We start from the raw sequence: 144,179 nt of genomic DNA, 5'->3' as shown, positions 1-144,179 counted from the left end.
CAGGTGCTTCACACTGCTCGAACGAGGCTGGAACCGGTGGCACAATCCTCAGCAGAAGAGTATTGTGAGTATTCTAATAGCTCTCACTGACCTATACCTCGGCTCTAAGTCCCAGGCAGGAATATTTGGCGCCCACCGTGGGGCCCCACCCCATTTTTTAACTTCTATAACACAACCATATCCGCCTTGTGCTTTTTTTTACAGAGAAGGAAGCATGAATGACCTCTCAAAGACTCAGCAACCTCTTTAAACCAATGCCGACCTCATGGCCGCTAATGCCGTTCTGCTAGCAGAAAATCAACGGATGGCCGAGCTGCTAGCAACAATGCAGAATAATGGGAAAAGAAGGACGACAACAAAAAAGCAAACGCCGATCAACACGAAGAGCATCAGTCATAATCCAATGCAAAGATAAGGGAAACACCCCCCAAAACTGGAAGACGACGAACCAATCCCTTTTCCGAAAAAATAATGAATTTCAAAATGCCTAAGAATTTTACACTCCCCATTACTCTGGCACCATATAAGGGGATCGAATATCCTAAAGTTCATGTCACAAAATTTGAATCTATGATGTTCCTCAATAGTGACTCCGATCCCATTTTGTGCCGATCTTTTTCAACCTTTTTAGATGGAGCTGCCCTATTATGGTTTTCTAATTTACCTGCAGGTTCCATAAACAGTTTCAACGAGTTTGCCAAGGGTTCATAAATCATTTTGCAGCATCGAAAATCTATGTGTGAGACTCGGACTACCTCAGCACAATTAAGCAATGACAGCACAAAAGACTAAAAGACTACATGACACGCTTCACAACAGCAGCCATGGAAAATTCCAAGAAGCTATCGCCGTGGCAAAATCGAAGACATTGGAGGAGTTCTAAGATAAAGCGACTGGACAAATCGAAATAGAGAAGCTACGCGAAACACGAAGGAATGAGAAAGTCAATGGCAGAATAGTCAACCACCAAAGAAAGTCATCAATTATATTTCAGGAGGGTTCGCGTGTGGTGGAGAAACAAGCTCGGCCAGAAAAAGAAACTACAGAACTATGTTAACAGTGCAAGACGAGATGCCATTTGATGTACCTACACTAAGAATCCCTGACATAACATTCACAAGCAAGGACTTTGAGACCAAGACCCCTAACCTTGACGACCCTGTCGTCATCTCGGTAACGATCGGAGACCTCCTAATCCGGAAAGTCCTACTAGACCAGGGAAGCAGTGCCGACGTCATGTTCATATCAACCTTTAAGAAGATGTAGTTGAACGAAAAAGTGTTACAACCATCCTCCGGTGAACTAGTTGGATTTTCAGAGGAGAGAGTCCCTGTAACAGGTTATGTTTGGGTGAGAACGACCTTACGGGAACACCCTCACTCAAAAAATTTGGACATCCAATATTTAATTGTTGATTGTTTTAGTCCTTATAATATCATTTTAGGGAGACCATCTTTAAATGCTTTTGGAGCTATAGTCTCCACCATTCACTTGTGTGTTAAGTTCTGTTCAAAGTAAGGCACTATAGCAACAATACATTCGGACAGGAAAGAAGCGAGACAATGCTACAACGCATGTCTCAAAGTGCAACAGACACCAACAACAAGGATAAACGCAGTTTACAACGCCAGTGATATACCATACCTTGCCGAGCGGGATTTTCAAATCAATCATGAACAAAGGCCCACACCAGCAGATGATTTAAACAAGGTAAGCTTGACAGAAGATAAGAACCAATACACTAACATCGGCTCTACTTTGCCTGCAGGATACACACAGCAGGTAACAGACTTGCTACGAGCCAATGCCAATCTATTCGCATGGACCCCAGCCGACATGCCGGGGATACACCTGGAGGTCATATGCCACAGGCTAGCCCTAGACCCCAAAGCTCAACCAGTAAAATAGAAGAGAAGACAACTCGAAAAGGAAAGAACCGAAGCGACAGCAAGAGAAACACAAAAACTGATGAGTGCAGGGTTCATCCGGGAAATACAATTTACATCATGGTTGGCAAACGTAGTGATGGTCAGAAAGAGCTCAGGAAAATGGCGAATGTGCGTGGACTTCACCAACTTGAACCGAGCCTGCACAAAAGACTCGTATCCCTTGCCATGCATTGACAAGCTCGTCGACAACACTTCCGGTTATCAAATACTAAGCTTCATGGACGCATATTCAAGCTACATTCAAATACTCATGCACTCAGCCAACGAAGAGAAGACAACCTTCATAACCGATCAGAAAAACTTTTGCTACAAGGTTATGCTGTTTGGCCTCAAAAACTCAGGTGCTACCTACCAGTGTTTAATGGACAAAGTATTCCTAATGGAGATTGGGAAAAATATGGAGGTGTACGTGGACGACATGGTGGTCAAATCAAACACGGAAAAAGAACACATGACCGACCTAAAAGAAGTATTCGATCAATTAAGAAAATACAATATGCGGCTTAATCCAGAAGTGCGCATTTGGAGTACAGGGAGGAAAATTCTTAGGGTTTATGCTCACTCAAAGAGGAATAGAGGTAAACCCCGACAAGTGCAAGGTAATCCTGAACATGAAGTCACCATCAACAATCAAAGAGGTGCAACAACTCACAGGAAGGCTAGCCGCCCTGTCAAGATTCCTACCAACAATGGCAACAAGATCGGACCACTTCTTCAACACACTATGAAAAACAAAAAAGTTTGAATGGACAGAAGAATGCAAAAACACATTTACCGAGTTCAAACAGATACTATCATCACCTCCCATACTGGCAAAACCAAAACCTGGTAACCCGTTATATTTGTATCTTTCAGTATCTGTTAATTCAATCTCTTCTGTGCTTGTAACAGAAATAGGTCGACAATAAAGCCAAGTATACTTTGTCAGCAAGATCCTGCAGAGCACAGAAATGCAATACCCAACCATCGAAAAGCTGGCCTATGCCCTAGTAATCACGGCGAGACGCCTAAGGCACTATTTTCAGAGCCACAAGATCATAGTACGAACAAATCAACCACTGCGATAAGTGCTAACCCGGTCCGACCTTGTAGGAAGATTGACCAAATGGTCCATCAAATTATCCGTACATGACATAGAATACCAAGCTCCGGGCCCTTTAAAATCCCAGCAACTGGCTAGCTTTGTAGTAGAGTTCACCACCACCACAGACATTTACCCAGAATGGGAATTGTACGTGGATGTAGCTTCCAATGAAGACGGCGGAGGAGCTGGGATTGTACTCCGAAACAACAACGGACTGACAACCGAGCAATCAATAAAGTACATGTTCCTTGTCAGCAACAACTAGTCCGAATACGAAGCACTTTTGGCGGGGTTACGTTTGGCAAAAGAATACGAAAAACAAAATATCAAGGTCTATTGTGACTCCCAGCTGGTGGTCCAACAGGTAAATGACGTCTTCCAGGTACGCGAGCCTTCATTAGAACAATATCATACACAGGTAAAACAACTAATCACACAATTACAGAATTTTCAAATAATACATATTAACAGAAACAAGAATCATAAGGCAGATATTTTGTCTAAATTAGCTACAACAAGGAAACCAGAAGATAAGACTAAGTTATCATAAATAACACTAGAATATCTTAGTACTTGCAACAACCTTGTTTTAAGCTTGTCATAAGCAAAAGACTGGAGGACCCCATACTTCACCTTCTTGAAGCTCGAAGAGGTACCACAAGTAGAGTCAAACCAGAAACTCTTCAGAAGAAAGGCCAGTTCCTTCACCATCATCGGTGACGACCTATATCGTAGAGGATTTTCACAACCTCTACTCAAATGCTTAGGAGAAGAAGAAGCCAACTTGGCCATGGCCGAAGCTCACGAGGGGATCTGAGGCACACATGTGGGAGGCCGAAGTCTTGTAACAAAGATACTGAGAGCTGGGTACTACTGGCCATCGTTAAAGAAAGACTACTTGGAGAAAATAGGCAAATGCGACAACTGCCAAAAGTTTGCCCCCATCATGCACAACCCGGCCGAGATGTTACACACAACAGAGGTCGGATGGCCGTTTCACAGATATGGGATGGATATACTCGGTCATTTCCCAATCTCGAAGGGTCAGGTAAAATTTCTTTTAGTAGTAGTAGACAACTTTACAAAATGGATAGAAACTCAACCCCTTGCCAGATTTACGGCAGACAAGGTAAAACACTTCATTCGGAAAATTATTATATGGCGATATGGATTACCTATAGACATTGTTACTAATAATGGTAGGCAGTTCACAGATATGAAAATAGCCTCTTTCTTATCCAATTTGTACATAAAACACCATTTTTCCTCGGTTGAGTACCCACAAACTAATGGGCTCGCCGAAGCAGCTAACAAGGTCATTTTGCAGGCGCTTAAGAAAAATGAAACATTAGCAAAGGGAGAATGGGCCGAACTGGTATCCGAGATACTTTGGGGTTACAACACTACCCCACAAAGTTCGACCAACGAAACACCTTTCACGTTGGTCTTCGGATCTGATGCTATGATCCCAGTAGAAATCTCTTAGGGATCAGTAAGGATAAACCACTTCGAAGACAGCGTGAACAGCCAAACAAGGAAGGCCGAATTGGACACGCTGGAAGAAGTAAGAGACGAAGCAAGGATTAGAAGCGAAGCAATGCAACAAATAATACGAAACAAGTATAACAAAAGGGTCAGACCACGGACACTACAACAAGGAGACCTAGTCCTTAGATGTTTAGAGGAAGTTTGGAAATCACCAGAACAGGGAAAGCTCGCTGCTAACTGGGAGGGCCCTTTCTGAATTACCAAAGTACATGGCCGAGGAGCATACTCGATGCAAACCCTAGAAGGAGTTGACTTACCAAATATATGGAACATTTCTTCATTACGGCTGTATCATACTTAGTTGCTTATTAAAGGTTTGAAGTTTGGACGGTACTCTTTTTCCTACCACTAAGGTTTTATCCCTAAGGAGGGTTTTACTTGGGGAGGTTTTAACAAGGCCGACCACTTTAAACATGTCAAATGTCACTCAAACATATGAATTATCGTTCCAAGTTATCAAAATTATACATTCTATTTTATGCATCCGATTCGAGCACACACTCAACAACAAAATAGCAAGCAAACGTCGCATTCACAATAGACAGCAAAAAGTAAGCTGCATACAACGTCAGCTGAAATAAGCTTCCATACATTTCGCTCATAGAGTTTCACGAAAACTCAGAATAAAGCCAAATACAAATCAAACAACACAACAACCGCACCAGTGGTCTCATCCTGGACTACCCCTCTAGGCTTATCATTTACTTAGTTTCTCATTTTGCGACTATCTTCGCAAGCACCGAACTGTCCCATATCAAACATTCAAGACAAGAAAATATCAATAACAAATACCCATGTCAAATTCTACTTTTCTATCTATTTGCTTGCAAAATGCAAAATGCCATACAGAGCTTAAACAAAGTTCTTAATAGTATTATAAACATAAATAGTCAACAAAAAGGGTACCAAAAATCACAAGCCCCAAAAGTCACAAATACATAAAATATCCAGCAAACATGAACGCATTTTCTACTTGCTGGCCACAGTCACATTCTCTCCTTCGGCCTCATCAGGGTCATCATCAACAAGTAACCCTCCAACCACTATCTTCGTCACATCCAGCTTTGAAACATCAAAGTTTGGAGAAAACACCGGAATCTGATTCACTGCTCGGTCGAACTTGGCAGTAAACATTTCCAAACCGCCATCCTCAAGCTCATGCACCGGAGCTTTCAGTCTTCCTTTCTCCACATCAAATTCTTTTGACTGCTCTTGGAGAGTTCAGACTTGATCCTGCAAAGTCCCTACCTCACTCTCCAAATCCTTTATTCTTTTAGTCAGATCTATGATCACGTTGTTCCTCTCAATGATAGACTTTTCAAGGTTCTTAACTCTCTCAGTTTCTTTCTTCCCGTCAGCACTAGATATCTCCATGCCACGACCAACGCATAAGAGCCTGGTAGCTACAACCTAAAAAAGGTTCACATATTACAACTAAGATCCTAGAAAAAAGGAAAAAATAAAGGCCATATGCCTTACCTGAACATACTGCCCGACAACCTCCATCCCAGTATTATTCAGGAGTTGAGTGTCAGGGGAACTCTGTGCAACCTTCTCTGAAAGGGCGGGATAAGGGAAACGGTTTCTCCATACTGACTCCGAGCTCTCGCTAGCAGTGAAACCATGTAAGCACATATGTTTCTTTAAATCTCCTCTAATCCGATTACCGCTTATAAAGTCGAAACCAGAAAGCACTTCCAGGGAGTCCTCAGGCTCAGGACTCTTCCTTTTCTTTCCTCGGGGGATAGCGCTGGACTGCGCACCCTCTACAATCACCGCCTTCGCCATATCACCAGCCGTAGTTACCTTCCCCTCTCGTTTCTTCTCCAGGAAAGTCCTCATCTTTACCAAAGACAAGCTTAGAACTCTTCCATCTAAAAAATAGAGATATCTCAGTAAAGAAAATAGATAAGCAATATAGGACAAAACCTAAAAAAACACTCACCAATGTATTCAGCCAAACCCTCAGGGTCATTTTCATGTAAAAGGAGTTCAGAAGTAGATAACAATTTACCAAAGAAAAAAATACTCAATAAAGAACTCCAAAATGAAGTCATCCTCTTCGGATCTCCCCAATGCGTCGGGAACCTGCATTGGTTCAGGACACCAAAAGAGGGGAAACCGCTTACCCAGCTCATCATCAAGAAAGAAAGGATATTCGGTTTCGGAAGAATGGATTTTTACAAACATTTCTTTGAAGCTCTTAAAAGAAGACTTAAACAATGAAAATAAAGCACGCCCTAGGTAGCTACTCAAATTTACCAAAGGCCTCTATGAACCCCTTTGGACTGGAAAAGAGAAAAGAACAGGTTCAGAGAAGGAACATGATTCAAAAATGACATCAAAATTTCAAAACCACGAAGAAAAGCCCACGAATTAGGGCGAAGTTGAGAACATGCATAGTTCAATTGGGTAAGGACCATACATTCAAAATTTGTAAATGGAAGCTTCACATCCAACTCAGAAAACAAGCAGGTATAAGCATAGAAATACGCCCAGTCACCCCTCTTTTCACAAACCCTATCTTTCCCACTACAAGCAACCAACTCAATACCGCAAAGACTATTCTTACGAACCCAACAAGAAGAATTAAGGGAGGCAAGCATTTTCAGATTTTGAAACAAGGACGCACGACATTTGACGTCTGCGTGAACCCATTCATAAAGGTCATCCTTGACCTCAACAACCTTGTCCTCTATTTTCAACTGCATTACCAGAACTAAGAAAGAAAAGAAAAACAGACTAACCTTTCGACGCCATTACCCCCCGCAGAAATACAGCAAGAAAACCACACTCCGCCAAGGTTCCCAATGCAATAAATCCTATCACATGATCAAATCCACACTTAACCCCCCAACCATCGGATTGAAAAACTGTTGACATAACCAACGCATCAGCAGACATGACCACCTCGATTTAAGGACCCAGTAAAAGGGCATAAATGCTAATAAATGTGACTCTTCTTTTCCTTTCCCAAACCTTTTGTTTCCAGTTATTATTCAATTTTATTTCATTTTTTCTTCTTTTTTCACCTTCTTATCTTTTAAATAAATATTTTCCCAAAATGTAAATTTTTAAACGACTTTAAATCTTATACAAATGCCTGGTATTGGAACAAGTTAAGCTTGGAGGCTCGGACATAGGTCATACAAAAGTATAACGTCGACCAAAACCTTAACTTACTCCCGACCAAGGCAAGTCAAGTTTGGGACTGTGATTCGTCCCTACTAAGTCTACCCGACGTTATACCTCTAATTGACCACGTCCAACAAACAAGCACTGAATACCACGTCAAAGATCAGGCCGTTTAGCTCAAAAGTAATTATCCGAGCTCAACTGCAGATACGCGACCGAGAATCTCAGATATGACAACGTGCCTCTCCAAGCATAAATAAGTGCTACGAGTACAATCACAACACAACGAATACACACATTCGAATCCACTTTACTTCATAAACTATTTTTAGGTTATTATTAGCATTCCTGTTCAGAGACTGACTTAAGCATTGGAGTCTTTTTTGCAGGTGCTCCACACTGTTCGGACGAGGTTGGAACCGGTGGCACAATCCTCAGCAGAAGAGTATTGTGAGTATTCTAGTAGCTGTCACCGACCTATACCTCGGTTCTAAATTCCAGGCAGGAACAAACATAACATAATTATTTTGACATAAGCATATGAGTGATGCTCTTTATGTACTTGTTCTTGCCTGGTCGAATCCGAGCTATAGCCTGTACTTCACCGGTAGCCGAGTAAACATCCAATTAGTCCGAGAATACACCCCGGCCGATTGGTATAGCAAGAAGAGGAGGAGGAGCACCTGCAAAAAGCACTCCGACGCTCAAGTTAATTAAGGAATAGATGATGAGTTATAATCTTGGAGAAGAGAAAATCTACCTTTTCAATTTCTGATAGCTTCCTCTTATAGCCAGGAGGCGAGGATAGCCGTTTCTTAGCATTAAGGAGGAATTAATCCTTTTTAGTACGTTACTTCAGAAAGATCGGTTATGATCATAATATCAATACGTCGGTTACAAGAGTGATATCCGAGCTATAACTCTTCAGATGGTGTATAACAGCCATATCACAGCCCCCAAGCTTGGCCTGGCTTCGAATGAGGCGGGTTGAGCTTTATGATCCAAGTTATAGCTCGGTATAAGGAGCCCCCAGATCAACATGTCTCATTATGAAATAAGGGTATTGATTCTTCAGTTTTGTTTTCCTTGAAATTTTAAAGGGTGCAGTAATTGCCCATTAAAATTGATTTAATCCTAGACTGATTGTGCGATTTCCAAAGCTGCTTTGTAACCGTTGGTTTAGTTTTGAATGAACGGGTGGGATTTTTATGGAACTCAAGGCTTTATTAAATGCGTCCTTTGGATTCTTATTTCAAGTTACATTTAGCAAAGTAAGATTTTGGGTTTTTAACCGCTGCCTGTTCTTAAGCTCTGAAGGTCATGACTAAGAGAGGTTAGTAAGAAATCTTTCACTCCCTTTCTTCTTTTTATCCTTTATTTGCTGTCAAGAACGAGAGATGGGAGAGAAGAAAGCGAAAGCTTTACCCACAGTTGGAAAGGATGATTCGTATGATTGGGTAGATGCGGATGTTAAGATTAGGGCTTCGCTATTTGCGGATAAAGAAAGTGTTAGCGAGATTAATGTAATGAAAGTTGTTAGGCCAGGCTTTAGAATCGAGTTACTACCATGCAACCGTACCGATCGTGTTTTTCATAGAAAAAGGGATTTTGAAAATTTTTATATGTACAGTTGTGTTTTAGAAGAACTTTTTGTGAAGTTGCCTTTTACCCCTTTCGAATGTAGCATTTTGAAACAGATGAATTGTGCTCCTTCTCAAGTTCATCCAAACGGATGGGCTTTTTTGAAATGTTTTCAAAATCTGATGCAATATCTGGAAATCGAGCCGGAAGTAGAACTATTTTTTACCCTTTTTCAAGCTAAAGGAGTCTGGAAGGGTGTTTGGATAAATCTAAATAGTACCCCTGGGTTTTCTATTTTTAAGTTGTACAAATCCTCCTTCAAGGATTTTAAAGAAATGTTCGTCAAAGTAAAGTCTGTTGATGAAGATTTTCCTTTTTACCTGGATGAACATTTGGGTGAAACGTTTCCTATGTACTGGTGCTGTCATCCGCAGCATATACTTGGTCCTGATCTTATAACGCCTCGAAACGAGTGCATAGTTAGCTTTCTTATGGAAATGGTTGACAAGGGTGGTTTGTTGTCTGTGTCGGAATTACTTCCGTGGGAAGAGAATAAGGCCGCGGTTATAAATTTTCTGGGTGAGAGTTTATGGACTATTTTGATATTATATAAATAAAAATTCTGGTGTGCTGATTTTGCTTTTCTGTCTTTCGTAGTTGGGAGATATCCTGGTGTTTCGGCTTCAAGTTTGAGGGCTCGCTTCAAAGCGAAGAACTTTGAGGGATCCTCTTCTAATGCTGAGAAGATGGAAGTTGGGGCCGAGGTTAATCAGCCAAAGCCGAAAAAGAAAGGGTTTGTTTTTAAGAAAAGAAAAACTGATGCGATTAATATTGATGATGACGAAACCACTAAGGTAATTCAGTTAAATGAGTTGTCGAACTTTACCTTGAAGCAAGAAAGGTTACACGGGTTTGAGGAAGAGGGGGATGGATCCTCTGTTTGGGAGAAAAATTTTCCCTTTAGTGTTGTGGTTGACGAGATTGTCCAGGCCTCCTCTGATCTGGGTCGTATCGAGGGAGTTGGAGACGTCGGTATTGATCAATTCATCCAGGTTAGTGTTGTTTTTATTTTCGTTATATAAGCAATTTTTGGTTCTAATGGCGGTTTTGTTTTTTGTTTAGGTTGTTGGGCTTCGTCTAGCGAGCATAGGCCGTGCTCAGGAGAAGAAGCATAAGAAGATGCTGCGGGCTGCAACTGAGAGTACTGTGGTTAAAGAACAACTGGAAACAAAGGAAAAGTCGTTAATTGAACTTAGGAAGGAAATTGCTGCAGTTAAAGAGGAACTAAAGCTGGAAAAAGAGAGTCATGAGAAAGATGTTGAAACGTTGAGTAAAAAGGAGAAAGAGTTAGAGAATATGAGTGAGCAAATTGTTGTACTGACACTGAAGCTTAAGAAGATGGAATCGAGCCGAGAAGGCGAGATCCTTGATGCATTTGCCGAGGATTTTGAACGTGCAGTGACACAAGCAAAATTCTTGCTGCCGGACGGGGATTTTACTGCCATGGATCCAAGTAAAGTTGTTCGTGAAGGTCATTTGGTAGATGATGAAGAAGTTGGCGAGGAAGATGGGGATAATTTGGCTGAATAAAGATTCTGTTTATTTTGTTTTTGGACTTTTATTCCAGATTTTTATTTGATAATGTATTAGTCGTTTGAAAAAAATCTGCTTGTGTAACCGATATATTTTGAATGTCGGGCTGCTTTTCAAATGTGTTGATGTTTGTCAAATTAGGTGTGTGGTGTTCCTAATTTTGCCTGTTCCTTTATTTGAAAAGGATCTGCGTTTCCAGTTTATAAGTAACCGGAATTGGTATGCGCATTCGAAATATAATGCGACTTGGTAACCGAAGCGATTTGTGCTTTGATGAATTGATAGGGATGTTACGGCCAGTAAAATCGGGCTTGTGATCGTTATTTTAGTAAATAAAGGTAAATCAGGTGACACAGAGTTGAAGTAAAATGATATTTGTTTGAATATATTACCTGAATGTCTTTTTATCAGGTCAGCTAGCTTCATTAAAACCTCCACAAGCAAAACCTTACTTAGGAAAAATCTCGTGGTAGGAAAAAGAGTACTAGCCTTCTTACATGCTTAACTGTAATATTGTTTTAGGGAGCTAACATTCCAAGTGTTGGATAACCTCGTGCCATCTAGTCTTTCCAATTGATAAGCCCCCTTTCCGAGGACTCCATGTATTCTGTAAGGGCCGTCCCAATTTGCTGCGAGCTTTCCATGGGAGGAAGGTTTTCGGATATCTTCAGTTTTCCGGAGTACAAGGTCGCCTACAGCGAAGTTTCTCGGCTTTACTTTCTTGTTATGTCGTCGACTTAGCCGTTGTTGTAATGCTTGGTGGCGAATCGCCGCTGTGCTGCGTACTTCTTCAATGAGATCAAGTTCGGCTTGACGAGCTTGTGTATGTTCCTCGGCTTCTACTCGCAGGGAACTGTGCGAGACTTCAATTGGTATCATGGCCTCCGAGCCATATACTAGGCGGAATGGTGTCTCCTTGGTCGTTGAGTGTACTGTAGTATTATATCCCCATAAAATTTCAGGGACTAGTTCAGCCCATAAGCCTTTGGCGTCATCCACTTTCTTCCTTAGAGCCTGCAGGAGGACCTTATTTGCGGCTTCTGCCAACCCATTTGATTGTGGGTGCTCTACAGAGGAAAAGTGCTGCTTTATTTTTAGATTCTGCAAAAAAGCTTTAAAATTATGGTCGGTAAACTGACGACCATTGTCAGTGGTAATATGCCGAGGTATACCGAACCTACAAATTATGTTTTTCCATACAAAAGAGATCATATGACTGGAAGTAATTTTGGCTAACGGTTGAGCTTCAATCCATTTCGAAAAATAATCAATTGTAACAACTAAATACTTGACCTGTCTTGGAGCAGTGAGGAATGGTCCGAGGATATCGATCCCCCACTGGTTGAATGGCCAGCTTACGATTGATTGATGTAGGTTCTCGGCTGGTATATTAATGATCCGAGCATGTTTCTGGCAGCTATCACAAGTTCGAACTTTGTTCTGGCTGTCTTCCCAAATGGTGGGCCAATAAAAGCCAGCTCGGAGAACTTTCTGCGCAAGGCTTCTTGCCCCCGAATGCATTCCGCAAATGCCCTCATGAGCTTCATCTATAACGAGGTCGGCGTCGGACCTGTCTAGGCATTTCAGTAAAGGTCGAGAATAACCTCGCCTGTATAGATTGTTATTTAACAGTGTGTAAAAAGATGCTTGCCTTTTAAACTTTTTCTGATCCTGAACTTTATCTGAAATGGTCCCATTTTTAAGAAATTGTATAAACGGTTGTTGCCAACTATCTTCGTTAGAAATAGCAAAAATACCGATTATATTTATACTCGGCTCTGTGAGGGTGGATTGCAAAAGCGTGGCTGTGTGCGATTGTGTAGTTGCCAGTTTAGAAAGCATATCGGCTCTATGATTCTGGTCTCTAGGTATATGATGTATTTCACATGTTGAAAAGTTTTCTTTAAGCTGGTTGACTATGCTCAGATATTTTAGTAAAATAGGATCTTTGGTTTGAAAACTTTGGTTTACTTGTTGGACCACTAGTAAGGAGTCACAGCAAACTTTTAATTCAGAAACATGTAATTCGACAGCTAACCTGAGTCCGGCAATCAGAGCCTCATATTCGGCTTGATTGTTGCTGGCTTTGAAGGAAAATCGGAGAGAGTGCTCTATGACGAGCCCTTCAGAGTTTTCAAGAAGAATTCCTGCTCCTGATCCTTGAAGGTTCGATGCCCCATCAACGAATAATAGCCATTGTGTGCTTTGTGTGCTTGGGCTTGGGCCAGTAAATTCGGCTATAAAGTCGGCCAAGTATTGGGATTTAACAGATCCGCGAGGTTGATATTGGATATCAAATTCAAACAGCTCAATAGACCATTTAATCAACCTTCCGGCTAACTCGGGCTTGGTGAGTATCTGGCGTAAAGGTTGTGTTGTTTTAACATTAATTGTGTGGCTTTGGAAGTAGGGTCGTAGGCGTCTTGCAGAGAAAACCAAGGCATAAGCAAGCTTTTCCAACCTCGGATAGCGAAGCTCGGCATTCCGCAGAGACTTGCTGATAAAGTAAACTGGTTGTTGACCTTTCTCATCCTCTGTAACAAGAACAGAACTAATTGCTGTGTCAGTAATTGATAAATACAAATATAGAGTTTCGCCGACCTTAGGCTTTTGTAGTATAGGGGGTTTAGATAGAAATTGTTTTACACTTTGAAACGCAAGTTCACATTCCTCATCCCACTGAAAGGTCTTATTCTTCCGCAAGCACCGAAAAAAGTTGGCCGACTTTGCTGCTAGACATGGTAAAAATCTCGACAAAGCTGCTAATCTCCCTGTTAATCTTTGAACCTCTTTTATAGTTGTCGGACTCTTCATATCAAGGACTGCCTTACATTTTTCTGGATTTGCCTCAATTCCTCTGCTGGTGAGTATAAACCCAAGAAATTTTCCTCCTCGGACGCCGAAGGCACACTTTTCAGGATTGAGCCTCATATTGTAAGCTCGGATTTGGCCAAAAATTTCGGTAAGGTCGGTAATGTGGGATTTGCCTGTCTTTGTCTTAGCGACCATATCGTCCACGTATACCTCGATGTTTCGACCTATCTGTTGTTCAAATACTCTGTTCATCAGCCGCTGATATGTTGCCCCTGCATTCTTTAAACCAAAAGGCATTACGTTGTAACAATAATTACCATATTCGGTTATAAAGGCTGTTTTCTCTTGATCCGATGGATGCATGAGAATCTGATTATAACCGGAATATGCATCCATGAAACTTAATGCACCATAACCACAAGAATTATCCACTAAGGTATCAATGCATGGTAAAGGGTAGGCGTCTTTGGGGCAAGCCTTATTTAAGTCTGTAAAGTCGACGCACATGCGCCACTTACCATTACTTTTTCTTACCATTACGACATTGGCTAACCAAGTTGTGAATCTGATCTCACGGATGAACTGGGCGTCAATGAGCTTTTTGGCTTCAGTCATTGAGGCGAGTCTTTTCTCAATTCCGAGGTTCCTTTTTTTCTGAGATACTGGTCTGGCATCAGGGTTTATCGCAAGTTTGTGTGTGATCACCGACGGGTCGATGCCTGGCATATCTGCGGGGGTCCACGCGAAGAGGTCGGCATTCTGTCTTAAAAATTGGACGAGCTTATCCTTTTCCTCGCCTTTTGTGGATGCCCCAATAAAGGTGAACTTCATTGGATCATCTGCCAATAAAACCTTTGTTAGATCTTCATTTGGCATGGGACGATCTTCAAAATCAGCCCTGGGATCTAACTCGGCTAAGGTCGGTTGATCTGCGTGTATAGAGTTGATTTGTCACGCAGCCGTTCTTTTGATAGGCTTCAGGCTTGCGTTATAACAGTGCCGAGCTTCTTGGAGATCGCTGTGGACCGTGGCTATTACCTTATCCTGCACTGGAAACTTGACACAAAGGTGGACGGTAGATACTATTGCAGCAAATTTATTTAAAAAGGGCCTACCCAAAATGAGGTTATACGAGCTAAAACAGTCAACAACAAGGAATTGAATATCCTGTGTCTTAGAGAGCGGTTGTTCGCCTAGTGTGGCCTGCAGCCATACGGAACCCATAACGGGTACTCGTTCTCCTGAAAAACCTACAAGGTCTCCAATAGATGGCTGCAAAATGTTAGTACTCAGCTTCATTTTTTCAAATGTAGTAAAGAATAGAACGTCAGCACTACTTCCTGGGTCTAGGAGGACATTTCGAACAATTAGATCGCCTAGCTGAATAGAGATGACAACAGGGTCATCTAGGTTTGCATCTTTGCAAATAAAGTCGGTTGATCGGAAAGTCACTTCTGGGAGTTCTTGTGTTTGTTGTGGATTGTGGGTGGTATCCGCGAGCGCTAACATTGCTCTGTAAGTTCGCTTCCTTGCCGAGCTTGTGTTACCGCCCCCAGCATACCCTCCAGAGATACAATGGATTATGCCCCTAGGTTGAGCGGGGGCCTTTTCTTTGTCTTTTGCTGATGATGATTGCCCTACGAGAGGTTGTTCGGTGGTCGGCACCGCCCTTTTTTGAATGTGACCTGAGATAAATTTGTCAAGGTGGCCCTGTCTTGCTAGGCGTTCTAGTAGATCCTTTGCGATTACACACTCATCGGTCTTGTGACCATATTTTTTATGAAATGTGCAATACTTGGACTTATCAATATTCTTCGGCTCAGGGTAACTACCGGCTTTGCGAGGTGGCTTAATTAGCTTGGAATTTAATATTTCTTTGATGATGTCGTCTCGCTTGGTGTTGAACTGGGTATATGACTCGTAACGGGGCATTGGTCGGAAATTCCTTTTGGTCTCCCGGGGTTTATCTTCGTCCTTCGTAGTTGCTGACTTCTCTGCCTTCCGGGCCTGACGGAGTTCCTCAATATCTATCTGTCCTTTGGCTTTTTCCCTAAACTCGGCTAGAGTCTTGGGTTTAGCTACGGCAATGGCTTCCTGAAACTTTCCGGGGCGGAGGCCGCTTTTGATGGCATGCAAATGGACTTCTGGGTGGAGATCAGGGATTTTCATAGCTACCTTTGTAAAACGAGTAATGTAGTCCTTCAGACTTTCTTGTTGGCCCTGCTTGATAGTGGTTAGATAATCAGAATCATGTAAGTATATAGCTGATGCTGCAAAATGATCTTCGAATTGCTTCGCCAGCTCCTGGAATCGTGAGATGGAATCTACAGGCAAAGAGCAAAACCAGTCAAGTGCAGGGCCATCCAAAAAAGAAGGAAAACAACGACATAAAATCGGATCGGATGCACCGTTAACAATCATTATAGATCGGAATTTCTTTATGTGCTGTTTGGGGTCCCCTAAACTGTCGTAGGGGACTAAAGTTGTCGGCAGTGTGAATTGTCTGGGCAATTGAAAATTCATAATCTCCGCCGTAAATGGTCCGGCAGAGTTGTCAGGTTCTTGATCCTCATCTTCTGGCTGAGGTTCCTCGTTTCGGGGGTTGGTATTGTCGTCCTGGGGTGTCTCCGAGATATGGGTCGGCTCGGATTGGCGTTCATCGTGTCCATGTCGCTCCTGACGATCATCATTGTGTTCAAGACGAGCATTAATTAATTGCTGAATCTGCTGTTGCATTCTCTGATTCTCCTTCGCCATATGCTGGTTTGCTGCAGCCATACGTTGGTTTGCCTCCTGGACCTCCGTCACCATCCGGAGGAGCTCGGTCGGAGTGGGAGGAGGTGCATCAGCCATCGGCAAATGTTGGGATTTGGGAGGCCTTAAAAAAAATTCGGCCCCACGGTGGGCGCCAAATGTTCTTGCCTGGTCGAATCCGAGCTATAGCCTGTACTTCACCGGTAGCCGAGTAAACATCCAATTAGTCCGAGAATACACCCCGGCCGATTGGTATAGCAAGAAGAGGAGGAGGAGCACCTGCAAAAAGCACTCCGACGCTCAAGTTAATTAAGGAATAGATGATGAGTTATAATCTTGGAGAAGAGAAAATCTACCTTTTCAATTCCTGATAGCTTCCTCTTATAGCCAGGAGGCGAGGATAGCCGTTTCTTAGCATTAAGGAGGAATTAATCCTTTTTAGTACGTTACTTCAGAAAGATCGGTTATCTATACCAATATATAATGGGGATATGGAATTTTGGTATCCAATTCTTTCTTCCTATTTTACCCCTGTTCTCTCTTTATTAGAAACTGGCTTTATCCCACGACACGACAGAACTTAAAAACTGATTTCAATAAAAAAAACTGTTACTACGTACTTAATTTTTTTTATTTTATTCACTTTCAATAAAAAAAACTATTAATACGTACTCAATTTAAATACCGATTCATTTTCAATAACAAAATAACAGACGTCATAGTAACATAATTAATTGGTATTTCTATAACAAAATTAATTAAATTAATATACACTCTTATGCTTATTATTTAACTTAAAAAAATTACATATTACAGAGCATTCCTTAATAAAAAAATACAAAAAGTTACTAGAATTTGGTGTCCAATTTTTGTAGACTTCGTATATCCTTACATAATCTATTTCATAAAATAAATTTAGTGGACAAAATAATAATTTTTTAATATTCCATCTTTATCATATAATATATAAATAATTAAAAAATTAAAATAAACAATGTATTCATAAAACTAATAATAACAAATAGAATAAAGAGAAAAAAAATTAACATATTGCTTATTTTTTACCATGTGTATTTTTAAATTTGAGTGATTAAATATATTTTACAAAGTAATAACTCTGAAATGAAATTAAATTTAGTTCTAAATTATAAAAGGAAGTATTGAGTTCTCTTTAACTAAAACTTTTATTATAAAAATTTATTACAAAAAAAATATATTTATTTTTCAAATTAATGTAGATGCTTGAGATAAAATATTAAAAATAAAGAAAAAATATGCATTTGCATTCTTATATTAAAAAAATGAAGTCATTTTATATATAAAAATACTACATTATAAGATAATTACAAAAAGTTGTCAAACATAATAATTTTATTATCAAAATAGTATTTATATATTGTGTTAAATTAATGTAACATAATGATTTTTAATATACTTTAATTTATTTTTTTTGGTTTTTATTTTAATTTATATTTTCATATTTTAAAATTTGGTAATAATATATATTTTTATAATTTTAAAATAAAACCAGGAGAAATCTGGCCTAAATACAAACATAATGATAGAAGAAGAATACAAAAATATTGATATTTCATCTCATATATTTAAATACATGGCATAAATAAAAATTAATCCTTCTTACTATAAAATTATTGTCCATTTAAAAATTTAACAAATGCCAAAATTTGATCACGGTAAAATGGATCATAATTTTATAAAAAATCTAAATACTATATTAAATATTACAAACAGTGATTGGATAAATAATTTTCAAATTTTAAAATTAAAAATATAGATAATGCTTTACATATTTATATGAGTTACTGAATCAATTTTTATTGAATAACTATTTTAAATATTAATTATAAAAAAATGCTATTATATCAGCCAATGATAATAATCATGAGACACGTAACATTATTTATTATTAAAAAATATATTAATTTAATAATATTAAATATATAATAAATTTCTAATGTGAAATGTTAACATATAAACACATTAAATCTTAATACAGAAGATTAACAATCTTTTAAGATAATCTACAATATATTAAGTTTGTATTTTTTTTGTATACGTGTAGGTCAAGATAATCTTAATATACTAATTCAATGTCTCAATCAATCTCTTATAATGAACCATTTACAAACAATGCTAAAAGTCATGCAAATATGAATAGTTAGTACTCATTTACTTTACTTATATTTTTAATATTTTATCTTCATTGCATAATATTCATTTAAAATATTTTTTGTATTGAATAAATTAAGATGTTTGATATTGTACAATACTATATAAAATGCCTAATGTCAAACAAAATTATGAATTCTATAATAAAAAAAATAAAACAAATAATTAACAAATACTATAAATTTTAAATAGGCAATATATTCATAAGACTAATAATAACAGTAACTTTGTAATAAAATTTTGGTAACAACATATATCTTTTAAAATTAAATAGTAAAATTAGAAAAGATCTATCTTAAACACAAAACAACAACTATTAAAAAATAGTACAAAAATATGTTTTATTTTATCTCATGTATTTATTAATGTATTGTACAAATTATATGGATCCTTTTTATTATAGAATTTTTATCCAACTAAAAATTTAATAGATAGCAAAATTTGGTCATGGCAAAATGTGTTCTAATTTCTTAAAAAATATCAAAATATTATATTAAATATTACAAGTCAATAGGTAACTAAATTAAAAATTCTCAAATTAAAAACATAGATAACATTATATATATTTTTATGAGTTACCGGACAAATTTTTATTAAATAACTAATTTAAGTACAAACTAAAAAAAATGCTACTACAAATATTATTTAATGGCAATAACTGTAATACACATAACATCATTTAGTGATGAAAAATAAATCTTAATTAAATTACAGTAACTAAATAATAAGCCCTTGATTATAAAAAAACTTATCAAATTGAAATTTAATAATGTATGGAATATAACATAAACACAAAAAAAAAAAACAAAATAAAGTACGATGAATAAACTATTTTTTAAAAATATTTTCGCAATTTTAGCAGACAAAATCCTCATCATATCGTTATTTTGTCATAATAAATTTAAAAAATTAAGTTAAAATATTATAAATTAATAGACGGCATTCAAAACTTTTAAAGAAATACAATAGAAGCATTATGATTCTGAAAATACTTTTTGTAATTTTAGAATAGTTGAGAATAAAAATTTACTCTATCGAATATTTCACCTCATATATTACCTAAAATTTTAAACTATGACCATTTTATATTACCTATCTGTTGTGTGATTTTATAATGTAACATTTTAAAGTGTCTTATAGTAATTTTAGTTTCAACAAAATATGATATAAATAAGATCACGTCAATATTAAAATAAAAAAATCTAATAAATTTGAAAAGTAAATAATATATTAACAAAAAAAATAAAATTAATTTCTTAAAAATAATAGAAAAGCGGCTGAACAGACACGTTAGTGCCTGTTGAGCCGCTAGTGATCATAATATCAATACGTCGGTTACAAGAGTGATATCCGAGCTATAACTCTTCAGATGGTGTATAACAGCCATATCAGTACTATTTATATACTCTTATTATGATTAATTTTTATCAATATTAAACTAATAAAAAAATTTAAATAATTAATAATTATATAATTAAAATATTTTTTTCGATATAACTAACATATAATTTTTTTTATCAAAGATAGGAAACTTGAACCGACAATTTCTTACATGAATAGAGATAGACTATGCAATTTGAGATATAACTTATTGGCAACTAACATATAATTCTTTAACGTTACTGTTTACCTATTTTTAATTTATTTATTATAAAAATTTATGATTTAATTATTAATTATTTATTTTTTATTTAATTTCAGAGACATATTACCGCCTTATTCTTTGTATTAGCTTTAGGGTGTCTTCTACTTTATTTTTCGATTAGGATTATAATTTACATGACAAAGAGGTTTAAGGTTTTTTCTACAAAGAAACTTGTAGATACTTTTTTATTTTACATCAGTTACATTAAATACGATAAAATACGAAGATATTGTCCTTAGTTCTCTATTAAGTAAAATATGAACTATTTTTTATTTTTTTTTATTGTCTTTTTGTTTATAATATTTTTAAAAACTTCATGAGATGCTTTCTTGAAAAATTAAAAACATACTTAATTACAAAATTTTTGGAAAGCATACTAGATAGGTGACCGTATATTTATATTTTAACATCTATTTTATACTAATAAACTAATTTTAGTGTAAATATAATATAATTATTTTGTGATAAGCATATAAGTGATGTCCTTCAAAAAATTATTGAACATCTAATTTTTAACCTTATATACTTTTCATGTACTTCTACTATAATTAATTTTTATTAATATTAAATTAATAAAAAATAATCTAAGTAATTAATAAATATATAATTAAAATATTTTTTAAATATAATAATTATGATTTAATTATTAATTATTTTTTTTATTTGGATTAATCGCGGAACACGCAGTTGCTCCACTTGTTAAAAAAACACCACATTCACATAGGTTTTGGTGATTATTCATTTAGTGTACGGTTGTAGGAAGGTATGTTTCAGCTATTTGGATTTCATTTAGCGTTATTATTTATAGTTTTATAGTTTCATATTGGACAGTTTTATTCTTTCAGTTATTTTTTATTGAATTATATTTTGTAAATTATACGGTGACAATGAATGAAAAAAGTTTTTTTGCCCACATTTTTTTTTATTCTCTTCATAATATATTTAAATTGCATATGAGTGGTGCTCTTAGAAAATTTTTGAACATCTAATTTTCAATTTTATGTACTCTTTATGTGCTTCTACTATAATTAATTTCTATCAATATTAAACTAATAAAAAAATAATCTAAGTAATTAATAAATATATAATTAAATTTTTTTTTATATAACTATCAATATTTTTTTTCTTCTCAATGTAGAACTAATTTCATACTTTATTTCTCACACTTGTGACATCAATTAATAGATTTTTGTGATTATTCATTTAATGTACGGTTGAAGGAAGATATATTTCAACTATTTGGATTTCATTTAGCATTGTTATATATAGTTTTGTAGTTTCATATTGGACTATTTTTTTCTTATAGTTATTTCTTATTGAATTATATTTTATAAATTGTATAGACAATGAATGATAACAGTTTTTTCTCTCACCTTTTTCTTTTCTCCTCGTAATATATTTAAATTGCATATGAGTGGTACCCTTAAAAAAATTTTTGAAAATCTAATTTTCAACCGTATGTACTCTCTATGTACTCCTAATATAATTAATTTTTATCAATATTAAACTAATAAAAAATATATAGTAATTAATAAGTATATAATTAAAACCTTTTCATTAATATAACTATCAATATTTTTCTTTTCTCTCTAATGTGGGACTAATTTCATACATTATTCTCGCACTTATGACATTAAATAATAGGTTTTGGTGATTATTCATTTAGTGTACGGTTGTAGGAATATATGTTTCATCTATTTGTATTTTATTTAACGTTGTTATATATAATTTTGTAGTTTTATATTTGACTAGTTTTATTCTTCCAATTACTTCTCATTGAATTATATTTTGTAAATTGTACGATAACATTAAATGAAAGGAGTTTTCTCTCCCACACATTTTTTTTTTCTCCTCATAATATATTTAATTAGTTTCAATCAAATTAAATTTTTTTATTCTAATTATAGAAAAATTATCAACTTATATAAAGAGAAATTGTCGGTTTTAATATTATTTATTGGGCTACCATCAACTTTGATATTAATTGTTGAGCTACCTATTAAACCACTTTTTTATCTTAGTCCATAACAACAATAAAAAATCCAATACAACCTAAACTATCTAGACCTACCCCAACCTGTATTTTCCCAACTCACTCTCTCTTGTTCTCTTTCTCGCTCTCTCATGTTCCGAGTACCTAAAGAGTACCTAACACTAATTGAAAGTGTAGCCTATTCCTTTTTTTTCAAAGTTTGGTAAGGAGAGAAAGTGGTGAAAAAGTAAATAAAAAAGAAGTTAGAAATAATTTGAATTTTTTAGAGTAAAAAGATGGTTAACAGTAAAAGACGTTTAATATTTCAATTCAACCAAAATTTTTGAAACTTTAAGAGATTAATTTTATAAAGTTTATTCCAACTTCAAATTTTAAATAATTAGAAAAGAAGAACTAATTTATGGTTCTTTTAGATATTTATTTCATTTTGTACTATTTACATATGTATAAGACTTTCTAAATTTTACATATAATATTTAGATTCTTATGTATAATTTTATATTGTAACTTATGTAGTTCCTCTTTTACAACCAAAACTCTTCAGGTTAAATATATAATCTTTTATTTATGAAATGTTGAATTTAGTTATATAAATTGTTGTTTATTTATAGTTAATGAATTTTATTTTAAGAGAGGATGAAAAGACTATTTTAATTAATTTAAAAAGCTAAAAAAATCATTTTGAATATTATCTATATATCTTAACATGTCAATAAGACTTTTGTGTTAACGTGTTAATTTGGTATTTGATTTATGATTTTAAATTGAAGAACTTAAAATTTTCGGAAAGAACCACCTTTATTATCTCCGTAATTTTCTATTAGTGAGCTTTTTTTGAATGAAATTGCTGAAAACATTATTTATGGATGGATCTTACTAATAAGGTTATGTTTTCTAAACACACTCGTCATTATTATTTAAAATAGATATTTAAAAATTTTAATAAATATACTATAAAATATTAAAAGTTTAACCTTGTTTAAGCATTTAATTTAAAAGTTTGTATATTTAGTACTTTAACAAGTACAATACAACATTTGTTAGAAAATTTTTATTTAAAAAAATTAAATAAAACAAATATATATTAATAAAATTTAAATTAATTTAACTATTTTTTAAGAAATTTTTTTTTCATATTAGTAAATCTTAACAAATATTCGTGAAAATTTTGTATTATAAATCTTTTATATATTAGCCATATCAATTGTAAAATAAACTATTTTTTATTTTTTTAAATATTATCTTTTAGTTTGACGTTCTTCATGCAGCAATTTTTTTAGAATAAAACCCAAAATAGCCCCTGACAATTACTTTGAAAGACAACAAGACCCTTAATAAAAAAGAAATTCAACCCGCCCCTGACAATTACCTCGAAAGGACAACGAGGCCCCTGTGCCAAAAAAATCTAGGTTGTTTTTTTTTGCACAGGGACTAATCAGTCCTAAAAAAAAAATCAGGGGTCGGATTAGGTGTTTTTTTTCTTGGGGGTCTCGTTGTCCTTTCGAGGTAACTGTCAAGGGTCGGATGGGATATTCACTCATTTTTTTATAAACCGCTGCATTCACACCATTCAACATAAACTGTGACAGGATGTAGCGGTTTACATGCAATCTAATTTGTGGGAGGATGACACGGTTTATATATAATTGCTAAAGTTGCATTTACGTTTGGATATTTGAAAAGTTGTAATCTGGTAACGTATTTCTCCAAACAATTTAAATGAGTAAATTACCCTTTTTAAATTTTCATCTTCATCATTTGTTCTGATACATTTTTCTGCTCCTCTTTTTGGTGTCCTTCTCCTCTTTGTCTTCTATTGTTCTTTTCCTTTTTTCTGAGTGAAGCATGATGGATGTTAGTGATAAAAGTCAAGTAAATTAAAGCATAAATAACTCTAAATGTCTTAAATTCAAGTGTTGGAACAAATTTTACCAAAATTTCCAAATATTCTTGTACTTACTCCTTTGATTGTCTCTTTTAAAATCACGTTAGCAACACCAACATTTGGCAAGGGCGATTTGGCATTTTGTGGTTTTGTTCAGTACTTGTTGCTGTTGGTTAGTTGGTTGCCTTTGAAATTTTGAGGAGCAGCTAGTTTTTCTAATTTCAGATAAGGAGAAATAGCTAAGGAATTGTGACAATTTTTTACTCTGTTTAATTAATTTTTCTTCAAAATAAATACTAGTGTTTATATATGTATATGTAGCACTAGTCATCATCATCATAGAATGATTAGTAGCTAGAAGAGACTCAAACATGCTTTTTAATATTCTCTTATAAATATTTTACTAATAAAATATCATATTTATTTTGTAGAGATGAATGTTGTATGTGAATTAGAAGAAGAGTTTGTGAGAGGTAATGTAGTAAGCTTCTATTTTTCTACGACAAACAGAAGCTCTAGTTCCTCAAGCACATACCTACCTCCATTGATTCAAAATTGGAACTTCCTCAACCGCCAACCTTTGCCACTCTTGACGCCGCATCTTCCCACAAGAACCAGTGTGGCAAGATGTGCATCCTCTCAATCAACGGCGGTAGCACCGTGCGCCAAATCCTCGCCAGTAAAATCCTAGCCTACCTTGAAAATCCTCTCAAAAAGAAGTCTGGCGACGCCAATACCACAATCGCCGATTACTTCAATGTTGCCGCCGGTACTGGTGTCGGAGGCATCTTTATTGCTATGCTATTCGTCACTAAAGACCCAAACATTTGATTTTTGCCACCGAAGACACTTGGAGGCTGCTGGCCGAGCAAGGTTAATGGGGACCATTTGGGATTTGTTTATTTGAAAAAGAGAGAAACTTAGTTTGAAACTGCGTCTTTTTATTGCAATTAGACGTTAGACGTGAACGACGTCGTTTAGGCGGTTTAGCAAACTGCCAAGTTGGCACTTAATTGCACACATCAATAATGTTAAAATGGATTATGACATTTAGATTAACAAGGACTCACGTTTCTGAGAATGAGAGATATCTTTGGTCATTTTAAAAAGTAAAAAACTTAATTAAAGCGAGTTGAAATTTTCAAAGACCATTTTTTTCCAAAGTTAATTATATATTCATTTATACTTGTGAAAATGAATATACAAAAGATGAGGTCCTATTTGGATCGCCAATGAAAAGAAAAGGTTACCCATTAACCCATTACAAGCATCAAAACATGACAACCTGAACCTATCTACCGTAACAACTACCTTCCATTTCTCTTCCCAAATTCTTCAAGAAGTTCCACGACAGATGAATAGAGCACGTCAATGGAGAGATCCTTGACTTCAAAGGTATTAAGGTTTCGTGCTATCCAGTTATTTTAAGCGAGAATTATAGCAAGAGTAATGTTTTTCTTCCAATTGGATCTTCTCTTCAGCTCCTTCATAAGCTTCATCCGACACCTCCAGAAATGTTCAGAGCTATTAGAGGTAAGAAAATTTTCAAATTCAGCTTTCCTCCAAATTTCTCTTGCAAGCTTACAATCCAATATGCAATGATTTACCATTTCTCCGAATTCTTGGCACATCGGGCAGGCGTCCGCGATGGTTGGCAACCTACTGTGTAATCGGTGTCGGACAGGCAGACCATCATGGAGAGCTTTCCAGAGGAGGACTTTGATCTTTGGAGGACACCGAAGTTTCCACACGCTATTCCAGACTCTCTTCTCTTTGCGCACTTCTGGGAGCTGTTGGATTGGAGGGTGAGAAAGTTTGAAAGCAATACACTACCCAGAAGCCACCGAGTAGTGTCTGTTTCATTTCCACTTCCAAATAATGCTATCTTTCCCATCTTCTGAAATAGATGTTTGTAGGATCTCAGTAGCAATATCAGGTCTGAATATGGTTTTGACTAATTCTTCTTACCAATGTCTGGAATTGTTGATGAGCTTATTGACCCATACCTTGTTTGGATTGTGATTGTTTTGCTGGTAGTCTGAAATAGGATTAAACTTCCTTAGCCATGGATTTTTAAGTATCCTAATCTGATTGCCTCTTCCCACCTTCCATTCGATTCCTTCCTCCAGAATTCTCCTTCCGTGTAGTAAAATTCTCCAGGCCCATGATGGTTGCTGACCTGTTGGGGCTTGTAGAAAAGAAGAATATTTGAAATATCTACTTTTGTAGATTTTACTTATTAGGGACTCAGGCTTGGTAAGAATCCTCCAGCTTTGCTTGGCTAGCATAGATAAATTGAACGCTTTTAGATCCTTAAAACCTAGCCCCCCATACTTCTTCTCTCTACAAATTATATCCCATCTCACCTACTGTAGCCTCCTTTCTGAGCCTCTCTGACCCCACCAGAAACTCATAATCTTCTTTTATATTTTCTCAAGCAACGAATCAGGGAGCTTAAAACAGCTTAATGTATAGATAGGCACTGCAGTAGCTACCGCCTTCACTAAAACCTCTCTGCCACTAATGGATAAGAAAGATCTCTTCCATATTTGCAGCTTCCTTTCCACCTTTTTTTAATAACATTGAATATTTGCCTCTTAGATCTATGTACAACTATTGGAAATTCCAGGTAGTTATTCTGTCTACCCATATGTGAAATTTGTAGAGATTCAGCTAAGGCATCTCTAATCTGTGTTGGGGTATTTTTGCTAAAGAATACTAAAGACTTCGAGAAATTAATGAGTTGCCCACTAACTTTCCTATATTCTTCCAAAATCTTTAGCAATCTTTGGCATTCCTGCTCATTAGCTTTGCAAAATAGGATTGATTCATCTGCAAAGAATAAATGATTAATCGTATGACATCTATCATTGAGTTGTAGACCTGAGATCTCTCTCCTCTGTTCTCCTCTATGGAGCAGATGGGACAACAATTCTGCACAAAGAATGAAAAGATAGGGAGAAAGGGGATCGCCTTGCCTCAATCCCCTGCATAGTTTAAAGTAACCATAAGGTTGACCATCCACAATAACAGAGTATGACATAGTGGTAACACATTCCTTGATCCAATCAATCCATTTAGAGCAAAAGCCCAACTTCTCCATAACTTCTCAAACAAAACACCATTCAATCTGATCGTAAGCCTTGCTCATGTCAAGCTTCACTACCATTTCATGATCACCATGGTTCTTATTTTTCAAAAAATGCAGAAACTCGTGAGCTATTAGTATATTATCACTTATTAGGCGTCCTTTAATAAATGCACTCTAGTTAGCACTTATGATTTTATCCAAAATACCCTGCATTCTATGGACAAGAATTTTGGATATAATCTTATAGAGAACAGTGTTGAGGCTAATGGGGCGGACCTGGCTCATGGTTTCTATGCCTTGCATTTTTGAAATTAGGCAAATATGAGTGTGATTGAATGCCCTTAACATTCGACCTCCCGAGAAAAAGCTCTTAATAGCACTACATAGATCACCCTTAACAATCTCCCAGTAATGTTGATAAAATTTTGCAGTAAATCCATCATCTCCTGGGGCTGAGAAAGAATTAATAGAGAATGTAGCTTTCTTGATCTCTTCCTCCGAAACACTTCTAGTAAGTATTCAATTAGTATCATCATCAAATTTTCTCTCCAAAGATTGTAGTTCTGCCGAGAAAGTACTGAGGTTAGAAGAAATGAACAACTCCTTAAAGTACTCAGTGGTGATTTGGGCAATGCCTCCAGGATCTGTGCTGAAATTACCCAAGATGTCTTGTAGTCTGAAAATCTTGTTTTTTCGATTTCTACTTTGGAATTTAGCATGAAAGAATTTTGTGTTTTGGTCGCCCCATTTCAACCATTGAATTCTAGATTTTTCCTTTCAATACCTCTCCTCCTGTAAGTAGGCTTTAGCTAATTCTTCCTCTAACTGTAAAATAGTTGATCTTGTTGCCTCTGTCCTCTTCATTTTTTCCAATTTCAATTGATTTTTCAGATCAGAAATTAGCTTTTGCGAATTGGTAGAGCCGGACTTCTGTCATTCTTCCAAAACATGCCTGCATTTCTTCAGTTTAGAGAACAGTTTGAACATTAGAGAGCCATTAAATTCAGTCATCAATATTTTTTTCATCATATTGATAACTTCTTCACTGTCACACCATCTTTTCTGAAATCGGAATCTTCTTTTTGCCTTGTGCTTCTCCCTGTCCGCCAGTAACATCTAAGGGCAATTATCAGAGCCTGTATCATCTAAATGAAGGATTATTGCTCGTGGGTAATTTGCTCTGAAATGATGTGAAGAGATGCATCTATCCAATCGTTCCATAATTAGGTTGTCACCGTATTGTCTATTGCACCAAGTGAATTTTCTCCCTTCGAAATCCAAGTCCACCAAATCACCATCACTAATGAAGTTGTTAAAAAGCCTCTATTGATGAGGGCGACTTCATTCTTCCTCCCTTTTTCTCATGATAGGTGAAGATGGCATTGAAGTCACCTATCACAAGAAAGTAGGGGGCTAGCTATCATTTTAAGCTCAATAATTCTTCAGTATTGATTAAACTGAATGTTGTCATCACAATGTAAATGAACAACAACTACTTCCCATTTTTTTTTATTGGTAGGAACTGTCCACTCAAGAAAAAAAAAGAAATCATCACTAAAAAGAATTGAGACAACTGCATTATCTTTCTATGTCAGTACTAACCCACCAGATTGACCCCTAAGATCTACACAATATACCTGCTGAAAACCTGCGTTGTTGCATTGAGTTGTAACATTTGAGGTAGTATTTTTAGTTTCACATAAAAACATTATTTCGAGGAAATGAGATCTAAAGATTCTTTATATGTTGTGAACTGTCAGGGGATTTCTCATACCCCGACAGTTCCACATCATCATCTTTATGGGTCACTGGATGCCTATTGTAGGGTGGCACCCTCTCCCTCTTCAGCTTGCACCTTTTTCTCTGAGCATAATTTTTTCTGATTGGGTGGAACCCTTTCTCCTTGTGTACTCCTCTTAACTCCTGACACTTTAATAGGTTTTCTTGTTAGTTGCTTTAAGTTCTGTCTCTTGTTGGTAGATTGAGTAAGTTGTTGTCCTTGTTTTCCAAACATAAAGCATGTTGTTACTTTAATCCCCTTCGAATATCCCTTTTCGTCTCTTTCTTCAGCATTGTTTCTTTCTATTTCTGAGCCGGTATTAATTTGTGGAAAATAGTTTGCTGCTTGTGCCTTCTTTTGAACGATAGCATTGCTCATACTTCTTCTTCCTTACTACTCCCATCTCTTTCCCAAGACTACATTGATAGATTGGCCAGTCCCTTAATTAAGTTTACTGGAGTTGGCTTTTTGACCCTGTTGTGTGAGCTATCTTCCCCTTTAGGCAGATTAGTATTAGGATTATCCTTCGTAGCTCCCTCTCTTCATCCCGTCTGGTCGGCTTTCAACCAATTCCCCACTTTTCTTCTTCCACTTCTCCCTTCAACGAATCTTCAAATTAACAACTGCAAGCTCTTGTTTCATGTCCAATGAATCTACAATAATTGCAAAAGGTGCCGATCCGTTCATACTTGAGTGCAACTTTAAGTTGTTTATTTTTGGGACCAGCAAACTTGACGTATCTTCTAAGTGGTTTTGTTATGTCCAAATTTACTTAGATTTTAACAATACTATGCTCCTTGCTCCGAACATAGAAGATATCTGCATCTAATACCTATCCAAATGAGCCTCTTATCTTCCATCCTAATTCTTTAGTCTTGAATTGTTCTCGCAAATTCCAAATTTGTATCAATATTAGCACGTGGGCAAAATATATTTTTACAATATTCTCATCTTTCTTCCATCTCTGAAGATTCAGGATGTAGTTTTTAAAGAGTCAAGAGGCATCTCTCATTTCCAAAAGAAAATTGAAATATATTTTTTTCATGATCTACCACTTTAAAATTCTCTGATTGCCTTCATATAGAATATATAACAGCTTCTACAATACTACTTGAAAATTGTTTATCCGCCAAAAGTCTTCTAACTAAATTTTTTGTACAACGTTTAGTCCCAATTTGTACGTCTTTCTCATCAAAACAAATTATTGTATTTTCTTTCTCAAGTTGCAGCTTCGGTTCGCTAGCAGTGATAGCAACATTTGCTATTATGGTAATCAAGTTGGCACAATGACGTCAGATTATTCAAACAAATTGATTGATCACAAAAATTTTAGATATTAGAATTTTTCTATTAAATTTTAACACAGCACGTTAAATTTCAAAGGCACACTTTTCTCTAAATTTCAAAGACTATTTGAGGTATTACTTCAATATATATATATATATATATATATATATAGGGTAAAGTATATTTTCTGTCCTTAAAGTTTGATAAAAGTTTTAAAAATATCCCTAAGTTTTATTTTGTTTCAATTTTATTCCAAAAGTTTTCGATTTGTATCAAATATACCCCTGACGGCTAATTTTTTAAAAAATTTAAGACCAATTCAATAACAATTTCATAAGAACAACCCTCAACATAAGCAAATCAAGCATAATTTTCATGCATTATTATTAGATTGATCTTAAATTTTTTTAAAATTCAGCCGTCGAGGGTATATTTGATGCAAATCGAAAACTTTTGGGATAAAATTAAAACAAAATAAAACTTAGAGATATTTTTGAAATTTTTGCCAAACTTCAGGACAAAAAATGTACTTTACCCATATATATATATATAATCTTAGCTATTCAATTATTTAACACGTAAGATGAATTAGTTAACAAACTTATTGATGCACTGTTAGTAACAAAGCAAATAATAATTATTTGATGCATCTTGATAATGACCCCTATTTTTTTTTTGGGTTTAGCTAACTAATAATATCAGTTGTAACGACGCATATATTAAAATTATTATCGGTAAAAGTTTTAAAATTTTTTATTTTAATAAATCTATAATAAATATATTGAAAATTTAAAATTTATTTAGGTGTCATTAAGTTGTTTTAAAAAAATATTTTTAACAAAAATATATTTTTTTATTTTTTGACATATTTAATAAATTTTTAATAGTAAAAAAAATATTAAAAATATAAAAAAAATTTTAAAAAATTATAATTGATATCTTTTTAAAAATATTTTTTTTGCTTAAAAAAATATTTTTAACATAATAAATAAATAAAAATATTTTTATATTATTGTACTCAAACATAATTAATAAATAAAAGATATTTTTATATGAGATATCTAAAGTTTAAACATAAAATTACTTTTATATTTTTTTAAAAAGGTCTTTTAAAAAGTAATCACTTAAATTTTTTTTTTAAAGTTTAACCAAACAAACTCTTGATCTTTGTATATTTCTATAAAACAATTTCAGTTGATAACCTTGACCTGTATCTTGCTAAACTTTTTTTATTTTTCCTTTAGTCCAACAAATTATTGCATTGATTAGCTAACTTTAACGAATGATATACACCAAATAAAAACTTAAACCAATGATATAGGAGCCATCAGCCATCGGACTTTCTCCAAATAGAAGTGATGATTGGGCATGTCAATATATAATCAATTGTAATTATTTTTTTAAAAAAAAATCAATTGTAATTACATTAGAAGAAAGGAACTATGCAAAATGCAGAAAATTGATTGTGGATCGAGCATGTGAATTTAGGCACTAGTTTTAAGCAGGAAGGATACTGTGCCAAGGAGAATTTAAAACAATGTAAAGACTTCACAAAAATATACTTTGTCGATAACTAAAGTCAGCATTTGATAAAGTTCTGTTTTTCCAAAAGTAATTTTTAGGTTTTAATTTTGGTGAAAACTCAGGTATAGTCAATTTCACGTGAAATTAATAACTGAGAGTCGTTAGATGAAAATTTAGTAAAATAAATTTAGTTAAATTATTTAACAATTCTCAGTTATTAACTTCATGTGAAATTGACTGTATTTAAGTTTTTACTTTTAATTTTTTAATATAGTTTTTGAAAAGTTACAGTACTATGTATGTTTGATAAATCAAAATAAAAGTATTAATTTAGGTTGGTCAGATTCTTAATTGACTTAATTCACTGATACAATTAAGTAAGTGTTATAAATTTAAATTTTGTCTTGGTTGGATATACACTACAAGAAAACAGCTCTATTGTCATGCTTTTAAAGCGTCGCAAAAAGCTGAAAAAAAGTGGCGATAACTTTTCACCACGTTTTTTGAGCTACCGGCATGCTTTTGAAAGGGTCACATCTGCAAGGGTGCCAGTTTCTTTATCGCCACGCTTTTGGTGATCTATCGCTACGCTTTCTTTTTTGCCACGCTTTTTACAGATTACCACGTTTAAAAGCGTGGCCGTATGTGAGAGATATGACCACACTTTATATATCGCCATGCTTTTAAAGCATATCAATAGAGAGATATGGCCACGCTTTCAAAGCGTGGCGATAGCGAGGGATATAGCCACGTTTTTAAAGCGTGGCGATAGCGAGGATACAACCACGCTTTTAAAGCGTGGCAATAGCCTTATCAAATTAAAAAAAAAATATTTTTCTAATTTTACCTTCATCGCTGCACAATATAAATTTTCAGTTCTTTTTTATTACCAAACCTATAAATGTAGCATGCAATTTTTATTACAAGGCAAATCAAATAGTAATTAGTAACATATAATTTTTGCTATAATTATTTTATACATTAAAAAACAAATACTCAAATACAATATAAATTTCGAGTTTAAAACTTTGATTTCTCAACAAGTAAGCCCATTATTTTTCAATATTTTAGCAACAATTACCATTAAGACAACTGTCTTCAGCACTAGGATATAGGAAAAAGGGTTAAATTCTAAAGGAAAAACTACCAAAAGTACCCATGAAGTTTACGAACGCTGACAAAAGTACCCATAAACTATGGAAATTAATGTTGTACTCTTGAAAGATGGATTTCGTATAACAAAAGTATCCAAATCCTAAATTTGTGTTGATTTTTTAATAAAATTCCCAAACTACCCCACCCTTACCCCATTCTATCGTCACTCCTCTCTCAAAAACCCTCATAGAGTCTTCTCCCTTTCACTCTTAAGGTGACTACAACACCTTCATTACGCGCCTTTGACCCAACCTAAGGAGAATATCGCCATGATGCACCTGTTGTAGCCGAGGAGAACGTCATCGTGGCGCGTCTGACCCAGCAGAGGAGAATACCATCGTCGTACGCCTGAGAAGAGAGAGGGGTCGTGGTGCTCTTGCATGCAGGAAGAGGGTTCGGTAAAGAGAAATCAAAGAAGAAAGGGAGGTGGCGCTGTGGATGGAGGTTCTGCCATTGACGATGTTACAGCCGGTGAAAAAAAAGGTATTTCTTTTTTTTTAAACATTTTTTATTTTATTTTTTTCTTTTCAGAAATTGATTTAGTTACTACTAAAATGATATTGTTCTATTTTTTTAAATCTGCTTCTATTTTTTATGAAGGCTGAGATTGATTTACAGAAGATCAAGTTTATGGCTACTTCTACTTCTGATTTTTGCTGAAATAAATTTCAAATTTGATGAATGGATTTATTAGTTTTTTATGGTTGATGGCTATTTCTACTTCTAGTTTTGCTAAAGTGAATTGAAATTGGATGAATGAATTTGAAAATTTTTATATGTTGAGTATTTTTTGGTGTTTGATTGATTTGGTTTGGGTATGGATTGTAAACTTATGAATGAATCGGTTGAAGTCCGATCCTCCACCACCACCACCACCATTGATTTCGGTCTGGTTTGTTGTAGGAGTAGTTTCGGACTCCATGGCAAAGGTTGGTGCAGATTGGGTTATGAAAGGTTGAAAAAGTGAGTTGAGGTTGAGTGTAGGGTAGTTTAGGAATTTTATTAAAAAATCAACAAAAATTTAGGATTTGGATACTTTTGTCATACGGAATCTATCTTTCATGGGTACAGCGTTAATTTCCTTAGTTTATGGGTACTTTTGTCAGCATTCGTAAACTTCATGAGTACTTTTGGTAGTTTTTCCAATTCTAAAATTAAAAACTGAAAAAAAAAATACAGAAATAATACAACTTAACCCTAAATTTTTCGCTATTCCTTCTTCTTCTAGATCTCTCAAACTTCCTTCTCTTAAATCGTACATAAGGCTTGGTACGGCTATGAGAAACACCAGGCCAAGAGCAGGACCAAAGTGTTTCGCAACTTTTCTGGAGTTCTTTAGACTTCTAAGATGGACCTACATTCATACAATAATATATAAACCAAATTAACCATCTAAAAACTATCACGTTAACATTTCCAAACTCATCCTATCATAATGCATAGTACCATTATAATTCACAACCAATATATACTTGGTTTTATGTGATTCATTCAATCAAACGGTATAAATATTGTTTCAAATTATAGTAGTATTTTTTTAATATATAGCTAACATATATTTTCTTTATTTTATTAATTAAAAAAAGTCTATGTGCATAGTTAATTATAAGGTGAATGTTACTATACCCTCTCTAAAATAATATGTAAGTTATTCTTCTGATGTGTCACATTCTAATTCGATGTTTATTTTTAATACATTTGTTATATATTTATTAAAATATTAATTTAAAATTTTTCTTATATTAACTAAATTTTAAACTAAAATATTGATATGACAAATTAAAAATAGAAACACAAATTAGTGTCACCGTGAAAATTTTTAATTTGAAAAGTTTATCGTAAGTAGATCTTTCAATTTAAAAATTTATTCTATACAATTTGGTTTCGAATTATATGAAAAAAAGGAAGAAATTGAAATACTTTATATATTGTTTTTTAAAAATTAATGTAGCTAGTTTGCAATTATTTTTTATGAAGGTCTGGATTTTTATTTAATTTTAGTTAGAAATCAGAGATTTTGTGTAAAAAATAAATGTGTAATATATAACATTATTTTTCAAATATTTTGTTAAATTTTCAACAAATTTTAATGACCCGAAATTAATTTCTTAATTTTTATTTTATTAGATAAATTAGTCATCCAACAAATTCTACTAAAAATTTAAAATAAATAAATACCCGTTAGAATATGATACATTAGAGAGGATAACTTACATGTTATTTTAGAGAGGGTAAGATAGCATTTACCATCCCGGTGCTTCCATTGAAAGAGCATCAAGATTTAAGTTATGAATCCTCAAAATTCTGCACATAAATTTACCAATCGAAATCCTACCTACTATGATCTCCTCAAACTCATGGTTTGTTTAATTTGAGTACTGAACAGTGAACACCAATTTACATGTGCTACTATGATTAACTTTTCCCTTGCATCGTTGCATGTCAAAACACTACAAGAAAAATACCCATTCAGGTACACTTGAAAAGTGTAGCCAAAAGTGAAAAAAATGATGCCTTAGGCTACGACAACGCTTTCTGGGCTACGGCTACGCTTTTTAGGGTGATTCCTATTCGGCCGTTGCCTATTCTCAAAGGCTACGCTTTTCTGCACCAAGGACTACGCTTTTGGCGTTTGGAAATAGGCTACGCTTTTCAAGTGATGCTATCCAGGACCAAAGGCTACGCTTTTCAGCTTCCATTTTCGCTAAAATAGGCTACGCTTTTCAACGCTACTGCATCACCTATAAAGCGTAGCCACATTGTATACCATAGCTACTTTTTATAAGTGTAGCCTTAGGTCCCTCTTTTTTTTTGTATACTATAGCTACTGTATATAAGTATAGCCTTAGGTCTCGATTTTATATATATATATATATATATATATATATATATAGAATTTTCTAATAATTATTAACACAACATAATAGTTAATAATATGATTATATGTATAATAATTCTGTATTTTTATTTAAATGAGTTGAATATTATAACATAAAAATAAATACATAATTATACTAAATAATTTCTTTAAATAATATCAAAATAACCATAATATCACTTAGAATTTACTATTAATAATAATATCAAAGCTGACACTTCTGTTTCTGACTGTGAAAGTAGAGAACTTAAAATGAATATACAAATATACAAGCGAAACAAATTTGCTACACACATGACAAGTATTTACAATTTCTTTTGAATTTCGGAGATAAGTCACCACAGTTTGAAGACCAGCATCACCAAATGTATCTGCACTACTACTTCCAAATGATATACCAGCAGCATTGTACTCCTTCTTTGCCTTCCGACCGAATATGCAAAGCTTCAAGATGGCTATGAAGTATTTTATTCTGAAGGAGGTTGATGACATCAATCACACAAGTAATTTGAAAGAAACCAATGCAATAAAATATAAAGAATAAAAACAGTTCACACTATGTGGGCTTGCCACAAGGAAGAAACAGTGTTACTGCCTACTATCAAATACAGTTTATGGACATGCTGTTTAAATTGCATTACAATGTGAATTATTTCTTTTATATTTTGAGTTGAAGATAAAGAGAAAATACAGAGTAGGAGGAAGAGGTCATTTGTATAACCAAAAAAAGAAAAAAATCAAACAAAAGACAAACTCTCACACAATTACCGGCAGTGGTACAGACTGCACCTTGACAGTGATTAACTAGACTTGCTAACTGTAACTGATCTCAGGTTGCAAACTGCAACCAACACTCACCAAAGATACCAAATAAATTAACAGTCTTGTAAATAATGAATTCCTTATATACACATCAATGGACCACAATTTTTTAATGTGTTGGGTAGACAACAGTTTAATACTAAACAATAAGAGCAAGTTAGGACACAATAATTCAACAAGAACACTGAAGGATAACTGAATAAGGCATCAGTCAAACTAAACGGGTGAAAAGAAAACCTGCTCATTTATTTCATCATATTTCTTCTTAGTGCAAAGAAACTGACAAATGCAACAGTAAACCACGTGGCTTATAGGGAAATCCTAGTGCAGGAAGAAATGAAAAATCCAACTGAACTAGTACTATTAAAGAATCACTAGACACACTGCAAGTTTCACACTGCTAGTATAGCATTAACAAAAACAGCATCCATTTCACCCTATCATCATGGTTACATATTTACACAATCAAACCCATAATATCCAAATAACCAATCACATGAAAAAGAAAAAGTTAGCTCTTTTCATTGCCTTGGACTCTGCATTATTAAGATGGCATTTGAAATACTAACATCAGAAACATCAGAAAACACTTCTCCAAAAGGACTTTGTACAACAGCAACAAAGGCATACCTTGGGATAACTGGAGCAAGAACAAGTGCAGGATTTTGGGAGAATGCAGCAGTTTCCGAAGTCGCAGCTACCTTGGCAGCATTTTGATTCAAGACAAGAGCTACTGAAATAGCTCATCCTCCTCCATTCAGGACAGTACAAAATGTTGTGATAACAAAGCAGCATCTTTTAATCAGTTATTGCAGGTTAAAGATAATAGGAATAATAACTGCAGCACTACCGAGCTTCATAGTATTTTGTTTCCTTTTAATGAACTAAATAGTGCTAACAAGGGAAAAAATTGCTAACATTTCCTATCATTTTATATTAACTTTGCCTATTAAAGTAGTTTTCTGTGCAGAAACATTAGACTTGCTTACCGGTCTTTGTATAATTAATGAGTTGTACAGAAACATTAGAATAATCTCCTTTCACTCCTAATATTATATTGAATTATAAGCCAAATTATGAAGATCATTACCCAAAGTTCCATTCAGAACATATGTAGGGACCAATTCGGAGATTAACATAAAGTCCAGCTTGCTGCACTACCTTGATGAACTTAACTAAGTTTGTACCTATCCTCGAAATAATACTGAAATATTTTGTAAGCAAAAGTATATTAGTTTTAATTTCTTTCCAATTCTTTTACAAATGAAAGAATAAAAACCCTGCAATTTTTTTGGAAAGTGAATTACTTTTCCTGGAGAAGGTTCATGGCCATTCCAAAACATATAGATTTGAATAACATCCAACCCTCCCTCTTTAGCTTTTTGAATAAGCTCTGGCCACATCTACATGCATTCCCCCATCAATGAACAATGAGAAAATACAATTAAAAAGAATGATTAATAAAAGAAAAATATAATTAAGAAAGAAAGTACCTGAGGTGTGCTTTTGGCGTAGTGTATAGAACCAGAAAATAGAATCTTTCTCTGCCCATTAACAACAATTGCTTTGTGATCATATGTAACAGAAGCTGTCACTGCATGAACCCAGCACAAACATAACACCATTACACAAAGCTTCTTCCCACTCATTACCAAACTCTCCATTTTCTCTTCTCTTATCAACACATTCAAACTGAAAACAAAACTTGAAAAGCTATTTCTTTTTCTATTTTTTTTTTTTGAGATTGAGAGGCTTTAACTATGGCATAGAGTCAAAATATTACAAGGAAATTAGAAAAATCTTCATATATGCATATCAATTTCTGTGTATAAGCCAAATTCATCTTAAAAATAAAATTTATGTACCTGTAACTGATTTGTCTGAGTAATCAACCTCTCGAGAATGCTCATCAAATACCACATTTTCCAAGACTGCCAATCACACCAAATAAAAGATTAAATCAAAATGCATTTCTCAATTTTCACTAGTCCAAAGTATAATTTGACAATCCACCATTCAATCTCTTTCATATCTATGCTTAAATTTTCTAAAGTGTCTCTTCAACTAATCCTAAGGCCATTAAAAAGTGATCAAATAAGATTACCTGTGCCAAATCTGATTGCATTCCAATCCTAAGATACACTTTTTAAGATATTTTCCTCATTCCTACCAGATGCCAGAATAAGAAGATGAAGCATATGCTACAGTCACTTGACTATGCTATCCAAGCCCACATCATGGCACCAAGGAATTCCGAATGAAATAATTACATTACATTTAGCTTGAAAAAACATCTTGAAAGATATCAAAAGAATAACTGAAGAAAAAATAAAAATGGATTGATAAACAACAGTCATGGTAACAACCTGCTCATATACACTCAAAATTTTTGAAACTCATGGCAGCATGGTTTGGCTTCCCATTTCTTCTTAGAATTTCTTGCTCTGTCGCTGAACAAACCAAAACCTCCAACCACTTTTCCTGGAATAAAAGAAAAAATCAAACAATAATACAGACATAAAATATGAGAGAAGAGGGGAAACGACACAAGCGAGTCATATTGCTGAAGCTGCATCTCTGAATAAAGATGGTTGAAAAGTGAGTATTGACTACTAAAAACATAAATAGCAGGATGACATAGAATGATCTAGTGACAAAAAGTTTTACTTTTGGTCATCTCCTAACCTACATGAAAGCAATTTCATTCTGTAAAACCAGTGTGTTAAAGAGATATTCTCATAATCTTGACCATAGCATACCTTGAAGTATATTTCAAGTTCAAATGATGGATTAGTAAAAGGGAAATAAGTATTCACTCAGCGCATTTCCACAGAACCTAAAATTAATAACAAATTTAACTCCATGGGACAGAGAAAAGAGAAGATGAAAAAATATTAAAGATAATCAGTTTGCAAGTTGGCTTAAAAGGACTATCACTTGTTCACATCTAGGCTACTTCAAGTATACTTTCTAGCAGATTCTACCTTGTTTTTCCATTAGTACAATAATATGAGTATATGACCATCCTAAAAAACATCGTATTTCTAATTTCATGTTGAAAGGGGTTTTCTTTCTGCTCAGAAATTATGAATGAGCAATCCCAATAATTTTATGATTACTTGAACATTGTAATCAAACATGTCAAAATTTGTTGTTCCCAAAACTCCAAACTGAGAACCCTAAAATACCACGCATCTTCATCAACAACAGCATGCATGTTATCAAATCACAGTTCACAAATCCATATTTCACAGATTAAAACCCCCAAATTAAAACCCCTAAAATTGGAACCCTAAACCTCTGAAATTTCATAACCAAATAGAAATCAATACAATACCTATTCAATGATGTGAGCACAGAGAAGATGATGATGAGAAGCACGGAGATGACGATGGTTAGGGCGGCACAGCGACGATTAGAGCAGAACGGCGAAGAAGAGCGATGGTCAGTGCAGTGGTGACAATGGCAAAGGTGATGAGTGTCGATGGTGAACGGTGAGCAATGACTGGCGGTGAGTGGTGAGCTAGTGAGCTGGCCAGTGCACGATGTGGTGATTGGTGAGTGGTGATTGGTGGTGAGTGGTGACTGGGTGGCGACGGTCAACAGCGACGGTGAGAAGGCGAAGGTGATGAGTGTCGTAGGTGATGAGTATTGAAGGTGAGAATGGCGAAGGTGAGGGTTGTGCGCCAAAGGGTTGGCGAAGGTGAGGGTTACAGGTTACTCACTTACTCGAATTGATGAAGGTGCAGTAGCTTAGTGTGCGTGTGTGCTTTTGGAAGGAAAGGGGAATAAAAAATTCACCAAGTGTTTAGAATTTGGCCTTATATACATCAGGCATCACTTTTGAAGCGCACCCAAAATATAATAAATAGGTCACTCTTTAAAAATGTTGTCTTTGATATAAAAAGTGAATCCATAGATATCAACCTACGGTTACGCTTTATAAGTGATTTCTATAATACCTAAGGCTACACTTTTTAAATGATGCCACAATTGTGTATCCTTTTCTCTTATAAAAAAGAAACACAGAGAAAAGCGTAGCCTATTCTATTCTATGAATAGGCTACGCTTTTTAAATGTAGCTTAAAAAAAGTGTGGCTGAATGGGTATTTTTCTTGTAGTGAAATGAAGTTACAAGCTCAAAGGAACTTAAGTGATCATAATGCAAATAAAATCATGCAAGTTAAGTAGTGGGTAATGTGTGCTTTACAAAATTTAATTTACTACCAAAGCATTAAGACATGAACTAATGCTTTATAGATAGATACATATGGAGTGGTTAGGGTGTCCCTTTTGGTAAACCGGTACATGGTGTCATTTTTTGATTAGAAAAGAACTCAAAACCTGACCCTACCTTTCTTGCTTGCTTCAAACTCATCTAATTCCAGGCAGAGACAAAAGAGACAAGCAAGGCCATCATAAAGAGGCTGATCACAAAATTTGGTGGAAAGTTCCATGAAAAGACAAAAATTACCTAATATGAACATTGAACAAAGTGGTCACAACACCAAGAATGTAATTTAGTACTGCCTTTTGATGAAAGTCACTTTCGAGTTTTGATATGCATAGATTAAATAATTCCTTATATTGGTTAAATATTGGACAAATGCTAGAAAACTAGACTTTTTTTTATTTGATGCATAATAGTTTTGTCATTTTGATCCGCATAATTTTTTTTATATGAGTTTAATTTAATATACTATTTAAAGAGTTTTACATGATTATTTAATTAGATTCATGTGTTCATATAGCTTTTTAAATAATAAGTATAGAAATTAATTACGTAATCACATTATTAATATATATATAATTCTTCTACACTGATAATGTGTGAAAATTAAATTATTTATATATATGATTACATTATTAATTTATATTTATATTATAATATTTTTTAGATAAAGATATTTATTTCCTACTAACATAGAAATAAGATAATTTTATTTAATTTGTATATAAAATATTTGGTAGAAACTCAAGTGCAGTCAACTTCACGTGGAATTGATAATTGAGAGCCGTTAGATGAAATTTAGTTGAATTATTCAAATCATTTAACGGCTCTTAATTATCAACTTCAACTCCACCTGAGTTTTCATTAAAATATTTTAAGAAAAGTGCTTCAGCATCAATCAGAAAAATATAACTAAAATCTGGCAAGAAAATAAGAAGTATTAGGATCCACTTTTTATTATTCAAAGACACAAACAATGTCACATTATTCGGACGACGAAATTCTGATTGTCTAGTGATTTTCCTTTTCTTAACACCGACAGTATGATATTTAAAATCATATAGCAATTACATTCAAATTAGACAAAAACTTCAACTATATATTTTTAACATAAAGACAAAAAACGCCGTATCCATTTATTTGATCCTTAATCCTTATGGTTATGCAATTCAAATAACTTGGTGTCACGCCTTATTTGTTCCAACACTCAAAGAAATGAAAAAACTTAACAACGGTTGACATGTTATGTTCACTCTTTAACATATCCCTAATGTATGTTCTCTCTATGGTCCATGGCGGTTGCTTCAAGATATGGAAACTTCAACAGCAATCACAAATGTGTGCAGGTTTTGTAACAACCATTAGGTGAGACATCACTGCAACACCAACAGTGAATTCCATTCCCTCTACAATACTACTACTATACATCCAATACCATTAGCATTTTCCATAATTTGGTTACTTAGTTGAAGCTATATTCCAAGTTCTAACATTTGTGAAAGTTTGCTTAGTTAATTGATAACATATCACATAGTCAATGAGGCTTGTCATCTTAGTTCTTTGTGTAATTGTGTTGTTCTCCAATGCAGGTTAGAATTAGATATCATACCATGCAATGTTTATCTTTTTATTTTGTTTTGGTTTCACACATACAAACATTATATTTAGCTCATTTGCCATTTTTTTTTTAATTTATCATAGGTGCTTATGATCCTTTGGATCCAAATGGGAATGTAACAATCAAATGGGATATAGTGTCTTGGACTCCAGATGGCTATGTTGTAAGTACGAATTTCATTTCTAATAAGTTGTCTTGGTGTAAAGACAAATGGCGAAAACTGTTACATGGTTTGACATATTTGACTAAACTGTCTATGCTAACTGCATTTTTTCCGACCATCAGGCGGACGTAACGTTGTACAACTTCCAAATGTTCCGGCACATAATGAACCCTGGATGGACCCTGGGATGGACATGGGCAAAGAAAGAAGTGATATGGTCTATGATAGGAGCTCAAACAACAGAGCAAGGTGACTGCTCAAAGTTCAAAGGGAACATACCTCACTGCTGCAAGAAAATCCCAACAGTTGTGGACTTGCTTCCTGGTGTCCCTTACAACCAGCAATTCACAAATTGCTGTAAGGGTGGAGTTGTTGCTGCATGGGGCCAAGACCCTTCACAGGCTATTTCTTCCTTCCAAATCAGTGTTGGCCAAGCCGGTACCTCCAACAAGACGGTTAAACTCCCCAAGAACTTCACTCTCTTGGCTCCCGGACCGGGATACACTTGCGGCCGGGCCAAGGTTGTTCCTTCCACCACTTTCCTTACTCCGGACAAGCGCCGCAAGACTCAAGCCCTGAGTAAGTTCTTAAACTCTGTTTTTATTTTTAGTGTTTTCTATTTTCAGAAATTTTAAGAAGGAAAAAGAGAAAAGAGTGAAAACAATAAAATTCTGTTTTTCTGTTTCTACCTCCAGTTTTCTTATTTATTTTTCTTTAGCAAAATTATGAGAAAAAAATAGAAAATGAAAATACAAACCAAACACACCTTTTAAGATTTCATATTTGTTTCACTTTTTATGAAGATTTAGGCTGTGTTTATTTATCGATATAGGACACGGAGACACAATATCGTGTTTGACAACATAGACAGAGATAATGTGTTCAGGGATACTAAATTAGTGTATTTTGTATCCATCCTTAAAGGAAGAACACCGAGACACAACTTATTTTTTATTTTTTCTTTTATTATTCTTGTTAATTTTTTATAACTATATATTTTACTATTATATTTTTCGTCTCAAATTTTTGAATGAAAAAAAATGAAAATAAATTAAATTTTCATAATTTGTTCTATTTTATCACCAAATAGGATACAAAAATACAAAATTTTGTGTCTCTGTCTTGTCTTGTCCTGTTCTCAGAAACAAATGCAACCTTACTTACCAAGAATTCTGATGTTTCATTTGTTGTCTCTTATGCAGTGACATGGAATGTTACCTGCACATACTCACAATTTCTAGCAAGAAAGAACCCTGCTTGTTGTTTATCTTTGTCATCTTTCTACAATGAAACTATTACCCCTTGTCCCTCTTGTGCATGTGGCTGCCAGAACAAAAGGAATTGTGTCAAGTAAGTCACTATTGCAAAACAGTTTATGCCATTAACATATTTATGTGATTATATAACGGTTGCTATGGTGCATGCAGGAGTGACTCTAAAATTCTGAGCATGGTTGGTGTTCACACTCCAAAGAAAGACAATGAACCATTGATGCAGTGCACTCATCATATGTGTCCAATAAGGGTGCATTGGCATGTGAAGCAAAACTATAAGGACTATTGGCGAGTCAAGATTGCCATAACAAATTTCAATTACAGGATGAACTATTCCCTCTGGACTCTTGCAATTCAGCATCCAAATCTCAACAATGTCACACAAGTTTTCAGCTTTGATTACAAGCCTATACTTCCCTATGCTTCCATAAGTGAGTAGTCTCAGCTAATAAATTCTTTTTTCTTATTGTTTCACAATTTGATTATCTATGTATGAATCATTAATATACTCATATATATCCTCATAATATGCTTTTACATTCATATTATTTTTATATAGCAGCACAAGTACTTCAAAATTACTGACATGCTCATATCTTGATACCATAGTACATAAATATTTTTTTATCTCTAAAATTCCTTTGCAGTGAATATATGATATGTTCCAAGTTTTGTTATTCATAAAATTTAAGATAAATTTGTCTGTGTCAATTATTTCTATTTTTTAGTAAATCTTTTTTATGTAATTATAATATTTTATTTAATATACAGTTGTACAGCCGTTTCCTCATCTTTTAAAATTATTCCTACAAAAAATATTATAAAGGTTATTGTATTAGTGTATTGTATATATTATTTTTTTATCCAATGTCACATCTTAAATGATGCAATATAATTGATAGCTACTAAATTTGTATTATTTGAAAAAATGGACAACCAATTTTAATTGTTCAAATAACATTTCTCAGACTAATAATTTTGAGAATGGTTATTCACATGTGTTCTCATTTTTTGTATGTAGATGACACTGGCATGTTTTTTGGCATGAAATACTTCAATGATCTATTAATGGAAGCTGGACCAACTGGGAATGTTCAATCAGAAGTGCTTCTTCAGAAGGACAAGGACACATTCACATTCAAGCAAGGTTGGGCATTTCCAAGAAAAGTCTACTTTAATGGTGATGAATGCATGCTTCCACCACCAGATTCCTATCCATTCCTCCCTAATTCTTCCCCTCAAACACCAAGTGCCTTCCCAGTACTCATTTTATCATTGATATTCTTCCTAGTTTTATGATGAATTGGTGGGGTTCATATATAGTTTTGTTTTATGAAAAGTTTTGAGACCATGTACACTTAAAAGTAACTTGATAAACATTATGTATGAAACTTAATGTTCAAGTCATTCTTTGAAAACACCAAGCCAGATTCATGGAGGTGTTTCTTGATGAGCACCAAAGGGATGCTAAATATAATAATCCAACAATGATTTTTGTCTGAATCATGAATTCATGATGCTGCTATTATAATGTCTTAACCAATAATTCATCTCCTTTTTTATTGTTTACCAGAAAATATTAATAGTCTTAGAACAAAAATAAAATGAAACACTAAATGCATCAGCATAACATATCCTAAGAATGCATAGAAAAAACCAAGATCATGTAAAATATATATATATGTGTAGCAACATTTAGACAAAAAGTATATATATACAACTAAAGTATTTTAGAAGTACAATCATCATAGCTAGCTTTTGCTGCCATGAAAGATACACTAAATGCTCAACATGTCACACTAATAGAAACACAATCTCGCCTTACTCGAACTCAATGAAGAGGTGAATCCATACTACCTAAGGTAGAAACTCACATGAAGACAACTGCATGTGAGTCTTCACCACTATCGAAACGACACCACAGCAGCAACATTCAACCACCAATATGCTTAAAGTTGGAAATTAAATCATTGAGTCCTGAACTAATCTTGAATTTTTTACTGCATGTCAATCTCTGTATCTGATCAAATTCCCAATTGATATTCCAAATTTGCATCAAAACTAGTCAGACTGATAATTTTGGTGGCGAAGTTGAGTTTCCCATGGTCATGAATATGAACATTAAGCATATGCACACAATGCCAAGACTACAAAGGAAGCCAGCACTAAAGCTAGCAAGGAAACCTCTCGCCGGGAACTGGCATTTGGCAACCACGGATAAGCATCAGGTGGTGGCATCACACAGTTGTCACCATTGAAATAGATCCTCCGAGGAAATGCCCAACCTTTGTCGAAAGTAAAAGTTGATTTATCCTTTCGGAAGAGTAGCTCTGATTGTACATTACCTTCCGGACCGGCTTCCATGAGCAAATCATTGTAGAACTTAATTCCCCATAGCAATGCTGTATCATCTGTTTAAAGCAATTCATATCAGTAATTCACATGCTTCTAGAAAAAAGTAAGGAGTAAAAAGGATTTGATATTCTATGATGAATAGAGAGATTTTTGTTGCTCATTCAGTGATTAGGACTAGATAATTTTGAATATAACACAAACTTTCACAATCCCTCCCTCTATAATAATTGGTGCCTCATGTCTGAAAGATTGCTTGTCCTTGAAGGTTTTCTTTTTTCTTTTTATTTATTTTTTTTAAAAGAAGAAAGCTTAGAACAAAGGATAATACTTACTTATTGTGCCATAGGGTGTCAACGACTTGTAGTTAAAACTAAAAAGCTGAGTCAAATTGTCGAAATTCGGGTGTTGAATAACCAAGTTCCAATCTGTATAGTTCATCTTGTAATTGAAATTAGTAATAGTGACCTTCACACGCCAGTACTCCTTGTAGTTAAGCTTAACATGCCAATGAACTCGAACAGGACACATATGGCGAGTGCATTGAACGAAAGGAGAACTCTTTGCAGGGTTAGCAACAACTGATGCCAAATGTGGTGTATCTGGACTGTAAACATAAAGAGAAAGAACATATCTTAGTGTGAAATATTCATTTCTGTTTCGAAGGAAATCGCAATACAAGGAGTAAACACATACTCTACACAGTTCCCGGATTGAGAAGAGTTGCCCTGGCAGCCACATGAACACGTTGGGCAGGGTACAATGGTATCATTATAGAAAGATGAGAGTGAAACACAGCAAGTGGGAGTTTTCTGAGCTAGAAATTGTGAATACATGCATGTCACATTCCATGTCACTGCAATACATCAGAGAAATATAAGAAATAGTAAGGTCAAAAGTATTGCTAATAAGTGCTGTCAGTTAATTAGAAAGCAAGTTTTGGATTTAATCAAAGAACTATTACCAGATTGCACGATTTTGATAATGGTGACAATAAAACAACTAAAGAACTAGAGCATATTATATCAACTTACTGAGAGCTTGAGTCCTTCTTCTTTTATCTCCTGTTAAGAATTGAGTAGGTTGAACAATTTTTCCCGGCCCACAGGTATAACCCGGTCCTGGTGCTTTCAAGGTGAAGTTCTTGGGCACTTTGACTGTTTTGTTAGAGGTTCCAGCTCTACCAACACTGATTTGAAATGATGCAATGGCATTTGCCGGATCCTGTGCCCATGAGCTGAGTACACCTCCTTTGCAACAATTTGCAATTTGTTGATTGTATGGTGTTCCGGGAAGTAAATCTACAACGGTTGGGTCCTTTTTACAGCAATGTGGTGGGGTTGTCTTGAATTTCGAGCAATCGCCTTGTTCGGTAGTCTGCCCTCCCATCATGCTCCATATTACCTCTTTCTTTGCCCATGTCCATCCTAGCGACCACCCTGGCGCCGAGATGTGACGGTATTGCTGGAAATTGTTTAATGTAACAACAGCCTGCAGTAGACTCAATTGTGTTTTAGCAAGATCAAGCTTCTAACAGAACAAAAATAAATGAAATCATTTCAAAACCATGTATAATTCTAAAAGAATATACTTACAACATAACCATCTGGTGTCCAGCTTATAATATCCCATCTGATTGTAATGTTTCCGTTTGGATCAAGCACATCATAGGCTTCTGAAAGACAAAATGTCGAATCGAAAATCAAACTTCTTTACTGGAAGCAATCATTGAACCTTAAATCTTGACATCACATACTAACATTGAATCAATAAAGTGAAAATAGTTATCAAGAGGCATACAAAAATAGCATACAACTTCACTTTTACACACTCAATTTCCACGGAATGGTTTCTACCTTCCCATGTAAGAAAGATATCCGTATTAGTAAGGGCATTCATATATGAATAACTGAAGTTAAAGCTGAAATTAGTACCATCAGTTACTTATTCAACTGTTGACCCTACGAAAATTCAATTTAATATCGGTTAATTATCATCTTAGCACTTAATTAGTATAAGATCGATATATAGATAATCAGAATATCAGTTTCATCGTTTGATACCAAAATTTTGATAGCAAGAAATATTAAACAGAGGAAGCAATTGGCAGTGTTTTCTATCAAAACCGTTGCCATCAACCAAAACATAATAATAATAATAATAATAATAATAATAATAATAATAATAATAATATTGCAGAAAGCAAACTTTTCATTTTTTTCAACAAATTCAAAGGACAAATTTCGGCATCAATCTCAAAAGTCGAGTAACAGAGCGTAAGGTACACGCCATCATGCACGAGGCAAAATGAGAAAAACTGGATTACCGAACAATCCGTTAAACCACAAGAACACATATCCAATGAAAAAGTTCTAAAAATTTAACTAGAAAAAAAAAAAAAGAAAAGCATGAGTGCAGGAACCTGTTGAAGTGAAGGAAGTGAAAGAGAGAAGGAAGAAGAGCAAAATGCATGGAGGCGGTTTGATGAAGAATCGGATTTTGGCAACGGAACAAGACAACATTTTGAATGGTGAAAAGGGGAATGAATGTTAATAATGTTAGGATTGTGTTGAACTGAGTTGTTGCGTCTTATATATATGTCGTATGAGCTATGATCACTTGGTTTATAAGTTCTGTGACATAAAAAAAAACACTATGAAAAGGGAACAGAAAAGGAACATAGGAGAGAGAAAGTGGAAGGAGAGAGAGTGTGTGTCAGTGGAAAAAAAAGACGCGGCTCATGCTGACTTGTTCTAATTTGGGGGGCCAGTTGGCATATACTATGAGAAATGGAAAAAATGATACTTGTATTCTTGTAAGAATAAGATGGTTTTATTTAACATTATTTATATTTATTTTTCTTTGTTTTTTAGTATTTTTATCAATCATATTAATTACTCGTATAATTGTATAGAATATATTGAAATATAAAATATATGTTTAAAAATAAATTAAATTATATATATTTAATTATTTATATATAACTTTATAACAACTGATTTGATAATTAATTTTTCATATGTTGATAGTATTTTTTGTTGTTTATATTTTTTAATATTCAAGATTTTTTTATAGTTTTTATTACTATTTTTTTAAAAACTATTTTGGTGTGTACAAGAGAAATACATATATGAAAGACAAGAGTCATGTAAGAAAGAGATTGTGGGTTGTATTGTTTTAATGTAGAGTTCCCACAGTAAAGAGAATTCAGCTTCCGGAAGTTTCTTAAAGCCAAGTGCCCAAATTTGTGGATTTCTTGGTTTCTTAACGAAGTGATTTTTGCTTTTGGTTTCGGCAAATTTGCTATGATTAACGCATTCATATGGCTTAGCAAAAGGATTAGAGGCCCCCTTTTTTTTTCTTTTTCTTTACCTTTTACATTAAATTTAATGAAAATTGAACTTAAAATTTCATGTATATCATTTTATAGATGATTTTAAAATTGCAAGAACTCCTAATATAGTGCACATGTTAGTCATGTGTGTCGCTGGGATTGAGCAAAGGAAGCCCCCCTTAGCTTATTGTAGAGTGTATATAATAAGCTAGAAAACTAAAATAAAATCAGACATAAAGTGTTACATATAGTTACACGTAGCGTTGTCTATATCTTCGTCCCATTATTTCTGTTTATGCTTTGGACCCAAGTGTTCTTACCCTCATGCCTAACCACACTTGGTATCTCGGACTATGATTGTCTTGTTACTTTATGTGCAAGAGTAGTCAACGCATACTCCGGCTTCATTTTCTAAACTATGCACATATTTTCAAAATTTATGAATAGCCATGTTACAAAGCCTATGATTATTTTGAAAACTTGCGTTGTGATGTGCCACAAACAAAATGAAAATTGTTTTTTTTTTTTATCCACGATATTTTTTTTAATCTCACAAGTTAAAAATTATTCCGTTGCAGAGTTGAACTTCATTTAAGAATCTGTTATGCATAAGGTGAGAATTGCTGCATTCACAATGCGGAATTCGAATTCTAACACTTATTTAAGCGGACAAACTAGACTGACCACTCGACAGTTCAAGTTAATTAAATGAAAAATTGTTTTAAGTTGAAATTTAAAAATTGAATCCTACTTTTTTTTATTGCTTTATTTATTATTTCTTTAAGCCCGAGTGACAACGACAAATATAGGAAATTGATTCTAACAACCGTGATGAAATCTCAGAACTAAAATAGTATAACTAAATAATAAATGAATAAGGAAAAAAAATCCTAGCCGTTTTGTGAAGATTTACGAAAGCAAGCATACGGTGGTATATAATGGCATGGGAATAGGACAACCATATGCCAGCTAGTTTTCATATTTCACTTTATTTATTTTAAACCAATTGTTGGAATAAATTAGAAAATTTTGGCTTCACCTGCTGCTAAGTTCTAACTACATACATCAAAAGAGATGATGGGACTTTCTGAGGAGGTGGGAAACTGAGGGAGGGCGTCTGTGGAAGCTTCTAAGCCTTTTTTGGACTAATTGAGTCCATTTTACATGCTACGCACACTTCTGCCTTTTATTTGTCACTCTTATACGTATTGGTTTAATTAATTTGTATAAGAAAGAGTCATAAATACGCTCAAATTGTGGATGTTAATTTATTCAATATTTTGAAATTTTATACACAAGAACTTAATTTTGATGGTTGTCTTTGTTTATGGCTTTCTAGTTTCTAATGTGCTCTACTGCTCATGGTTGTTTTGTGATGTTCTGAGACACTGATATAGCATACACATATCAACATAGCAATTGTATTGAATTATTGAATTTCTTTTATGTTCTGAAATTATGTACTGAATTGCTTTTGGAGCTATGGTTTACCGTTTATGCATATATTGGTATAATTATGTTAGGTGTACATTAAAATCAGCTACTAAGATAAAATACATATTAGAATATATAAAATATATATTAAAAATGAGTTAAACTACACATATATTTATATACAAATACATAGAATATAGTGACTAATGTTTTAGTGTGCAAATAGTATTTTTGAATGCCTATATATAAATTATAATTGGAATGAGGCGTGCCACCAATTGAAGCTACGGCTGGTGAAAATCCAGGTACCAATTAGAGTTCTCAATCTGGAAGTACCACTGGGATCGTAAGTGTTTTTGAAAAAAAAAAATTGCCAAGAATGGTCTTGGAAGTAGAAATAACTTAGGATGAGAGCATGAGATTTCTGTAGGAGATGTAAAAAAAATAAATAAATAAAAGAAAAAAAACGATGCAAACACTATCATAAGATTTTTTAGGTGGAGTTATACATTGAAACACCACTTTGCGGGACCTTGTAGAGCTAACTATTACAAATGAAATTGATAAGCAAATGTGTGATACTGTGAGTGGGTTGCAAATGAATTTATTAAGCAAACAAGCATGGCTGCATGGGTAAGGCTGCTGAGAAAGATGACATTCATGGTGAATAAAATGAAAGGAAAAAAAAAATCTGAAAAGCAACATATTCAAGAAAAAACGCATTATGAAGTTATTTATATTATTCCATTTCATCCGTAATATCCAAATATGCATGTAACTAAAGAATAGAAAGAAGGATAATTAACTAAAAACTAAAAAGTAAAGAATACTATTCATGCACCACCACCATTAAACTAAATTTTGGAGTTTAAAAGTTTTGATTAGTGTTTTTTTATACTCTCACTATACTGAAATTTGATAAGGTCTCAATCAAGCATGGCATTAATAGTCTTCTTCACCACCCTTCCTGTACGCCAGTTTAATTTTCTAGACGTTGATATTAGTATATTACGGTTTCCTAGCTTCCAAGCAAGAACCAAAGAAACCAGATAGAGCTTTCAGTTTTAATAATCTTACTTGACTTGACTAAAAATAGTGTGTTTATATGCCTCTTGAGTCTTGATATATATGTCGTCTTCTTACCCAAAACAAAGTACTAATAAGTAATAATATTCTCTCTCTGAATTAAACACTACGTACAACTACTACTCCATCAAATCAAACATGAGCTATGTTACCAATATGCTTTTATCTTGCATTTTAATATTTTACTACCAATCCACGTTTCATGAAGCTTATGAGCCAGTCGTTGCACACATTTTCAAAGTGAAATGATATTTATATTATTGTTTGTATATTTTTTTTTATGTACATTTTCTTTTATTTAAGTGATAAACATTTTTTTATCATATTTTATTAATCTTTTTTATATAGCCAGTAAGTGTGTTTCCAAAAGTAAAACATATATGACCATTAATAATCTTTCAAAAATGGAACTAGTCAAATAACGGAACTAGGGTGTCACTAGGGTCACAATCATATACATTATTTTACTACTTGCCCAGTACTTTCAAGCTTTCTTTCTTCCTAGTAACTACCGGCAATCGGAACAATATATATAATGGCCTCACCTCATGAATTCTTCATAATTTCATTGATTCGTTTTGTTCCTAACCACATCTGCAATTAAACACGACTGTCCTTTTCAACCATGAACTTGAGGAGTTATAGCATAACCTCTGCCATAGCCACTATCATTTGCCTTTCTCTCTTGTTCCTCTCGGACTTAGCCATATCCATTGAAGCTTATGTTCCAGTTGATAGCTACAGCATCAATTGTGGCTCAAGTGGCAAATCCTCCGACGGTGAAAGGTCATGGAACGGAGACATACACTCAAATCTCTTTACTCTTCAAGACACAAAAACCATCGTTGCTCAACCAACCACACAATTTCCTCTTTACCAAGTTCCCTATACCAGTGCTCGCTTGTCTAACTCTGAATTCAGTTACTCCTTCCCGGTCACACTTGGCCGGAAATTTGTTCGTCTCTTCTTCTACCCTGCTTCTTACGCTGGCTTTGACCGTAATAACGCCTTCTTCACGGTCAAATCCGAGGGTTTCACACTCCTTAAGGATTTCAATGCTTCGCTTAACGCTGATGCTGCAAGCAGGGACACCATCTTTAAAGAATACATCATCAACGTGGATGATGGGCAGAGGATCAACCTGACCTTCACACCAAACACAACCCATCCAAATTCTTATGCGTTTGTGAATGGAATTGAGGTGGTTTCGATGCCCAGTGATCTCTACTTCTTTGAACCCAACGGACAACAAATTATATTTGTGGGTCATCCAGGCGTGCTATACGAAATGCTAAACAGTAGTGCCCTGCAGACATATTACAGGATCAAAGTTGGCAGCGGCAGAATCACACCTAAAGGTGATACTGGTATGCTCCGGAGCTGGGCAGGAGATGATGCTGATTATTTAAGAACGCCGAGTGCTCTGTATATGGTACCCGGTGATGCGACCGGAATGATGAACATCACTGTGAGTCCTGATTATGAAGCACCCATTGAGCTTTACAGAACATCACGTGATATGGGCAAGAATGGAACTCTCAACCAAATGATAAATTTGACCTGGGAGTTTCCTGTTGATTCTGGCTTCACCTACATGCTCAGGCTTCACTTTTGCGAGCTAGACCCAAACATTACTAAAACCGGTGACAGAGTGTTCAACATCTACATAGCAGGCCAGTTGGCGGAGGACCGTGCCAATGTTCTAAAATGGAGCAAGCAAAAGGGAATTGCTGTACAGAGAGACTATGCAGTTACGATCCCAGGGACTACTCAAGACAAGTTTAACCTTTCACTCCAAATGCATCCTTCATCATTCGTATGGTACAGCGACCCTTTCTTGAACGGCCTTGAAATCTTCAAGATTAGTGACCCTGCGTCTAATAGCCTGGCCGGACCCAACCCAACTCATTCATTAGCCCCACCACACTTCTCTGCCTCTGTTCAAAACTCAAACAAGAGGATTATAATAATCATAGTAATCTCTGTCTCTGCAGGATTCATTTTTCTTTCCAGTGTAGTCTTCTTCCTCCTTAGAAAACAAAAGAAAAAGAGCATAAAGAGATCTTTCGAAGTAGCCAACACTCAAACCTTACCATTGCCATCCACTCTTTGTCGTCGATTTTCCTTGGTTGAGATGAAAACATGCACCAATAATTTCGATCAGCTCCTCCTTATCGGGGTGGGAGGGTTTGGCAACGTGTACAAAGGCTACATCAACGAAGGTTCAACACCAGTCACGATCAAACGGTTAAAACCGAGTTCACAGCAAGGGGTTCAGGAATTCAGGACCGAAATTCAGATGCTCTCTCAACTGCGCCATCTCCACCTTGTGTCCCTCATTGGTTATTGCTGTGAGAGCAATGAGATGATGTTGGTCTATGATTTCATGGATCAAGGAACCTTACAAGATCATCTCTACAACAATAGTAGTAACCCTTCCCTTTCGTGGAAGCAACGGTTGCAAATCTGCATAGGAGCAGCGAAGGGGTTGCATTATCTCCATGCAGGTGCGGTCCACAATATCATTCACCGCGATGTAAAGAGCACCAACATCTTATTGGATGACAAATGGGTGGCCAAGGTTTCAGATTTCGGCTTGTCCAAAATAGGACCCTCTGGCATTTCAAGAACCCACATTAGCACTGTGGTGAAGGGTAGTCTTGGGTATTTAGACCCAGAATACTATAAACGACAGCGTTTAACTGTGAAGTCTGACGTGTACTCCTTTGGAGTAGTGCTGTTTGAGGTGCTGTGTGGGAGGCCGCCTTTGATGAGGACAGTGGAAAAACAACAGATGTCACTTGCTCATTGGGCTGTATCTTGTTATGAAGATGGCACGTTGGATCAGATTGTGGACAAAGCATTGGAGGGTCAGATTGAACCGGAGTGCTTGACGAAGTTTGGCGAGATTGGTGTGAGATGTTTGCATGAAGATGGTTCCCAACGACCTTCCATGGATGAAATTGTTTGGTGTTTGGAGTTTGCATTGAAACTGCAAGAGACTGGTGAGACGCATCAAGAACATCTTGTTACTGCACCTGAGTTGCTTGAAATTAGCAATGTGTAACTCTGTAAGATGGAAATCATGGGGATAACGCCACATCTAAAATAAGGCTACCAGTCGCATCCATGCATCCATACAAAATTAATAATGAGGAGTGTTAGGGTTAGCATTTATGTTAAATTCTGACAAACACTTAACTATCAAAAGAAAATTGAATAATATTATTAAATATAATATTATTATTAAAAATATTATTAATAATTAATTGATAGTTAAAAACTTCAAAATTTATCACTAGACTTTCTCATTGATAATTAAAAATGTTAAATAACAATTTAATTTAATATATAAATTATTTAATAATTTTGTGATTAATTTTAGTATTTGATATTATTTTTAAATTTTCGTACAAAAACACTTCTATGTAAAATTTTTATCCTTAAATAATACACAATAATATTGCCTAATGGTATTTAGTTGTTAATTGTAAGAACATTTTATATATATAGTTAAAATAAGAAACATATATTTTTCAATTAATATTAGTTAATTTTTAATTTATTTTTTAATTTTATTTGTTAATTTTAAAATCTTTAATTTTAAATTCTAACTTTTAAAAAAATTAAAATTAAAAAATATAATATAAATAATTAATTATTATAGTTATAAAAAAAATTTAATACCTTTTCATATTTAGAATTAATTGTTTGGTGTTTAGAGTTTGCATTGAAACTGCAAGAGATTGGTGAGATGCATCAAGAACATCTTATTACTGTAACTAAAATATTTGAAATAAATTAGCAATGTGTAACGAAAAAATATTAAGTTTGGTCCTTAAAGTTATATTCGAGTTTTAATTTAGTTTTAAAATTTCAATTGCTTCTATTTATTCTCTAAACTTTTCAAATTTTAATCATATTAGTCTCTGCGGTGGTTTTATCACAAAGTTATTACCGGAGAGATGACGTGTATAACAAAATGTCACGCTAGACGTCTAACGGATATATTTTGTGGCGTTTGAAACTTTTGTATCAATTTAATCTCTAACAACTATTTAAATTCCTAATCCCCAATTTCATTTGAAGCTCCTAAACTTTTTCTTTGATTCTTACTCCTCTTTTGAGAGACCATTTTATGAAGTTCATGCTGGGTAGCGGCAGTAAATCCGTGGAAAGTTTTAGCAACTTACGCTCTAATGGAGGTTGGAGAACCACTCGAAGCAGAGAAAAATAATTTTTAAAGTGGTGTGGATGTGGGTATAGATTCGTTCTAAGATGGTCAGAAACAGATGCGAATCCAGAAAGACCTTTTTTTAGATGTCCAGACTACAATGTATATGCAAGATTATTCTTAACTTTTTCTAAAGCTTGTAGTATCTGATTCTTTCTCCATCTCCATTGAATCTATTTACAAAGTGTTGACAAGAGGTGGTGTGATTTATTTGTTTGGGCTAATGAATTTCATAAAATGAAGAAGCAAGAGGTAGAGTGGTATCGAAAAATGAAATGATGAAGAATGGAGGATGAACTTTGCTTAAAAGATTGGAAGTTTGGAATATGATGTTAGGGCTTTGAAAATGGGAGTGACTTTGTTGGTTGTAATAAATTTGCTTGTAGTTGCTATGTTATTGTGAAAATGGTGAAAATTGGCCTGATATTTTTTGGTAAAAAGCCAAATTTGATGGTTTAGATTCAAATGGCAAGAATATTTTGAAAAAAAAAATAATTTATATTGTTGTATTAAGTCTCAATGAATAAAAATTGCACCTGTATTAATATGACTCAAACAATACAAACTAAAATATAACAAATTCAGTCAAGAAATATCATCCAATTTCTTTATAATTTATTAATAGAACATTCATATTGATATTGAATTCAAATTCAACTAAAAAATTTTGTGTGATGGGACACACAAAAAAAACAAGTAAGTTATCCAAATGAACCATTCCAAATATAACTAATCAAAAGCCATCATTTTAGAGTTATGCAAACTTAGAAAAATAATATAACTAATCCAAAAGTGTAATGCCTTATTACATATGAAGCTCCCAAACACAGAATGATCAACAATTCAATTTTTTTTCTTGGAGGTTTGAATCCGGGAGTAGGGACAAATTTCATGAAACTAACTAGTCGCATGGCTGTCCCTGAAAATGCACCTTGCATTGGATCAACTAGTACATTGGTTGCTGGTGGGGTACTAGATGGTCGAGACACCATTCTTTTGGTTGCAAGCTTTGGGGCCTTGCATTATGTTACACTACACTAGTCTCCATCTATAAAAAGTGTGAAGTTAGTGAAATATGAACAAAATAATAAATTAGCATAGTGGTTAAATTTAAGGAATAATTTAAAATATACCATTATTTATAGAGAGTCTTCATTATGAGACATAATTAGTTGGCTCATGTCAAGCTCAACCTCAGCCTGGTCTTCATGCTAAATTTCTTGGTGTTGAATTAGAGGTGGATTGTTATTAGGTGCACCAACTTGAGATGGTACATCAGCAGATGAAATAGCATGGACAGGGTTTACAACTGGAGTAGCAATGGTAGGAACAGCAGGGTTGAAATTACCACCTTTAGCAGCAGCAGCCGCAGCTGCTATAGCAGCAGCTGCCACTTCTTAAGCCTTTCTCTTTCAGCAGTTTCTCTTAGTGCGAGCTTTTTTCCCACAATAGCGACAAGAACCTTTTTTATAAATCCTCTTCATCTTGGTCTTTTACTTCTTGCTTCCATCAGGGCCCTCATCAACATCCTTTCTACGTTTTTTCTTGGGTGCTTCTGGCATCTTTTTGAATTTTAGAGCTTGTGGTCTGTGTGGAAACTTCTCCTATATTGCTTGGCCAGGAATAAGATTTAAATGGAATGCATATATGTCATTATATGCATCTATTGTCAACCACTTGTGGCAAAATTTATCAGGACGTTTTTTGGCCCTAGCCAATGCAGCACAAGTATGGACACAAGACATCTTTGCACACAGAATTACAATAGATACAACCAGCAATATATCAATATATTTGTATAAAAAAACCAAAACATAGTATCATATAAGATGAATCTTGATCATGTAACAAAAAATAATTCATTAACTACCATTTAATTGCCAAAAGTCACATGAACATAGCCTCTATCCCAAATCAACTACCATATTGGTTGGGTGGTCAATGACTTCAAACTTTTCATACTTTTTGTTTCTGGATCATACAGGGCCAACTCTTTGATTCCTTCTTTATCTTCTCCAACCTACTACGCTGTATTGGGCATAAAATTTTAATGTGGCTCCTAATTTTCACCTTATTCCTAGCAATTGTCCTCATAGTATACATTCTAACCTCTTCCAATAGTGTGATGATAGGTTTAGCTCTGGCCTCCTTAATTCATAAGTTAAAAATCTCACATATATTGTTATAAATATTGTCCATCTTGGATACATTACTGAAGAAAGCTCTACTCCATGCGTCCTTAGGCCACTTGCTCAATTATGACCATGCTTTTTCATTGACCCTCTTAATTCTTCTCATTCCCTCAATCCACCCTTCTTGTGTTATTGATCTTGCACATTCTCACAATAATCCTCTAAACTCATTGTCCTTCCATTACTTGTTAAAGTTTTTCTACATATGCCATACATAAAATCTATGATGGGCATTTGGAATTACTTTCTGAAGTGCTGGAATCATCCCTTATACAAAGTTAAACAAAAAAATCACAAAATATAGTTACTCTTCAGTCTCAAAAAGGTTTCTGAACTAGTTTTAATGAACTCAAATTGGTCCCTGAACCAATTTTAATGAACTCAAAATTAGTCAGTGTCCTCAAACCATTTGTTAAGGGCATGTTGGGAACCAACCACCTACATTGCTCGACCTTATCATAGCGAAGGGACTTGTAGTAGTCTCTGACTGAAAAAACATCCAATGTGTCTGTATCTAACTCAAGTAATTCTAAAATTTGCTCCCTGCAATATGTCAAGCTTTCATCTTCATTTCTGACAAATGATCCTTCATGGTGATATATAATTTAATGAATTGATCTCTCATCTACACACAGAAAATTTAAAAAACAATCAACAACAACAACAACTAGAACTAGTGTGCTTGATATACATATAAGTTGTTATGAGACCAAATTAATGCACAAAAATCAAATTTAGAACATCCACAGATGAAATGGAAATAAAAAAGGAACGATGTACAAGAATAAATACTAATATCTTACCCACAAAGGTAAAAAACTAAGAGGGCAATTCTATGATGTGTTGTATTATCTCTTACAGGAAAAATATAATCATTCTAGGTTCTCAAAAAATAAGATCAAACTAAAAAGTGATGTTTCCAATAAATTCAGTAAAAGATAAAAACACAATTTAAAATTAAGCAGCAGGTCCAGTCATTATTGGCAATAAAAATGAATTTTATAATTTCATACAAAGTAAGCAACAGCTCAAAACAAGATTTTCATTTAAATTTAGAATATGAAAAGTATCCCATTCTCGAAAGTTCGAATTTTGAATTTAAGTTTTCATCATTTTATCTATATCAGTTTTATTCTAGTCTTGCATATAGGTTGCCATAAGAATCCAAACACGGATACCCTGATGCTTTATTACATTATATGAGGTGCAGAAAATAACGAGTCGTTTTGTGCATTATCAAACAATTTTTGAATATAAAGTAGGGATGATAAGTATAAAGAACTACCAAAGGAATTTGATCAGATAAATGGTACATAATTCCAGGGAATGGAAATGAATGTCTTAAACTATTTGTATCCAATGGAAAATAAACAAACAACACGCATATACGATCAATAATTAAATCTTCTAGATCAATCACTCCATGTTACAAGATGCAATAAGCAATTGATTTAATTAACTTGGCTACATATAAAGATTAACAATTTAATGAAATTGCGCCTCTCTTTTAAATAAAACAGAAGAAGAATCAAATGTAACATATTACATATGACAATCTGATTCCATCCTTTTATTTCTTAATCCACTAATTATCAGACAAACACACCAATGTCGAAATCCTAACCCAAAAAAACTCCCCTAATATGCTCACAATCACATTAATGGTACAGAAATAGGGAATGATCGAATATCTAACTGATAAGCTAAGAAATTAAATGATAGTCACTGAAAATATAAACCCTAACAGAGAATAAGTACAAAAATTAACATATACTAACATGCAAAGCAAAATGCAAGAATGCATAAAAAAGAAGAAGAAAGGGAACCAAAAGTAAAGCAAAAAAACAAAGTATCATTATGGGTATAGAAATTTTTTTCTTCATTATTTTTCTTACCTCAAACTTAGTCAACGTAGGTGAAGAGAAGATGGTCGATGCAATTTCAAGTGGATGAAGAGAAGAGAATCGCGACTTCAACGAATTTGATAAGTCAGACTCATAACAACGCCATTAAAGAGATGAGAAAGAAGAAGAACAGTTCTATTATGGGCAGAATATAGTGTAGTGGTTGTTTAACTAAAATATTTTCCGTCTCTTCAACCTATACGACATCGTTTTGGGCTATTTGAGCGTCATACCAAAACAACGTCGTTTTAGTGGAGTCCAGCGTGACATTCTGTTGTACACGTCATCTCTCCGATAATGATTCTATGACGGAAACCCCTGCAGGGGCTAACATGATTAAAATTTAAAAAGTTTAGGGACTAAATAAAGGCAATTGAAACTTCAAGGACTAAATTAAGGCTCGAGTGTAACTTCAGGGACCAAACTGAGTATTTTTTCAATGTGTAACTTTGTAAGATGGAAATTATGGGGATAATGCCACATCTAAAATAAGGCAACAACTCAAAGTGCAGCCATTATATGTAGTTCACTACAAGAAAAATGTTGAGTACCATCAGAGTTACTGTCAGAAAAATGAAAAAAATTGAATTTATCGTTGAAAAGAATCAGACAGCATAAACCTCGCCGGTAAATGTTTACTACAAAAACTTTTCGTCCGACAGTAATTATCACCCGATTCTGCGACGGATTACCTGTTCGAAAAACTATTTGGTTATCGGTGGATTTTTCCGATGGTAATGTTGGCACCAAGATATGTTGTTTCCCATACTATTACCGTCATATTATTCCATTGGTAAACCCGACGGTAATGTCAATTTTAAAAAAAAATTGAAATAAATGATCAATTTTAATTTTTTTATTCAAATTTATTTTTTACACAATTAATGGTCAATTCATAAATAATGAAAACCTATTATTTAAAATAAATAATACAATGTTCACATAAATTAAAAGTCAAGTATATCAAATAAATACAATGAAACAATAAAACAAAAATACTAATAACAACAGATTCAGGTAGTCGTCGTCGTCGTCGGTCCCGTAGCCCTAAGTCAGCAGTGTAAAAGGCGATGATGTCCATGTGCCACCAGCACCGATGCTGCCACCAGCAAGTTTGATGCCAGCAGTGTTCATCTTGGTCTAGTACACCTCCATCTTAGACTTCATACATTGAAGCCGCTCTAGCAATTCCCTCAACTCCAGCCTGAGCTCATCCGTCATGTGGGTGAAGATCTCCTGATACCTCTCTTAGTAAGTGTAAAACCTGAATAATTAATAAATAATTAACTCATAAATTAATATTTATTCAAAAAAAATAGAAAAATAGAATTTTAAAGTTTAATGTGATAGAGCTAATTAAAGTAAGAATTTTGACACTAATTTTAAAGAATTTAACCCAAGATTGGGTCGAACAGGCTGAACCAAACAAACCGGGTCCGTATTGGGCCCAGGGCCCAAGCCAATTAAACCCAAAACTAAACAACTCAGCACCCCCTCCCTTCTCCACACTCATTTCACACTGAAAGCAAGAAGGGGGGAAGAGCTCTCTCAAAATCACAAACCCTCACTTGATCTTTAAATCCAAATAACTTTTTATCCGGAGCTCCGATCGCCGCACCATTTGCGGCCACGCAACTGCAGTATCAAGCTCTACAATGCTCAGTCATTGATTAGGTATGGAATCTACTTTTCAGTTTCAGTTTTCTCCTCCCTAAATTTAAAATTTGATAAACAATAATGTTGAAAATGATTTAATTTCAGTGTTTAGGTTCAAATTAGCTTGTGGATTTTGTTAGGTTTAGCTCACTTGAGCTGTGGGCAAGGTAAGAACCCTAACTCTTTTGTGGATTTTTGATATTTTGAGTTTAGGGATTAATTATAGTGATATATGTGGATTAGATTGAATATTGTTGGTGTAAAATCAAATTGGATGTCAAACTTGTGAAATTGGAACTCTTTTGAAGAGAATGGAAGCTTGAGATCAATTTTGAAAGCTAGGATTTGTTGGTGAGAGGCTGTGGTTGATAGCTTGTGGTGCGGAAAACGCTTGAGGTGTTCTGGATTTTTTGGGAAATTGACTAAGATATGATTTTGGTTTCTCGTATCTAAAATATAATGTGACGTGAAAATTTAGGCTAGTGACCTTAAGATAGGAATTGAATTGTGATGTTGTTGTTGGTTGAGATTGATTATTATGTATGTGGTTAATGGTTTGGAGGTTGTGATGGAGGATTATATGAATGACGTGTGAACTTGGTATATGTATAATGGCTATTGAATTTGATGTTGTTGTTGGTACTATATTGGTGGGAGAGAGTTGATATTGTATTTGATATAATAATTGATGATGTATATTGTACATTGTTTGAACTTAAATGATTGAGTTGAGATTGATGAAGGTGGATAATTGGTAGGTTGTGAGGGTGAATAAGGAGGTTGAAAATGTGATTTGGGAATGTTTGATGCTGGTATGTAAGGTTTCATTGGTTTTTGAAATGTTTGAAATTGTATGTTTCGAAAGTTGAGGTTTGCAAGTGTTAATGAAAACTATGATTTTTGACCAACTTTGATGGAGCATAACTTGGCCTCCGAATCTCCGAATTTTATCAGCTTTATTTAGAAAGAGAATTTGGTTCGAGAGATTTACATCGTTTGAAGAACGGAGGAAAAACGTTTTAAAACAAGAAAGTTATGCGTGATCAAAGTTTAGAGTACAAAATTGAGATTTTAGACTTAGCAGCTTTTTGGGACTTCTGCTAAACCCGCGTATGCGAGATACACGTGCGACACGACCATTTAACATGTTGCTTTCTTTGGTTGCGTAAGCGACCACATGACACGCGACGCGAGCAATGCTCTCGGGTTGAGGAGCTCTCGTACGCGAACCAGTGACGCATACGCGAGATGTTAAATTTTTCAAGGCCGCATACGAGAAAGGTTACACACGACACGAGCATACGCTACGGGTTGCACTCCTCGCATACGCGAGCAGGGGTCGCGTACGCGAATCCCTATTTTTTCAAAACTTTAATTTTTTATTCTAAATGCATTCCTCTAGCTTTCAAAATCCTTTTTACTCTTGTTTAAAGTCTGGTAGGTGAATTTTGAATAATAAAGTATAATGAGGACTATGAGAAAGATAACTTGTTGATGAAGAAAGATGTGAACTAATAATGAATCATGACTGATAATGAGTACATGAGTTTAATGATAATGATGGCGAAAGTGTTGTTTATGTTATGAGCCAGATGGCTATATTGATAATGAATTATGGTTGATTATGATTATATGATTATTGATTGATTATGTGGTTGTTACACTTTCAAATATCTGATATACGAGTTTTCTTGGGTGAAAGTAGTGGCTTGCCACCACGTGGTCCAGGTTGAGACTCGATACTCTACTGATCCTATGTCGTAAGTGTGGCCAAACACTTAGACCGTTCCGGATGAGCTCGCCCCATGGATATACACCGGTTTGTGTGTATATGATTATGAATGTTTATGATTTGAGATTTGGGGATGCACGACAGAGGGACAGTCCAATGGTTAGCTACCAAGACTTGTCGGGTTGGCTATATAACCGACAAATGAGACTCATCAGGCGTAGGACATGCATACATCATATGCATCTATGTGTTTATTTGATCTGCTTTGTTTGGAATGCCTAACTGATTGCATAACCTACTTGCTACTTGTTTATCTGCTGTATCTGAATCCTAGTTGTGGTTTCCTTGCATGTATTATCTGTGTTTGAAACAAATGATTCCAGTGGTAGTTGGGAGGTTCGAAGGAGTTGGAAAGGGGAGTATTAGATAGTATGAAAATCCTTTGTTAGTTGCCTAATCTACTTTTGGTTTAGTTATGTTTTATAAGATTAAATCATATGTCAGAAGTTCTAGGATCGCCTTCGGCTTTCCCGGAACATTATATGTTAGAGATGTGGGAAATATTACCATGTTGAAAACCTCTGGTTCTCATCTCATACATATTTTGTAGTTTTCAGATGCAGAACGTGAGGCATCTCACTAAGGCATTATGGGAGCTTCTCACAGCGAAGATTTTTTGCATTTTGGGACTTTATTTTGGTTATGTTGTTTATAACTAGATATTTTTATCTCCACTACTTTTGTATATGATATTTTATCCCTCTTAGAGGTAATTTAGAAGAAACAGGTTCTGTAAACTCTATATTTTGGGCTTATTTTGGGTTATCTTGTATATATGTATATACACCTATATGCTCTGACCAGTTTATCTTCGCGAGCTGAGTCAGAAACTTTGTTATCTGTATCTTGGAACTCTCTTGTGTACATATATTACTATGCTTACTTTATCATTATCCTTCTTGGTTTACGTTTACTGCTAACATTGACGTGAGTGTTGCACTTTTCTGTTTAACACTTTTGTTTTAACTTTATTCAAAGGCTCCTAGATATGAATCTTTTTCGACTACATTATATATAATTTTACTTTTAGAGGTCGTAATACCTCACCACCTCTGTTTTATGACTTAAGCATAAGACTCTGTGTAGTAGGGTGTTACAATAAGCGTTCAGCTCCTTAGCCGACTGGTGAAGGCTGCGCTGGAGCTCTTGCACCTGCAGCCTCAAATCTACGTCTACCTCGAGAACGACGGCTCAACTAGTGGTAGATCCTGACGATGGACTCAACGTGGAGGTGCAAAAGCTACTGGCAAAGAACGACCCCAACCCGTATACGCAGTTTTTGTATGGCGCTGATGCGGTTTCGCGCCAAACTGCATCGAGATCGACGACTGAAGCTGCTGAGCAGTATAAGGCGGCGTCATCGTGTAGACGGAGGCACATAGTTGGGGTTAGGGACCATGATGAATGGCTGGTCCGCTAAACCCACAACCTGTGACGTCACCGGAGTGGTCAGAGTAGAAGGAGAGGATCCAAAAATCCCCGGGGTACCGAAAGAAACCCTCCCTCTACCCCAACCACGGCTATGACTTATCAGCAGCCTAATCCAGCATACCTCTACCTATCATCATGTCTAAAAATAGCATACTAATTGACAGAAATTTAGAACAACAAATCAATGCTATTTGATTGTAAGTTCAACATTAAATCAATACTATTCAAACAAATTTCAGCAAATTCAATACAAATTCAGCATATTCAACACAAAATCAACAGAATTATTCATCAATTCAGTCAATTTCCAACACTTTTAACAATATAACACAAATTAACAATCTTAAAATCAACATATCTTAACCACCTAAAATCAATATACTTAGCAAAAATTCTGCGTGTATAAATTACAAAAATATTAGCAAATAACTACCAAATAGCTACGAAAGACAAACTACTAAAATCTTATTGCATGACTAGCCAAAGGCATAAGCATATGCTTATCAAAGCATCAATATCATCATCATAGAACATATACACCCATTCTAAATTTTCAATTCAACGATAAATTCAATATATTTGGCAAAAGAATAAAAAATTTACAGAAATAAAAGATTTAGGTAAGTAATTTTTAAGTAACACAGCAACAAATTTAACTAAATTTCAACAATTGTTCAACAAAATAAATTGTCTTTTAACATCAATTTATACAGATTCAACATATTCAATACAAAATCAGTAGTATTATCTATCAACTCAATTAATTTTCAATACTTTTAACAATATAACACAGACTAATAATTCTAAAACTAACTTATTTTAACTACCTAAAAATGCACTAAAATAAAAAATTAATTTTAACTAAATTAACTAACTAAAATTAGAATATTAAAACATAATCAAAATATAATTTGAAAAAAAGAAGTTTAAAAAAGCTTGGAATGCAAAACTACGAATTGGTTTAATTAATTCGTATAAGAAAGTCATAAATACGCACAAATTGTGGATGTTAACTTATTCAATATTTTGAAATTTTATGTATAAGATAAGAATTTAATATTGATGGTTGTTTTTGTTGATGGCTTTCTACTGTGCTCTACTGCTCATGGTTGTTTTGTGATGTTCTAAGACTGACGTAGCATACACATATCAACATAGCAATTGTATTGAATTATTGAATTTCTTTTATGTTCTGAAATTATGTACTGAATTGTCTTTGGTGCTATGGTTTATGCATATATTAAGTGTACACAAAAATTAGCAAATAAAATAGAATATATATCAAAATATAAAATATATATAGAATTATAAAAGTAAATTAAAGAGTTAAGTTTGATTTTAGTCTTCAACGTAGAGATTAAAAATTGAAATCGTCTCTAACTTTTTTTTTGTTATAAAATAATCCCCAAAATTTTAATTTGTTTTAAAATTATCCTTTTTACCAATTTTATTTTTTTATTATAAAATTATCCTTCAATAAAAAAATTATAAAATAAAATAAATTAAAAAAAAAGAAAGAAAGGAATACAGAAGCGGGTTGGGGGAGAGAGAAAGGGGGCGTGAGAAAAGGGAGAGGGGGAGGGGGGGAGAGAAGGGGGACTGCACCACCGCACCGTCGCTCAGCTGCGCTGTTGCCCTGCTGCCTGCCGCACCGCACCCCACCACCAGCTTCTTCTTTGCCGCCCTGTCGCCTGTCGCACTGCACCGCACCACCACCAGCTTCTTCTTTTTCTTTTTCGCCGCCCTGCCGCCTTGTCGCCCTGCCGTCCCGCACCACCGCACTACCACCAGTTTTCTTCTTCTTCTGTGAAATGAATTTTTTGTGAAATTTTGGATTTTTTTATGAAATTTGTTGTGGAATATTGTTGTTGCTGAAATTTAAATTTGGAATATTATTGTTGCTGAATTTGTTGATTATTGTTTGAATTTTCTGATGATGATGATGAGACCATGATGATAATGATGGTGGTGGTGGTGGGTTCTTATTCAGTTTGAGCTTTTGGTTGATTTTGGGGAAAATTATGATGAAGATGATGATAATCATGATGATACTGGTGGTGGTGGTGGTGGTGGTTCTGGTTGGGCGTAGGCTTCCGTTCTGCTGGTGGTGGTGGTGGTGGTGGTGATGGTGGTTGATTTTGGGGAGAAGGGAGAAGAGTATACGATTTTAAAATAAATCGAAACTTTGTGGACCATTTTGTAGCAAAAAAAAAATTGGGGACGATTTCAATTTTTGACCTCTACGTTGGAGGACCAAAATTGAACTTAACCCTAAATTAAATTATAAATATATTTATACACAAATATAAATGACTAATTTTGGTTATTGATATTTTAGGGTGTAAATTGTATTTTTAATTTTCCTATATATAAATTAGAATTGGAATGAGGCATGCAACGAATTGAAGCTAAGGCTAGTGAAAATCCAGGTACCAATTAAAGTTCTCAATCTGGAAGTACCACTGGAATCGTTAGTGTTTTTGAAAAAAATTAAAATTGCCAGGAATGCTCTTGGAAGTAGAAATAGCTTAGGATGCTGAGAGCATGAGATTTCTGTAGAAGAAGATGTGAAAAAAATACGATGCAAACACTATCATAAGATTTTTTAGGTGGAGTTTATACATTCAAACACCACTTTGCGAGACCTTGTTCCTTGTAGAGCTAACTATTACTAGTGAAATTGATAAGCAAAGGTGTGATACTGTGAGTGGGTTGCAAATGAATTTGATAACCAAACAAGCATGGCTGCATGGGTAAGGCTGCTGAGGAAGATGACATTCATGGTGAAAAGAACGAAAGGGAATTAAAAAAAAAAGACTGAAAAGCAACATATTCAAGAAAAATCGCATTATGAAGTTATTTATTCCAATTCATCCGTAATATCCAAATATGCATGTAACTAAAGAATAGAAAGAAGAATAATTAACTAAAAAGTAAGGAATACTATTCATGCACCACCACCATTAAACTAAATTTTGGAGTTGAATTAAATTTACTCAGTTTTAAAAGTTTTTATTAGTTTTTTTACTCTCTCCCTTGCTGAAATTTCCTGACTAAAACATCGACCGCGTAAGGTCTCAATCAAGCATAGCATTCATAGTGTTCTTCACCACCCTTCCCTAAACGCCAGTTTAATTTTCTAGACGTTGATATTACGGTTCCTAGCTTCCAAGCAAGAACCAAACGAACGAGACAGAGCTTTCAGTTTCAATAATCTTACTTGACTAAAAATAGTGTGTTTAATGCCTCTTGAATCTTGATATATGTGTCTTCTTCTTACCCAAAACAAAGTACTAAGAATATTCTCTCTGAATTAAACACTACGTACTACTCCTCCATCAAATCAAACATGAGCTGCGTTCCCACAATGCTTTATCCTGCATTTTAATATTTTACTACGAATCCACGTCCATGAAGCTTATGAGCCAATCGTTGCACATACACATTTTCAAAGTGTTTGTATATATTTTTTTTGTACATTTTCTATTTTTTTAAGTGATAAACATTTTTTTCATATTTTATTAATCTTTTTAATATAAACAATAAGAGTGTATCTAAAAGCAAAACATGTACCAACATTAATCTTTCAAAAGTTGAACAAGTCAAATAACGGAACTAGGGGGTCACTAGAGTCACAATCACATACATTTTACTACTTGCCCAGTACTTTCAAGCTTTCTTTCTGCCCAGTAATATAACTACCGGCAATCGGAACAATGGCCTCACCTCATGAATTCTTCATAATTTCACTGATTCATTTTGTTCCAAACCACATCTGCAATTAAACACTCGATCCTCCTTTTTCAACCATGAACTTGAAGAGATATAGCATAACCTCTACTTTATCCACTATCATTTACCTTTCTTTCTTGTTCCTCTCGGACTTATTAGCAATATCCATTGAAGATTATGTTCCAGTTGATAGCTTCACCGTCGACTGTGGCTCAGCTGGCAAATCCTCCGATGGAGAAAGGTCATGGAACGGAGACATAGACTCAAATCTCTTAACTCTTCAAGACAAAAAAACCATCGTTGCGCAACCAGCCACACAATTTCCTCTTTACCAAGTTCCCTATACCAGTGCTCGCCTGTCTAACTCTGAATTCAGTTACTCCTTCCAGGTCACAGTTGGCCGGAAATTTGTTCGTCTCTTCTTCTACCCTGCTTCTTACGCTGGCTTTGACCGTAATAACGCCTTCTTCACGGTCAAATCCGAGGGTTTCACACTCCTTAAGGATTTCAATGCTTCGCTTAACGCTGATGCTGCAAACAGGGACACCATCTTTAAAGAATACATCATCAACGTGGATGATGGGCAGAGGATCAACCTGACCTTCACTCCAAACACATCCCATCCAAATTCTTATGCGTTTGTGAATGGAATTGAGGTGGTTTCCATGCCCAATGATCTCTACTTCTTTGAACCCAGCGGACAACAAGTTGTATTTTTGGGTCATCCAGGCGTCCTATACGAAATGCTAAACAGTAGTGCCCTGCAGACAGACTACAGGATCAAAGTTGGCGGCGTCACAATCACACCTAAAGGTGATACTGGCATGCTCAGGAACTGGGAAGGAAATGATGCCGATTATTTAAGAACGCCAAGTGCTCTGTATATGCTATCCGGTGATACGACCGGAAAGATGAACATCACTGTGAGTCCTGATTATGAAGCACCCATTGAGCTTTACAGAACATCACGTGATATGGGCGTGAATGGAACCCTCAACCAAATGATAAATTTGACCTGGGAGTTTCCTGTTGATTCTGGCTTCAACTACATGCTTAGGCTTCACTTTTGCGAGCTAGACCCAAACATTATTAAAACCAATGACAGAACGTTCAACATCTACATAGCAGGCCAGTTAGCTGAGGACCATGCCACTGTTCTAGCATGGAGCAAGGAAAAGGGAATTGCTGTACAGAGAGACTATGCAGTTATGATCCAAGGCCAAGGGATTACTCAGGAAAAGTTTAACCTTTCACTCCAAATGCATCCTTCATCAGACACATGGTACAGCGACCCTTTCTTGAACGGCCTTGAAATCTTCAAAATTAGTGACCCTGCGTCTAATAACCTGGCAGGACCCAACCCTGACCCTATTCCTCATCCATTTGCCCCACCACACTTCTCTGTCTCTGTTCAAATCTCAATCAAGAGGATCATAATAATCATAATAATTTCTGTTGTCCCTGCTGGATTCATTTTTCATTTCATTCTAGTGTTCTTCATCCGTAGAAAACAGAAGACAAAGACCAGAAAGAGATCTTCCAAAGAAGCCAACACTCAAACCTTACCATTGCCGTCCGCTCTTTGTCGTCGATTTTCCTTGGTTGAGATAAAAACAGGCACCAACAACTTCGATGAGCTCCTCCTTATCGGAGTGGGAGGGTTTGGCAACGTGTACAAAGGCTACATCGACGAAGGTTCAACACCAGCCGCGATCAAACGGTTAAAACCGGGTTCACAACAAGGGGTTCAGGAATTCATGACCGAAATTCAGATGCTCTCTCAACTGCGCCATCTCCACCTTGTTTCCCTCATTGGTTATTGCTGTGAGAGCAACGAGATGCTCTTGGTCTATGATTTCATGGATCGAGGAACCTTACAAGATCATCTCTACAACAATAGTAGTAACCCTTCCCTTTCGTGGAAGCAACGGTTGCAAATCTGCATAGGAGCAGCGAAGGGGTTGCATTATCTCCATGCAGGTGCGGTCCACAATATCATTCACCGCGATGTAAAGAGCACCAACATCTTATTGGATGACAAATGGGTGGCCAAGGTTTCTGATTTCGGCTTGTCCAAAATAGGACCCTCTGGCATTTCAAGAACCCACATTAGCACTGTAGTGAAGGGTAGTCTTGGATACTTAGACCCAGAATACTATAAACGACAGCGTTTAACTGTGAAGTCTGACGTGTACTCCTTTGGAGTAGTGCTGTTTGAGGTGCTGTGTGGGAGGCCGCCTTTGATGAGGACAGTGGAAAAACAACAGATGTCACTTGCTCATTGGGCTGTATCTTGTTACGAAGATGGCACGTTGGATCAGATTGTGGACAAAGCATTGAAGGGTCAGATTGCACCGGAATGCTTGACGAAGTTTGGTGAGATTGGTGTGAGATGTTTGCATGAAGATGGTTCCCAACGACCTTCCATGGATGAAATTGTTTGGTGTTTGGAGTTTGCATTGAAACTGCAAGAGACTGCTGAGACGCATCAAGAACATCTTGTTACTGCAATTGAAATGCTTGAAATTAGCAAAGTGTAACTGTGTAAGATGGAAATGATTGGGATAATGCCACATCTAAAATAAGGCAACGACTCAAAGTGCAACCATTATGTGTAGTTGAAATTTGTTAAATGATAATTTTGTGATGTTAAATTATTTAATAATTTTTAATTAATAATTTTATATAAAAATATTTGTATGTGAATTTTTATCCAAAAATAATACATAATAATATGAAAAAGTTTAGTCAATTATAACATAAGTCAATTTAAATTAATTTTTTGAATTTTTAGTTTTAAAGTTTAAAAAATTAAGATAGTAGAGAGTTATTTTTTATAATAAATCTTTTATATTTTAAATAATTGGATCTAGTTGACTATTTCTTAGTTGGTTCCTTAGCATAACTGTAATAATATTGTTTGATGGTACCTAATTGTTAATTATAAGAACATTTTATATAAATAGTTAAAATAAGAAATAATTATTTTTTAATTTTACATTTTAACTTAAAATATTTAATTTTAAATTTTAAAATTTAAACACAAAATGTTAATTTTAAATTCTAATTTTTTTATAAAAATTAAACTTAAAAAGTATAATAAATAATTAATTACTATGGGCTATAAGAAAATTAATTTTTTTATATTTAAAATAGCAGTAATAGATAGTTAACTTTTCTAACATTTTATCATATTATTATAGTAATATTCTAAATTTATTTTCAATAATTTTTTTAACAAAATAGTTTTTAATATTTTAAAATATTAAATAAATTAAGAATTTTGCTGTACATTTAAGCATTTTTGTCAACTAAGTCAAATAAAGTTGGCTCAAATTTAATAAAATAAGATCGACATTTTTTAAACTTGACAAAAGAAATTTTTTAATTGTGACACCAAAATTTTTAATGGTGACACAAAAATTTTTTAACTAATTAAAAGTTATCAGAAATAAAAATAGTACCAAATTTTTTTAAAAGCATCATTAAAATTTCTCAATTATAATACCAAAATTGCTCATAATATAGCTTCTTTTTCTACTTTTTTTCATACTTTATCTTCTTTTTTTTTTCCAATATCTTTTTCTTCTTCTGTTTTGTTATTTATACAAAAATTTTTCTATATCTTCTCATTATTTTAAAATTAAAAGATTTTATCTAAATAAAATTATTTTAAAATTAAATTGTATATTTTTAAGTCTTAGATAACAACCTGTCTTATAATATGGCGTGGAAATAAATTTAAATTTTGTGTTATCATAGTAAAATTTTTATGTTTTATATAAAAAAATTTTGATGCCATTTTTATTTCATTTATACGTTTTATATAAAAAAATTTTGAGATTATTCATCATCATTATTATTATCATTATCATCATTATTTTTTGTATTTTGTTTGTCTTTTTTATTCTTTTTTTTTATAAAATTTTTAAAAATACACAAATAAATAAATAAACAAAGAAGATAAATAAAAATAAAAAAAAACGTATAAGAAGAAGATAAAAACCATGCTAATGATGATTACGATAACAATAATAAAAAAGGTTGAGAAAAAAAAGAAAAATAAGAAAGAGAACAAATAAACTCAAAAAGAAAGAAAAAATGAGGAACAGAATGGGTAAAAAAAATGAATAAAAAAAATATGTATTTATCATAAATTAATTGAATTTAATTACATAAAATCATGGTTAATTGTCTAGAATTATTGATAAACTAATATCTATAGAAAAAAAAAAGCAAATCAATTTTTTATCTCTTTAAATTATAGATAATTTAATTATCTCCATACTATTTTATAGAAAAATTTAGGATTAGTTTGTCATTTTCTAAAAATTTAATGTTAATGTGTTGCTTTACTTTGTCAGGAAGTAATTTGTTCTTTGTGAGGAACTAATTTGTTTTTTTCTCAATGATTTTCTTTTCTCTTTTCTACTACCCCACTTTTATTTTCTTCTCTACCTTTCAATTCTCTTCAAATCTCATTAATGAACGACTCTGTTAAAAGACACTATTAGAAATATATTTTTCTACTGAAATTATAAAGAACCCTGGTATTTAAATTAACAAAGGCAAAAAAAAAAAAAAACGTCTCATAAATTATTTTACCGAAATCATAATTATTTTTTAATAAAATAGATAAATAAAAACATTTCACTTGTAGTATAATTCATTTAACTATTTAAGTCTATTATGATTAATTTTAAAAGCCAAATATATCTAAAATATGGTAAATTATACGGTAAAGATGTAAGTTTATAGATTTTTTTTTTAATAAAATCAAAGAGAGATTAATAAAAGTAGAATCCATATTTTGAATAATAATAAAATAATAAAAAATAACTATAAAAAAAATTATACTCTTTTTTATACCACTCTAATCTGTACACTGGAGTACCCCTAAAACATACATAAATAACTTTTGTCCGACATAATTCGTTACAGTGCAGCATTTACATTTTACAGTCTCCAAAAAGTCCAAATAATAATAATGCACTAAAATCCTAAACTTAATTTAAGACAAAAACTCAGCAAAAAACGGAAGAAAAAAAAAAAGAAATAAAGAGAATAATTATTTTTCGGTGCGTGGGTAGCGGTGGTTTGCTTGCTTGGCTGCAAGAAGTGAGCAGAGGTGGCATATTCTCACATATAAAAGGGTGTGCAGTCCACGGTTCATGCTCTTTCAGTCTTTCTTATTCTTACTCTTCTTCTTTGCCTTCGTTGCGGGATATTCTAATTCAGCTCCAACAAGCGATCAAACACAAGAACTCTTCTTCTTGCTCTCTTGGCCTCACTCTTCTCACCAATGGCCGCTTCCAACGCTCGCGGCTCCACGAACTCCTTCGGTCACACTGAGATTAACTGGGACAAGTATTTTGCTTCTCCCTTTCTTCTGTTTTCTACTTTCCATTTCCTCTGTTCCTTTCATTTCGGATTTAGGTTTTCTCTTTTTCTTTTACTTCGATTTCTTGCTTCTATACTTTGTGCTATTTTGTGTAACCTTTTCTATTCTGTGGTTCCGTGAACTGTTTGGTGTAGTCCTTCAAGGAACTGTTTCTTTATGCATTAGCATTTGGCAAAGTTATAGGGAGTGTAGTAGTAACTCTTGAAATCTCTGGTAATGCTTAGAAGCTGAAAGCCTGAATGTTCTTTTCCGTACGCTTGATTTTAAGCAGTGAGGATAATTCCTTGCATTGATTGGATTCAAGATTCAAGAATAGATGTTTCATCCTGGCTGTTTATATAATTTCTCGTTTCTCTATTGGGGATTTTCCATTTCTTTTGTAAATTCTCTCAATGTTAACAATTTTGGAACCTAGATTCTCGTGAAGAGTGGTGATATATTTCATTGAGTCTTAACTCTTAACTGATAATATATTTTGTGGATGATGATTGAATTTACATATAGAATCTCTGTATCCTTATTTTATGTTCATTTAATGCTGTAGGCTAGATAAAACGAAGTTCTATGTTGTTGGTGCTGGCCTCTTTACGGGTGTTACGGTGGCTCTCTACCCGGTTTCTGTTGTGAAAACTAGGATGCAGGTTGCTTCAAGGGATACTGTGGAGAGGAATGCATTTTCTGTAGTGAAAGGGCTACTTAAAACAGATGGCATTCCTGGTTTGTATAAAGGGTTCGGCACAGTTATCACCGGAACAATTCCTGCCAGGATCATATTTCTCACTACGTTAGAAACCACGAAGGTGGCTGCCTTCAAGATGCTTGAGCCCCTTACACTGTCTGAGACTACCCAAGCTGCTATAGCGAATGGGGTTGCGGGCATGACATCATCGCTTTTGTCACAAGCTGTGTTTGTACCAATTGATGTGGTATGAATGATATTCTAAACCTGAACTGCTGAGCATGATTTTCTGTGTTTAAATACCTGAAGTAAAATATTTATTCTGATTGATTTGGAAATTGGAACATATTCTCATGTTCTTTAACATTTGGCGCAATTCAATTTGATTATGGCTCTAAAAGTGTTTTATCACACATCGTTCTTCCTTGTGATTTCAAACATTCTGCTAGGATTTTTATTTCAAAGTGAAACATAATATATTCTGTACTCTCAGTTTTGATTGAAAGAAAGGTTTTGCGGTCTAGTGGTTTGTCTACAGGGTTGCAGTGTATTCTATTGGAGAATCTTGCAAGATTTAAAGTAAACGCATGTGTTTTTAGTTTATTGTGTCTCCGTTATCGTGCTCTGCTTATGCTTCTTTTGAAGTGTGTCAACTGATAATGAAATGCTAAAATAAATGAGGGAAATTATTTTAAACTTGTGTTTACATCCTTTAAGCTTTGTTATTGATCAAATGTTTCTTTTATATTAAAAGGTTATAATTCTAAATGTTAAACTTTTACAATGAATTATATTTAGATTAGCCAAAAGTTGATGGTGCAAGGATACTCAGGGCATACCCGATATAGTGGGGGTCTAGATGTTGTTCGTAAGGTGTTAAGGGCTGATGGCATCAGGGGATTATATAGAGGGTTTGGTCTATCTGTTATGACTTATTCGCCATCCAGCGCTGTATGGTGGGCAAGTTATGGTTCAAGCCAACGGTTCATATGGAGGTGAGACATGGTAATGCATATTCTTTAAGTTTCAGATGCCAAATAACTGTTGTATTACCTATACATTTTATTTTTATACAATAACAATAATAAATTGATACGAAAAAGCTACCCCTAGACTCTCATCTACTGAACCTCATATTTTCCTTTCAAAGTTGAATTTGAACTGTTAGGCTACTGTACCATGAATGCCATATGTTCATGGTTCATATACCACTATTAAAACGTAGATAGAAGATAGCCCATATATATGGATTTCTAAAACAGCTCATATACGTTCTGTTTATGCAGAGCCTTGGGACATAGTGCTGAACATGAGGAAGGCACTCCTAGTGTGCCGAAGATTGTATTAGTTCAGGCTACTGGAGGGATCATTGCTGGTGCAACTGCATCCTGCATTACAACCCCATTGGATACCATAAAGACACGGTTACAGGTATTCATAACTTGTCGACAATGTTTCTTTCTCTTGATTTTGTTATTCTGTGGTGATCACGGTAGTGCAGCATTAACTCTTTGCACTTTTTGGGTTTTGTCTTCTGGTTTTCATGTTGGAAAACATTTGATCACTTCATTATTGGTACTACTGCAATGAGTTATATTCACCTCTCCTTAGATCTCTCTCTCTCTCTCTCTCTCTCTCTCCTTGTAGATGAAATTTTGCCTTTTTTCTGTTTCCTCTCTTTCCATATCCTTGCATGTTTTTGCTGAAATCTTGATTAGCTTGTAGTGTGATTATGGATGCAAAAGTTGTACTGCATGGTTTACTCCAGCATATTTTGGTTTTGGTAAATGTTCTCATTCTAAAAATAGTAACTAAAACAGGAATAATTTTAGAAGAGTATGATCATTACTTATTTAGCCAGCCACTGTCTACTTAATTTTTTCTGACCAAATAACCTGCAATCCAGGTTATGGGACATGAAAAGACCACCTCTGTAAAACAAGTTGTGAGAGACTTAATCAGTGAGGATGGTTGGAAAGGTCTATATAGAGGCTTGGGCCCAAGATTTTTCAGCATGTCAGCATGGGGTACTTCAATGATATTAGCTTATGAATATTTGAGTAAGAACTCTTTCTCTGATTATATCCTCCTTTTTTTTTGTGTGTAGACAGTTGGGTTTATGTATATAATCTTGTCTAAATGTTTTCGAGTAATTATTGTTTTCTTCTATGGTTCATTTTGGGCAACTCTGTCTATAAGGGTTTGTACATCTTAAGTTGTCTGTTTGCATAAAAGTGGATAATCATATATTCATATTGTTTCCTATATTTTATATTGTACTTCAAAAGTGCAATTTGCTAACTGAAAAAAGAAGAAGAGCCATGTCTGAACCATTTTCTGAAGCTATTGCAACAGATGGTCATTTTTTAGAGTGACTAATGTTTGAAGCCTTTGATTTCTTCCTATTGATTAGTTTTAGCGGTAATGAAAGGGAGACAACAACCCAAAAATCTAAAGTAACCTTGTTTAACTTAATATCCATAATTTCATGCATGTAAGATCCATAATCACATATTTATTACATCTAAAATTACCCAATTATTCTAGCATTAATTAAGAAATAAAAAATAAGAAAACTTAATACAAAATAAGATAACTGAGAGCTGTTTTGAGCTGATTTTCTATTATCTTTCAAATATTTTTGTAGTTTTACAATTAGCCGGACTTCCAAACAATGAGTAATAATAGCTAATTTATGGCTTGAATTTTAATTATATATCAGGTTGGCTCGAATTTTAATTATATCTCAAGTTGTTCAGTCTAATGAAGTAATGAACTTGTCAAATGTATGCCACACAGCTTTCTCGAGTGGCAGAATCTGTTTTGTATTGTCTCATTTGAGTACATTTATCCGTTGTTTTCCTTTCTGAAAATTGTTTATTTCGTTTATTGCTTCATTAACGTCATATACTTGTTCTTTGACTGAGGTTATTTAGTGGTGATACTTGTTATCAAACCAATTTGATGCACTCTATATCGTGGTACTTGTTATCTCATTCTGAAGCTATTTTTATTTCTCCATTCAGAGCGTTTATGTGCAAAAGATGAATAGAAGCAATTGGTCTGCAAGCTGTTCCCATTAGTTAGCCAAGACCTGGTTCCCAAATCTACTTGGTATTTGACAAACAACACCATGAACATTGGAATTGCTGGCTGATAGTTTTACTAACTCATTATTCAAGGAAAAAATGTTAGATTCATAGATATAAAAAATTTTCCCAATAGAAAACTGCTAGTTCCATTCTTTCCCATAGTTAAATGGGATTACATGTATTCTTTTGCTTAGCATTGTTATGGATAGTGTACATTTTGCAATAAAAAATTACAATGAGATTTTGAGATATTTATGAGCTGTTACTTTGTTGCATGCACAAGGCGGGATTCGAACAATCCAAATTGGTTAAGATGGTGCACATTTATTGGGTTTGTTTTTTTGTTTTCATCGTGTTCACTTTTATATCCAAGAATGGAAGGTGTACAGCGAGGCGTGTACCAAAAAGTAGTGCAAATAATACAACTTTTTTATATATGTATAATTTAAAAAACAAATATCATTTCTGTTGTATGCACAACTAAGTCCCAGTTGAACAGTAATCCTCTTGATTGGTTGCAATAGACTTATTATTGGTAGTGTTGTGTCCTGCCCTTCTAATGATAAGGATTTGTATGATTTTAGATTACATTTAACGTATATTTTAAGAATGTTTTGAATTGTTTATGTTCATTTATATGAGCGGTAATCTATTTACACCAAGTATAATTTTGTGTAAACAGCCACAATCATCAACATTCAACAATATCAAATTACTCACAACTAACAAAATAAACAATTCAAGCAAATTATTAACAGTCTAACATGCCAAGTAGGCAAAGTAACTGAGTAATCGCAATAAAAACATTAAGCCATGCGAAATGATCATTCTAATGATCCAAATTGAAAACATGCGATGGAAATGGAGACACAAAACAAAAGCGCCTCACAGCGAACAAATAGAAGCAAAGGCATGAAGCAGAAGCACGACGCAAAGGCATGAAGTAACGACTGTAACAGCGGCGGCAAGCAAGCAAAAGAGGAGTGTGACTGAGTAAAGATGGGGAGAGACCTTGAATGGCAAGAGTAAGAGACTGAGGAGTGCGAGGGTTGGGAAATCCTAATCTAACGGGTGTGAAAAAAATAAAAGTTGGCTTCAAAACGATGTCGGACAAACTTCAAACTTGCTAATTCATGAGTAAACTTGCGATTATAACTGAGTTTATGGAGTCCAGACAATTTTACTCATACACGAGTTTGAGACCGAATCAACTCGATTCTGTCCCCTAAAATTGTAAACTCGTTCTGCAAATTAATTCGGAATTTTGACATCCATGAACCCACCACAATGATCAATCCATAATTATTAACTAATGTTAGCTTCCATTCAAAAGTAAACAAAAACTATTAGATAAGGGTTAAATAAATACATTGAACAAAAAATAATGATACAACTCATCCAAAAAATTTGTATGTAAAAACTGAAATATCTTTCAGTAGATATGCCAAGACCAACTCCCTAAAGAGAGTACTCCGACGATCTTAATTCATGGGGAAATGCTAAAACCTCCGCAGTCATTCATTTTTGCTTTCCTTTGGCTCAGGAACAACATCATTGTGGTCGCTGCCATCATCATCCACCTCATCCTCATCATCATCACCACAATCTTCATTCTCACTGTTAGCATCTTTGTCATCACAAACTTCATCCTCACTATCATCATCAAATTTACTATCACAGGTTTCACCATCACCATGATCCTTTTTAACTCCATGCAATCTAGCATAATCTTCCAGGGTTGCATTTGGAAATAAGTGCCCAACCTTATTGTCCCTAGTATCTGTTGGGTTATTTCTTGAACTTTTAGGTTTGTCTTTATTCATCTGATACCAAAATTAAACAAATCAAACAATCAGTAATATGCAAGTTTGGGGAATAGAATGGGTACTCATCATCATATAGAAAATAGATAGCATGTGATTATATGTATGTGCAAAATTGATGCCACATATATGCAATGCATCAAAGAAATATCTTTTCAAAAATCCATAGTCATGTTTTATAATAAATGTAGCAAGGGACAAAGTGGAAGCAAATATGCTTCGAAACAATTTAACAGGCTTTGTTTTAGTATCTTACAGCACGCAATAGTGTTCTCCTTTCTCTCTCCCTAGAATACTTAATAGCCTGCAGGAAGAATACCGGTATTACTATGAGTTTTCACCATGCAAGTCTTAACATTCATAAGGTATATGAAAAGGGGAGCAGAAACAGGAAAATAAACCTCCTCAAGCATCTTTTGTTCCGCCTCAACTTCAGCAGAATCTCTACAAAAAGGTTACAAAATGAATTATAAATACCAAGTCATCTTTTTATAAGATTATGCCATAACTGATGTTCCCAACAGTTCAATACTGATTTTACTAACAGAAGTTTAAAGCTAACCTTCCAACTATATGGTTCACACTGCAACAACACTTTGCGCATACACGATGCTCTTTTGCACACCCTACAGCAACATCAAAAACCAATCAATAGATGTCCAAAAAGCACGTCCACAAGATTCATATCAGGTTAAAAAACAACTAAGCCTTATGCTACTAGAAGGGTTGGCTATGGATGAAACAACGCCATAGTTGGCCCTATCATGGATCATATCTTTGTTTAGTGCATTATTATTTAACTTTCTTTTAATGATTTCTTCTAAGGTTTCTCTGGACCCCTCAATACTTTAGCTACAGTACTATCCTCTAGGCAGTGTTTGGTTGTTGTCTCAAAAAAATAAAGACATAGACACAAAGACATAAATACACATGAACACAAAGATACACAAATTTTATAACATGTTTGGTGATAATACACAAGACACATGTATTTAATTCAAAAGTCCATTTTATCCCCAAACTAAAACAACTCAAGTGTTAAAGATAAAGGATAATGGTTGGAATTTTAAAAAATAATTAGGGATAGAATTGGAAAAATCTGTGTCTCATGGGTTGTGTCTTAGTGTCACAGCTTGAAAGAGATACACTAAATACATGTCTTTATGTGCATCTGTGTGTAACCGTGTCTTTTAAAATTTTATGTCTCAGCAAACAAACGGTGTACATGTACCACCGTGTCCATGTCTCTGGTGGACATAGACATTAACCAAACGGAGCCCTATTTCCGTCAGATCCACTTTCTTAACTGGAGCTTTCATAGGCCTTGTCCAAACATATCAACGACATGTAAGACGAGATTCTACCATCTTCCATATAATTCGCACTACCACAGCTCCTCTCTCTAATGCCTCCGTTCATATTCCTTCCTATATAATTTATATCCACTCATCTATCTAAACATTCTCATTGCTGCCGGCTTAAGTTTATGTTCATGTTGGCTCTTTACCGCCCAACATTCAATCCCATATAACATTGCATGTCTAATAGCTATATGATAAAATTTATCCATACATAATCTATAGTAGCCAAGCTTGAAGCACTCAATCTTAATGAATAACCACCTAATTTGATCCTGTGATTTACATCTTCCTCTGTCACACCATCATTTTAGATAATGAAATCAAAATATTTGGTGGTATGGCATATAAAAAATGCTATGTGTACACCAAAAATTGACTACCAATTCAGCCATCATGTATTTGTGTATAAATACATAGGCTGTTTAACTTATTTTTAATGTGTATTTTGCATTGCAACATGTATTTTACACCGGTGTCTAATTTGAGGACTGATTTTTATGTCCACTTAGCATGGTTTAGCAAACTCTTCACAAGCAAAAGTGTTCCATTCCAAGTTATAACTAAATATCAATCCCATAAACCCTAAACCTTTTATTCCACTAATTGGGAAAAGTCCACTCAAACAAAAACCAGAAAACAAAAGAATAACAAAAATGAGAGAAGAAAATAGACACTAACCAGAACACAAGTTATGGTAAGCTTGACGAACAGCACGCTTCGAGCATCTCTGACTGAAAATAAATAAATAAATAAATAAAGAAGAAAAGAAACGAAAAGAAAGGAAGGAAGAGGTAGTTAGAATTAAATACCATTTGGCAGGTTCAACAAGAGGCTTGTACTTGCCATAACGGCGCTTCCAATCGATCTGGTCCTTGCAGCGAGGGCACACACCAGTTATCTCAGACAGAGGCCTGAACCTTCCCCCAACTTCCTGCGGAAACGAATATGTATGTGTTAATGAGAATGAAGATAGAGAAAAAGAAGAAAAAGAAGGAATGGTTGTGTACAGTTTCATTGATCTTGCGACCGGCGTTGGGTTTCCAGGCAAACTTGTTCTGATGCTTCGGGGGCCCACCCTTCTTCCCGCCGCTCATCTTCTTATTATTCTTCTCACTGCCTTCTTCCGCCGTCTCGCATGCTTCGTCTCTTTACCAGGGCACACAATTATTTCGGGTTTTTATTTATTTCATTTATACAAAATATTATTTTTACAATAAAATCATTCTCTAAAATTAATTATTGCTGTATTTACGTATAAAAATATTATTTAATTTATTTTTAATATATATTTTATACTAATAATTATTTTAATGTATCTTTAATATGGTTGTAATTTATGATAAATACCTTATGCATTTATCAGCATTCTGTTAAAAAAGATAATTATTTATAAAGTATCATAAAAGTTGAAGTACAGTTCGATGCTTACATTTCTTTTTTTATTTCTAAAAAAAAGTAAAGGATAAATAGGTTCTGATTTTTTTTCGCATATATTTTAGTTCTCAAAAATTAGAAAATACATTTATATTTCTGACTTCTCTAAAATACGGACAAATTTATCTCTCTGTTGAAGTTGATTCCGTTGGACTCAACAGAAAACGTTGACGTGGCTTCCGTGACGCTGACCTGGCCGTTACGGGAGCACACATGACAGGTAACTTTTTAAAATAAGACATATTAGTTCTCTCACACCAAAATATTTAGATTTTTAAAACAAGACATATTAGTCCTCCTACCCCAAAACGACGTCGTTTCATCCAGACATCCAATCTTTCACATTTATGAGCCCTAATCCTTCCAAAGAAACGGTGAAGTGGGTCACTGTCCTCAGCCACCTCCAACCTCAACCACTTCCTGCCCCCTGACTCCCTCTTTCACTACCACCTACGCTGCCCCTCCTCTCCTTGCCCCATCCCCTTCCCTCTCCACTCCCTCGCTTACCTTAACACACTCTACTCCACTCCCTATGCGCACCCTCCACAATCACCGTGTCCTACTGTTCTGTTCTAGTCTTATCCTCGCGCTCCCAGGGGAAGACTGCCGCTGTCAGTAGTGGTGGCTTGGCCACAATCGAAGAAGCACGACAGAACCAACCTCTGCAAGGATCGCCGTCGAAACTCAGCGCTGCCTCCACATGACCGTTTGGTGCTCCTCGCGTCGCGACAACGCTGTCGCGAAGCACACCCGTGGAATCACTCTCGACGCCGTCCTCACCGCTCAGGATCCAGCCGCCTCCATCATGCACGGTGTCCTCTCCTTCCTCCTTTGTGACGGCGCCGACCTCGGCACCACTGCCTCGATGTAGAACTGCAGCTTTGCCAGCGCTGCTTGCTTTCGGTGGGAGATTCAACTCCTCCGCTGCTGCTGCGCCGCCCTGGATGGCAACTTCCTCCTCGGCCAGAGCTGTTTCCTCCATATGCAATTTCTGGTAAGTTGCTGATTCTATTTGAGAGTGTAGTAATTTTTCTAGAATTATGAGGAGTTCTTACATGTTCTTCATAAATTGCACCATCTGGACTGATTGAATTGTGAATTGAGCCTGTGAAATTGAATTTGTGCTCTGTTGTTGATGATATGTCGCTGAATTGCTTGTTGAATTTGAATTTTCTTAGACTCCTACCTCTCGTTTTTCTAAAAATTTCGCTGATGTTGCTGCGATTTGTTACTTGTTGATTCTTTGTTTGTGTGTTTTGGATGCATTGCTGATGATTCTGGAATTGCAGAACTGGAAGTGCTGAATTTGCTGCTTCTGGATTTGGTGAAGTATTATTGATTGGTTGAAAATCTAAATTTGATTTTACTTGAACCTGGAATATTGGTTGAAAATGCAGAAGGGGATTAAAGTGTGTTTGGAGGGGTGGGGGAGAAACGGCGTCGTTTTGGTGGTGGGGACTAATACGTCCTCTTTTTAGAAGATACAGTCCGCGTGTCATCTCGTAACTGCCAGGTCAGCACTATGGGAGCCACGTCAGCGTTTTCTGTAGGGTCCAACTGGGTGACTTCAACGTAAGGGTAAATTTGTCCGCGTTTTGGAAAGATCAGGGATATGAATGTATTTTCCAATCATTGGAGACAAAAATGTCTGCGAAAAAAAAGATTAGGGACTTATTTGTCCTTTACTCTAAAAGAAATTATGGACCATTCACTAAAAGAAAAAGTTGCCAAAGGAAAATTTATTTGGGTTAAAATTGTTAAATTTTAAAGATAAATATATCTCATTTTTATTTTATTTATAAAAGATTATATTAAATTTCAATTTTCAAAACGTTTTTTATAATATATATTTAATATTTAGAATAATTTTTATTATTTTGATCTTTTAATAAATTTTTTTATATTTAAATATTTTAAAAATATTTTTAGTTGTTTATTTATTTATTTATTTAGTTTAACTTTCATTTTACTGTAACAAAATATTTTTATAGAATAAACTATTATTTTATCACCCAGAAAGTTATGAAATTAATTAGTCTTTCAAAAGGGAAAAAATTCATAATTTCTTAAAGATAAACACAAAATGTTCATAATATGCATGTCTTTGTCTAAATTTGAGGATATTTTATTAATCGTTCATCATTAGAGGATTACATGTGTTTTCTGTTTAAGGGTTAAATTATTAGCAATATAAAGTTTATGTACGCATAAGATTTATGTTTAGGGATATATGAATTGAGGTTTAGGATTTAGGATTTATAAATTATTATTTATGTGTTATGAATTATAAATTTACAGATTAAGATTTAGTATTTATCATTAAATTTATCAGGTTCATAATTTGTGGTAAAGGGTTTGTACTTAGAATTTGAAAGTATACACACTTAAATAATTTTATTACATAATATGTCTGGTCTATAAAATATTAAATGAAAATAAAAAATATAATATTTATTATACCAAATAAAACAATGCAGATGTTTAATTACCTACTTAGGATTTATGATTATACGTTTTCGATTCACAAATGATAATATATGATTTATGGTTATATTCGTTTTGTTATTGGGTGTTATATTATACAATTTAGTATTCATAATCTTTGTTAGTCACTTAAACTCTAATTCTAACCCTTAATTCAAAATTTTAATTTTTAAGCCTTAAATTCTAAACTCAAATTCTAAATTCTAATTTGAAAAATCTAAATTACTCACCTTCGACGATACATTATCAACTACAACTTCATTCATCAAATTCTTTTTAACCACTAATTATTTAAATTAAACACTCAAATTTTGTTTATACAAAATAAAACTAATAACGGCTCATAATTATATGAGTACAAAAAATTTATACATGTTTTTTTTTTTTAATTTTTTTTTTTTTTTTTTTGTCATACAAACAGACACACTAACCTAAGCCACCACTGCTAGAATTTAAACCTGTATGGCTTTAATTTGAGGCAAATACTTTTACAACTACATTATATGTCTCGGCCTTTTTTTAACAACTCAAAATCTACTAAAAATATGGGCCAAGTATTATTTGGTCCATTTAGTGTACCTCAAACCTTTGAATATACACATATTCACAAACTCTATTATATCTCGACATCTAAAAAATAACAAACTAATTATATTTTTGTAAAACCATTTAACTCTGTCCAAAAACTTGAATCCGTCTAACTTTGCACCAAGAAAACGTCCACCTATAAGCCCATTCAGTATCCCACATTAATTACTCAGTACTTTCTAACATTCACAAATTATTAACTTAACCCATGACGTGAAACACTACAGAGTACTACATCTTATTGTATTTTGTTAGTTTTGGCACTATTAGGCTAAGGAGTTTTTAAAAATTTTAAATATTATTGTTATCGTACATTGCCGTCGTCTAGTTTATAAATTATTGTGCATTGCCATTTGCCGCCCTCTACATTAAAAAGGGATCAAAATCTCTAAAACGAAAAGTTAGTAAATGAACATTTTACTACCTTTACCTTAAAATACTAAAACTCTTATAAGAAATTAAGAATTATAATACTTTTCTTCACTTAATCAATTTTATTGGTTTAAATATTTGTTTCTTTATCTATATATACCGTATATAGAGATCACGACTAGTTGATAGGCATTACCCTGCTCCTTCCTCTGTTTCCATGGGTCAACCCCGCCATCACATTGTGAAAATCATTGAGCAATGTTCAGTTTCACCTCCACCAGATTCCGTTCCACCAACTTCGATCCCCCTAACATTCTTCGACCTCCCTTGGTTCTACCTCCATCCGATACAACGCATATTCTTCTACGAGCTTCCTCAACCCACCACCACCAACCAAATCTTACAAACTGTGGTTCCCACTCTCAAACACTCTCTTTCCCTCACTCTTCAACACTTCTTTCCCTTTGCCGGAAACATTCTTGTCCCTCTTCACCCGGGTAACTTCCCTCACATCCTCTACTCCGATGGTGACTCTGTTTCTTTCACTGTGGCCGAGTCCCATGAAGATTTTAACTACTTTGTCGCTAATGCTCCAACACATCTTAGAGACCTTAACCTTCTTGCTCCCGTCTTTCCTTCTCCGCTTACAACACAAGACGGTGGAAAGTTGCTTCCTCTTATGGCGGTTCAGGTCAGCGACGAATCAAAACATTTAGCTCATTTTTTTAAAAAATATCTTATATTTTAAATTTTAAGTACTAAATTTTACGAAAATACATACTTCATATGCAATTATGCTCATCAGCATCAGCCACTCTTTACGTATTTGGTATTCAAAAATTTAAAAATATTATTTGTACACTAAAATTATATATCAATATATTATGTATAAATATAGGTATAGTTTAATTTATTTTTAATATATATTTATATTTAAATATATATTTTATATTTTTAATTAATTTTAATGACCGATTTAATATACAAATAATATAATTATTAAAAAATTTATATTATACTGATTTTTTTAAATAAATATTTTTAAATATAAATATTTTGAGTGATATTTACAAATATATATCTTATTATTTATTTGTGTACGGTGTAAACGAGTTAAATTAACACGCATACAATTAGTTTATGCATATTTTGGGTGCAATTATGGTCAGGCACGAAAGTTATCTTGGATATAAATGAGTTAAGTTAACACGCACACAACTAGTTTAGGCATATCTTGGATATAACTATGGTAACATTCAAGCCATCTGTTTTGATATGAGTATAGTTAACTAACTCTAACTGTAATATATATATATATATATATATATATATCGGTAATTACTCTAATAAAAATTTTATTATTATTATTATTATATAAATATATTTTATTTTTATTATTGGATGATAAATTATAAAATTTGATTTTTATATATTATAAAAGTGTTATTCTTATTTAAAGTGTGATCAAATAAATAAGTTATATCTTTTAAACAAAGATCATCATAAAAAAAATATGAGTAAAGGACAAATAAGTCCTTGATCTTTTTTCGCGGACATTTTCGTCTCCAAGGATTGAAAAATACATTCATGTCCCTGACCCTTTCAAAACGCGGACAAATTTATCTCTCCGTTAAAGTGACTCCTGTTAGACTCAACGGAAAACGTTGATGTGGCTCCCGTAGCGCTAACCTGGCCGTTACGGAGCACATGTGGCATGTAACTTTTTTTAAACAGGACATATTAGTCCTCTCACACCAAAACGTGTAACTTTTCAAAACAGGACATATTAGTCCTTCCACCCCAAAATGATGTCGTTTCACTCAAACCCTCAATCTTTCACATTTATGAGCCCTAATCCTTTCACAGAAACGGTGAAGTGAGTCACTGTCTTCAGCCACCTCCAACCCCAGCCACCTCCTGCCCCCTGACTCTCTCTTCCACCGCTACCTACGCTGCCCCTCTTCTCCTTGCCCTATCCCCCTCCCTCTACTCCCCTCCCCATACACATCTTCCACACCACATCCAACAACAAAGACAGAGATTCAAAGAACAAAGAAGAAGGTGTTGCTTTTCTTTCTTTCTCTTTCTTTCTTTCTTTGTAATCAATGTGAACGACCCATCAAAATTTCACACACTGAAATGCTTATTTGATTTCAAAGCTTGATTCTTTTCATCGTTTTTCAATCTGGGTTTCGCTCTGTTCCTTAAAACATCACCAAATTACTCTTTTTATATTGAAAACCAAAGCCATCGCCATGGGAAGAGGCAGAGAAGTTGTGGCTTTGAAACCCACGACAGCGGTTGCGGCGGCGGAGGTAAACGGATCAGGACCGATGCCAGTATTGAAGGAAGTTAGATACCGCAGCGTGAGGAAGAGACCGTGAGGAAGATTCGCCGCCGAAATCAGAGACCCGTTGAAGAAATCAAGGGTTTGGCTTGGAACCTTCGATTCCGTCGAGGAAGCCGCACGCGTTTACGATGCCGCCGCAAGAACACTCCGGGGACTAAAAGCCAAGACCAATTTTCCTCGTCGCTCAGGACCTCCATCATGCACGGTGTCCTCTCCTTCCTCCTTTGCGACGACACCACTGCCTCGACGTAGAACTGCAGCTTCGCCAGCGCCGCTTGCTGTCGATGGGAGATTCACCCTTCCGCTGCTGCTCTACCGCCCTGGATGACAACTTCCTCCTCGGCCAGAGCCGTTTTCTCCATATGCAATTTCTAGTAAGTTGCTGATTCTATTTGAGAGTATAGCAATTTTTCTAGAATTATGAGGAGTTCTTACATGTTTTTCATAAATTGCACAATCTGAACTGGTTGAATTTTGAACTAAGCCTGTGAAATTGAATTTGTACTCTGTTGTTGGTGAGTATGTCGTTGAATTACTTGTTGAATCTGAATTTGCTTAGACTCCTGCCTCTCATTTTTCTTGAAATTTCACTGATGTTGCTGCGATTTGTTACTCTGTTGATTCTTTGTTTGTGTGTTTTGGATGCATTACTGATGATTCTGGAATTGCAAAACTGGAAGTGTTGAATTTGCTGGATTTGGTGAAATATTGTTGATTGGTTGAAAATCTGAATCTGATTTGGCTTAAATCTGAAATATTGGTTGAAAATGCAAAAGGGGATTAAAGTTGTTTGGAGGGGTGGGGGAGAAACGGCGTCGTTTTGGTGGTGGGGACTAATACGTCATCTTTTCAGAAGATACAGTCCACGTGTCATCCCGTAACGGCCACGTCAGCGTCACGGGAACTACGTCAGCGTTTTCTGTCGGGTCCAACTGGATGACTTCAACGGAGGGATAAATTTGTCCGCGTTTTGGAAGGGTTAGAAACATGAATGTATTTTCCAATTCTTAGGGACGAAAATATCCACAGAAAAAAAGGTCAGGAACCTATTTGTCATTTACTCAAAATTTTTTTAGAATCTTTATTAAAATAGTTGCCATATATATTACCTGTAAAGCAAAATGCTTCTAAAAAAAATTGTCTATGCTAAATATATTTTAGATATGATATTTATTAATTATACATATATTTTAATATAAAATATAAAATATTTTTTTAAATATATTTTGATACATCTAAATAATATTATAGTTATATCTAATTTTATTTTTAATGTATATTTTTAAAATAAATTTAAAAATAATATATTATTATTTATTAACACAAAAAAATATTTTAAATATTTTATATAATTAAAAATATTAAAATAATTAAAACATTATTATCATTTATCCAAAAATTATTTTATTTTATATATATATACATATATATGTGTGTGTCATGTTTCATATTTTATAAAAAATTAAAATTTACATATTTATATATTTTGTCATATCGTATTTCGTATTCGTGCCTATATAGTATATTTCATGTTGATCATGCTTCATTCATTCAATTTGGTTATTTTGTCTAGGGACTAGGGGTGATAACGGGGTGGGTAGGAGCGGGCTTTTGCTCTACTTGATCCCGTTCCGCCTTACAATAATCCGCATAAAACTCGTTTCGCTCCTATTTGCGAGTAGTAAATGGTTGAATCCTAACCTGTCTCATTCCTGCCTGTCCCTATAATTATTAAAATTTATATAACCATCATCACTTACATAACATAAATTAAAGTAAAATTTTAAATATAGTACAATATTATCAATTATTTCACTAATTATTTTACTTATATTACAAATATTATATATTAAAATTATATATATATATATATCGAGGCGAATAAGATCGGGTAGTACTTAAATTCGGCCTATTTTATCCCGTTTAAGAATCCGTCCCGAACAGATAAAGATAAAATAAATACCCACAAATTTAGGTAGTGCATGTTATCATCCTAATTTTGTCCAACTTTAAAGCCTTTTTGAGCATTCTTCCGATATTAGTTGAGATTTTAAAATTATGAAACTCGTTCACAGGGCATTAACAAGTTATTTTGCGCTCATGCTCATTAGTATTAAGCTTTTTAGCTCAGATAAAAGAAATCGAACAAGTGCATAAAAGAATTGGATTCTCGCACTAAAAAACAACCCTTTTCACACAGTTTTTAACGTGAGAATTAAGATACACACTTACAAAAACATATCATAAATAGTCATTCTTAAGAAGTTTATAGAAATAGTTGACGAGGAGTGATATTTGTGAGAAAAACAAAAATCTCTAAATACAGCTCTTTATATAGATAAAAAAAAACTTTTATTGTTTCATATCACCTTTATATTAAAAATAGGATAATTTTATATATATTTTATTTATAATGTAAACAAAATAACTATACGTATATTTTATTTATATTGTAAAAGAGATATGAACAATTAAAACTTTACAATATATTACATTTGTATCGATTTTTGACTTGTAAAGTTCTTGATTTATCACATTTAAATGAAACAAATAATAAGACTGTTAAATTTTTAGGAAAAAAAAAGCAGAATAAAAAGATAATATTATATATAAAGTTATTTTATTAAAACTGTTATTATATAATATAAGTCATATTATTTATAAGGATATTATAATTAATCTCATAAATATTTATTTATTAACTATTAATTATTACTAGTTTAACTCTTAACTACTAATTAATAACTCTAATAATATTTTAATACATATATTCGTAAATACCACTTAAAATATTTGTATTTGAAAATAAAATATATATTTTTTAAAAAAAATCATATTATGTTTTTTTATAAATACAATAATTAATTATTCTGTCAGATAAGGATTTATATGTAGTTATTATATAAATTTAATAATTGAAAATATTAAAAAATTTAATATGGTTTACTAAAATAATATTTAATAGTTTTTGCGCATATGAGAGCCACTTAAATAAAGACGTCTAAAAAGTCTTTTTTTAAAGATATTTTTTAATAATTAAAATTTAATACATATAATCAATTAAATTGTGTTATTTTTGTCAAAATTAGGTTAGACAAATTGATTTGACCAAAAAAATAGTGAATCAAATCTTAAACTAGTCTAAATTAATATTATTTTTTATAGAAAATGACTATAATACTCTATTATAAAAATGATTAAAATACTTCTATTATATATATATATATATATATATATATATATATATATAATTTTGAAAATCTTAAATTCTAGTTTTTTTCTCAAAATTCTAGTTTTTCACAGGGTTTAGATTTAAAATTTTCAGAATATATATATATATATATATATAATAGAAGTATTTAAATCATTTTTTATAATAAAGATATTATAGTCATTTTTTATAAAAAATAATATTAATTTAGACTAGTTCAAAATTTGGTTTATTATATTTTCGTTCAAATCAATTTGTTTAATCTAATTTTGACAAAAATAACACAATTTAATCGATTATATGTATTAAATTTTAATTATTAAAAAATATCTTTAAAAAAAATATTTTAGACGTCTTTATTTATCTGTCTGAGTGACCTCCTATGCATATAACATAAAGGAAAAGTCTAGGGGGCCAGCAGTTTTATTGAATTTTGGCCAGCATGTAACCAGCAGAAAAAGGTGAGCCATTGGATGAAATCTCACACCAATCTCACACCATCAAATCATCATTGATGACTAATTGATGGCTAACAATCACAAAAATTGCTGGCCCTAGCATTGCTCTAACATAAATCTAAAACTCCAATGGACCATCGTTTCAGATCACTGTCCTACCCAACTATGGCTTCAGCATGTGCGTCGGCTTTAATCACGTTGTTGCTGACGGAAGAGCCTTTCATCATTTCATCAAGTTCTGGGCTTCCGTTTGTAGGACAAGAGGTGAAGACATGGATTCCGTTAAAGAATCTCTTCAACTGCCACTACACAACAGAGACGCCATCGAAGACTGGAGAGGGCTAAAGCTCGTTTTCTTGGAGGAACTTTCAAGTTCTTTTACGAAGATCGTGAAGTCTTTTGGCATACTTGTTGATATTCCCAGTAACAAGGTTCGCTTTACGTTTACCCTGAGCCGTGAGCAGGTGGAGAAAATCAAGAAATGGATATACCTTGAATGCAAAAAAATCGGATTAAGTACAGAGTCGTTGATCATATCGACCTATGTGGTGACTTGTTCTTTGCTTTGGGTATGCATGGTAAAACATTATTACACTAATACTGATGCCTATGAAACATGCAAGTTTACATTCCCAGCAGATTGTCGAAACTGTGGAGAATTGTCTATTCCATCGACATACTTTGGAAACTGCCTTTCTCGGCCGGTCGTCGAACTCGAGAAGGGCAAGCTAGTGGTGGAAAATGGGATTGTTGAAGCAGCTATTGCTATTGAAAGCAAAATTAGAGAGTTTAAGTGCGATGGTTTGAAGGAGATTGAAGATTTGATGACACATTTTAACGAGTTAGGGACATCGAAAGAATGTAGGGTAATAGCTATAGGGTCAGCAAAGCATGGTGTTTATGAAACTGATTTTGGGTGGGGGAAGCCGAAGAAAAGTGACGTAATTCATGTATTGCATTCAAGGATATTCTCTCTGTGTGATTCTAAGGATGATAACGGAGTTGAAATTGGACTCACCCTTGAAAGGAGTGAAATAGAAAATTTCAATACTATTGTGAAAGAACACATTACAAGTATTGTAGGTTGTGATTAGACTTTTCGATCCTTTTGTGTGTAATCAGAAATGACCTATCGGAAACTTTTGTTCTATTATTATTGTTGTTGTTAGAGAAACAGGGATTTATTATGAAATACACAACACATCCCTATCAAAATTTAAAGGTAATAGACCAGCTTCAACCGGCAACTTTTTTTAAGAAATTGAAAGATATGTATAGTATTTTGTCAGTATCAAATTTCGTTTGAAGATTGAAATATTGATGCCTTAAATTCATTTTTCCATTATTTTAAGAAAAACAATTTAAGAACAAGTAGAATTTATTATTTTTGGTCAATTTTTTTAATTATTAATTTAATTTTTAAAATTTAGTAATTCAATAAAATATTTTTACTTTATAATTTTAAATATTATTAATTAATTATTAACTAAAAATAATAAATTCTATTGATTTTTTAGTATTTTTCATAGTATAATAATTTTAATTCTTGTTAAATTATACGAGTATGGTTTGATTCGAAGTTTATGTGTTAGAAAGGATAAAGAAGAGTAATAGAGAAAAGATTTGTATGTATTTAAATTATATGAAATGATACAATATATAAAATTATTTATATGTGTTAAAAGAATCAAAATAATAAAAATATAATATTTTATAATAAATATTCAAATATGCTAAATAACTCTAATAAATACTAATTAATCCTAATAATTCTAACATTTAATAATGTTAAAAATGTAGAAAAGGTAGTGTTACACTCTTGTGTTCTAGTACATACAAGTATAATCACCCGTGCCATGCACGTGAGAAGATTGAAATTATAATTTTAAATTATTTTTTTTGAAATTAATTTAAATTATAATAATTTGATTAATAAAAAAGTAACATATTATGCATTATTTTTTTTTTAATTCGGTGTTAATTGGATTAATTCTAAAATAGTTATTAATCGGTTTTAATAATGTACTTTTTTCAATAAATCACACATGTATACTGAATGTGATCATAAATAATATAGTAATAATAGTTAAATCCACTAACAAATATATTAGCTATATTATCACACTATTAAACAAATTAAATATAAAGACTATTAACACTTATAAATTTATAAAATCGTACTTTCTTTGATTCGTGCGAGGGTTTACTTGTCAAATAAATTTAAAATATAAACAAAAAATATTTATAAGATGGACCTAGCATCACTTGAAAGAATCATGAAAAATAATCAACTTATCTTATCATCCATGAGAACCATTTCTACATAAGTCGTCTTGTTCTTGTCAAATTTGTATGGGACTTTCCATAACCTTATAATTCTTGCCTTTATTTTTCAAACTTTTTCATTACATAATCTACCGTACCATAGGTAACACTGTTGATAGAATCGTAATTAGTTGCCCTTAGGTATGAAAAATAATAAACAGAAGAAAATTTATGTCCGAGGTACGAATTTTTTAAATGATAAATTAAATAATTGTAACAATTCACTATTACTCCTTCTCTCTCTATATATATATACACTAATTATACACGGTAATAATTAGCAAATATCTTCAATGGAGATACTTACTACAGTTAGGTGAAATTTATTTCATTATATTTTATTAACCTTTATGATTAATTCAATAGAGATACTTACTCAATATATATGTTATCTACACTAATTATATGCCAATATTTCTAGAAAAGAGCTAAAAGAGGAGATATATAAATATATATAATATCATTGCTATATAGGAAGTAGGGCTGTCTAACGGTCTAGTCCGGTCCATTTAGGCCCAACCCATTAAGCCAGTGGGTTAAATGGGCTGGCCCGTTTAAGCCCACTTTATTCGCAGGCCAGAATTTTAATTTCTAGCCCGGACCGTTTATGGTCAGTCCAATGGGTTAAACGGGCCATTCCGTTTATCATTTAATTTTATTTTTTGAAAAATATTTTGACAAAAAATACCACTTTTAGGTCAAAAATCTTTAAAAATAATATTTTTTTAGCTGATAGGTCTGATTTTCAGGTCGAATCGAGAGAAATATCAACTAAAAGTACTGATTTTTTTGAAAAAAATGTAAAAAAAAAAATAAACGGGCCACCCATTTAGCACACAGGCTAGCCCGAAATTTAAACGGGTTTAATTTTAGAGGTAAAGTTCGTCCATTTAAATGGGTAAACGGATTGGTCTGATGAGTTTAGCCAATTTTGACGGTTCTAATAGGAGGCATACATAAATTGATACATTTTTTTATTATATTATACAACTTAAAATTGTAGTATCATGTTATTATTAATTCGAGATATTTGCTATAATTATATCAAATTTAATTATGACTCTAAATAAATAAAATATACAACATTCAATATTATTTTTTTTCTTTTTATATTCAATATTTACTGTAAATATAAAAAGTAAGATAATTAATGAAAAAATATGAACAGAAAATAAAATATATTAATTAAAATTCAATTTGTTATCTAATTAATCTTGTGTCCATACGATAAAACTTTATAAAAATGTTATGAATCACAAACTTTTTTTATTCTACATAAAAAAAACATTATACGAAACTTTTAGTCGTACAAAAATAATTATAAGAATTAATTATTGATGTTGATATTAATCACAATTAATTATTGATATCCTATTTTTTTTAAATATATTTTACCTTTTTTAAAATATAATGCATGTACCATGTAGACCTTTTATTATTATTATTATTATTATTATTATTATTATTATTATTATTATTATTATTATTATTATTATTATTATTATTATTATTATTATCCACTAATTGATATCAAATTAAATAGGTCACTATTAATATGTGCATCAACTATCTTCTAATAAAATTATTATACTTAAATGCAGATTATAACTATATCAATTGATATAATTAGAATGATTAAAAATATCGATAATTGATACGTAGTTTAATAACGCATTGAATATTGATTATAATTAATTAATTTATATAAATTATAATAAATTGTGAGATTTGGATGGCTAATCAAATTAATTAATTGATATAATTAATTAATTATAATTGATTTGCTTTGACGAATTAAATGAAATAGATTTGGAAACACCTCAAGAGCATGTCACATCAGTTCCATTATTAAATACAAAAATTCTATTTTTATATAATAGAATAGAATAGAATAGAATAGATAATAAAGATATTTTCTTAAATTAGTGTAATTATACATTATTCATTAAATATTTATTATAATATTGTAATATAATTATAATAAAAATATTTTTATAAAATAAATTTATTTAGAGAAATATAAATTGGTTATTAATGGCCGGTGCCATTATCATATAATTATCATATTATATTATTATTATCATTATTATTATCAATATAATTAAAATGATCAAAAATATTTTCGATTGATAATTAATAAGTAGTTTAATAATGTATTAAATATTGATTTCATATAACTATAATAAAGATATTTTCTTAAATTAGTATAATTATGTATTATTGCTTAAATGCTAATTATAGTATAATTATAATAAAGATATTTTTATAAAATAAATTTAGAAGAGAAAATAGTATATTAATTTTGGCGGGAAAATAGATTCACGAGGAATCGACACCTCACTTTCATTAGTTGGAAGAAAACCCAATTTTAGTATATTAAGTATATATATATATATATATATATATATATATATAATTACAAACGGTATGAATTTTTAATGCAGATACTAATTGCTACTAATAGAAAAAAATTATATAAATAGAAATTATTCAATCAATTTCGTATGACAAAACAATTGTTAACAAAAAGTATGGAATCTTTTTTTGACATACGTATTATGCCATACGTATAAATTATACGGGTTATTTTATAACTTCATATATATATGTATAACAAAGCAGTTTAATATTATATTTTATCTATATTAATTATATGTCAAAATTCTGAAAAAAGAGATAAAAGTGGAGATATATAAATATGTATAATATTATTGTTATATATGAAGCAGTTTTATATTACTATAATTATAGAGACTTACTATAATTATATCAAATTTAATTATGACTGTAAATAAATAAAATAGGAAATAATCAATACTAATTTTTTTCTTTTTATAGTCAAAATTTACTGTAAATATTAAAAATAAAATCACTAATGATTAAAAATTTGAGTAGAAAATAAAACTCCATAAGCTAAATTCAATTTGTTAACTAATTAATTTGATGTCCATATTATTATTATTATTATTATTATTATTATTATTATTATTATTATTATTAACTAAAACTGTGAATACATACTAATAAAATTATTACATACGAATGAGAATTAGAATTTTACCAATTATATAAATTCAAAATTATTATTATTATTATTGAATAATAATTCATGTGATAATGAATATTACCTATAAAACATCTAAAATTAAATAATATTCAACAGTAATTATGTAACAATTATAATTCAAAAATTACTGTATATGAAGTCACGTGAATGATTATTATAATTGATATAATAATTGCTATAATTGCTACATATTCTCAATCTTATAGGTTGTATCAATTTAACTATATCAATTATATTCAAATTAGTAGTCAATTATTTTTATGAAAAATTCTTGCTATAATCAGGTTATACTTATGAGATTATATTGTATTAATCGTTATAATTAATTTAATAAAGATATTTATTAAGTATATATGTTATCTATATTAATTATATGTCAATATATATTTGTAAGAATGAGTTTAAAAAAGTGATATATAAATATATATATAATATTATTGTTATATAAAAGTTAGATTTAAATAATATATTAAATATTGATTTGATATAATTATAATAAAAATATTTTTCTAAAATAATATAATCATACATTATTCATGAGCTAATTATAATGCAATTAAATATATAATAATATTCTATATTATTTATTTACCGTCATGATTTGATTTGATTGTTTTCTAATTTATTTACTTACATAAATGATTAAAATATATAACATAACTATCGTAATTATTATAATTTTATGATATAACTATAATTAACATATTTTATCATAATTAAATATTGATTTGATATAATTATAATGAAAATTTTTTTCTAAAATAATATAATCATATATTATTTATGAGACAATTATAATGCAATTAAAGATATTATTATATCATAATGTCTACTTACTATATTAATATAATATCAAAAGATACATGTTTCATTATTTTTTATAGATAAAATCGATTTTTATTGGCAACTAAATTGTGCTTAGGACAACGAAAAACTATATATTTAGGTAGAGTTTTTTTTGTTAAATATAATGAAAATACCAATAAAAAAATAAAGAATAAAAATAAACTTAAATAATATACTTGACACCACTTTATTTTATTAATTATTAAATTATTTAAAAATAGTACATCCACGAAAAATAATCATAATATATAAATTGAGGCAATAATTTAAAATGCTCTAATTATAATTTAATCAAATACTAATATTAAAACTAAAATTACTTAAACAATATTGAATCTATTATAGTCTTTAGTCACGTATAGTATAAAGTCATTCTCGTAACGACAACCAACTGAAATAATATCGTAAGTATCAACATTTAAAATTCGTACAAATTTAAAATTAATAGTACATCAACAGAGTTAAAAACACAACGAAAATGATGACAAAAGTATTGGGAGTTTGGGACATTTATTTTGCAGCTCACAATAAAAATCTGAGGACACTTGCTGCAATAAGAGCAATTAAAAAAAAAAGAAAAACAAAACCAAATTGACCAATTTAGGATGGTGAATCTAATGAGAAATTATGCAACCGAATAATTATAATAATTTGATAAAAAAGGAGGATGAGTAAATTATAAATGTTAGATAATTAAAATTATTAATAAATAGTTTAATAACGATCTACTTAATTTTAATTATTTTAATTATAAAAATAAATTACAAATGTTAGATAATTAAAATTATTGATAAGTAGTTTAATAATGCATTAATAATTAAAATATCACAACTGATATTACAATTTTAATCGAATAATTAAAATTATAATAATTTACTCATCCTCCTTTAACCACATTCCATTAGGTTGGTCATAATAGGTGAGTAGATCCAACAATCATTCGGTAAAGTAGAAATTATTGCCCTTTCTTTGAACGCTTACATCCATGTAGTTGGAATCCGAATCAGTAAAGACAACTCGATGAGATATTTTATAGATGTGATGCATTGTAAACGATTGTGGTAAAAGACAATTGAATTGGAACATTAGACGATAAGAACAACTTAGAGTAATAACAATTAATAAATTATTAAAAGAATAATATAATAGAATGAGTATATGAAAAATATTATAAAAAATTATAAATTGTACCTTAAAAGGATCAACTTCAATAAAAAATGAAGAACACATTCTTATTCTATGAAGTAGTAAAAAAATACTAAATATAAAATTATGAGCTGACTCTCAAATTTAGATGTATGTACGACAGAAAAACACTATTTATAGACCTTAGTAAAACAAAAATAAATAGGTAAATTAATTACTATTAAGGCAGTTTGTTATTATGTACAGTAATTAAGCATTATAATTGATAAGTAGTTTAATAGTGCATTAAATATTGATTTGATATAATTATAATGAAGATATGTTCTTAAATTAGTATAATTATATATTATTCATTAAATATTAAATATAATATAATAATATAATTATAATAAATAATTTAGAATAGATGAAAAATTTTATTCGTTTTGGAGGAAAACAGACTCACGAGAGAGTGACACGTCACCCTTATTAGCTGGGGGAAAACCCAGTTTTAGTATATTAAGTAGATTAATCTAATTTTATTTATGGAAGTTTTGTTATTTTTAGGAATGTAACATTTCTGTCTATATAATGCATATTTATTTTTTTAAAATATTATTTATATACTAAAATTAATTATTAATATATTTATATATAAATATATATAATTTAATTTATTTTTAATAATATTTATATTTTAATATAAATTTTATATTATTTTTAATAATTAATTTGAATGTTCAAGTACCATAATCGTTTACTTCCATGTGGGAGGTGGATTTGCAGCATTCCCATTTCATGTGAATATTCTTTAAATTATACTCTCTCGGTTTTAATTTCTCTTTTGTTTTTGTTTTTTAAAATAGATATATTAATTTTTGATAAATTACAAAAAAGTAAAACAGATACTTATTTTCAAAAGTAGAGACTGAAGAATAAGATTTATTTGTCATTTAAGCCCATATTAATTTAAAAATTTAGTTTCAAAATAATATGTTAATGTTTTTTAATTTTTATTATAAAAATTTATATAAAAATACAAAATTTAAATCTTTAATATATTTATGGATAGTTTTTGTCTAATATAAAGAAAAGGATATTTTAATACAAAATTAATTTAAATTAAGTTTTAGAATATAAAAATATAAAATAAATTTTTATGTTTTTAAATTATGAATTTAAGATAAAAAATAAAATTTTAATAAATAATAAATTATTAATAAACAAAAATAAAATAAAAATTTTATAAATTATTTAATTTTTTTAATATATAAAATAATAAAATTTAAATTAATTTAAGTATAATACTAAATCATTATGTTATTATTATATGTAACTAATACAAATTTGTATCAAGAATAGAGAGAGTTAGAAATAGTTATAGAGAATAGAAGAAAAATTCTTAAAATTAGGACAAAAAAAGGAAGGATAAAGTTTCTCATTACATCAAGAAAATTCCGGATGAGATTCTAGAGCAATAGAGATTAAGCTATTTCCTTGATTTGACTACATAACTATTGAAAGTAAGACACTTACTCACGGATGTGGAGAAGTGCCGATTGTAGCTCTTTCGTTCAGGTAAGGGAACCGCTCCCGAAGTACCTAAAAAGTTTAGGGAGCAGCGGCTCCCCCTTTCCCTTACGTTAGAGGGAGTGCTTCACGGGTGTGGAGTATGACCGGAGCTATTACCGAGGCCGCTATTTCGAAGGAATAGAGTAAGGTCTCTACTTTTCATAACCCTATCCTACATTATTACATAATATTTTTATTTATAGTATAATTTTTTAATTTGGCTAATCTAATACTAATTCTATTATTATCCTACCCTTTAAAATAACTTTATCCTCAAAGTTACAAAAAAAAATATAAATCCTAATAAAATTTGTAAAATCTAATTACAAGTAATAAAAAATATCAACATTTTTAAAATAATATTTTCTATACAACAGTTAAAAAAAAATTTCTAACCACCAGAATTTTTAAAAAATACGAAACCCAGCTGATTAAAATTATTTTCTTTGATGTTTTGCCCAATTTTTAACCCACTTTTCTGAAAATGGATTTGGGCTTGGCTCTTCCCACAAAAGCCCAACTCCACACTAGGGGTCCTTTCTTCCTTTCCAGTTTCCACCACACTTCAGAAACTGGGAGCCAAATCTCGTTGCTCCTCTCTCCTTCTCAACTAGGTTCGGTGCGGCTGCTGGAAGAACCACCGTCGGCGAGTCAAGCACCACCGTCTGCTCCAGTGGCTCCTTCTCCACCTTCCCTCGGTTCCGTTCGCACCATGTGTTGCAGAATCCACTGCTAGCTTCGGCACCCATCGCTGTCTCCTGCTCTGTCGCGATTCCCTGGAAACGCTGCCGCTACCCGCTTCATCGTCGTTCGAGCCTCCTCTTCGCGATCCCAAGGGAAGACCGCTGCAAGGAGTGGAGCTGGTCTTGCCAAGATCGGAGAAACGCGCCGGAACCTTCCGCCACACCTTCGAGTATCTCCGGTGCGGGTCGCTGCTGTCACTCCATCAACCCAGGGCGTCGCGAGCATCTGCTCCCCTTTCACGGAGGCACCGTCCTCGGCTCCGCTACCTGTTGTCAGATCTGCCGCTTCTTCGTCTTCGACCGGATTTGTTCCCCGCCACGGACGACCACCGGCATCTAGAGGTTGCGTTCCGGCATACAGGTAAGCTGGTCCCGGAATCAGGAAATCTGAATGCAGAATTGAAATTCTGGTTGCTTGTGTGTTCAAATCGGTTGAACTTGTTTTTGGAAGAAGATATCTCTGATGCGGTTTTGTTTGGATGTGGATTTGAAATTTTGGATATAAAATTGTTGACCTTCTGCAAATTTGTTGTTGAATTGTTTGTTGCATAGTTATCAAACTCGGCTCGACCCGGCCGGTTCGACCGAAAATCCGGTTATTTGCCCGGGCCTAGGCACTCGTTGAACCGGCTTGTATGGAACCCGGTTCGACCCGACGGGTATTTGTTAAAACCGGTGAACCGGCCGGTTAATTCAACCCGGTCCGGGTACAAATAGAAACGGCGTCGTTTGGCTTTCAGAACCCCCCTCCCCTTTCAACGAAACCCTAATGCTATTCCCGCCTCCCCTTAGCCCCAAATCTGAGAATTGAGAAATCAGTCTGATTCCAGGGGAAGTGTGGAACCTCCCAGCCTCGTCTCTCTGCTCCGTCGTCGGCACTCGGCAGTCGCTCGCCCTTGCCCTCACCTCGTCTCTCCCCTCATCTCGTCACTTCGTCGCCTCTCCACTCACCTTGTCACTATCGGTCTCTCTCGGTCGCGGCCTCACGCCCTCACCCCGTCGCTCTATCAGTCTCTCACCTCGTCGTCGTCGCGGTCCCGTGCTCCTTCCCTGTGTTCACTTCGTCGGTGGCAGAAAGCTCACAGAAGACAGAAATCAAGCAGCATCTCTGGCTCTGAATCTGCTCCCTCAGGTTAGTCGGGTGGTGGTGGTCGTCTTCTTGGTCGCGGTCTAGGAATCAGTTATCCAGGTGAGCTCCCTTCAAGTTTTTGACCCTGGTCTTTCACTGGAATTGTTGAATACTGAACCTGGTGTTGCTGTTGACTGTTGTAAATTTGTAGTTGAATTTTAGAGTTGTTGAAGCTGAGCATATTTTAGTTAGTATTGTTATTGAATCTGGTGGTTATTACTATTGTATTTGATTTTTTAGAGTTTGTTATTGAATCTTGTGGTTATTACTTTAGTTAGAATTATTGTTGAACTTGAATCTGGTGGCTGCTGATGTTGCATTTAGTTTTTTAGTGTTGTTGTTTGTTGCTGGTTGCTGTGTTTTAGAGTTGCTGTATTTTTTAGAGCTGCTGTTGTTTGTTGCTGGTGCTTGTTTTGAATTGCTGCTTGTTCACTTTGTTGAATCACAAAGTCAGTGAACTTTGGTGGAATGGTGGTGGTTGCTGTGTTGCTTAAAAACTGACTTAAGTAAATCTTTTGTTGCTGAAAATATTTTTGGTTTCTTTTGCTAGAATTTTAAAAATGTCTTCATCTCAAACCCCATCAGAAACGCCAGCATCAGTGATTGTGTTATCTTTTACTTGTTGATTTAAATTGAGAACATGTTTTGTACTAGAGACTAGTTTATTATCTATTTTTTAGATTATTAGTTATGTTTAAGACTTGATATTAGATTATTAATGTTTGTAAAGACTTGCATTTTAAGTTTTAAGACATTATTTTAATTTTATTTATATAATTTTATATTTTTTTAATTATGACCGGGTTAACCGGATGAATCAGTGACCCACCGGTTGAACCAGTAACCCGATGACCCAGTTATATGACCGGGTTGATCACCGGTTCGGTTCTGACAACTATGGTACTTTGTTGAATCTGAAACATCGAGTTCTTCTTCTGCATCCATGGGTTTTGAAGTTTGGCATGAATTTGGTTGTCGTTGCTGAAATTGTGGCACCGCATCTTCTGCATTAATTACATAATCTGAACTTGTTGATTTGCACACTGATCTTGTGAAATTGAATTTGTGATCTATTGTTGTTGAATTTAGTGCTGAATTGCTTGTTGAATCTGCAATTTTTGTTGATTTTGATTGTTGCTGCAGTGCTGTGGTCGAACTTGTAAACTGAAATCTGATTCTTCTGCTTCTTCTTCCTCTTCTGTGTGAACTGCAGTCCTGTTGAATTCTGGAAAATTGGTAGCTGCATTCTCCAATGCTGCATTCTCCAATGCTGCATTCTCATAATCTGATGCTGAATTCTGAAATTGCAGAGCCATAAGTGTTGAATTTTTTGCTTCTGGAGCTGTTGAATTATTGTTGATTGGTTGAAAAGCTGAGGTTGATTTGGCTTGAATCTGAAAAATTGGAGGCTGCTGGAGTCGTTGATGATCGTGCAAAGTTGCACAAATTTTGGTGCAAATTGTCTGAATTTTTTCAAGTATCTTGGTCCGTTTTAAACTAGTTTAAAATTGATCCCAAATTAAGTTCGGTGAATCAGCATAAAAATTTGGTATGGTTCGATGAAAGTATTATTTGATACGAATTTGTATCAAGAATAGAGAAAATAGAAAAAAAATTCTTAGAATTAAGGCCAAAAAAAAAAAAGTAGAGTTTCTAATTATATCATGTCTATTCTACATTATTACATCATATTTTTATTTATAATATAATTTTTTAATTGGACTTGTCCAATACTAATTTTATAAGTAACAATCAAGATAAAAATTTATAAATATTTATAAATTTATTTATTTTTTTAATTTTATTTAATTTAAGATAGATATAAAAATTTAAATTTAAATAACTATTTTTTTGCATAATTTTAATGACTAAAAATGTTTTTTTTATTTTATATTTAATATTTTAAATCATGTTTAGTTTTATTATTCTTTCAAAATTTTTAATTTTTAATTTCATTTTTTTTATCATTTTTTATATACATATTTATTATTATTTTTTAATTAAGTGAAAAAAAATAAAAAAAGTACTATATGTACTCTGAAAATAAAAAAAAGATAACATATGTGTAAAATAAAAAGATAACTATAAAAAGAATAAAAAAATTAACTAATATTATATTTTTAATTAATTTTAAGATCGACAATTATATTAATCATTATTTATTAATAGAATTAAGAATTTAAGATAAAAAAGTGAAAATTAGAGATCAAATACTCTTTTCTCTTTATATATTCTTATAGATTATTGGTAATTGGTTAAGTTATTTTAAATTTTATTTTTTAGATAATACTCTACAATTATTTATTTATTATGATCAGATGATTGGGCTCAACCAGTGATTATCTCATTCAAGTCTAAATTGATAAATATTGTCAACACCCTCAAATAACAGCTAGACTAGTAAGTCCGAGTGTGCGCGTTCATTCTCGTTCACACTCCCATCGTTGAAGAAGAAGAAGAAAGTTTGAAGGAGATGGATTCAGAGGGTCATCCCTACAGTCCAAGGGACTTGCACCTTCCCGGTTACGTTCCCTGCTCCCTCTCTCAGTCAAACATTCTCTCTGTCTTCGCTTTCTTCACCTTCCTCCTCGTTTCTCTCACTTGGATCTTCTCAGGTACCTCACTCACATTTATTTCAATCAAATCTTTCAATTTTGCTCAAAATGAAAACCTAGCAAAATGTTTGTTAGGTGGTTACATCTTATATACTTCTTTTGTGTTCCTACTACAAAATGATTACAATTGAGCCTATATTATTACTAATGAAAAATGATCTAAGTAACACACCCAATTTTTAAGAGCTCTCAAAATGTTGCTCATGTCATAACATGTTGGATTTTTGTCAATGAATCTTGTTTGCCATTTGTCACAATATTTAGATCCAGTTTCGAAAGCTCTTTGGTAAATGGATGATTAGTTTAGGATGTAAGATAGATATATTTATGCTACAATAAAATTTACTAGGTAGATCTATGATTATCTTTGGTCTGCTTGTTATTGAAAAAATTGCAAGAAAGAAAGAGAGAAATTTTGGTCTGGCTGTAATTTGTTAAATCTATAGTGTGAACTTACTCAATTGTTAGTTAGTTCCCATGGCAGTACATTTCTTTACAGTATGAGGTTGACCTTTGATGCAGACGTTGAAATCTTGGACTTATAGAAGCCAACTTGGTAGTTTGTGGTTTCTCTCTGAAATAAAATCATTTATTACACTTTCAACTTTGAGAAATCATCTTACGGTTCCTGATTTTGTTTACTTTTCTTTTGTGGTTCTCCTAGGGCGGCTACCTAAGAAAACAAAAACTGATAGACTGTTGATGTGCTGGTGGGCTTTTACGGGCCTCACTCACCTGATTGTTGAAGGTTACTTTGTTTTTGCACCAGAGTTCTACAAGGATAAGACTGGTTTCTACCTAGCTGAAGTTTGTGAGTAGTTCTTTGACTTCTTTCACACCTCACAACCCTTACATAAAGCATTGTTGGAATTTTGCTTACGTTTCAAATAAATCTTCAGTTTAAGTTGATGAATGTTTTTTATGAACCATTTAACAGGGAAGGAATATAGCAAAGGGGATTCAAGGTATGCTGGAAGGGATGCAGGAATTGTTAGTGTTGAAGGACTAACAGCGGTTTTTGGTGGTCCAGCTTCCCTTCTAGCAGTGTAAGTGTTTTCTTAATGTGCGTTCTAGAGACTTTTCATTTGTGTAGTTTAACTCTGCAGTTGCTATTATGGATGACAGGTATGCAATAGCTACTGGAAAGTCATATAGCCACATACTTCAATTCGCCATCTCATTGAGCCAGCTATATGGAGTTGGTGTATATTATATAACAGCACTCTTGGAAGGTGACAATTTTGCTGCAAGCAAATTGTACTATTATGCGTACTATATTGGAGCAAATGCTTCTTGGATTGTAATACCCTTGATCATAGCCATCCGCAGCTGGAAGTATACTTGTGCAGCATTTAAGGGACAAGACCAGACAAAAAAACATAAAGTTCGTTGACCAGGCTTTTTCAAGTTGTTAGTTAACAACGATGTCAATTAATTGTGTCAATCAATTGGGGTGGATGCATGGTTGTTGAGTTAGTCAACAGGGTTTCAAGGATTGGGTCAGTTAAATTGTGTGATCGAGTTAGGGAGATATGTCTCAAGAATTGTGTCAAATGATTCTCTTAAACTACATTTCTCGACAATACAGGTCCTGATTGTGATTTGAGAATTTGATGTTTTTAGTTTTGAACTATATTTTTCCCCTTATTATTCACATGAAATTGAACGCTGGAAAAAAGCCCATGCTAGAAGATATAAGCATGGTGCTTCTGCTACCTGTAGCTATAATTGCTCCACCCATTTCCATTACTTTTGGATAGAGAAAATATTTGTTATCTTATGCCAGAATTTGATCTTAGCATTGAATATTATAGAGTGAGAATGGTTCTGACTTCTGATGCATTAGTATTGCTGCATCAAGTGAAGCATGTTTACTTGAATTGTACTGTACAAGTCTCAATGGATCCATTGTTCAATACAAAAATACGGTCTCTTTCATATACTAAGACTTTAGAAACTGGCTGAGTGAGTGTTAGATTTTTAGTTTTTTACTTTCAGAACTTCAACAAGTTGTGAAGGAGGAGATTTTAATCAACAGGAGAGAACTGTTTGTCAAATCAAAAATCAAAAGGTAATGTTCCTTGGTAATTATCACCCCAATGGTTGACCAACCATAATCTTTTTTTTTTTTCTTTTCTACCTAAAGAATGGTGCACTTAAATTTGACCAACGAAGGGATTCATTGTCAAACTTAACTAAAATTTACTTATTTTGGATGGCAAAGGATATTAATTAGTCTTTTTTAGTAAACTTGGTAAGACTACAAATTACTCTTAAATATATTTGGAGAGGAGAATCAAACTACTGATCTCATGAAACTTACAACATACTGAACTAATCACTAAGTCACTAACAAGATAGTTCACCCTACTTTGCCAAACATATCCTCCATATAAAAGTCCAAATCACCTCTTTCAATCGGTATTACTATGCTTTATTAATGGTAGAAGGTAGTTCGGTTGGTGAAGAAAACTTGCAAAATAAGCAACACAAGCACATAGCCGTATTCCCCTTTTGGTTCTGCCATGTTCCAATGTTTATACTTGCCAATGTAAATGTAAATAATTATCATATTAATTACTAAAATAATAGTATTGTTTCAGCATTAGCCTTGTTTATACGATTCTCTATATTCTCTCTTTTCATTGAATTTCTGTAGGACATACACTCCTCTAATATCCAATCCAATCCAAAAATTCTCTCTTTACAAAAATGGGTTCTCTGCTGTTCTTGCTTTTGGTAATTTTTCCATTGTGCAATGATGCTGCTGCTGATTGCTCTAATGGAGACTGCATGGTTTGTGTTTTCCACCTCAACTTCTATCTAATCATGCCATCTATTTATGGTTTTTTGTTTTTGTCTTATTGGCTTATATTAAAATATTTGATCAGCTTCTTGATAATTGCTCCTCCAATGATGACTGTGGAGCTGGGCTCTATTGTTTCTCATGTACGCTTGGATTTTCAGGCTCTAAGTGTGTGAGATCATCCACCACAGATCAATTTAAGCTCATAGTAAGATGCTATTTATCTCTTTAGAATGACTTCGTAATCATTATTCATTTTAGAATAAGAATATTGTGCCATAGAAATAAAACTCTAGAATAAATAGTGTCCTAATATATAAATCAGTTTTGGAATGAAGGAAGCACAGAAATAAATATATTAGTCAATTAGTGCAAATTTTTTTAGCATTATTCTTTCATTTTCTCTTTACAGTTTGCTTGTTTTTCTTCATAACATGCATATTGTCGTAAGGTGAAGAAAACCGGAACCTTATGACTATTTATCTTCATCTGTTGTTCATTGTTTGTCTCTCTTTTTTTTTCTCCTAACAGAATAACTCTCTTCCATTCAACAAATATGCATATTTAACAACACACAACGCTTTTGCAATTGATGGAGAACCTTCTCAAACAGGAGTTCCTCGAGTAACCATCACTAATCAAGAGGACAGCATAACGCACCAGCTAAGTGTATGCCATTAACTGCTAATAACTTTTTGTGCATGCTTGGGCCATCTTTAGTTCCTTTTTGGGACCGTGCCCACAGGGATACAGAGACACAAAAATTTGTACTGTATTGTGTTTGGTTATAGTTAAAATTTTTTAAAAAAGAATGAGGACATGCTACAACACGAGTTTTTTTTTTTTTTTGTATCCACTGTCCGATCAACGAAATGTCTTGTCCTGTATTTGATATTTCTATTCAACTATAATGAGTATAATTCATGGGTCACACTCTTTTACTATCTGTGTTATGATTCTTTCTTATAACTAAGCATAGTTTATAAGGTCACAATTTTTGTTTTACCATCATTGTTTTTCATTTGTAGAATGGAGTTCGGGGACTAATGCTAGACATGTACGATTTTGATGGAGATGTTTGGTTATGCCATTCATCTCAAGGCCAGTGCCATGACTACACTGCTTTTGTATGTAATTGTGTAACTATTTCTCACTAGTTATGTTTTCTTCTTGACCTATTCTAATAAATTAGCACCTTTTTATACTAGTAGGAACCAGCTATAGGTACATTGAAGGAAATTGAAGCTTTCTTATCAGCTAACCCATCAGAAATTGTCACACTCATATTGGAAGATTACGTTCATACACAAAATGGATTGAAAAAGGTCTTTAGTGACGCCGGCCTGATGAAATTTTGGTTTCCGGTTACCAATATGCCGATAGACGGCAGAGATTGGCCTCTAGTGAGTGATATGGTTGCTGAAAACCAAAGATTAATTGTGTTCGCTTCAGTCAAGTCTAAGGAACAAAGCGAAGGCATTGCTTACCAATGGAATTACATGGTTGAAAATCAGTGTATAAAAAACACCATCCACTATAACTCTTTTCATTCTTAACACATACAATGTTCTTGCTTGATTCCATTCTCAATTTTCAGTTTGGTGATCTTGACTTAATGAGTTCCGCAGATGGAGATGGTGGAAAAAAAACAGGTAGCTGCCCAAACAGGGCAGAATCATCAAATCTTGATGACAAAAGCAAATCCCTAGTGTTGGTTAATTACTTTCGTTCAGTTCCGCTTAAGCCAGTTACTTGTTCAGATAATTCTGCATCTCTTATTGACATGCTGCAAACTTGTCATGATGCCGCCGGCAATCGATGGGCAAATTTCGTTGCTGTTGATTATTACAAGGTAGGGGACTAGGGGGAATAGAAATAGTTTCACTTTTTCTCTTCTATTTTTTTTTTTAGTTGTTAAACTACTAACTTTGGGGTTATTGAACAGAAGAGTGAAGGAGGAGGAGCGTTTCAAGCTGTGGACATGCTAAATGGGAAGCTCTTATGCGGATGTGATAATGTTGATTCTTGCGTGGTAAGTAAAGTGATTAATTCCACTCTTGCTTTCTAAAATCGCAACAGATTAAACATATTGAATCTTTCATTTTCAGGCTGGGACTAGTTCACAAGCTTGCTCACCACATTAAGCAGTGAAACAAAAATTGTCCATTATTGCATGCCATATAGTTCCATTATCAACCTCTACAATTTTTGTGCAAATAGTTAATATCATAGCCTACCGGCTACCAATGCCATTTACGAAGAGAATCTTACACGTCTTTTATTATATAGAAGAAATAGGAACAAATTAATTCCTATACAATCTTAAAAACAGCTCCAAACGTAGACTAACCATATAACTCAAAAGAAAGCGCAACCCATTATGGAATTTGTTGGCGTTTGATTTTTGCGTCAGCGAGCCTTTGGATCCATAATCTCGGAGAAAACAGTCCCAGACAAAAACCTATCAGTGTCCTTATTACCATAACTATTATCTCCACTACTACTCATCATACTCACACCACTACTCTTGTTAAAATCAGAAACTTGCCCAACGCTGGTTCCACTACTAAACATGTCATCACTCTCTTCTCTCTTCTCAACCGCACGATCCTCCTCATCATCACCATCAGGCACCTCAATCCCAATCGCACGGTCACGCTGCTCCGCACTCTCTTGAAGCTGCAACGCAAACTCCAGCATCCAAACGACGTCGTTCATGGACGGCCTCAGCGTTCCATCATCCAACAAACAACTAACAGCAATCTCACCGAACTTCCTCAAACACTCGGGAGCAATAGAGCCTTTCAGAGCGGGGTCCACAATCTGACCCAACGACCCGTTGTTCCAGCAGTGCCTCGCCCAATCAACAAGCGACACCTGTTTCTTCTCAGCCGTACGGATCAGAGGCGGCCTTGCGCATAGTATCTCAAACAACACCACACCAAAAGAGTACACGTCAGACTTCTCCGTTAAACGCTGTCGTTTATAGTACTCCGGATCCAAATACCCAACGCTACCCTTCACTACCGTGCTCACATGGGCTTTAGTATTACCGGTAGGCCCAATTCTCGATAAGCCAAAATCAGAAACCTTAGCCACCCACTTATCATCCAACAAGATATTCGTGGTTTTCACGTCTCGGTGGATGATCGTGTGCTTCGCGCCTGTATGAAGGTAGTGTAGTCCACGCGCTGCACCGATGCAGATCTGTAACCGCTGCTTCCATTTGATGGAAGGGTTTTCGGTGTTGTAGAGATGGTCGCGGAGGGTTCCACGGTCCATGAAATCGTAGACGAGGATCATCTCGTTGCTCTCGTTGCAGTAACCGATTAGCGAAACGAGATGAAGGTGGCGAAGCTGCGAGAGCATCTCGATCTCGTTCATGAACTCGTGTTCTCCCTGCTGGGAACCTGGCTTGAGGCGCTTGATGGCGACGGGGGTGGTTCCGCCGTCGATATAGCCCTTGTACACGTGGCCGAATCCTCCGGCACCGACGATGAAGAGGTCGTCGAAGTTGTTTGTGGCGGCGCGGATCTCGACGAGGGAGAAGTGGCGGCAGAGATCGGAGGGGAGTGAGGATTTCTGTGTGCTGGTTGACTTGGTCGTGGCGAAGGAGAGTGGGCCCCACTTGGAGGTGTTGTTGGACTTTGAGTCCTTCAGGATAACGCTCGTCTTTGGCTTGTTGCGACGGCTGAGGAGGAAGAAGGCGATAGCAGAGAGCAAAACGACGCCACATGCTGCGCCCACCACGACACCGATTATAGTCGCCTTGTTGCTGCTCTTTGAGTTGGTTGACTTTGGCGGGTTGGGTTGACCCGGGACACTGGACAGGTTCGGGTTCGGCCCGGCGAGGCTGTTCGAAGCGGGGTCACTAATCTTGAAGATTTCAAGGCCGTTCAAGAAAGGGTCGCTGTACCATACGAATGATGAAGGGTGCATTTGGAGTGAAAGGTTAAACTTGTCTTGAGTAGTCCCTGGGATCGTAACTGCATAGTCTCTCTGTACAGCAATTCCCTTTTGCTTGCTCCATCTTAGAACATTGGCACGGTCCTCCGCCAACTGGCCTGCTATGTAGATGTTGAACACTCTGTCACCGGTTTTAGTAATGTTTGGGTCTAGCTCGCAAAAGTGAAGCCTGAGCATGTAGGTGAAGCCAGAATCAACAGGAAACTCCCAGGTCAAATTTATCATTTGGTTAAGGGTTCCATTCTTGCCCATATCACGTGATGTTGTGTAGAGTTCAATGGGTGCTTCATAATCAGGACTCACAGTGATCTTCATCTTTCCGGTATCATCACCGGATAGCATATACAGAGCACTTGGCGTTCTTAAATAATCAGCATCATCTCCTGCCCAGTTCCTGAGCATGCCAGTATCAGCTTTAGGTGTGATTGTGTTGCCGCCAACTTTGATCCTGTAGTCTGTCTGCAGGGCGCTACTGTTTTGCATATTGTATGGGACACCTGGATAACCCACTAATACAACTTCTTGTCCGCTGGGTTCAGTGAAGTAGAGATCACTGGGCATGGCCACCACTTCAATTCCATTCACAAACGCGTAAGAATTTGGATGGGATGTGTTTGGAGTGAAGGTTAGGTTGATCCTCTGCCCATCATCCACGTTGATGATGTATTCTTTAAAGATGGTGTCGCTGTTTGCAGCATCGGCGTTAAGCGAAGCGTTGAAATCCTTAAGGAGTGTGAACCCCTCGGATTTGACCGTGAAGAAGGCGTTATTACGGTCAAAGCCAGCGTAAGAAGCAGGGTAGAAGAAGAGACGAACAAATTTCCGGCCAGCTGTGACCGGGAAGGAGTAACTGAATTCAGAGTTAGACAAGCGAGCACTGGTATATGGAACTTTGTTCGGAGAAGGTTGTGTGGCTGGTTGAGCAACGATGGTTTTTGTGTCTTGAAGACTTAAGAACTTTGAGTCCATGTCTCCGCTCCATGACCTTTCACCGTCGGAGATATTGCCAGTTGAGCCACAGTTGACGGTGAAGCTATCAACTGGAACATAAGCTTCAATAGATATGGCCAAGTCCGAGAGGAACAAGAAAGAAAGATAAAGGAGAGTGGATATGGCAGAGGTTATGCTATACGTATAACTCTTCAAGTTCATGGTTGAACAAGGAGAGTCGAGTGTTCAATTGCAGATGAGGTTTGGAGCAAAAGGAATCAGTGAGATTATGAAGAATTAATGAGGTGAGACCATTGTTCTGATTGCTTGGTAGTTGCTACGAAGAAAGAAAGCTTGAAAAGTATTGGGTGGCGATTTTTGAACAATTGGAAGCAGCCAAGTAGCAAAGTCTACGCGACTCCAGTGAATCAGTGACCCCGTACTTCCGTTATTTGACTTGTTCAACTTTTGAAGAGTAATCATCATATATGCTTATATTTTTTTGTATACTTTTTTATTTTTGATATTAAAAATTAATTAATTAAATATAAAAGAATATACACAAACAAACAATATACAGTGATAAAAATATCATTTCTCAACTTGAAAACGTGTGCAGCTCAATATAATATAAGGAAGCATTTTAAATGCACTGGGAGTACCGGTGTACTAGTTGTTTTAACCGTTGATCTGAATTATAAAAAATATATATAATATATATTAATTCAGATCAACGGTTAAGACAACTGGTGCACCGGTACTCCCCGGTGCACTTGAAATGTTTCCTATAATATATATATACCAAAACCTATTAGATTAGATATTATACTAAGGAAACCCCCGAACTACTACTATCTAAGGTGCTTTGACTTTGTCTGCACCATTAGCACACCCAATATAATTTTTTTTTTTGCAAAAATGGTATCCTCTTGGTCTTGGGCTCTTGGCACATTCGGAAAGAATAATTAACACACCCAATTCGATTTTTTTTTGGGCAAAAATGGCATATAAATATATATTATTTTATATAATTTTAATATATATTTTATATGAATAATTAATTTAGTATATAATTTTTGTATATAGTTAATAAAAGAACATTGTCTTGTATCAAATGATAATGTGATGAGAGGTTATGCATTTTGTATCTAGTAATTGTAGGCATAAAGTTTCGCATTATCAATTTATTTATTCTTTTATTATGGCTTTAGTTTTTGTGCATCCACGGTTTAAGAACACAAATTTTATACATACAAATAATTATTTCGTAAATTATGAATATAATTAAATAATTATATAAACATTTTATTGTATCAAAATTTATTACCATTATTATTATATCGTGTTCTTTTTTAATTATTATATGAATATGAATATTTTAAATATGTGTTACTGTTAACATCATCCTTCTGGCTCGCACAACTTTTATCTTCTATCAGTGGATGACGCGCGCTTCTCCATTGGATTGTAGTGTTTGGAGCTTGCATCTTGAGACCTTTATTTGTTCCAATAATAATAATAATAATTAAATATTTTTATGAAATGCAAACCGCTCGAAGCATACTGTTACTTTACTGTTATATATAGCTATATACACACGATTCTATTTTATTGGAAAACCATTTCTTAATGTATTTTATTTAAAGTTAATAATATTTGCAGATACTTTGCATTCTATCTTAAAAGTTAAAGAGAGAAAATAGAAAAAACTAACGTTTATGTGAAATTTTAGGGTGCACGCACTTTCGAATGATCTTGCAAGTGTATATGTGCTGGTTTGAATTTTTTTTTTTTTTACCATTATTAATAGTTATAACTTACAGTTTAATATAAATGTATCATCGAATAGTATGCCTAACTAAAGAAATTTTTTTTATAAAAGATCAAATTTCAAATTAAATAGGCAAAGAATTTTCGCAATATTTATAGTGAAAACCAAACCAGTATTTATTTTGCGATGTCTAGGATTGAATGACTGATGAGGAATTTTGTTGAGCTCATCAATGGGAGTCTTAATATGCATTTTGAACCTACAGCAGGGGCAGGATTTTTAAAGAGACTATTGTCAAAAGAGATGCTTTCATAAAAACGCAAAAAACTTTTTTTTTTAAGATATTTTTTTAATAATTAAAATTTAACATATGTAATCACTTAAATTATATTATTTTTGTCAAAATTAGATCAGACAAATTAATTTGACCGAAAAATAGTAAATCAAATTTTAAATTTGTCTAAATTAATATTATTTTTTATAAAAAATGATTACAATATCCCTATTATATAAAATTACTAAAATCTTTTTAATATATATATATTAATTTTAAATATTCTAAATTCTAATCCTTTTCTTCTCTGTGGTTATAGGGTTAAAATTTAAAATTTTCAAAACTAATATATATATATATATATATATATATATATATATATATATATATAATAGAGATATTTTAGTTGTATTTTATAATAGAGATATTATAGTAATTTTTTATAAAAAATATTAATTTATACTGACTATTAATTTTTTTTGCTAAACTGATTTATTCAGTCTAATTTTAATAAAAATAATATAATTTAATTAATTATATGTGTTAAATTTTAATTTTTAAAAAATATCTTTTAAAAAAAAACATTTTTTACATCTTTATTTAAATGACTTCCATTATCAAAACTATATTGGATGTGACAATATACTTTGTCCAATTTCCAAATGTATCATCGGGTCAGTTTAAATTTTTAATCAAGTGTTGAAAATTTGTGGAGTGTAGACCAACATAGATTATTTTTTTTTTCTTTTTGGACATAGATTAGTATCTTTTTTTTAATAATCAAAATAATATGTATATCAAAAATATATTCACTATTAATAAATAATAGTGTGCTTGCTTAACGCTGGTGGGTATATTATGGGTTCTTGTAAGAGCTTGCAATCTATGAATATGATGAAGTGAGTATAGTTATGGACTTAATTTTTTATCTTCTTTAATACAATAGGAATATTCTCTAACCAATTTTAATTATCAATATAAGCGATATGTCATGGCCTTGGACATACTCTAACGCTACCGTATCGGCACTCGGACTTGCTCAACCTCTTGAGCTAAGACCAAGTCAGTCTAACACTCAATACTTAGCAAGAAAGTTAAGAATACAAGAGAACACAAGAGAAAGGAAGTTTTGGTGGAAAGAACAATTTATTACTCAAGTGTTGGTTACAAATGATTCACACACCTTACACTAACTCTCACCTCCTATTTATAACCATCCACCTCCTCAATGGATGGTTAAGATTAAATCTAATCAACGGTCCAGATTAATCATCCAGAACCTTCTTTACAAATATCTATCCTACCATAACTTTCCAAATGTTTCTAGATTATTCTATACCACTCTTTATACTTCTATATACATCTACACTGTTCTACAATACTCTATGACCTTCCAGAGTCTTCTAGAACCTTCTAAGATATTCGGGACCTTCTAGGACATTCTAGAACGTTCCGGAACCATCTAGAGTATTCTCAAACACTCCAGAAAACTATATAAACACTGTTAAACCTAACCTTCTAAAATCTACCGTGACATTCTCTCCCACTTAATGCACAGACGTCCTCGTCGCGTTTTGCTCATGATAGCGCCGTAGGTGTTCTTGGAATTGCCATAAATCTTCACGAGTGTCCCAGCTAGCTTCGGTTATCGGGAGTCCTTTCCACTTGATCAAGTATTGGATACTTGGTGGTACTCCTCTTCGTCGCACGGTGCGATTAGCTAAGATCTCTTCGATTTCTTTATCAAAGGATCTAATCACCACGGGCGGAGCACGACTCGAGTTACCTCTACTCGGTTCGTCTTGGTCTTCATGATATGGTTTAAGCATACTCACATGGAAGACCGGGTGGATCTTCATAGAGGGAGTGAGTTGTACTTTGTAAGCAACCTCCTCAACACGTCCAATGATCTCAAATGGCCCTTCGTATTTGCGGATTAAACCCTTATGAACCTTGCGAAAGGCTTTGAATTGTTGTGGAAGAAGTTTAATCATTACCTTGTCTCCCACTTGATAGCTTGCATGCCTCCTCTTCTTATCTACCCATTTCTTCATCCTCTTTGCAGCTTTGTCGAGGTAAGAACGAGTGACATCTACTTGTTCTTCCCAAGACTTAATCATATGATAAGCTCCAGGGCTCTTCCCTGAGTAAGGGGAAGGAAGAGAGTGAGGTGTAAGTGTTTGTTGTCCAGTCACAATCTCAAACGGACTCTTCCCTGTAGACTCACTCCTTTGCAAATTATATGAGAACTGAGAAATGTTGAGGAGTTTTGTCCAATCTTTCTGATTAGCGCTTACAAAATGTCTCAAGTAACACTCGAGTAAGGCATTCACTCTCTCAGTCTGCCTATCGGTTTGAGGATGGAAGCTTGTTGAAAAATGAAGCTCCGACCCAAGGAGTTTGAACAACTCTGTCCATAGTCGTCCTGTGAAGCGTGGATCTCGATCACTAATGATGCTCTTAGGCAATCCCCAATATTTCACCACATTCTTGAAGAATAGTCGTGCTGCCTCCTCTGCAGTGCAGTCAGTAGGGGTGGGTATAAAGGTAGCATACTTCGAAAATCGATCTACTACCACGAGAATAGATCCAAACCCCTCGGACTTCGGTAAGGCAGAGATGAAATCTAGAGAGACACTTTCCCACGGTCGCTCCGAAGGAGGCAGAGGTTCCAACAACCCACTTGGTGTCTTATTTTCAATCTTATCTTGTTGGCACACAAGACAAGTCTTCACATAGCTCTCCACTTCATCTCTCATTTGAGGCCAATAATAAGAAGATTCAATGAGGGCCAAGGTCCTTCGTTGACCTTGGTGACCAGCCCACTTGGTGTCGTGGCATTCTCTCACTAATTTTCTTCTTAGATTTTTTCATTTAGGGACGTATAGTCTTCTCTCTTTAGTGTAGAGAAGGTCGTTTTCTAACCAAAATCTTTTCGTCTTACCTTCTCTAGCCAACTCCACCAACTTCTTGGCTAATGGATCGTGATGCAACCATTCCTTGATGGTATGCACAATATCTCCTTCAACCATAGAAATGGCCGACATCCTGTATGGTTTTGAGATAGGTGGTTTTGCTCCTAACTCCAATTCAATATTGTTATCCATCTTTCTTCTAGGTGGTAACTACTTTGGCAACTCGAGAGGTATCACATCCTTATTTTCTTCAAGGACTTCCTTGATTTTAGGGAAAACATCTTCTCCTTTGGCTATTGACTCCTCTTGTAGTAAAGCCAAAGACATCATCTCCTCCTTCTTGAAACATTTCTTGAGTTGCATGTTAGAGAGCATCGGAATTCCTCCAGCCTTTGAGATTGTAGGGACCATGCATGGAGACCCTTTCTTAAGTAATGATAAAAAAATCGAAGAGATCCTTACCATGGTAGAGACCCTTTTTTTTTTAAGTAAGGAACTGTGAATCTGTGATTGTGGATTTGTGGTTGTGGACGCTGGACAGCTTCTTTAATGTTGTTGAAAATTGATGTGGATTTGTTTATGAATTTTGAGAGTAGGCAGGTAACCCTCTCAGATATCAGCATTATAATGTGAATAATACATGCTAATCAATGTTTTTGTGTGTTTCTTTATTTTGTTTTGGAGCGGGTGCTGAACTGCTAATGAACTTGTTTTCTTTTGTATAGGCTATATTAATCATTTCATTATGATGCTTAGCTTTTTTTTATGCTTTTGAAATTTTACTGTTTTAAAATATTTTCTTATTGATTTATTGCTGATTTAGATATTGTTATGTATTTGTGTTATTTAGGTTGAGTTGTTAATTTTGCAATGGATAATTCTGTCTCTATAGAAGTTGATAGTGGGAATGTAACACAAAATCCTAAAGATATGAAAAGATCTGAAACGGCAGAAGATATTAAAAAAAAAAAGACAAAGGCAACAACATCTGATGTGTGGAGATATTTCACAAAGCTTGGACCTGGTGATGATGGAATAGATCGTGCTCAATGTGATGGATGCAAACAGAAGTTTAAGGATGGTGGTAAACAATATGGGACATGTCACTTAAACGTCATTTGGACAGGTGCGTGAAAACAGATTTCGAGGATATTGGTCAAACTTTGAAGATTTAGATGTTTTGGAATGGTGAAAATTATATGAGAGTCGTTGTCCGAAATTATCAATCATGGCACGTGACTTATTGAGTATTCCAATTACTACGGTTGCATCGGAATCTGCCTTTAGTATTGGAGCTCATGTCATTAACAAATATAGAAGTCGAATGTTGCCAGAAAATGTTGAGGCTGTGATCTGTACTCGCAATTGGAATAAAGGCTTTGTTGATGGTAATTACATTTGTTAGTTACTAATTTAAAATTCATATAACATTTAAGTATTTATATCTTGTTCTAAATTTGGGTATTTTTCTAATTGCAGGTGAAGGCGAAGGTGAAGATGTGAATCCTCAAGGTGCTAGGAGAGGCGGTGTATCAACTTCTGGATCAGATTCAAATTTTATTGATTTAGAAGTTGATAATTAATTTACGTGTGTTGATTTAAGGATTTTTTTGGGTATCTTGTTGATTTATGAATTATGTTGTGCTTTGTTTTAATTATAGTAGGATTTATGTGTAGATTATGTTATGTGTTTGTTTTGTTATTATTATGCACTTATGTATGAGACTTTGAGACTTATTATTTGTTATGTTATTTTTGTTATTGTTAATTTCAATCAAAAAAGTTATTATGGTTAATTATAATTTTTTTATAGATTAATAATTAATTTAAGATATTACTTTATATATTAAAAAACTAATTTGATAGAATAATTTTATTATAAAGTAAAATAATTGTTAATACTTACTATGTTAAATTGAATTTTATCATAAAAAAATTTGTTAAAAAAAAAAAGAAGGCGGGCCGGCCCGTTAACCTGCCAATCCGTCCTTTGGCGGAGCGGAGTAGCAAGTTGAGCTCATATTAGTTTGACGGGACACCCCATATTTGGACGGGATTTGGCGGGGTGGAGCGAAGTGGGCCAGCTCGTTTTGCCACCCCTAATAATAATGCAGCACATATGCACAATACTTTTATTTTAATGGGCTCAATCAATGGTCCACGCAGAATATAGATGAAGCAACAAAAGTAGAATGCCCAATTATAAAATAGCAACATTAATGGAAAAGGAAGCCCAATCAATCGGTGCATTCTATGATGTAGAAATGAAATTGTTTCTACATGTGTAGAAGGACATGTGTCAATACATTAGTAGTTTACGTTGATGGCTTTTGGATGGGAAAGAATTAATTATAATACACAATAGTTGGTTTCTTGGACCCACAAAAAAAAAGAGAGTGTGTGTAGAGACAACTTATTAGATTTTTTTTATTTTAATAAATTGAATAAATATTTTATTTATTAAAATGAATAATTTTAAAAATTATTACCATGTAGATGAGGTATATGTATTTGTAAATATAAAAATATATTTTATAAAAATAATAAAAAATATTAACAATTTAAATTAGACCAAACTCTTAAAAATAAAATATTTTAAATTTTATTAAAATTTACACTAAATCAATTCAAATAATAACAAGATGGGATTCGAACCCCCAACACTTACTTAAACAAACTAGTGAACTAACTATTAGACCAAATTTATTAATTAGTTAATTAAAACTGCCTATTTCTTTTGTTATTTTGAAACTATCCATCTTTTCTATTATTTAAAACTGCTTATCTTTCTTATTATTTGAAATATTCTATTTTTAAGAGTTTGATTTAATTTAAATTATTAATATTTTTTATTATTTTTAAAAATTATATTTTTATATTTACAAATACACATATCTCGTTTACACTATAAATGAGATAATTTTTTATGTATCTCGTTTACAGTAAAGAGATATATGAAAATTGAAAAAATACACATATCTCGATACGGGTAAAATTATCTCGTTTACGGTATAAACAAGATAAGAGATGTTGACGTCTTTCCTATAATTTTTAAAATTTATTTCAAAAATAAAACATTTATTTAATTTATTAAAATAAAAAATCTCACATATTATTTGATTTATTGTTAATAAATATGTGTATCACTAATCAAATTAGAATTAAGTCCATTAGATGTTGATGTGTTTTTCTAATAATTTTTAAAACTATTTATTTTAATAAATAAAATATTTATTCAATTTATTTAAATAAATAAAAAAATTTAATAAATTATCTCTATGGCACGGATACACTGTCACACACTCTCTTTCTTTTTGTGGGTCCAAGGAATCAACAATTGTGTACTATAATTAATTCTTCCCCATTCAAGAGCCATCAATATGAACTATTAATGCATTGACACATGTCCTTCTATACATATAGAAATAATTTTATTTCTACATCATAAAATGCACCTATTTATTAACAATAAATCAAATAATATGTGAGATTTTTTATTTTAATAAATTAAATAAATGTTTTATTTTTTGAAATAAATAATTTTAAAAATTATTAGGAAAAGACGTCAACATCTCTTATCTGTTTATACCGTAACGATAAATTTTACCCGTATCGAGATATGTATATATAATTTTATTTCTACATCATAAAATGCACCTATTTATTAACAATAAATCAAATAATATGTGAGATTTTTTATTTTAATAAATTAAATAAATGTTTTATTTTTTGAAATAAATAATTTTAAAAATTATTAGGAAAAGACGTCAACATCTCTTATCTTGTTTATACCGTAAACGAGATAATTTTACCCGTATCGAGATATGTATATTTTTTCAATTTTCATATATCTCTTTACTGTAAACAAGATACATAAAAAATTATCTCTTTATAGTGTAAACGAGATATGTGTATTTGTAAATATAAAAATATAATTTTTAAAAATAATAAAAAATACTAATAATTTAAATTAAATCAAACTCTTAAAAATAGAATATTTCAAATAATAAGAAAGATAAGCAGTTTTAAATAATAGAAAATATTGATAGTTTCAAAATAACAAAAGAAATAAGCAGTTTTAATTAATTAATTAATAAATTTGGTCTAGTAGTTAGTTCACTAGTTTGTTTAAGTAAGTGTTGGGGGTTTGAATCCTATCTTGTTATTATTTGAATTGATTTAGTGTAAATTTTAATAAAATTTAAAATATTTTATTTTTAAGAGTTTGGTCTAATTTAAATTATTAATATTTTTTATTATTTTTATAAAATATATTTTTATATTTACAAATACATATATCTCATCTACATGGTAATAATTTTTAAAATTATTTATTTTAATAAATAAAATATTTATTCAATTTATTAAAATAAAAAAAATCTAATAAGTTGTCTCTACATACTCTTTTTTTTTTTGTGGGTCCAAGAAATAAACTATTGTGTACTATAATTAATTCTTTCCCATCTAAGAGCCATTAGCGTGAACTACTAATGTATTGACACATATTCTTCTACACATATAAAAACAATTTCATTTCTACATCATAGAATGCATCCAATCACAAAACCCTAACTACACGTCTTACTGACTGACTTTGCCTAAATTGAGTAGCACTTCATTTATTTCCTTACTTTCATATTTTAGCATTAATTAAGTGTATTATTTCGATTGAATTAGTACTACTTTAAGGTAGCGTTTAGGGGAAGGGTATTGAAATTGATATGGAAGGATTGTGATTTAATATTGTATTTGGCGATTAAAAATTGGAAATAAAATTTTAATTTCTGTTCTTAAAATTTTAATTTTTTTAATATTTTTAAAAAATAGAATATATAAAACTAAAAATTAAAAAAATGTAGAGTAAAACTTAACAATAATTTTTTTAATAAATATCCTCGTTCAACTTTTTAAATTTTAATTCTATCCTCTCACAACTACGGTCTTCTTTCTCCTCTAACTATTGCCGTCTCCATATTTTTCAGACGCTACTGTCCTCCTCTTTGGTAATCGATACAATAGCAAATAAAAGCAAATCTAACACCACTTAACATTAATAGTCAATACAACACAATAAAAAGGAACAATAAAACAGAAGTAAAATAAAGAAGAGCAGTGAATTTTTTGTCATCAACAAAGACAAAAAGCGAAACTCATGAATAATGACGGAAGAGGGGGGAAGGGGAAGGGATGGCTAAATTTAGAGTTTTTTATTTTTTTTAATTAATAGAAATATTTTAATAATTTGAAACATTTTAATTAGTCTCTATTTTTATCTCAAATCAAATAGGATATTGAGATATAACTTAATATTGTGCATTTTACACTAAACACAATATTAAAAGAGTTTGAAACTTATTTCAGTGTCTGTCTTTCAATCTTGTGTCTCTCTTTCAAAAGCTACCTATTGTCCGTTAGATGAAACATGAAATCATTACAATGCTCAATCATAATGTAACACCCTAATGCTTTTAAACTGAGTTAAGCTTTATTTGGGTTATATTTAGTAGCTGATATTCAAAACTTTGCAAAATTTTTAAAATAATATGAAATATTTTTATAAAATAACTTACATGTGTAAAAATATTAATAACTAATTTTTATTAGAATATTTACCAGTTGAAAAATATAAGTGAATATAGAAATACTAATATGAAAAACGGGCGTGCTAAACTATGAAGGCACAACAATGACAAGCTTTACTCATACCAAATAATCATAAAAAGAAACATCATAGTTGCAATTACAATCACTCAATAAAAATAAACAAGACACATAGGAGATCCTAATTCTCTTAATTTGTTTAATCATGACTGAAGCAATCGCCTATTCTTTCTTCTTAAGATAAACACTTAATGTTTCGTATCTACGTTCTTGATAGTTCACTCCTAATAGTGCACTTGCCTTTTCACCTCAACTGAACAGGGTATTGCTTTGTGCGGCATCCTTCCTGAAGATGGTACGGAGAGAGGGGTGAGAAACAAAAGTTTCTCAGTAATTTATCTATATGGTGTCATCGTATCCATCCACAGCTACTCCGAGTTTTAAATAAAAACAGTGATAATGCAAGGTTGTTCAATTATTATTTTCAAAAGTTTTGGTTAGTCGGAGTGGTGTGACTTTTAGATGCTTCTCATTTACTTATGTTATGACATGTGTGATGCATATAAAATGGCTATAGCGTTAAAACATTTAAATGTATCTAAACTCATAAACCTTAGTTTGATGTTCTCATAGGCCACAAAGCAAGGCAAAATAAATAATAAATAAGAGAAGAATACAAACATTGGCATAAATAAGTCAAGTAGAATAGATCTAAATAAAAATAAAGATCTTAAGAAATATCATACATCATACAAAAAGAAACTTTGGATAAAAGAATGATCTTTAAATGCAATCATAAACATAAATTAAAAAAGGATAAAAGAAGGACAATCATGATCATACTTTTCACTGTACTTTTCATTACTTTTTTTCTCGTAGCTTTTATGGAAGGTATTGAGCTCAAACCGGTATAAAAGGTGGGAGTCCCCTTTCCTTACCGAAGGTTCTTATCCCAAACGTTTTGGCGATCACCTTCCCTTACCGAAGGATCATCTCGATCGATCACCTTTCCTTACCGAAGGATCATATCGATATCTTGTCTTTGGGGGTCACCTTCCCTTACCGAAGGATCATTCCCTCAGTTCAATTTACAATCAAGGTTGTTTAGACATACACAAGAAAAAGTTATGTCAACAAAGATATCTTATTATATAATATTGATGGGATAGCCCACTTCCCTTACCGAAGGTTCTTATCCCAAAGGTTTGCCGATCACCTTCCCTTACCGAAGGATCATCTCGATTATCTTGTCTTTGGGATCACCTTCCCTTACCGAAGGATCATTCCCTCAGTTCTTTAATGCACATAAGATTGTTATTATAATGCATAATGCATATGAAGAAAAGAGACATTATATCATGACGTGCAATGCTAACATATATATTCAAAAACATTTAATATATGACGTATAAAAATTAGCACAAAATTTCCTACCCCGAGTGAAGTTCTGATAGGTATTCTGATGCAAATAGATGCAGTTTATTAGTGAAGAGAAACTTGTTCCATGGCTAGACTTTGTGTATACTAGAATGTTTTGTATAGAAGAAGGGAATAGAATGAGAAAGGAATGATCAAATAGCTCTCAGGTATGGGCTGATTATGTTAGGAGGCATTTAGGTGAAATCTTCAATCTGAAATGTCACTTTGTGAGCCCTATAACGTTTTCTACATTTGGATTTTGAAAATAGCTATTAGAGACAAATTTATAGAGAATTGAATTAGCTTTAAAACGAATTATAAACGAAGTCAATCGGATAACCAAAGCTTGAGATATTCTAGAAATACTGTTAGTATATCAGACTGGCTGATAAGAGCGCGGTTTTCTCCTATGAACTTGTAACCGATTTATCTACCTAATTTAATTTGAATTTGATTTTATACTGAACTTAAGGAATAAAGCTAGTATTCTTATCTTTTTATATAACTAAATATCATTCAAATCTAATAAATGTAGAATTAATTATGACTGTATTTTAAAAAGTTGTTTATTATCGGTTAGAGATTTACTACCACTAGTGTTTTCATATGTTTAAATTTTAAATTCAAATCTTAAATCATTACTATTCTAATTAATTAATTAGTTATAAAAAAATGACTTGATTCAAAAAGTTGGAATGTTACACATAACGTGTATGCTAGGTGAAAAAAATATGGAAAAGTATAGGGAACCAAATGTCTAACCAACCAAGAATTGAACAACTCAATTAATTATAATTATTAATAATTAATTTTAAATTTTTTAAATTCAAAATTTAAATAATTAGAAACTGATTAAACATACCTAATTAATAACTATAAAAACCTTTTCCTTCTCTTTCACATTAACCTACACATTCCGCCGCCCTTGTAAAAGGTGGACCCGACCTCAACCTTGTAAAAGGCCGCGGAGGTGCTCTTCTCCGCGAGAAGATGGTGGAGGCCGCCTCCGACAAGTTCGTTGTGGTGATCGACGAAACGAAGCTCGTGTCAGGGCTCGGCGGTAGCGACCTTGCGATACCAGTGGAGGTGGTGTAGTTCTGCTGGAAGTACAATCTGGTTCAACTTCAAGAGTTGTTCAAGAAAAAAAGAGTGGTGGAGTTCGGACTGTTCTTGAACAATTGCAAAAATATATAAAAAAACATCTATTTAATATGAAAAAAATCCTAAATTTTGGATAATTTTTTATTAGTTTTAAATGATTCTTTTTCTTATGTTTTGTATATTTTTTTTAGGATTTGGATGATTATTTATCTTATGTTTTGCTATTTTTTTTTTGGAGTTTTGAAGTTTTTTTGAAAAGAGTAATTAGGGTTTGCGTAATAAATGGTAAAAATTGAATTAGAGTAAGGGGTCATCTGGGAAGCTTTAAAAGTAACTTTTTTGAACTTTTGACTTATGAAAAGTAGTAGTATTAATGTCTAGTACAATTTTAAAAACCAAATTGCAACTTTCTAATAAGCTATTTAGGAGTTTATAGAGAAGTTAAAAAAAACTTCTCTCATAATAAAAAACTTTTTATCACATTTTTTTTAAAATAAACACTTTTAGAACTAAAAATCTAAATATAAAATAATTTATTTATAAACTACTTTTAATATAGTCATTTATTGTTTAAACTATTTTTTCAAAAGGAGCTTAATTAAGTCGTTTATTCAAATTGGACCTAAGAAGAGATAATTAATATATTATTAATTTTGTATTTTTTAAAAAATAAAATTTAAATAATTACTAATTAATTATAATTAATTAATATAAAATACAATTTAAAATTGTTTGTTGGTTTATTATTGGTTAGACTCTTTGTTAAATTTTTAGCCGAATTGAAAAAATATTTATCGTATTAAGTTATAACGCAGACTTATGTCTTATTACTACCGCATGAACCTTTTACCTTAATTAATTCAGCAATAATAACATTAATGGTTCATGTTTTGTATATCACTGCCTCTGGAATTAACACACATTGGCTAGCTAGGTCAATTTTGAAATTGAAGAGTTAGATTAGAGCAGAATCGTGTGAAGTGCAAAGTGTGGAGTAGTCTTGTTTAATTTGCAGTTGCCTCGTGTAATTTGCACATATTGACCAAACTTCCGTAGATTGCGCGGTTAAGTGAAAATATTTTGTACAACAAAACATATATGAATACTTCTAGTTTCTAAGTCAACCATGACACAAAGACCTTCAAAACTATTATTCAGACAAAAGGATCATTTTTATCCCGAATGTTTAGAATAAGTGTACTTAATGTTGTCACTAATGTCTCAATGTTATACCATCATTACTTCAATAAAAAAAATTATTAATGAGGGTGATCTCATATATGATATATGGGACAAACTTTTAACTTGGTGTGCAATCTGCTGGCTTGAATATATATTCAAAATATTTTTAAAAATTATTATTATTTAATTAATTTAAAATACATGTTTTCACATACTAATTATTCAAAAAAATTAAAGAAGTTGTTTATTATATACAAGACCGCCTACTTACCCAAACAGCTAAACCACATCAAAGAATGGAACAGTTACCAAATATTACCAACCACATCTACCATTTTGTGCCATGAATTTACTAAATACATTTTAATATTAGTTAAAAATATTATATTTTGCATATCTAAAAATAAAATATTTATAGATATATTATAAAAATGGAATTTAATTTAAATATTAAAATAAGAATCACACTAAAATTAAGTTATAGGTGGTGAAGTAAGTTTGACATGGCATTATCCTTTATCATCATGGGAATTTTCCCCTTGTTTGCAATCCTAATAGGTCCCCACTTGACTTTGATATATATCTTCATTCACTTCATCTCTAAGATATATATAATTTCATCATGGCCCTTAGCTTCTATGGTTCTGTCTCTCCATCTAACGAATAGTTTTCGAATTCATCTTTGATTAAAGCAACCAAACTGGTTGAGTATAAGACTATAAGACATTAATTGTGGACCCCCTTTTACTCTATAATTCCAAGATATAATTCTACATCGCCTAAAGTACCTTTTCACTTCACAAGAAAGCTTCTATACCATGTCAAAAGTATTTGTTGTTCACCTCTGACATTTCTCTTAGATCAGGTGAACTATTTTCTCTCTTTTATCTAACTCTCTTTTTTCCCCATTATTTAAATACAGGTAAAGACTGAAATTTTCAACCATCTCTAAAATCATAGTCCAAATAATGTGTTTTTAGTGTTAAATAAGTAACAATTATATGAGAGAGACACGCTATAGTTTCAAAGAGAATTTATATTTATTTTTTTAAAAAAATCACTAATTAAAATGTCAAGTTTAATTTCGTTTAGATTTTAGAATGATATTAGGAATAAAGATGAGATCACGAGAGACACCCAAGTCTCTTTAATTTATATTTTTTCTATTTTTATTTTTAGTATCTTTTGTAAAACAACTTTTTTTTCAACTATAAAACAAAAAATAAAAATAAAAAACATAAGACAAACATACCTTAAAAGCCAAAAAATAAAAAAGGAGTAATATAAAACATTTTAAAAATATTATATATATACTAAAAATAATGACCGTGTATTTTTTTTATATAAATACATATTTTATTTCACACACTTTTAATATTTATTTTATATTTTAATGTATATGTTATAGGTGGTCGATTTAATGGCTAAAATTTTATTATTAGTCTAAAAATATTTAAACCAATTTAGATTGGTTTAGTAGTTAGTTTTTTAGTATGCTTAAATAAGTATCGGGATTTAAATTTCACTTTCACTTTATGCATTGAACAACTTATTAGTCAGCGACAAACTCTTAAATGAAGTTTAAATCCATAATAAATTAATCTTTGATCTGCAGAATTAAAGATACCTTAAAAAGCAAAAAAAAAAATTAAAATATTGATATATATCCTAATATTGCATATTTATGAAATCTTAAATGTTTCTTCAATTCCTTCCTTATTTATAGCAGCACACAAAGAAAGAGTCCTTTCCCCAACTACTTTTCCCTAACCTGATTTTTGCTTAAACAGATTATCACCAAAGGGAAAGGTAAAATGGCAAGAATAGCTCCAATGTGTTTCTTGCTTCTGAATTTGTCTTGTTTCTTTCTAACTCATCATACTTCTTATGGTGAGAACTTGCATATTCCAAGAACAAGGACTAATATTATTTCTCATGGCTATCATCATGAAGCTATGGTTAGAATGAAGGCATTTAAGGCCTCTCTTATTAGCCATGACTCAATTGCTTCACCACCATCTTCCTTCTCACCTTCTCCTTCTCCTCTTCCATTACAAGTAAGTCACAATTAATCATAACACTTTAAATCTCTTCAATTTCTCTGCCACAATGTAAGTCATTTAAAGCCTAAGTTACTTTATGACAAATTACACTACTCTTATTAATTTATTATGTTTAAGGAAAGTTAGTGTCACATTTAGTAGTATCTAAATATTATTTGATTGTTTAATTTGGTGTTGGTGTAGGATCAGAAGAAACCACATGTATACCTTGTGACATCATATGGTGCTGATCCAACAGGCAATTTGGACAGTACTGAAGCTATTTTTGAAGCCATTGGAGATGCAACCAAAGTTCCAAGTGAATGGTCCTTGATGAAGGGCATAAAAGACCTTGGTGGTGCCCAAATTGATCTTCAGGGTGGAAATTACATTATTAGCAAACCATTGAAGATGCCAGTGGGGGTTGGAAACCTTATGGTATGCTTAATGTTTTAATTTCTTCATTCATTCATTCATTCATTCAACAAGATGCAACATTTTCTTTTCTTTGAATAGAAAACACAACTACTTCAATTGAATTTATAGTCCATTGATCAACGGCATCAAAAATATCTTCCCTCCACGAACTAGAACCTATTTTTTTGACACGTGGCACCACTTTAGAGTTTAGACAAACCAATAGTTTACTCTTTTTTTAATCCTAATGGTGAAACAGTTGGTCTAACAAAGAGCTAAGACAAAAAGGAAAAATTTTAAGATATTTACATTTTAAATTTACGGTTGGAAGTAAATCAACTCATGAACTCACTCAAGAAAATCAAGAAAATACTTTCAAAGAACATGCCACCCCTAATTTTACGAAAATCAAGGGAAAATTATTTGTATTTTTCCCTCCTTGTAAGTTAAGTCATTATAATTAGGTCACAGAAAGAGCTGAAATTCAATGATTAACTTTGATTTTAATTCTTGTGTTGGAAACAGATACATGGAGGAACCATAAGAGCCTCAAACACTTTTCCAAATAACGGACACCTCATAGATCTGTCAACTTCAAGTGAAACCAAGAAAAGTTCAACTTCATCATCCTACAACTATGAGTTCATAACATTCAAGAACCTCTTGTTGGACTCAAACTTCAGAGGAGGGGGCATTTCCGTAATTAACTCACTCAGAATCAACATTGAAAATTGTTACATAACACATTTCACAACCACCGGAATTTTAGTCCAAGGCGGCCACGAAACCTACATAACAAACTCATTCCTTGGCCAGCACGTCACCGCCGGCGGCAACAAAGACGAACGCCATTTCTCCGGCACCGGAATAAGCCTTCATGGGAACGACAACGCCGTCACGGACGTCGTAATTTTCTCTGCCGAGATTGGAATAATGGTAACCGGTCAAGCCAACACTATTTCCGGCGTGCATTGTTACAATAAGGCGGCGGGTTTCGGCGGCACCGGGATTTATTTGAAGCTACCGGGTTTAACACAAACTAGGATTGTGAATTCTTACATGGATTACACTAACATTGTTGCTGAAGACCCTGTCCAAATTCTGATTTCTAGTAGCTTCTTCCTTGGAGATGCAAATGTTGTGTTGAAATCTATCAAAGGCGTTGCCAATGGTGTTACAATTGTTGATAACATGTTCTCCGGATCGAATAGCGGCGTAGAAATCGTGAAGCTGGACGAATCGAATTGTCGTTTCGATAAAATCGAACAGGTTTTAGTTGATGGAAATATTGTTGATGGTATGAATTTGAAGGCGACGGCTGCGAAGATTTCTGTGCAAGGGAATGGAACATTATGGAAAGCTGATTTTAACGATGTTCTTCTTTTTCGTAACCGAATTAATCATGTTCAGTACTCGCTAAGTGCTGCGGGGAACACGTTCCCGAATCATGCTCTGAGGAATGTGTCTGAGAATTGTGTTGTGATTGAAACAAGTGAGGTAGTAACTGGCAGTGTTTTTGTCACGGTGGATCAAGGTGTTGCAACATGAACAATTCAATTGAGGGCTCACTCTTTCGCTTAAGCAAATGTTGGACTTTAAATTATACTTTGTATATATAGTAAGAGGGGTGTTAGGGGATTAGCAATTTCTGTGATGGAAAAGTATAGATAACTAATAATATTTTTGAACAATGTGTGAACAATGTGAATTAATAGGGTTAAAAGAGTAAATTAATCTTAAATTTAATTAGTAGGATTAAATTAGGGTGTAATGTATTTTTATTTGATTGGTGGTTGTTCATATTGTTCAAGATAGTCATTGTTTACCTAGCACTTTTCGTGATGTAATTTGTAGTCATCAAGTAGCCATTAATAATAATTTTAATAGTGTGAGATTTCATCCAAAAATGTGAAATTACTTATTTTTCTTTTACTGGTTACATGCTGCCTAGAATTTAATAAAGTTGCTGGTCTATAAACTTTTCCATACAGCACTACAACAAATTCTGGCTTAGGCAACCTTTTAAAAATGTTGCTTATAATAAAAGAAAGTGTTGCCTTTGATAAAAAGTAACACTTTCCGACAAAAAGCAACGCTTTTTGGGGTTGGTTATACAGCCGTTACCTTTGGTCTAAGGCAACGCTTTTGTATATTAAAGGGAATCCTTTTTCTAGCAACTTTCAAAAAATATTGCCTTTTCTACAAATAAAGCAACTCCGCAAAAAGGTTGTCTTAGAGCACCCAAACACAACACTTTATACGAGACGCTATGACAACACTTTTTACGAGTTGTATTTTCTAATACATAAAACAACACTTGTCCAGAGTTTTTTAAGTTGTTTTTTCATATACCTAAAACACACACCTTATTGAATTTGAAGATATATAACACCCGCATTTGAATAAGCTAATAATATATATATATATATATATATATATATATATATATTATATATATATATATATATATAATATATATATACTTGCTAATAAGTTACTAAGTCAAATAATAATAACCTAAGTAAGCAAAATACATCTTTTTTCTCCTAATGAACTTAAACAAAAAAGAAACTAAGTTGTCCACTAAAACCCAAAAGGACTTTGTGCTTCACCATTGTGCCAAGAATTGTCTTTATGTCTTCAGAAATTTCCCAAAATAAAACACACATATACCTAATTGCTTAAATTGCAAGAGATGAAGGAGAATGCCGAGGAACTAAATTTGGATCTTGTGCATTATTTGCAGACGATTGCTTAAATTGCAAGAGAGAAAGCGCTTCATCAACATTCATACCAGTAATCAACTATAGTAATTTTTAAACGAAGTAAAAATTCACATTAGATTAATCTTTGACTTTAGTTTGTTAAGTTAAAGAATACTATAGACAACAAAAAAATTGTGTGACCAAAGTCGAAAGAAAAAGTATAGGTGAACAATAATATTAGCGAACAATGTAAATAATGGGGTTAAAAAAGTAAATTAATCCTAAATATAATTAATGGTTTGATTAATTAAATTCAAATAATAATCATTTTTCAAATTAAAAAAAATTAGGGTTTCACATTGGTGAATTGAAACTCTGCAACTAGCCTTTCATCTTATCTTCCTCTCGCTTGACCCTTTTCTCTTCTGCACTCTCAACCCAGTCCCAACTCTCCGTCTGACACCACCGCTATCACCACCGGCGACCACCGTTGTCTACCCTCTCTGTCTTCCCTCTCTTCTCTTTTTCTTTTCTCTTTCTCCATTTCATTCTACGCTACCCCTGTTTTCTGTGCAAAGCCCAACAGTGCAACCCATCAACGACTGAGCTCTGTGCCACTGCAACACCGCGTCTGCTACCTCTCTTTTTCCATTCTTCCCCTTTCACCAACGCAGGTTCCATGCTTCCTCCTGTCCGTGTTCTTTCATTTATTTATTTTAACTAATTTTTAATTCTGCTTTTAGTGTTTAGATTAGGCTTCGATTAATGGATTGATACTTTTTGGATTTCAAAATATTTGATGGCTGATTTTTCTGGATTGATTGTTGCTTAAATTGAGTTTAAAATCCCTGTTTACATATTGTGCACACCATATGCTCGATGAAATGTCTGAGTGAAACTTTTTGTTTAATTCTTATGTTTGGCCAGTATTTGTCTTAAATTTTATTATCTTTAGGCATTATAATTCAGAATTGTGTAATATTATTCTATTTTTAATGATGTTTAGATTAAATTTTGACAAGACACTTGATTATTAGTTTTGTTTAAACACCAAATTCGTTTAAAATTTTAAATTTGGTCATTTGATTAGTGTAATTTAAGAAGTGCATATCATGTTTGGTTAAGTGAATTGAATGAAACTACCTATTCATGTATGTTTTAAACATTCCACATGATTGCCATTAGATTATTTTAAATTCCCATCCTTATGCTTCCATGCCATGCATGCACAAACAAATTTGGTCACAACTCACTTCATAGATGAAAATATATGCTCTAAGTGGAGATGCTGTTTATTTTGGATGTTCATTAAATGTGTTTTTTATTTTTGCATTCTTTTTTATTTTTTCACACTATATAATATTGCTAGAAAATATATGTACAGTGTGCATAACATAAAATATAGTACTCAAAGACCCCAAAATTTCAATTAGCAAGTCCACAAAACATACAACACTGATTACTACTATAAGAAAAATAAATTAATTAATAAATAAATAAGAAAAAGAAGAAATAAGAGAGGATTGGCAAGGAAGGAATTGAAAAAACGAAAATGGAGAACGGGAGTGTATCATTCACATCCAAGAAGAAATAATGAGCTTTTTGACTTTTTCAAGCATAGAAATGGACTTGGTTTTAGGTTGTGTAGGTGCGATTCAGTTGTGGCAGATCCATACATGCTCTATATAAATACTTAATATAAGTCTAACTAATTAGGTGAGATTTTTTATGAGTACACTTTTCATTGTTTTTATTTCTTGTAAGTTATGTATAGTAATAAATTTGTAATGATATTTTTGGAAAAAGTATTAACAAAATCTTTTTAGTTGAAACTTGTTTAGTAGTACGGTATCTAATTAGTTTGTGTATGTTTGACTGTAGGTCATAGAATGTACAGACATTACTGAAAGTGATGACATAGATCTTGTTGATAAGGTTTGGTCTCTAGTATATTGCTATTTTTTCGTGAACCGCATATTTGAATCGACCATTAATCCTCATATTCATCGAATAATGTCTGTTTTAAACTGATTCGCAGTTACTAGATCATGGTTACCTTGCCGAAGACGAAATACCAAGACTTGGGGTGCGGTTTGAGCATTTGAAGCTGGCTTAAAATTTTTATGCAACATATGCAAAGAAATTCGATTTCGATTCAATAGCGTAGCGGATGGTTATTTCTATTGGTACCCACATGGTTATTTTGTAATGGCCTTGGTGTGGTGTGTATAATTAGTTACAATTATGTTAAAATGGATATTCAATTTAATAGGATAGCGGATGTTTATTTCTCTTATTACCCAGATGGTTATTTTGAATAATTTGGGTGTAGTGTGTGTGATTCATTAAAAGTATTATAAATTGGATGTTCGATTTAATAGGAAAGCGAATAGTTATTTCTTTTGTTACCCAGATGGTTATTTCGAATAATCTGGGTGTAGTGTGTGTGATCAGTTGCAAGTATTTTAATATGGATGTTGGATTCAATAGGATAGCGGATGGTTATTTTTACCGGTACCCAGATGGTTATTCGTAATAATCTTGGTGTAGAGTATGTGGTCAGTTACAAGTAATAAAGGCTGGATGTTAGATTCTATAGGCTAACAGATGGTTATCTCTATTGTCACCCAAATGGTTATTTAGAAGAGTCTTGGTGTAGTGTGTAAATAGTAACAAATAGTAAAGGCTGGATGTTCGATTCCATATGATAGCGGATGGTTATTTTTATTAGTACCCAAATGGTTATTCTTAACTAATAGCTTTTACGCTTGGCTAATATCTTGAAACAGAATCAAAGTAGTTAAAGAACTAAAAATGTTATTCACCATGAAAATTTATCCTTACTGTTACAAAACTCCACCACGAAAATACGTAAATAATGTGAAAAATATATTTGTGGTCTTAAAACTAAGGTCTAATTTGGGCTAACAACTTAAATAAGCTCTTTTGAAAAAAGAGTTTAAAGTAGAAGGACTTTTATTAATAGCAACTTATAAATAAGTTATTTTGTGTTGAATTTTAATTATAAAAGTACTTATTTTAAAGTTGTAGTGTTTGGATAAATAATTCAAAAAATACAATTTTTTTAAAGAGAATAGATATTAAAATTCTAATTCACAATAATGTTGATGGCAATGCAAAAGAAATTATTGTATAGTTAGTATTTGTTGTTTTATTATGCATGATATGGTAGGTGAAAATAAAAAATGAATATGAAATGTGTGTCCATGTATATTTTGTTGCTGTTTTTTTAGCTCTTTTATTTTGACTTTTCATAATTTAAAAGTTAAAAAAAAAAGAAGCTTCTGCTACTTTCCAAACGGGCTCTAGGTATATTTATTGCTTTCTCTGATTCTGGTTCTTCTTTACAGGTTCATCAATGTCCTAATGCTTGGTGCTGTGAAAGGTAATTTAACCTCATTTTTCTTTTTTTTTGTACGGTTGTGGCATACACGTTCTTCATTTCGGTCCAACAAAGTTCGCACCTTTTCAATGGATCCATTGTGTGCTCCCATGATAATATCCTCCATAATCTCCACTCTCATTACCCAAAGTATATCTGTATGGTATTTTCATTGTGAGGGTGATGAAAAAACACAAACGAATAAGACAAATCGAATTTTAGAATCATATACACAAAATTTTTTCCACCATTATAATTAGTCTTCTATAAAATTCAGAATCGAATTTCACACGCATAAAAAATATTATTTTTATATAATTATGTATTATTCTTAAAATTTTAACACGAGTCTTTACAACATCCATGATCGAAAATAATAAAGTCATAAATATGTAGAAATCAAACATTATGCAACTATAGTATTTACAACTAATTTAACTCATATCTAGTTAAGCCACCACTAAAAGCTATCTCTTTTTCGCAACCATCTAATCTTATAAAATTGAACATCCATAATTCATAAAAATTAAAAGTCAATCACATGAACCAGAACCAGATAAAAAAAAGAATTCTAAAATATCAAGCCCAAATTCCATCAAATTTCATACAGTTCGCTTTAATCCAAGCATCCATGAACCATGTGATATTTCTATCCTTGCTGTAATTTCAAAAAAAAATATGAAAATCAACAGTAGAGCATCCACAGTCGTGCACAGTATGAGTACACATTTAGATAACAAAAAATTCAAGTAAAATAAGGTTCTTGGAAGCGTAGCTGTCAAAATTGAACTTCTGATTACGAAAGTCACCAAAATAAGTCATAATATAATCAGCTTGATAGGCTCTAGAGATTAGTAACAATAGAAATTGCTTCCTAAATGCTTTAGATCATGTCACAACGCTCAACTTTAAACATTCATCTAGTATAATTTTTCCGTTGCAAGTATTAAAAAAATTAAAAGGACCAATTAACTTGCAACTTCAAGGCAACACACTATTTATTTTGATCTGGTGTGTCAAAAGGACTATTCATACTGACTTACTCACTGTTTTTTAAGTCTAAAGCTGGTTTATTTAGAATGTTCTTAAATATTGATTGCGATGGTAGTCAAATATGCTAATCAACATGTAAATAGAGTCTTTACATGGTCAAACTCAATGCCAAAACTACTGTCATTTAGATCCTATCCAATCAAATGCATCAAATGCAAGTAGATATGTGAGGAAAAAATAAAATATACTTTCAGCTAAGACTAGACAAATGCAAATTGATTCCAAATTATACTTATAATTTTTTCCTTAAATAAACAAACAAGATACCAATTCAAACTTATCTCTTCAAAATCAAATATGCATAATCAGAAAATTGAACAGTTATTCAAATGTGACACCCTTTTAGGTTAGGTATTGGAAGGAAAAAAAAGTTAACATCCTCAACCAAATTTCAAATAACCGTGCAAAAAATTTAACCATCCATTCATGTATAGAAATGACCATCCGACTTAGAATGATTAAACAACACAGAAAGCAACAAATTTTAAGCACGTGCTTCACACCAATTACTAACTTACTAATACCCGAAGACAAAACAAACCTAAATACAGTCAACCATTAAAAAACAAGATGCGAAAAATCAGATCCTCAAAACATGTACGGGTCATTATTCTTTTTAGTTTTCTTAGGTTAACAAACACTTGAAGAAGTCAAACAGCCCGGCAATTCCCAGAAGCAACAAAACCCTTCTATGCAACCATAACATAAAAATTACTATGAACATCTAAATCTTGAAGAAACGGCTATTGGGAGACTGACCTTCAATAGGGGCAAGCAAATACACACCACAGTTGCTCTGGTTTTGTCCGAGGAAGACTCAAGCGGCGCGCGGACATGCAGGAACTTCAACCTCAGGAGATGGTCGTTAAAAGACAATGCGGGTGGCGGCTGGGCGACTTCCACGCGACCGCGACAGGGACGTTCGCCTGCTGCTTCTCGTCTTCACAATGGAGGCGTCCTGGGGGATGGTCGGTTCGGCGAGGAACAGGATGGACGACGGGATGCAGCAGAGAAGAAGCGCTGAATGTGAGAAGGTCCTCTTTTATCAATGCCATTTCAAATTGGGAGTAAGGAAAGGCTACTGCTTCCTGAATGCCGTTTGAATAGTGGGAAAAAAAAAATTTTACTACTAGGTCAAAAAAGAAGGAAAGTAAGTGGGATGATTATGATGTTAGTAATTAAGATGATTAAAATTAGAATTTGGGAGAAGGAATGTATACAAATATACTGTGTTAGTAATTTAATTGGACTAATTTTTAGAGCCCGTTATTCATATTATTCAACAAAATCATTATCTACTTAGCATTCTCCAAGTCAAAAATATGCGTATGAATGATTGGTTGCATAAAGTTTTGTTACAGTGGTAGTGAAAATGTAAAAAACCAATCACAATTAATTAGATTGGTAACGTTATACGCGAATTTCGTTATATTGATATAAGAATATTGAGAGTTTTATTTTATTTTATTCTTCAATCTAAAGAACAGGATCGAATTCATGCATCAACATACAAAAAAAAGTTTAGGTATAGAGATTTTAGATTATTACTAAATTATTGTAAGTGGTGAAGAAATATTCAATAGCATGTAATTGACTAATTGTCATCGGTTTGGGTCAAAAAATGGGACTTGGTTTGAATAATGGTGTAAATCTTTTGGGCTTCTTTTTCTCTCCTTGTTAAGTCTTCTGCTCACGAGAAACTTTCCCTTCCCATGTGAAACTCTTCTAGAAGCTATAGGAATTATTCTTGGTGACCAATGACCATAACAAATATTTAACTGAAACATTAACCAAATCGGCCATCAAATATTTATCAAATTAAATTTACTCTCAATCTGTTGTGCAATTAAAAGTAAAAAAGAAGAAGAAAAACACAATTAATGATCGATCGAAATAGTTGAATTATAATTGAAGAGTCAGGCGGTCATACCCAAGTGTTTATCAGTCTTCTTTAATTTTTCTTTTTCTTCTTATCAATCAAAACCACTCTAAACTTTGTGGCAATTTTCTCGTTGTTGGATGATTTCTATGTTGATATATATAGAACTTTAAATTAACATGCTTCATAATGGAAAACCATGACTTTAAGCTATCCTGGATGGAGCTATATCTAAGGACATCAAACAAGCCAAAAAAGAGATATAAATTGAAATGGATTTAGAGACTTTTCCTCTACTCATATCATTTAAATCTCACTAGTAAAAACAATTCCTTTAGGCACCAATATATTCTTAATTATGTCATTGGATTTAGAGACTTTTGCATTATTTATTTTTTACAATATATTTTCTGTTGTCATTCATATCTTAATAATATTATTTTATTTTTTCTACAAATTTATGTAAATATACAATATAAAAAATTCACGTGTGAAGAAATATTATCAAAAATAAGAATGACATTATCATTTTTTACTAATTGCCTTTTATTAATAGACACATTATGCGTATAAATGAGTTAATCTTTAAAGTGGTCTTTAAAGTTACACTTAGGCCTTAAAGTAGTTCTTAAAATTAATAATTATCCAAATTTATCGTCGAAGTTACACTCCAGTATTCATAATAGTCCCTAATGCACTTCCATCCATTGCTTATCATTGAAAAGCTGAACTGAACTAATTCTTGCCATGCTGGCACCATACTGACTAGCTGATGCGACGAAAAAAACTTTATTTTTGTAATTTGGTCCCTTCCCTATTTAAAATCGTAATCCTCAAATTATCCTCATCGGATTCTATTCTTCATTCTCTTCTTCTTCAACTCTATTCTCTTCTCTCACTGTTAAAAATTCAATCATCATAGCAACAACAATATCATAAAAAAAGATCAAAACCAGCAAAAATTATAGAATAAAACAAATCAGAAATCACAAGCAACAACAATGACAAAAAAAAAAGCAAAAAATCAACCATTGCAGTTATATTAAAACAGGATCGACAACAACAATCACCCAGAACATTAAACAATAACAATTTTGAATAACTAAAGAAAAACTCATCTTGACCACGCGCAGAGAGAGAGAGAACCGAGCTAGAGGAGAGAAGAAGAACGCAGAAGAAGACAGAAGAGACAAGAGAATAGCGCACGCGACGAGTAGTGATGGCGACGAATAGAGAGGAAGGCAACAGTGAAAAACGAGACAACGCAGTGACGCAAAGGGGCCAGCGAGCGACACAACGACGAGATGGAGGCCGACGAGCGACGGACGATGAGAGACAATGACAGAGAAGGTTGAGGTTTGAGCTTTGCCTCTGCAGTGTTTGAGTGTTGTGAGGGTGAGAGACTAAGTTGAGGAGGGGCGAGCGGTGTGCCCTGTTGGGACAAAGACTGGCAAGAGATGGCGATAGAAAAGGTTGAAGAAAGCTCTGCCATGTGTTGAGTGCGTGAGTGTGAAAGAGTTGAGTTGGGGAGGGACCACGAAAGCCATTAGGATTTTCCTTTATTTTTTTTATAAATACAAAACGACGTCGTTTTAGTGTCAGCATGGCAGGAATCTGTTTATCTCAGTTTTTTTAATGGTAAGCGATAGATGAAAAGTGTTTTAGGGACAACTATGAGTCTCAGAGTGTAATTTCGAGAACAAATTTGGATAAATATTAATTTTAGGGACCATTTTAAAACTCTAATATAATTTCAGAAATCACTTTAAAGTTTAACTTTGCCTATAATATAATAATATAAATAAAATTGTGTGAAAAAAAAATTACGATGGATTAAGTTAAACATGATGCATGGAGTTTAAATGAGTGTGAAATAAAAAGGTAAAATAAATAAATAAATAAATAAATGCATATTTTTTAAAGTTAGAAGTAAGATTTAAATTCAAAATCTCAAAATGAGGATATGAAGACTATGCTATTTAAATTATGCGTAAATCATTTAAATTTATTGAAAACTCGTTTTTTATTAATTTTTCGATGAAAATTTTGTATATTTAGCATCTTAACAAGTGTATTAAAATGTCAAATGTGCGCACATAAATTCTCTCAAATTTTAGTTACAGCTAGAAAATTAGGACAAAAAATTTGAGACTAATTTTTTTAGTTATAAAAATTTAAAATGTGTTATGTCGAATTATAAAAAAGTGGTATATTTTTTATAAATATGGAGATAATTTTTTTTAAATTAAAATTCACAAATTAAAAACTCAGGTTTATTTAAGATATAAAACATTTGTATTAAAAAAACGAAATTTTAGATTTGTGGGTAAAAATAATTATTTTTATGTAAAATAAATCAAAAAATCTGATTTATATATTTAAAAAATTATTTAATACTAAAACAGAAATTTAACCTTTAAATTTGTAATTTATTTTTTAAAAAATAAAAAATATAAATCTGACTCTTAAATTTATGATATTTATACCAAAAAAATTACATAAAATTTTCATATTATTAAAAAATACCACCTCAAACTGCAACACACAAATTAAGAAGCGAAAATTTGAAACTGACATTTCCTTCGTTGTATTGGTTGGCGTGCCATACACCACATTTAGCTGAGTGCATTTTAACATTTTCCAAATGATTAATGAAGTTTATTGAAGATAACACAAGAAACAACAGCGACAACCGTCCTTTTTTAAAAATAAAGAAGTTTTTGCAAAAATAAATGGCCACAAATTAAATCAAGACAGCTAGATCTTATCCACCTTTTTCTTACAGAAAATTGAGTCCTCACCTACCTATTTCACTCAACTTAAGCTGCCCCACTTTATGCAAACCACCTAAATTATTTCATTTAAACATTTTATTTAAATGATCAAAACAAAAAATATCAAGAATTTTTGAGTTTGTGAAAATCCTTTTCATCAATAAGCACTTTTTTAATCGTTCAATTTTTAAAATTTTAGTTTCTTATTAATAGTTATGTAATTAATAAGTTAACGAATTATAATTTAAATAACATAATCTTTCTATATTTATCTAAAAATTATAAATTTAAATCTTACTTCTAACTTAAAAAAATAATAAATTGATATAACGTTATTTTATTTTTTCTTAACCATATCACTTTATAACATCATATTATATATATATCAATTCATATATTTTTAGTTAAATAATTAATTATCAAAATAATTAAACTTCTCAAAATAAAATATTATATTTATGATTCTCAAAATAAAATAATTAAACATACTATAACAAAAGATTCAAATTTTTTTATAATCAAATATATTTTTATATAATAATTAGTTGATAACTAATTTTCTATGTATACTAAACAATGGTGGATTTAAATAGTATATCAATTATCAAATGGTATGTCTCTTCATCCTCGTCTAGAGATTTTAGATTCAAATCTCACTCATAACTTTAAAAAAAAATAATATATCAAATATAAAAAAATTACTATAAGAGCATCAGAATTTACTATTTTTATCATTATTTAATTATCAATTTATTTTTTTTAATTTAGTTTCATTAGTTTAGTAATCTAAAAATATACTTTGTCCTATATTTTTAAATATTGATAGTCAAAAATAATAAATTTTGATTATTTTTTAATATTTTTTTAAATAAATAAAAAAATTGAATAGTATTAGTTTTTATTTTAAAATTTTCGCTAACATATAAAGTATAAACACATGATAAAATTACCAATTAAAAAGTTTTTATAAAAGACTATGCAAAACTTAAATTTTAAATGCATTTGTTATAGATTTATTAAAGTAAACCATTAATTTGGGCAAAGGTAGCTAAACCCTTATTTTAGAAAAAGAAAAAATAGTTATTTGACATATATCTCTAAAGTCAATGCTTGTTCTTACCTTAAACTTCCCACTCTACCAATAGTGGTGGTTGCAAAAAGATTCCTCTCTTATTTTACTCCAACAAGACTCGTTCAAATTCACAAAATAGTATCAATAATTCACAACACTCCTTTGTCCTTCTCTTCCATCAAATAAAGCTGCCGACAAAGTTGTTAATCATCGCCATCCTCAATAAGAAAAAATGAAGAATAAGGGTTTCTCTCTGGCACTGGTCTTCATGATCATCTTCCTTTGCAGTTCTTCTTCTTATGGAAACTACTGTGAAGGTGGCGATGATTGCCTTATTGGAACTGATTTGGAGTCAGAATTCTTGATGAGTTCTCATGCTGCAAGAATGCTCTACGATGTGAGTCAGTCAACGACCGGAAAAACCAGCAACAGAAACGGTCCTTCTGTTGATTGTCCTCGGAATCGAGGTTACCGTAGCTGCTTGCCTTCCAGAAATGGTCGTGGATCGAACCAAAATTGCGGTGACTACACAAGGGTTTGTTAATTTATTTAATTAGCAAGGTGTAATTTATGATTTGTGATGATGATCGAGATCAATTAAAGTTAAATTTCGTTTCTTGATGTGGAGGTGTATGCGTATGTTTGGATATTGTAATAATAATGTGATGAAGTATGTGAAGTTGTTGTATTTATGATTTGATTTGATACTTCGTTTTGCTGCATAGTCAGTCGGTGTATGTAATTATTGTTGAGGAATAAATTCCATGTGAGATGGAAAAGTTTATAGTAGATGGTGGGACGACAAATTCATTCTTGCTTTGTACCTGGGGGGAACACAACATTCTTGATAAGTACCAATCCCAGTATTACTCATAAGTATTTGCAATTCTGTTTTCATTCAATTCAAATTACTGCTTTTCCTAGAATTTTAGGGCGTGTTGGTGAATTTGGTTTAAGAATTTAGAGGGCATATTTTTCTTTTTTATTTTCAATTCGACTGGTTAAAAACTAATTTCTCGCAGAACTGAATTCCATTTAAGAATCTATCATTGA

At 33.0% G+C, this 144,179-nt stretch overlaps 13 protein-coding genes and 1 long non-coding RNA gene across 22 annotated transcripts; 9 read left to right on the top strand and 5 right to left on the bottom strand.

The window, feature by feature from the left end:
• Positions 1-14,655: 14,655 nt before the first annotated feature.
• On the bottom strand, positions 14,656-16,557 carry LOC130957685 (uncharacterized). The gene has a single exon (XM_057884529.1). It carries the CDS (start codon positions 16,555-16,557, stop codon positions 14,656-14,658), a length of 1,902 nt encoding a protein of 633 aa, XP_057740512.1.
• Positions 16,558-36,062: 19,505 nt separating this feature from the next.
• On the bottom strand, positions 36,063-40,904 carry LOC130955223 (uncharacterized). Of its 5 annotated transcripts, XR_009076666.1 has the most exons (9): positions 40,046-40,901; positions 39,075-39,189; positions 38,813-38,928; positions 38,574-38,639; positions 38,202-38,302; positions 38,016-38,111; positions 37,799-37,912; positions 37,339-37,459; positions 36,063-36,358 (listed from the first exon to the last, which is right to left on the bottom strand). It is a non-coding gene; the product is annotated as an uncharacterized LOC130955223 (long non-coding RNA). The 5 variants fall into 5 exon arrangements; XR_009076664.1 differs by having other exon boundaries at positions 37,339-37,912; positions 40,046-40,904; XR_009076667.1 differs by having other exon boundaries at positions 37,339-37,912; positions 38,813-38,923; positions 40,046-40,904.
• Positions 40,905-42,391: 1,487 nt separating this feature from the next.
• On the top strand, positions 42,392-45,497 carry LOC130955222 (COBRA-like protein 4). Its single transcript, XM_057882037.1, has 6 exons — positions 42,392-42,528; positions 42,641-42,720; positions 42,843-43,299; positions 43,923-44,070; positions 44,148-44,425; positions 45,016-45,497. Exons 1-6 carry the CDS (start codon positions 42,477-42,479, stop codon positions 45,291-45,293), a joined length of 1,293 nt encoding a protein of 430 aa, XP_057738020.1. The 5' UTR covers positions 42,392-42,476; the 3' UTR covers positions 45,294-45,497.
• A 191-nt stretch (positions 45,498-45,688) lies between these two features.
• On the bottom strand, positions 45,689-48,987 carry LOC130955221 (protein COBRA-like). Its single transcript, XM_057882036.1, has 6 exons — positions 48,769-48,987; positions 47,942-48,021; positions 47,381-47,837; positions 47,043-47,202; positions 46,682-46,953; positions 45,689-46,405 (listed from the first exon to the last, which is right to left on the bottom strand). Exons 1-6 carry the CDS (start codon positions 48,866-48,868, stop codon positions 46,116-46,118), a joined length of 1,359 nt encoding a protein of 452 aa, XP_057738019.1. The 5' UTR covers positions 48,869-48,987; the 3' UTR covers positions 45,689-46,115.
• A 3,794-nt stretch (positions 48,988-52,781) lies between these two features.
• On the top strand, positions 52,782-55,401 carry LOC130955220 (receptor-like protein kinase FERONIA). The gene has a single exon (XM_057882035.1). The coding sequence runs from the start codon at positions 52,826-52,828 to the stop codon at positions 55,265-55,267; it is 2,442 nt and encodes an 813-aa protein (XP_057738018.1). The 5' UTR covers positions 52,782-52,825; the 3' UTR covers positions 55,268-55,401.
• Positions 55,402-69,008: 13,607 nt separating this feature from the next.
• Positions 69,009-71,883, top strand: LOC130955218 (receptor-like protein kinase FERONIA). The gene has a single exon (XM_057882034.1). The coding sequence runs from the start codon at positions 69,219-69,221 to the stop codon at positions 71,679-71,681; it is 2,463 nt and encodes an 820-aa protein (XP_057738017.1). The 5' UTR covers positions 69,009-69,218; the 3' UTR covers positions 71,682-71,883.
• Positions 71,884-74,313: 2,430 nt separating this feature from the next.
• Positions 74,314-78,698, top strand: LOC130956331 (uncharacterized). Its single transcript, XM_057883368.1, has 6 exons — positions 74,314-74,508; positions 75,087-75,468; positions 76,020-76,216; positions 76,508-76,652; positions 77,128-77,281; positions 78,248-78,698. The coding sequence occupies exons 1-6, from the start codon at positions 74,444-74,446 to the stop codon at positions 78,271-78,273; spliced, it is 969 nt and encodes a 322-aa protein (XP_057739351.1). The 5' UTR covers positions 74,314-74,443; the 3' UTR covers positions 78,274-78,698.
• Positions 78,699-79,606: 908 nt separating this feature from the next.
• On the bottom strand, positions 79,607-82,685 carry LOC130955900 (uncharacterized). Its single transcript, XM_057882900.1, has 7 exons — positions 82,505-82,685; positions 82,307-82,428; positions 82,176-82,228; positions 80,699-80,762; positions 80,538-80,580; positions 80,393-80,440; positions 79,607-80,136 (listed from the first exon to the last, which is right to left on the bottom strand). Exons 1-7 carry the CDS (start codon positions 82,589-82,591, stop codon positions 79,828-79,830), a joined length of 726 nt encoding a protein of 241 aa, XP_057738883.1. The 5' UTR covers positions 82,592-82,685; the 3' UTR covers positions 79,607-79,827.
• A 3,893-nt stretch (positions 82,686-86,578) lies between these two features.
• LOC130954426 (anthocyanin 5-aromatic acyltransferase-like) lies at positions 86,579-93,633 on the top strand. Its single transcript, XM_057881163.1, has 2 exons — positions 86,579-87,066; positions 92,541-93,633. The coding sequence occupies exons 1-2, from the start codon at positions 86,593-86,595 to the stop codon at positions 93,486-93,488; spliced, it is 1,422 nt and encodes a 473-aa protein (XP_057737146.1). The 5' UTR covers positions 86,579-86,592; the 3' UTR covers positions 93,489-93,633.
• A 9,263-nt stretch (positions 93,634-102,896) lies between these two features.
• Positions 102,897-107,614, top strand: LOC130956159 (probable 3-beta-hydroxysteroid-Delta(8),Delta(7)-isomerase). 5 transcript variants are annotated; one of them, XM_057883202.1, is made up of 7 exons: positions 102,897-103,261; positions 104,345-104,437; positions 104,512-104,750; positions 105,520-105,816; positions 106,481-106,627; positions 106,754-106,862; positions 106,942-107,614. In XM_057883202.1, exons 4-7 carry the CDS (start codon positions 105,675-105,677, stop codon positions 107,207-107,209), a joined length of 666 nt encoding a protein of 221 aa, XP_057739185.1. In that variant the 5' UTR covers positions 102,897-103,261; positions 104,345-104,437; positions 104,512-104,750; positions 105,520-105,674; the 3' UTR covers positions 107,210-107,614. The 5 variants fall into 5 exon arrangements, with proteins under 5 accessions (XP_057739185.1, XP_057739184.1, XP_057739182.1 ...); XM_057883201.1 differs by having other exon boundaries at positions 104,415-104,686; XM_057883199.1 differs by having other exon boundaries at positions 104,415-104,750.
• Positions 107,615-108,454: 840 nt separating this feature from the next.
• Positions 108,455-110,874, top strand: LOC130956158 (PI-PLC X domain-containing protein At5g67130-like). Its single transcript, XM_057883198.1, has 8 exons — positions 108,455-108,612; positions 108,708-108,830; positions 109,154-109,291; positions 109,651-109,749; positions 109,834-110,137; positions 110,251-110,474; positions 110,568-110,654; positions 110,731-110,874. The coding sequence occupies exons 1-8, from the start codon at positions 108,529-108,531 to the stop codon at positions 110,764-110,766; spliced, it is 1,095 nt and encodes a 364-aa protein (XP_057739181.1). The 5' UTR covers positions 108,455-108,528; the 3' UTR covers positions 110,767-110,874.
• LOC130956157 (receptor-like protein kinase FERONIA) lies at positions 110,875-113,966 on the bottom strand. Its single transcript, XM_057883197.1, has one exon. The coding sequence runs from the start codon at positions 113,738-113,740 to the stop codon at positions 111,032-111,034; it is 2,709 nt and encodes a 902-aa protein (XP_057739180.1). The 5' UTR covers positions 113,741-113,966; the 3' UTR covers positions 110,875-111,031.
• A 5,740-nt stretch (positions 113,967-119,706) lies between these two features.
• Positions 119,707-126,593, top strand: LOC130957684 (probable ribose-5-phosphate isomerase 1). The gene is made up of 4 exons (XM_057884528.1): positions 119,707-119,866; positions 119,958-120,049; positions 124,371-124,434; positions 126,433-126,593. Exons 1-4 carry the CDS (start codon positions 119,707-119,709, stop codon positions 126,591-126,593), a joined length of 477 nt encoding a protein of 158 aa, XP_057740511.1.
• A 2,968-nt stretch (positions 126,594-129,561) lies between these two features.
• LOC130956507 (polygalacturonase QRT3-like) lies at positions 129,562-132,100 on the top strand. Its single transcript, XM_057883558.1, has 3 exons — positions 129,562-129,838; positions 130,028-130,261; positions 130,766-132,100. The coding sequence occupies exons 1-3, from the start codon at positions 129,596-129,598 to the stop codon at positions 131,786-131,788; spliced, it is 1,500 nt and encodes a 499-aa protein (XP_057739541.1). The 5' UTR covers positions 129,562-129,595; the 3' UTR covers positions 131,789-132,100.
• The last annotated feature ends 12,079 nt before the right edge of the window (positions 132,101-144,179 follow it).

The sequence above is a fragment of the Arachis stenosperma genome, chromosome 10, assembly GCF_014773155.1.
Source record: "Arachis stenosperma cultivar V10309 chromosome 10, arast.V10309.gnm1.PFL2, whole genome shotgun sequence".
Taxonomy (NCBI): Eukaryota; Viridiplantae; Streptophyta; class Magnoliopsida; order Fabales; family Fabaceae; genus Arachis; species Arachis stenosperma.
Note: the sequence above shows the minus strand (reverse complement) of the source record. Positions and strands in the feature narration are given on the sequence as shown.

Coding starts and splice junctions, on each gene's coding strand:
- LOC130956331 (XM_057883368.1), top strand. CDS start 74,444: ATGGCCGCTTCCAACGCTCGCGGCTCCACGAACTCCTTCGGTCACACT. Junction 74,509..75,086: donor ACTGAGATTAACTGGGACAA/GTATTTTGCTTC, acceptor TTAATGCTGTAG/GCTAGATAAAACGAAGTTCT. Junction 77,282..78,247: donor ATTAGCTTATGAATATTTGA/GTAAGAACTCTT, acceptor TTCTCCATTCAG/AGCGTTTATGTGCAAAAGAT.
- LOC130955220 (XM_057882035.1), top strand. CDS start 52,826: ATGAACTTGAGGAGTTATAGCATAACCTCTGCCATAGCCACTATCATT.
- LOC130956157 (XM_057883197.1), bottom strand. CDS start 113,740: ATGAACTTGAAGAGTTATACGTATAGCATAACCTCTGCCATATCCACT.
- LOC130955218 (XM_057882034.1), top strand. CDS start 69,219: ATGAACTTGAAGAGATATAGCATAACCTCTACTTTATCCACTATCATT.
- LOC130956158 (XM_057883198.1), top strand. CDS start 108,529: ATGGGTTCTCTGCTGTTCTTGCTTTTGGTAATTTTTCCATTGTGCAAT. Junction 108,613..108,707: donor GCTCTAATGGAGACTGCATG/GTTTGTGTTTTC, acceptor ATATTTGATCAG/CTTCTTGATAATTGCTCCTC. Junction 110,138..110,250: donor TTACATGGTTGAAAATCAGT/GTATAAAAAACA, acceptor TGAGTTCCGCAG/ATGGAGATGGTGGAAAAAAA.
- LOC130956507 (XM_057883558.1), top strand. CDS start 129,596: ATGGCAAGAATAGCTCCAATGTGTTTCTTGCTTCTGAATTTGTCTTGT. Junction 129,839..130,027: donor CTTCTCCTCTTCCATTACAA/GTAAGTCACAAT, acceptor GTGTTGGTGTAG/GATCAGAAGAAACCACATGT. Junction 130,262..130,765: donor TGGGGGTTGGAAACCTTATG/GTATGCTTAATG, acceptor TGTTGGAAACAG/ATACATGGAGGAACCATAAG.
- LOC130955221 (XM_057882036.1), bottom strand. CDS start 48,868: ATGTTGTCTTGTTCCGTTGCCAAAATCCGATTCTTCATCAAACCGCCT. Junction 47,838..47,941: donor GGACACCAGATGGTTATGTT/GTAAGTATATTC, acceptor AGTCTACTGCAG/GCTGTTGTTACATTAAACAA. Junction 46,406..46,681: donor GACACCCTATGGCACAATAA/GTAAGTATTATC, acceptor TGCTTTAAACAG/ATGATACAGCATTGCTATGG.
- LOC130956159 (XM_057883201.1), top strand. CDS start 105,675: ATGGATTCAGAGGGTCATCCCTACAGTCCAAGGGACTTGCACCTTCCC. Junction 105,817..106,480: donor TCTCACTTGGATCTTCTCAG/GTACCTCACTCA, acceptor TGGTTCTCCTAG/GGCGGCTACCTAAGAAAACA. Junction 106,628..106,753: donor TTTCTACCTAGCTGAAGTTT/GTGAGTAGTTCT, acceptor ACCATTTAACAG/GGAAGGAATATAGCAAAGGG.
- LOC130957684 (XM_057884528.1), top strand. CDS start 119,707: ATGGCACGTGACTTATTGAGTATTCCAATTACTACGGTTGCATCGGAA. Junction 119,867..119,957: donor GAATAAAGGCTTTGTTGATG/GTAATTACATTT, acceptor TTCTAATTGCAG/GTGAAGGCGAAGGTGAAGAT. Junction 124,435..126,432: donor CGGCATCCTTCCTGAAGATG/GTACGGAGAGAG, acceptor CCCTTGTAAAAG/GTGGACCCGACCTCAACCTT.
- LOC130957685 (XM_057884529.1), bottom strand. CDS start 16,557: ATGGCTGATGCACCTCCTCCCACTCCGACCGAGCTCCTCCGGATGGTG.
- LOC130955222 (XM_057882037.1), top strand. CDS start 42,477: ATGAGGCTTGTCATCTTAGTTCTTTGTGTAATTGTGTTGTTCTCCAAT. Junction 42,721..42,842: donor GGACTCCAGATGGCTATGTT/GTAAGTACGAAT, acceptor TCCGACCATCAG/GCGGACGTAACGTTGTACAA. Junction 44,071..44,147: donor AACAAAAGGAATTGTGTCAA/GTAAGTCACTAT, acceptor TGGTGCATGCAG/GAGTGACTCTAAAATTCTGA.
- LOC130954426 (XM_057881163.1), top strand. CDS start 86,593: ATGGGTCAACCCCGCCATCACATTGTGAAAATCATTGAGCAATGTTCA. Junction 87,067..92,540: donor TTCCTCTTATGGCGGTTCAG/GTCAGCGACGAA, acceptor CCATCGTTTCAG/ATCACTGTCCTACCCAACTA.
- LOC130955900 (XM_057882900.1), bottom strand. CDS start 82,591: ATGAGCGGCGGGAAGAAGGGTGGGCCCCCGAAGCATCAGAACAAGTTT. Junction 82,429..82,504: donor GTCGCAAGATCAATGAAACT/GTACACAACCAT, acceptor TCGTTTCCGCAG/GAAGTTGGGGGAAGGTTCAG. Junction 80,137..80,392: donor GGAGAACACTATTGCGTGCT/GTAAGATACTAA, acceptor TTTTGGTATCAG/ATGAATAAAGACAAACCTAA.